This window comes from Solanum lycopersicum, chromosome 7 (genome assembly GCF_036512215.1).
Source record: "Solanum lycopersicum chromosome 7, SLM_r2.1".
Taxonomy (NCBI): domain Eukaryota; kingdom Viridiplantae; phylum Streptophyta; class Magnoliopsida; order Solanales; family Solanaceae; genus Solanum; species Solanum lycopersicum.
This window is the reverse complement of record NC_090806.1, coordinates 68,217,816-68,352,005: the sequence shown is the minus strand read 5'-3', so window position 1 is coordinate 68,352,005 and position 134,190 is coordinate 68,217,816. Positions and strand designations below refer to the sequence as shown.

The 134,190-nt window shown below is 30.6% G+C and overlaps 16 protein-coding genes and 3 non-coding genes across 23 annotated transcripts; 11 read left to right on the top strand and 8 right to left on the bottom strand.

The window, feature by feature from the left end:
- The first annotated feature begins 1,788 nt into the window (after positions 1-1,788).
- LOC101247444 (uncharacterized) lies at positions 1,789-6,363 on the top strand. Its single transcript, XM_004244153.3, has 7 exons — positions 1,789-2,792; positions 4,124-4,264; positions 4,364-4,477; positions 4,572-4,745; positions 5,240-5,355; positions 5,853-5,937; positions 6,022-6,363. Exons 1-7 carry the CDS (start codon positions 2,298-2,300, stop codon positions 6,025-6,027), a joined length of 1,131 nt encoding a protein of 376 aa, XP_004244201.2. The 5' UTR covers positions 1,789-2,297; the 3' UTR covers positions 6,028-6,363.
- Positions 6,364-9,608: 3,245 nt separating this feature from the next.
- NAC4 (NAC domain transcription factor) lies at positions 9,609-12,451 on the bottom strand. The gene is given in 3 exon segments (NM_001279348.2): positions 9,609-10,527; positions 11,023-11,327; positions 12,068-12,451. Coding segments are annotated over 3 exon segments (990 nt in total). The 5' UTR covers positions 12,255-12,451; the 3' UTR covers positions 9,609-10,029.
- A 15,588-nt stretch (positions 12,452-28,039) lies between these two features.
- Positions 28,040-29,626, bottom strand: JA2L (JA2-like). Its single transcript, NM_001319178.1, is given in 3 exon segments — positions 28,040-28,934; positions 29,016-29,284; positions 29,377-29,626. Coding segments are annotated over 3 exon segments (1,071 nt in total). The 5' UTR covers positions 29,558-29,626; the 3' UTR covers positions 28,040-28,313.
- A 10,491-nt stretch (positions 29,627-40,117) lies between these two features.
- On the bottom strand, positions 40,118-43,609 carry ABCG20 (ABC transporter G family member 20). Its single transcript, XM_004244156.5, has 4 exons — positions 43,331-43,609; positions 41,572-42,364; positions 41,136-41,449; positions 40,118-41,032 (listed from the first exon to the last, which is right to left on the bottom strand). Exons 1-4 carry the CDS (start codon positions 43,403-43,405, stop codon positions 40,373-40,375), a joined length of 1,842 nt encoding a protein of 613 aa, XP_004244204.1. The 5' UTR covers positions 43,406-43,609; the 3' UTR covers positions 40,118-40,372.
- Positions 43,610-46,251: 2,642 nt separating this feature from the next.
- Positions 46,252-51,344, top strand: LOC101248595 (beta-glucosidase 18-like). Its single transcript, XM_004244157.5, has 12 exons — positions 46,252-48,204; positions 48,288-48,354; positions 49,123-49,181; positions 49,257-49,332; positions 49,408-49,482; positions 49,571-49,658; positions 49,753-50,005; positions 50,089-50,204; positions 50,275-50,548; positions 50,624-50,726; positions 50,805-50,913; positions 51,005-51,344. Exons 1-12 carry the CDS (start codon positions 48,052-48,054, stop codon positions 51,246-51,248), a joined length of 1,617 nt encoding a protein of 538 aa, XP_004244205.2. The 5' UTR covers positions 46,252-48,051; the 3' UTR covers positions 51,249-51,344.
- Positions 51,345-62,810: 11,466 nt separating this feature from the next.
- Positions 62,811-66,751, top strand: LOC101245862 (beta-glucosidase 18-like). Its single transcript, XM_010326138.4, has 12 exons — positions 62,811-62,978; positions 63,259-63,325; positions 63,450-63,508; positions 63,608-63,683; positions 63,857-63,931; positions 64,041-64,128; positions 64,466-64,718; positions 64,780-64,895; positions 65,320-65,605; positions 66,017-66,119; positions 66,214-66,304; positions 66,416-66,751. Exons 1-12 carry the CDS (start codon positions 62,817-62,819, stop codon positions 66,603-66,605), a joined length of 1,566 nt encoding a protein of 521 aa, XP_010324440.4. The 5' UTR covers positions 62,811-62,816; the 3' UTR covers positions 66,606-66,751.
- Positions 66,752-66,984: 233 nt separating this feature from the next.
- Positions 66,985-68,284, bottom strand: LOC101246158 (probable 2' cyclic ADP-D-ribose synthase BdTIR). The gene is made up of 2 exons (XM_004244317.3): positions 67,660-68,284; positions 66,985-67,206 (listed from the first exon to the last, which is right to left on the bottom strand). Exons 1-2 carry the CDS (start codon positions 68,175-68,177, stop codon positions 67,098-67,100), a joined length of 627 nt encoding a protein of 208 aa, XP_004244365.3. The 5' UTR covers positions 68,178-68,284; the 3' UTR covers positions 66,985-67,097.
- A 2,150-nt stretch (positions 68,285-70,434) lies between these two features.
- On the top strand, positions 70,435-70,506 carry TRNAH-GUG (transfer RNA histidin (anticodon GUG)). Its single transcript has one exon. It is a non-coding gene; the product is annotated as a tRNA-His (tRNA).
- Positions 70,507-73,279: 2,773 nt separating this feature from the next.
- On the top strand, positions 73,280-78,274 carry LOC101248895 (COP1-interacting protein 7). 2 transcript variants are annotated; one of them, XM_069287162.1, is made up of 10 exons: positions 73,280-73,298; positions 73,806-73,879; positions 73,980-74,156; positions 74,248-74,357; positions 74,535-74,587; positions 74,680-74,732; positions 74,809-74,961; positions 75,198-75,427; positions 75,546-77,155; positions 77,256-78,274. In XM_069287162.1, the coding sequence occupies exons 2-10, from the start codon at positions 73,821-73,823 to the stop codon at positions 78,123-78,125; spliced, it is 3,315 nt and encodes a 1,104-aa protein (XP_069143263.1). In that variant the 5' UTR covers positions 73,280-73,298; positions 73,806-73,820; the 3' UTR covers positions 78,126-78,274. The 2 variants fall into 2 exon arrangements, with proteins under 2 accessions (XP_069143263.1, XP_019070534.2); XM_019214989.3 differs by lacking the exon at positions 73,280-73,298 and adding an exon at positions 73,401-73,459.
- Positions 78,275-78,562: 288 nt separating this feature from the next.
- Positions 78,563-78,692, top strand: LOC112941963 (U6atac minor spliceosomal RNA). Its single transcript, XR_003247622.2, has one exon. It is a non-coding gene; the product is annotated as a U6atac minor spliceosomal RNA (small nuclear RNA).
- Positions 78,693-78,824: 132 nt separating this feature from the next.
- Positions 78,825-78,897, bottom strand: TRNAE-CUC (transfer RNA glutamic acid (anticodon CUC)). The gene has a single exon. It is a non-coding gene; the product is annotated as a tRNA-Glu (tRNA).
- A 5,561-nt stretch (positions 78,898-84,458) lies between these two features.
- On the top strand, positions 84,459-86,629 carry LOC101249190 (uncharacterized). Of its 2 annotated transcripts, XM_010326056.4 has the most exons (4): positions 84,459-84,824; positions 85,613-85,818; positions 85,970-86,245; positions 86,461-86,629. In XM_010326056.4, exons 1-3 carry the CDS (start codon positions 84,735-84,737, stop codon positions 86,232-86,234), a joined length of 561 nt encoding a protein of 186 aa, XP_010324358.2. In that variant the 5' UTR covers positions 84,459-84,734; the 3' UTR covers positions 86,235-86,245; positions 86,461-86,629. The 2 variants fall into 2 exon arrangements, with proteins under 2 accessions (XP_010324358.2, XP_010324357.2); XM_010326055.4 differs by lacking the exon at positions 86,461-86,629 and having other exon boundaries at positions 85,970-86,394.
- A 12,946-nt stretch (positions 86,630-99,575) lies between these two features.
- Positions 99,576-105,585, top strand: LOC101249662 (uncharacterized). 2 transcript variants are annotated; one of them, XM_004244162.5, is made up of 8 exons: positions 99,596-100,438; positions 100,613-101,715; positions 103,223-103,313; positions 103,512-103,669; positions 103,789-103,840; positions 103,979-104,061; positions 104,335-104,428; positions 104,593-105,585. In XM_004244162.5, the coding sequence occupies exons 1-8, from the start codon at positions 100,015-100,017 to the stop codon at positions 105,198-105,200; spliced, it is 2,613 nt and encodes an 870-aa protein (XP_004244210.2). In that variant the 5' UTR covers positions 99,596-100,014; the 3' UTR covers positions 105,201-105,585. The 2 variants fall into 2 exon arrangements, with proteins under 2 accessions (XP_004244209.2, XP_004244210.2); XM_004244161.5 differs by having other exon boundaries at positions 99,576-101,715.
- A 995-nt stretch (positions 105,586-106,580) lies between these two features.
- Positions 106,581-110,090, bottom strand: LOC101250427 (lanC-like protein GCR2). Its single transcript, XM_004244164.5, has 6 exons — positions 109,877-110,090; positions 108,751-108,929; positions 108,466-108,577; positions 107,791-107,907; positions 107,217-107,537; positions 106,581-107,136 (listed from the first exon to the last, which is right to left on the bottom strand). Exons 1-6 carry the CDS (start codon positions 110,030-110,032, stop codon positions 106,798-106,800), a joined length of 1,224 nt encoding a protein of 407 aa, XP_004244212.2. The 5' UTR covers positions 110,033-110,090; the 3' UTR covers positions 106,581-106,797.
- A 442-nt stretch (positions 110,091-110,532) lies between these two features.
- LOC101250137 (lanC-like protein GCL2) lies at positions 110,533-113,297 on the bottom strand. 2 transcript variants are annotated; one of them, XM_004244163.5, is made up of 6 exons: positions 112,920-113,297; positions 112,651-112,829; positions 111,809-111,920; positions 111,619-111,735; positions 111,226-111,537; positions 110,533-111,072 (listed from the first exon to the last, which is right to left on the bottom strand). In XM_004244163.5, exons 1-6 carry the CDS (start codon positions 113,085-113,087, stop codon positions 110,734-110,736), a joined length of 1,227 nt encoding a protein of 408 aa, XP_004244211.2. In that variant the 5' UTR covers positions 113,088-113,297; the 3' UTR covers positions 110,533-110,733. The 2 variants fall into 2 exon arrangements, with proteins under 2 accessions (XP_004244211.2, XP_069143262.1); XM_069287161.1 differs by having other exon boundaries at positions 111,226-111,735; positions 112,920-113,253.
- A 374-nt stretch (positions 113,298-113,671) lies between these two features.
- Positions 113,672-118,520, bottom strand: LOC101251010 (ultraviolet-B receptor UVR8). The gene is made up of 6 exons (XM_004244167.5): positions 117,621-118,520; positions 116,848-117,057; positions 115,917-116,027; positions 114,555-114,923; positions 114,321-114,428; positions 113,672-114,140 (listed from the first exon to the last, which is right to left on the bottom strand). Exons 1-6 carry the CDS (start codon positions 118,110-118,112, stop codon positions 113,817-113,819), a joined length of 1,614 nt encoding a protein of 537 aa, XP_004244215.2. The 5' UTR covers positions 118,113-118,520; the 3' UTR covers positions 113,672-113,816.
- Positions 118,521-119,523: 1,003 nt separating this feature from the next.
- Positions 119,524-123,780, top strand: LOC101251492 (uncharacterized). The gene is made up of 5 exons (XM_004244168.5): positions 119,524-119,712; positions 121,531-121,728; positions 121,946-121,996; positions 122,612-122,663; positions 123,222-123,780. Exons 2-5 carry the CDS (start codon positions 121,609-121,611, stop codon positions 123,404-123,406), a joined length of 408 nt encoding a protein of 135 aa, XP_004244216.2. The 5' UTR covers positions 119,524-119,712; positions 121,531-121,608; the 3' UTR covers positions 123,407-123,780.
- A 489-nt stretch (positions 123,781-124,269) lies between these two features.
- On the top strand, positions 124,270-126,667 carry LOC101246451 (nuclear/nucleolar GTPase 2-like). The gene is made up of 4 exons (XM_004244318.5): positions 124,270-124,477; positions 125,429-125,562; positions 126,071-126,173; positions 126,359-126,667. The coding sequence occupies exons 1-3, from the start codon at positions 124,315-124,317 to the stop codon at positions 126,170-126,172; spliced, it is 399 nt and encodes a 132-aa protein (XP_004244366.2). The 5' UTR covers positions 124,270-124,314; the 3' UTR covers position 126,173; positions 126,359-126,667.
- A 458-nt stretch (positions 126,668-127,125) lies between these two features.
- LOC101250712 (nuclear/nucleolar GTPase 2) lies at positions 127,126-133,076 on the top strand. The gene is made up of 11 exons (XM_004244165.5): positions 127,126-127,671; positions 128,016-128,149; positions 128,415-128,544; positions 128,661-128,818; positions 129,314-129,415; positions 129,576-129,680; positions 129,842-129,970; positions 130,561-130,701; positions 131,662-131,762; positions 132,039-132,096; positions 132,585-133,076. Exons 1-11 carry the CDS (start codon positions 127,440-127,442, stop codon positions 132,843-132,845), a joined length of 1,551 nt encoding a protein of 516 aa, XP_004244213.1. The 5' UTR covers positions 127,126-127,439; the 3' UTR covers positions 132,846-133,076.
- Positions 133,077-134,190: the final 1,114 nt, after the last annotated feature.

Genomic DNA, 134,190 nt, shown 5'->3' with positions numbered 1-134,190 from the left:
GGGCAGCCAACTGTTTATATTATCTCCTAGTATATTTGTAGACAAAATATTGGTAGCCTCCTTGCCCACAATAAATGACCCTAATTATTTAGGAAAAAAATCAACAATTATTTGATGGTCTAAAAGAAAAATATTTAGGAGCCCACCAGTATAAATGTGTGAACTAACTATACTCTCCTAACTTTTTTCGAATCTTATTTTGAGCCATCGCTGTCCCACAATTTAATAAAATTTGATGTTATATTCTGAATTATAAATGTCAAGAAAAAGACTACTTTTTAAATAAGTGATTATATATCATAAACGTCAAATTATAATAAAAGATATATAAATTTTAAAATATAAATATATTTTCGTTACAATAAAATTTCATATGTACATAATTAAATATAAAATAAAAAGAGAAAGAGAAAATATCAAAATGAGTCGACTATGCGGATCAAGACTTCATCAATCAATCTACAACACTCCAAGAACGTTATTTTCCTTTTTCTTCTAATTTTTTCTATTATATTGAAAAAGTTATTTCCCCTACAAATATGCATCACTATAAATCATGGGAGAATAAATATCATTATGTTTAAGATATATATAAAAAAACTCACTATTAAATGGGCAATTTTCACATATAGCAAACAAAAAATTTATATTTGTATGCTATAACCAAGTTTGCATAATTGCGCACCATAGCAACATAAAACTGTATAATTCATTATACATATACAATTGTATAATTCGTTGGCCTAAATTGTATAATTCGCTGGCCTATTTCGCTGCAATTGTATAATTCGCTATCCTATTTCACTGCAATTGTATAATGCACAATTGTATAATTCACTGCCTATTTCGCTACAATATTTTAATAAAATTTGCTTTGCATACAATTGAATTGAATTAAAATGTATGTATATTGCATAATTATAAGTGTATAGCAAGAAGATTTATGTTTTTCTCTCGCTTTATACAAAAACAGAAACACAATATATACACTACTGTTGTATAAAGTTAGAGAAAATTGTATTTCACTGCAATTGTATAATTCGTTGACCTTTTTCTTTGCAATATTTGTATAAAATTTGCATTTATCTACAATTGAATTGAAGTAAAATGTTTGTAAATTGTATAGTTAAGTGTATAACACGAAGCATATGTTTTTGCATGTGTATATACAATTTTCTCTCGCTTTATACAAAACAAAAACAAAAATTATACACTTCTGTGTATAAAGCGAGAGAGGCGAGAATGGGAGAGTGGCGAGCGAAACTTTTGGGAGAGAGGCGCCTGACAAATTTTAGCTAACGTTTGCTATGGAGCACAATTAAATCAAACATTAACTACTCCATTTATTTTAGGTTATTAGTTTGCTATTATATACAATTTTCCCTTAAATATATTCTTTACCTTTGCTAAGAATTTTTTACCTAATTTTAGGAAATATAGAAAAAGTTTATTTTATTTTATATAGAAAAGTCCAAGTGCCAAGTTGACCATGCGATGCACCATTCTTATGAAATAAAAAATTGTGTTTTAAATAAAGTTTTAACTTTTTACATTTTATTATTAATCAAAAAGAATATTTTTTTTTACCAACCATATCATATACTCCTATTCGTAAACAAGATAATAATTTTAAAATATCGAATTATCATATTTTTGGCTTTGCTCAATTGTTGGCTATGATTGTTCTTACGTTGCTTGAGGCTAGCGCAGTCGCACAGGAAAAAAACATGTAAGCTCCACCATAATCACCTGCAACCCACATATCTACCAATCAAAAACCACCTTATTAAAGTCGAACATGAGAATTAGTGAAAATATTTCTCAAACTTAGATTTGAGTTATTTTTTATTTTTGAAAGGTTTTAAAATATTTTTTTATTTGATTAAAATTAAATTTAAATACAATTCCAATCTTGTAATATAAGTAAAATACATTTTTAAATTATTTATTTTTGTTAAAAGCATTATGTTTTTAAGATTATTTATAATTTGAAGATGAAATCAATACTCAATATGTTCTTGCTGTGGCAAAAAAAGTAAAGAGAGATGTGATTTCTCTTGCTTTTGACGTAACGGGCCTCCAGCGCTTAGACGGTGAGAACTCTCAGCCGCATGAATAGTTTAATGCGCTTGTATTCCTGTCATCAAATATTAGAGGATCATTTTAATTAGCCTATAACGCGAAGTACCTGATCACCAAAGTGATCTTCTTCCATATAAAATTTCTTTGTTCTACAGTTAACTAGAACAGAGAGAAAGAAGGTGAAGTGAGCTTTGATCTAAGATTTTTCCATTTCAATGGCGACCATCAATGGCTTAACCTCACCACACCCCTTTCTCTCTCTAAAAAAATCCAACTCAAAGCCCTTTCTCTCTCTGTCAAAACCCATGAAGTCTCAATTCTTATTCAAAGGTCTTAAACAGCAGAATCAGCAGTTGAGAGATTGGGCTGTAGTGGGTTCGGTATCAAACGAAGCCGACGAGATTCGGGTCCAAAGTTCTGACGTTATGGACCAGCAAAATGGGGTTGTAATTGGGTTGGAAAGAGAACCGAAATTAGGGGGCGGAGATATGGGTATTGTAAATCAGGTGGTGGGTGGGTTTGGAAATGAAGGGAGGTTGTCGTTTGAAGGTGGTGGTGGGTTTTCTTCGGCAAGTGGTGTTGGTGGATCAGAGAGTAAAGAGGAGGATGTGGAGAAACTTATTGATAGAACTATAAATGCAACTATTGTGTTAGCTGCTGGATCTTTTGCTATTACTAAATTGCTCACTATTGATCATGATTACTGGCATGTAAGTTACATCTTACTACTGTTTAAATAACTTGGTATCTGAAAATTTGATTCTTGCTGATTGTTATGAGCATAAACATTTGCATATGGTTTTAGAGGTTTCTTATCTTTAATTATCTCAAAAACTCAGTTTTTTATTTGTTTTGATAACTGTGATGTCTGGCCTATCTTTTTGCGCCTCAACTAATTCCATGTGGATAGCTACCTCCCCTACCAGGAACACTGTCCACCAAGACAGATGGGAAGAAATCAACTAGTGTTTTGTCTTGATTTGAATCTCAGACCTCGTGGTTGTCAACCCACTCAATTAACCACTAGGCCACAAGCGTGAAGAGGTAATGAAAAAGGATAAAGGAGAAACCTTTCCAGCCTAAGCTAAAAAGATATCTTTAATATGTATAACTTGAGTATCCAAGTACCTTCTTAATGTCCTTCAATCTTCTGTGGTACAAATCATTTGCAGCTTAGTCATGAATTTCATGTCGTCGTTATGTACATGTGTACAGGGTTGGGATAAGATGTTTATTTTGTATCTGCTTTTGGTCTAATTGGAGAATGTGACAATTCTATGCAGTCTAATTTGTGTTGGCCTTCGTTGCTCATGGGTGATGATTGCATATTTCATTTCATTTAGTGTATAGAACTGTCAATTAAAAATGTTAAATCCTAATTGCTCTTTCTTGATTTCAAGCACCTTTTTTTCTTAAACTAGTTAGATCTTTGATAGATTGACAAGGAAATGAGGAATTGCATATGCTTATAATACTTATACTAACACCCTTCGGGGCGACCCAATGGTTTGGGCTTGGGACTTCCATGATGGAGGTCTCAAGTTCGAAACCCCTTGCCGTTTGCATACGCTTATAATACTTATACGGACACCCTTCGGGGTGGCCCAGTGGTTTGGGCTCGGGGCTTGGGACTTCCATGTTGGAGGTCTCAAGTTTGAAACCCCTTGCCAGCGAAAGATAGGGGTTTGCCTTCTAGCTCGAGTTCATCATGCCGGGCTTGCCTAGTACGGGTTACCTCTCCTATGTGGTTTGTGAGCTATTACATACGAGCAGGGTTTTGCCCTGTGCGCACCCAAAGGACAACGGCTGCGGGTTTCCTTGTCATAAAAAAATAATCATACTTATACTGACAAGTTTGTTATTATTCCTTGTATCATTTTTTTTTCTTATAGTTATATATTCCTTTACTTGGATTTCACCACATTGAAACATATTTTTTTATTGTGGAATTAGTTCTCGTTATTTGTGGAGAAATTTGTAGTAATATAAGCTCAAGTACAAATTTTCCAGGGTAATATAGCTCTTTATCCTTCTTTTTCAGGGATGGACCTTATTTGAGATATTGAGATATGCACCTCAGCACAACTGGGTTGCATACGAGGAAGCGCTTAAAAGAAATCCAGTTTTGGCTAAAATGGTTATCAGTGGAGTGGTTTACTCTGTTGGGGATTGGATTGCACAGGTTACTGGGGATTGAATAGAATGTTCTGCAAATGCCATGAATCGCTTGAAATTGTTTTTCGCCACAGGTATTGATTAGTTTTCTCTATATTTGTTGCAGTGTTATGAAGGGAAGCCTCTTTTTGAAATCGATCGTGCACGTATGTTGAGATCAGGCTTAGTTGGATTCACGCTACATGGATCCCTCTCTCATTATTATTATCAGTTCTGTGAGGTACTTCTATTTTCGAACGTTTCATACTTCCATGACTGTGGAATTATAGGTTTTAATTGATCTGGACTAAGCAACACACACTGATTCGTATTAGGCACTGTTTCCATTCGAAGATTGGTGGGTGGTTCCTGTCAAGGTTGCCTTTGATCAAACTGTTTGGTCAGCAATTTGGAACAGCATCTACTTCACAGTTTTGGGAATTTTACGTCTTGAATCCCCTCTTGCTATTTTCAGTGAATTGAAGGCTACGTTCTTGCCAATGTTGACGGTAAGAAGACCTGCTCTTACTTGTTGCTTCAATTACAGTATTACCTTCATATAATTGAACTTATTTCGCTTCAAGCAGAGGTTCTTAACATTACTGTTTCTTGGTTTTCATATCTATGAATTTATCATGTTATTTACCTTGGCGATAGTTGCTAATGTGCTGCTCATGTTCATTTTCTCTTCAGTTTTGTGGCATTTATTCTTTAATCTGGTCCATATTTCTTTCATAGTTGAACATTAGTTTGCATTTTCAAAGAAGATTTCTACTTCAGGGTGTTCATTTGAATCTTCAAAATACTTCACTTGTCCAAACTAAACCTATGCGGTGTTGATAAATTGACATTTGGTGTGCAGATCGGAAAGTGATTGAATGATTAGTATCCTGCAGTTTACATCCTTCATATTCGTTGTTTCTTGCATTCATGCTTCTATCATGCAACAAATGCATCAGGATGCCCTTTTAACTCAGATTCTCTTTATGTGGCTCATTTTCAGGCTGGTTGGAAGCTGTGGCCATTTGCTCATCTAATTACATATGGTGTAATTCCGGTTGAACAAAGGCTTCTTTGGGTTGACTGTGTAGAACTCGTTTGGGTGACAATACTCTCAACGTAAGCATCCCAAATTCAATCACAATTTTTTACTTTTTTGGTGCATGGTATTCAAAGACTCAGTTTCGGAAATACTATGTTGGCATGAATAATTCAATAATGTATTCTTTGGAGGTAGTTAATTTTGCCAAAGGTTTTGTTATTGGATGTTATCTTAGTTATGGAAATTGATGGTGGTCCATCTTTACTCTCCTTAGTATATATGTCAACTCCCCAAGGTTTCCTATTCTTCAAGAAGATGTTATCCATGGACTATTTAGAGGCAGGTAGATCAATCACTCCGCTTAAGTCTTTTCGCACGAGGATAATCATGTTGACTTGCTGTAAGCTGTGAGAATTAGAGTTCCTATTATTGCGTGTATTTGTTTTGTTTATCCAATCGGTTGGACCTATCTGTAGTGCCCTACGTTATTTCAAACTTTGATGACAAATAATGCAGACGGAACTACACGAGGTGTGCATCATGTTCTGACTTCATTTTTTTTTTAATCTATTAGTTATTCAAATGAGAAATCAGAATCTAGAGTCTCTGAGGTGATCGTAGAAGCAGAGGCGCAACCTCCCTCAGTAAGCCCACCACAGGTATGTGAAATAGCTTCTTACTCGCACTATCTGGATGCACGGTAAAGTTGTATTGACATAGTACCTAAATTCGATGTGTTGTAGGAGTAAATGAATCGAAGAGCAATGACACAACCAAAATTTGAGGAAATGTATAGCTTTGAGGTGATATAGCTGCAGATACTTGCTGTACCATACGCTCAGTAAACGTCCTCTGAGATACTCGTTTATAATTTATGCATACAGCACGCAGCCCTCCTTCCTCCGCGTATGTACACAAATTCTTTTATAGTAATTGTAAAATAGTGCAATCGCGACCTCTAATGTTCATGCTGAAGTTTCTGTTGAAACTTCCATAATAGAAGTATATAGCTTATAACATAATATTAACTATCTTTGAAGGATCATGAAATATGAATGAAGTGAACTGGTGGTTCAAGCCTGATACATTGTCTGTTCTTCTCTTGTACATTTCATTTCACTTGCAAACAACAATAACATACTCGATGTAATTTCACGGGGTCTGAAGAGGGTAAGATCTCTACGTAGAGATAGACCTTCGACTCAAAAGAAAGAATGATGCAATACTTAAAGCACTTCTTCTACATGTTTCTTCATTAAAAAAAAAAAATGAAAAATTGCATTAAGCTACCTTATATTTTGTTTAATAGTAAAGCTTTCCCCTCTAGTTCTCGAAATTATACTACAGCCCCATGTCTTGGAATATTGTGAAAATTGCAACAACTTAACAAGTGGTAGAAAAAAAGTTGGATACGGACTTGTTTTAAAGCGAGTAATATCATATTATGTTAAGAGTATCTTTGAACGGTTAAGCTCAACAACAATGTTTCTTCCTCAAACTTTTCAGTATTTGAAAATTCATTTTCAAAGAATTCACTTTTTTTTATGACGATGATGATGAATACCACGTATGTATTTGTCACTCATAGTATCACGTAACAGAGGTCAGGTCTTGCCCCTCTCTACGTTCTTTTGGCTTATTTATTGAATTAAAATTTCGAGAGAATTTTGATTATTTTTTTAAAAAAAGATATTTTTACGCTAGGTGATGAAAATGGGCTCTTAGAATTAGTATAAACATTTTTATCAAATTACCTAACACATTAAAATTTTACCTAAAAAAGCAATTTAGCTAAATAAAGATCCCATAATTTTAGGCTCTTATTTTGAGCTCTTCCTACCACCTAACGCTATCATCTCCCCTTTTATTTTACCTCTAGAAAACTAAGGAACGACAATAGAGGCGAACCACTGAATTATAAGTTCTTTAAAAGCGTGAGACATGATTTATGAAATATCATAGTAAAAAAAAAATTATATATCATGAAAAAGTAAATTATCTTAAAGAGTAAAACTTAAAAGAAAGCAAAAGTGTAAATGATTGTAATACCTAATTGAACAAAGGAATCAAACTTGTATATATATTTTTACCTTATTAAATCATCTGATAAATAGTAAGTTCATATGATTTGATATAAATAAGATGTGAAGATAAATATTTAACCATTGGTGCATGTAGAAGAGGCCATGATGTAGTCAATTTTCTCTAACCTACTAACATTAGGAGTCCAATCAATCAATTTATCTAGCAATTATTATTTGCTTAATCTTTGGCCATGGGCTTAATAATTATAAATAATAATAGACCTTTTTTTGGAAGTAATATACCATATATATCTATCTTATCTATCAACAAGATAGTGCATTCACCACAATATCATTAAAATCAGTTGAGAAAAGATTATGACAATGTATTATCATTTCAAGTGGGCTTAACAGAAATTTCAACATATTTATTGAAGTCATAAATTCAAACTGACCATCCCTTTTCAGCAAATAAAAAATTTAAATAATATCTTTTAGACCCCTTTTTCATTTTACTCAAAAAAGAATTTCTTTAACCTCTAAATGTATAATTTTGAAATTGAGGTACATGAACTATTTTAATCTAACAAGTAAAAGATATTATTTTCTTCTTTTGTACACTTTGCAATACATATACGTACGTATGATACAACGTATTTCAGGAATGCAAAAGATAATACATATACCAAAAATCAGGTATTTCGTTGAATTTACGTCAAGTAAAAAGATTTTTAAAAAAATACATAATAATATAATAATGCGTGTTCACACTTACATGTATACTTGTTGTATATATATGATGTGAAGGCATGATATTGATACATGCATTTGGATTCTTTTTAAATATTATGTTGCTAAAATAAGAAGTAGAGAAATGAAATCAAATTAAAGTAGTTTTGTTATGTTTCCTTGAAAAGGAAATGCAATTAACATAATAATTAAAAAAAGAAAAGATTATATGTTTTTTTTTGGAGATAATGATTCCCCTTTGATGATAGTGAAATGGTCCCAAGTCAACAAAGAAAGAAAGATAATTGTGAGGTAGCATCTTGTTGTCAATATTGTGAGGACCTATAGCTCTTGGAATATACTTTTGCCCATCTCTAATCCAAGAAAATGAGACTATAGAGATATAATCAAGAAAAAAGTATGACATCCCAAGTATATCTAGAGTAGACAATATATCATGGAATTTCCTATTCAAATAATTCTATTATTTTCTTCTAAATACTAAAAGCAAAAGCTCCTTAGTAATATATCATGTCAAAAGATGAAACGCTTAAATTTCGACGGAGTCAAAAAACTTAGGTGATTTTCTTTTGTAGTCTAAGTTGAATTTAGGATTTAAACTCAATGAATTGAATTATTAAGTTTCTTATAAAACTAATTCCTTACAAATAATAAAAACGCACATCATATTTAGTGTAATTTTACAAAATGTAATTTGAAAAGGTTAGCGAGTACGCAGGTTGTCTTAATTCTATCTTAAGTAGTACATAATTCACTCTGTTGTTAAAATTAAAGACTCTGATATAATATTTGTTGAGATTTTAATATATAAATTTATATTTCGAAAATATCAAATGAACTTATAATAAAAACTGCTTCTATTTATATCTAGTCTAATTGACAAAATTATTAAGTATCTCTTTTTTATGAGAAGTAATACGTATTTAAATTAAAGTTGAAGCGTATATAAACTGGCTCGAACATATTTGTAATTAAAAATTATTATCATGCTATATAAATTAATGGAAAAGGGATTGTGTTTTTTCCTCCTTTCTCTTTAAATATATAATACTTATATTGGATCCAATAATCTCATTGAGATTATCTTACTATTTGTTTGATTCTCTCCAAATAAAATAACTGCATCAATCATGTCATGTATACAATGTATGATCCCTCTAGAATATGTCACTATTAATTACTAAGCTTTCCACAACAACAAATGATTCTTATCTTTTCCCTTAACAAGATTTCTTTTCTTCTAAGCTAGCAAATTTCACTACTTAATTAATTGATATTCTATTCTTTTTGGAAATTAAAAATCAATTATTTATCAAAATAAGTAACCTACCTTACTAGCTACTTATCAAATTATTATTAAATATTATCTCCCATTAAATTAATCTTTAGGGTTTTGTGAATTTTTATTTTTTTTTAAAAACAGCTGGTTCTTTTTTTTGATCATAACAATAACTAGATTTCAGTTCTAAACAAGTTATAATCAATAATATAAATAATAAATCGTTATTGATGATATTTTTCGAACTAAATTCATGCGAAGCCAACGAAAGTAAAAATAAAATAAAATGTACAGAATATATTTTTTCCCCAATAAGATATAAAATATATATGATTAATTACAAGATTTGTTCCTATGCATCTCTATTCACAGACAAACCTCCTGAGATGTATGTATTTTTATATATATATATATATATATATATAATAAAACTATAATGTAAAAATAAACAGTTAATAAAACAAAAATATACATGTCCCTCACCTAATTATTATTATTATTTTTTTTCACTAAATCTATAAATCATCTAATTTAAAACCAACAAAATCTCAAATACCCAAATCCAGCAATCCCACTAATCTAATTTTAACACACTCGTTAATCAATCTTAATTAGTTAGGATCCTGTAATAATCAAACACCTTTAATTTGTATGGTATAATAATATCGTATATTTTTTTTATATTATAATTCGATATTTTAAGAGTACCAATTCATGCCTGAATAAGGTTGTCGAAAAACTCCTTCACTTAGAGACCCAAGAACTTGTTGTTGACTGAGAAGACTTACGATAGATCCATTTTGTTCATCTGCTCGAGCATTCATATTTAATCCATCTTCCATATTTTCTGTCAAAAACCTTTTTGTTGATTGAGAATTATCGTTACTAGCTCCTCCATCTTGATCATTCCAATACAAATTTGCTAGTGGCCTTTTTGAAGAATATTGTGATCCACCTTCATATAAATTTTGGTCATTTTGATCATGAATTAATGTAGTGCCAAAATTTGAAGATTTTAGTTGTGGTATTTTTGGTTGACCAAATATATTTGGCATTGACATTGAATTTGGTATACATGATGGATGAATTGATGATGATCCCATCATCATATCAATATTCAAATCATCTCTTTCATGATCAATTGGCCTTTGAGTATTATTCTTCTTGTAAATCCTACATAAAACCCAATCATCTAGCTGCATATTTTAAAAAAATAAAAAAACCATTAGCCAATCAAATGTAATCCTTTTAATAGTCAATTTTATTACATCTTTTTCTTTTTGCTAACTAGGCGGCTATATCAGGTAGGTAATATCTAAGGTCAAATATTTTATTACGAGTATTTAAGATTTATGATACATGTATATGTCAAATTGACTATTATTTATCATTTTATATAATTATGCCACTGAATACATCTGTACCAAAGGAAAATATAATATATAATCAACGATTCGATTGTATCTATTTATTACTTTATTTTTTAAAAAAAAAAACATAAATGAGTTACAAAATGCATTATGTCATATATAAAATATTGAAACAAACATTAGCAATATAGAAGTATTTGCTAATGTGATTATCACAAAAAAGGAATACTTACTATTCCAACAAATGGTGTGCTGTGAAAATATTAAAATTTAAAAATAAAGTATGAAAATGACATTATAATAAAATAAAGAAGTACTTACCCTTAGTGATTTTTTATTGGCAAGGTCACAACCAGGGGGCTTATTATTTGTTTTATTATCAGCAAGCCTATATTCATGCATAATCCAATTTGTCTTCACCCCTTTGGGTGGTTTGCCACCATAAAACACCAATGCCTTTTTGACACCTACTTTTTGGGTCCCGCCGGCGGTGAGCACCGGCTTGTCGGTTCCGGTAGCCTTCCAATAACCGGAAGTTGCCGCCCTATTTGGGCGCGCCCCGTTAGGATACTTTCTATCTCTTGGACTGAAGAAATACCATTCTTGTTCTCCAAATGTCGCCTTAGCTGAAAATAAAAATTGAAAAACGCGTGTTATCAAAATTTCAAAATTACCCCTGGGAACTCTATTCCATGGGAGAAGGAAAAGGAAAATATAAAAAGAGAGAATAACGAGAATCGAATTCACACTTATTGCATGCTGGAAAATTCTCAAACACTCAAAAGGTTATCAAATTTTTGAGTCGTCATTTATGACGTGAGAGAAGAAGGAAAGGAAAATAAAAAGGAAATTGACGAGAATAGAATTCACGCTAATTATGTTACCTCAAGAAGAAGAAGAACAAGAGGAGGATTTTTTATTTATTTTTTTTTAAAAAAAGAGAATCAAACACAAACTTATCGAGTAAAAATTTTTCAAACACTTATAAAGAATCATCAAAAAAAAATCCAAATTATCATTTTATTATGAGGAGAGGAAGAAAAGGAGGAGAAATAAAAAAGGTGGAACAACCAGAGAATTATACTTGTTATATGAAAAATCCTCTCACACTTAAAAATTCGCAAAATAAAAAAGAAGATGGAAGAAGAAATAAAAAAGTTGAACAACAATAAAATAAAAAAATAAAAAAAATCAAAAGAATCAAATTCACACCTATTATATGAAAACCCTCTCAAAACACTTAAAACTCCACGAAAGATCAAAGTTCCTGTGAATTTTCAAATTCTCGAAAAAAATCTCACAATTTTTTTTTAGTGATCGATCAATACCAGCAGAATATAAAGCGCGATAAAAATTAATTACATACCAGGTAGTTCCCAAGGATCAAATTTGTAAAGATCAACTTCAGCAATAATAGAAACAGGAAGAGGAACAGAGGCAACTCTTTTCTTAAGATAATGAACCACAAGCTCTTCATCAGTTGGATGAAATCGAAATCCAGGTGGCAATTGTGGTTGATGATGAGAGCCGGTTGATGAATCGGTACTCTCCATGACCACAATATTATTTGATAAAAATTTTCAAATATATTTAATCAGAGCGACCTGATTATAAAACTATATAATAAAAATAATAATAAAAAAAAAGAAAGAAAGAGTAAATTGTATGGTACGAAAATTCAGCTTAGAAGAGAGAGAGAAATGGTGTGTGTGCTGTGAGTTAGTAGTACAAAAATACAGAAAATCAGCTGGAAATTGGTTTGGTTAATAATATTTGGCTCTTCTCACCCCCCAACTTCTTTTTATATGGTATAATATGGGGTATTTTTATTTATTTTTATTTTATACATTAATACTGTAAAAATATATAAACTACTAGTAAAATTTAGTTAATTAGAGTATTACTCACTCCGTTTTTGAAAAAAATCTATCACTTATATATCATATTTGTTGCTGAGTGTCTATTAAAAACAATTTTTTTACAAGAGTAAAAGTATGATTTGTGGAGATTTTTATCTTTTTCGAACTCCACTTGTTATAATAATAGAATTGCTATTGTTGTTATTGATGATGATGTGCTTAGAAAATAAATAAATATTACGTCGTTATTATAAGCGGTGGAGTTGCGTTTTTATTTTAACTAAAATTGAATTTAAACGATCTGATACTGAAAAACTGTAACCGCTTCTGTACGTCTCTGCACCGCCCATGATTAATAGTTTTAATCGATTGTAACTGTTTATTTACCCTATTTTCTACCAAGTAGAAGTATAATAATTACCTATTTTTTACCAAGTAGAAGTATTATGAGATCATACATATTATTTATTATTTATTGTGATTTTGGTGGCTTTTTGTGCACAAATTTATGCATTGTGCTAAACTATTGAATTTAAATGAACCAAATCCTAAAAAGCTATAACAGTTCACTTTTATATGCCCTGTCTCCTCCCATTTTTATAGGTCGTAACCGTTTATTTAATCTATTTTGTACCAAGTAAAAACATAATAATTCATGTTTACTACAAAGTAGAAAATAATAAGATTCATTGTGATTTTAGTGGCTTTTTGTACACAAGTTTATTTATTGTGCCAAATTATTGAATTTAAATGAAATCTAATTCCAAAAAGCTATCACCGTTTGCTTTCAGACGCCCCCTGTTTCCGCCGACAGTTATCAGTACTTTAATCGATTGTAACCGTTTATTTACCCTATATTTTCTAGTAAATATAAATAATAACATCATAATTAACCTTTTAATAATCTTACCATGGAAGTAACTTTTATAATATCAAAAACAACTGCAATACACCCAAGATCATACAAGTAAAAGTAAAGTCTAAAGTGGACGAGTATACACACCTTTAAACCATATAAAATTTACACTTAAAACATTTTAAATAAATAATGTGTATAGCTACTACTTGTGATGAGAAATATTCTCAACCTATGGCTGTATACCATGTAAAGACAGAGGGGTACATTTGTCATTTTATAGAAAAATGTAGTCCATGTAATAAAGTTAGTGGATGTTTTTTTTTTCGATTTCTCACTCGATATTCAGTCTATAGTCTATATATTGAAACTCAATTATTTCAAATTCGCACTATATAGAACCTCACTTTAAAAAAAAAACACTCACCTAAATAGATTCTTTTATAGCCTCAAAGTTCAAACTCGAGATCTCTGATTATGAAAGGAACAACTTCATTTATGGCATCACATCCGTTAGTAAATGTTTATGAGGTGATTAGTAGCTATAAATGACGTAATTAAGAGAATGTGAACTGAAAATTAGGCCTTTAATTAATCGACACGCATGGTTATATAATATAAGGTTAGCCCGACACGTGATGAGGTTGAAAAAGAAGGCAAATGGGGTCCACCTCTAATCTAAATATACCTAAGACAACTATAGGGAGGGAACAAAAAAGAAATATTATAAAGTTTGATTAATCTATACGAAGATAAGTTCCTCATCTAAAATGTGTCAACCTTTTAACCACCTCAAAAAAACTAAAAAAAAAAAGAATATTACGATTCGTTTGGATTAGCTGATTAAAAATAGGTGATAAAAAATTAAATATCGAAAAGTATATTTAGGTGATGATATAATTAAGAGTAACAAAAAAAGTTCGTATATTCGATAAAAAGTGTTTTTTATAAATATTTTCAAAAAGTATAAATTATAAAACGCATCAAAAAAATGACGAACTGATAATATAAGTAGAGAAATAAATAAATAAATTTGTGTTTAAGGATAAGTATTGTAGATGTCATAAATGATTTAAACTTGTAAAAGATCGACTTGATCAAACTATAAGTATTTACAAGCCATAAAATTATAAGTTGAAAATGACTAACTAATAAGGATTTTAAGTTAATAAGTGTTTATAAGTAAATTTTATCAGATTAAATTATAAATTTACTCGTATATTCTTCTTCGTATCTCAGAACTTTAAAGATTAAAGTTCAAAATTTAGTATAATACACTCAAATGTTGATAAATACATTTATTTGATACTAGTATAAATAATAATTAATAATAGATATATATGTGTTAGAATAATCGATATACACACAAACTGACTAAAACACGGTCATCACAAAGTAAAGTTACAAGTGTCAAATTTTTTTGTGCTAAAATGCAAATATCTTGCTTGACTGGTTGATAAATATCCAATGGACATGAGACAACATTTGGGCAAACAACAAAAGTTTGATTAAGACGAAGATAAGAAGTTCTTTTAACCTCAAATTTGATACGATTTGTTTGGTAATCCGTGTATTTTCCCTTTGGTGGGTCCAAATTAATCTTCTTAATATGCATTTTAAAATTTATTTTATAATTGTTCAATAATTTATTGTTTAGTAATATAAATATCATTAAGTGTATACTAAACAAAAATATCGATATCACATGCTAATAACTTTTTCATTATCCATTTTTATTTTTCAATTCAGATCAATTTTGTTGCAAAAGTAATGATAAAATTGTACACATATATTGTATGAGAGTTTAAAATATATATATTTTTTAAAATATATTATAGGATAATTGAAATTAAAAAAGTTCGATTAATGAGTACATTCCTCTCTAGTTTAATAAATTTTATGTGTTATAAATAAATTAATCGAATCAATAGATTTAGATATCAATTTTGTTCCCATTAGTAATAACAAAGAATGGAAGGCATCATTATGTGTCAACCGGAATCATGCAAAAAGATATTTTTACGATGGACCTCATTTTTTTTATTTATTTCATTTCAAACTCATTATCGCAAATCAAAGATTTTCTATAAATTTTATTATTTGGAGTTTGATATTTATATTAAAATTTAATTATTTACTCACGTGGGGAAATACTCTCTAGTCCCTATCAATGATTTTGTTATACCTAACACTTAAATTTAAAATTTTTAATTAAAAAAAATAACTTCATTCACTATATCAAATTCGATAAAAAATATTTTTTTAATAGCATAGACCAGGGGATTCATTTTAGTCTAAAATGAGAATCTTTTTTTTTGTTTTTTGTTTTGTCTTCTACTTTAATATTTCTTATCAAACCAAGTATTTTCTGAAATAGCAATATTTGCATAAACACTTTCAATTATTTTTATTAGATAATTGATATTCATATTAAATATCTAATAATTTTATTTTTATATTTTATTAGGTATTGAAAAGTTTCATATATACTAAGGACAAATACAATTTCAAATAATGTCATTTCATATTAGTGTTTAAATTCAAAAATAAGAACAAAGAAATATTTATCGAGTCTTAAAAGAGCAAAATTTATAAAGTCAAGACTATGTTCCTATTTCTCATAAATAATAAATACTCCATTCATCCTCTTCTTTGTTTTTTAAGTTTTTTTCATTAATAGACCAACATAGGTATTATTATTTTTACAAAAACAAGAAAATCTTAAATTTTTTCTTCTCAAAATTACACAAACTTATAATAAGTATTCACAATTGTTCATGAGTAAATTTCAGAAGAGATAAAGTTAAAATATAGTCATACTTATGTTTATATAATATCTTGTTTAATGAATTTTTTTTTACTTAATAGACGTGTAAAAAGTAAAAATAAAATAAAATAAATAATAATAATAGTAAATAGTAAATAGTAATATCAAAGTTAGTGACCTTTTTGACTATTTAGTGATATTGTACGTCAAGGACTATTTTCATCATTTCATGACATTCTACTATCACAAATTTTATTGTCTCAACACAAATAAAGATTTCTTTTCTATCATAAATTAATGAAAATTGTATGTTATAAAATAATAATTTTTTAATTCTTTTACCTAACATTCTCACTAATAAAACATATAGTGAAAAATAAATATTGCATTAAAAATATTTTGTAGCGATAATTAATTAGCAATAATTATCACTTTTCATATCTGTTTAATTATAAAATCTTTAGCGATACTGAATCTAATGACACTTAATTAATACAGGTAAAGACTTTAGAATTCTTTATTATTGTGTCTATTTATTAACGTTGAAAATTATTTTTTTATTATAGTGAAATTAGCAATGAAATAATGAAAAACTTTTTAATTTTTTCATATAATTATTTTTTTCCCTCACTAATTCAATCAAATTATTTGTTATTGTTATCCTTTCTTCTCCATCCTCATCTTTTAATCAATTATGTTGTCTAAATCCCCACCTAATGTCCTAGCTAGTTGGTAAATATTGTTGGGTTATATGTACAAGATTATAAAAATATGCTAAATATATTAATGTACTGTCAAAAATAATTTCAATATTTCCGCTGTTATCATTAAATATATACACCTATTTTTAATTAGAAAAATAAGTGACAGCTATTTGGCAAAAAATGTGTATGGGTCAAGGTGCAAATAATATACCGAAAGAGATATTATAAGTAGAGACAAATGGAGAAAATTATTTGAATATGGTTAGGCTCCATATAAAACTTCTGATTCGTTCGATAAAAAATAACGTTTATTAATCACTTTTCAAAATTTATATATGAAATTAAATAATAATTATGTATAATTTTAAGTTTGACAGATCAATTATCAATTATGAATTGTGTTTAATTTGAAATTGACTTATATTATACATGTATGTGCATTCATATAAAAACAAATAAATAGCATTGGATATATATTATAAACTTCAATCTCTCAATTCTAAATACATCGTATCTAAATTCTGAATTCGTCACGGACAATATTAATCTACTAAACATAAAAAAAATCTATATGATCGATCAATTTATTGACTCCTAGTGGGGTCAAAATTAAATGCATACTTCTTCATCAATCTAGTTAACATTAATTTCATGTCAATTCATATTGCACTAGCTAGTGACAAATATACCTTATGTCAATCGATGTTACAGGGAATATTATTTACGAAAAACTACAAATATACCTTATTCTAATCATTGTTACGAAATACTATTAACGAAAAATTCTGAATACGAACATAATAATGTATTTAATCAAATTTAGGTAGCAACTGACTAAAAAGGTGATTAAATTAGTACAGTAAATATGATTACTATACTGCTTGTTCGTCTGTTGTCCTCTTAATGGCTAAATCACAATATCTTTTAGTAATTTAACACCCTTTGTCTTTATTTAATATTACTCGATCATTATAAAATTGACTATGATATTTCTTTTCGCAAACATTTTACCAGAGCGCCCACTACTTTGAATAACACATAAAGTATATTTGACATTTTCACAAGACATAGAATAATATTTTTCGTATCATAATATCTCAAAATAAGTTACGTTCGAACTGAAGAAATTATATATGTCTCACTATATATAAGTTTGATTGCTAAAATACAAATAAATAAATATATAAATAAACTTATATTCAAAAAAACAAAAGTGAATAATCAAACTCATATACGAATAAAGCGTGCTAAATCCATATATATATCATCAATAGTAAGACCGGGATGATGATGCAATAGAATTTAAGTTATTTGCAATGACGATGTATAAATATTCAGACAATCACATTATTTATATATGATTACAAACGTAACGTAAGTCTCTTAATAATTTATAATCTCATACCAATAGTAATGGACGTACTATCACATGTTAAAATTTATCAATAATATCATAATATATGTATATATATTAACGTATATAATTTAAATAAAATAAATAACAAACTTAACAAGTTTTAATCAAAACGATCCCATTACTTATTCTATCCATGAGGTAATCAATTTGAATCCAAGAAAATAATAAATAAATAAATAAAATATATATTAGATAAATTTTTAAAAAAATAAATATACAAGGCTAGGAAAGTTTCCCTATTTATTGTCTATGACCCGTCTACTACTTGTAAATGTTGACTAGCTCATGAAGTTAAATCCACATAAATTAAAAATAAGAAAAAACTCACTAATTATGAGTTTAAGTTCAATATTTTTAATGCCATCCCGTTATGTTACCTACAATAAAAATGTAATTATTTATAATTGACAAAGCAAAATCTTATATCTAGAAAATAACTTATTATAACATATTAAATTATATATATCACGTAAACTTTTAAAATCTATTAAGCATATTATTGATTTTCTTAATGAACGGAACTTAGTTTTGTTATGTCATAGCTTACGAACAAAAAAGACTTGTAAAGTCAAATAATAATTGATGGCACTTCATGGCCATGCTTGCCTAACACTACAGGACAAAAAAACACTATTTTTTCATGATTTAAAATACAACAATTTCAAATTTATCTGGAATTCAAAAAGAGTCACACTTCAAAGGATGTAATAATGACAACGTAGCCAGAAGTCACTAATATTGATTGACTATATTCGACATTTCAGTGTCATATTCTGTGGAATAAAATTAGAAAAATAAGTCTGATACATAAAATATTATGTATTTAAGTAATTTTATACACGTAGTAATTTTCACGGCTTGAGTTGATGACTTATAGGTCAGCATTTGAAAACTCGTAGTTACATTTGAACCAATATTAATTTGCAAATACCAACTAATGACCTAACTAGTCATCTATATCGTCAATATAAAGAATTTTTCAAAAAAAATTTACCATCAATTCATCTAAAGGGTATTTAGGTGAACTTTTTAAACTATGAGATTAGTTATATTCTTAAATACAAGACGAGTTATATAATATAACAAGTATTGATAATGTTATAATTTAAAATAATTTTTGTTCTAATAGTATATATAATTTAAACTCGTTATTAAATTGTGAGGCTCATAACACTAATAGAAACAGAAAATTAAAAAGTAAATTTTACAGTGAAGTGTGAAATTATGCTATATTGAGTGCAATTTAATCTTTATTTCCTTTAATTTCTGGTTTGTTAAAAAGTATCAAAAAGAAATTACCACATTTAATAAAGAAGCACTCATCGAGTTATGACATATGAATTATGTGAGAATTAGAAAATAAGAATAGGAATGTGCGCATGCATGGTTTATTGATAGTGAAGGTCATTACATATATAAATAAAATTTATGAGTGTCACATTGGTTATCAATTCAAGGAAACCATATCATAATAATAACAAAAAATTCATTATAATCATTACGTAAGACGAATTTAAGATTTTGAATCTTTGAATTATCATGTTATTTTAATTTGTAACTATTTTCAGAAACTCTAGTACAAAACAAGACAATACTTGATTCGATAAACATGAGCTTTAGCCTCATGCACCATAAGGCTAGTTGTATTTTAAGAATTTATATAAGAGAAAAAGCATATTGTAAATTTTGAAAACGTGGTGGATTAAAATTCATATATTCAAAGCCTTGCATGTGGGTTACATAAGCTATGAGTCAAACGTCGTACTTGTAACTTGTAAAAAAATATGGTATCTATCAATTTCTTTATTATAGGGATAACCTAACTTGCCCTTTTGTGCATTCTCTGTGTGGAAAATAAATGATATGTGAAATATACTATGCATCCACTTTTTTTTTTAATTACAAATATAAGTAAATACTAGCAAGTTGTGAATTGAACAACTATTTATTTATACTATATATATTTATATAGGTGTCCAATCCTTTTCTTGAAAAAAACAATAATCTTGATTTAAGTTTATTAAGTAATCACGTACTATTAAAAATATTTTGTACTAATAATTTAGCCTAACAAATGATATTAGTGTTAATGGTTTGTTGAAACGAGTACAAATATAATAAAGCATTTGTAATATCTTTATCATGTCAAAAGGCGCAAAAATAAAGCTAATTTTGAATTTCAGTATCTATATTCTAGCTAGTATCAAGGATAGATTATTGATTTACGATCAGAATTCTAGCTAGATACGTTCGTTGAATCGATAATATGAGACCTTGGCACACTTGACCAAAAACAATACATCTCATAAAGTTAAAAGAATATCTTTGAGCTAGATTAGCTAAATATTTTGTTTGTCTTATTCGCTTTATTTCTTTCGTTGGTGATACATATTTAATATATACATGATAATTGCATGTAAACAATTAGGCTCTAACATTTCTCCATTAATTAATTCTATCCACTTTCTTATAGATGGAAATAATCTTTTATGACCGACCACTAACAAAATAAGCAAGGAAAATGACATTTCATGATATTTTTTCATATAAAAACGAAGATCGTTTATGTGTTAAATAAGAATCTTTGTTAAAAGAATATATAATTAATTAAAAATAAATTTTATATATTTTGTGCGAATCTAAACTAATTAATCAGATAAATATCAGATATCGAATAATTACCACACACAAAAATTTTCCAATATGATCGGACGAGTTCACATGAAGTTTTGGTTAATCATGGAATTTTCACTATCCTAGCACGATCAATTTTTGGTGTTGTTGCTTTATAATGAAGATATTTTTATAAATATTAACATTTACGATGAGATAAAACCTTTTTTTAAAGTAACATATAGTTGTTCACAATATATATATTTTGTAGTAAAAGGTAAATGGAGAGCAACATAATTATGTATATGAAAATTAAGAGCAACAAGAAAGGGGGGATGTCAATGTCTAGTTTTGCAAAAAAGAGGGCTATTTGTTTTTTTTCTTTTCCTATTTAATACTGTTATTCATATTAAAGTCCGACTAATTCATATTCACTCCGAACAGAATCGAGATGTAACAGTTCGTACTATAAACTTTTCATATTCAAAACTTGAAACTGATTAAATCCTCTAATTAATAAAAATTTAAATAGTTTTATCTACTACACCACGTCCATCAATGGCGAGAGGCCCAATATATGAGAATTAAGAGTAACAAGAAAGAAGGGATGTCAATGTCTAGTTTTGCAAAAAAGAGGGGTATTTGTCGTCGTATTTTTCTCATTTAATGTTCGATACTCATATTTAAAACCTAACTAATTCAAATTCACATTGAAAAAGTCCATTCAGAATTTAACGCTCTTTACTATAGACTTTTCATATCCAAAACTCAAACTGAGAGTCCGAAACCTCTAATCAATGAAAGACTAGTCTCATCTACTACACCACGTCTGTCTATGGCGAGTGGCCGGGTATTTGTTAGTGAAATGAAGTTGATGGGGAGAAGTTTTAAAAGACAAAATTAAAGGCTATAATGTGCAGATATTACGCCACAAGAAAAGCATAATTTGCTCACTATCTTAACAGAATTAAAGTAAGTCACAATTGCATGCCCCTTTTATTCTGTATTTTTTTTAATTTTCTGTTTTCCATCGTAATTATACACCAAATACACACGTAATTATATTACCAAACCTTATTGTTAGTTAGTTTGGCATGTATTCCTACCCACCGTGTGATAGAGTCATTATTTTTACTAAAAAAAACGTAAAATAATTACATAAAATAATATTTGTAAAATATATACTTAAAAAATAATTTTAATTTTATATTTATTTTATAATTTTCATTATGGAGAAGGAAATTTAGACTTTTAGGTCTGCTCCTACATGAGCTGTTATTTATATATGAAATAATATATGGGTTAAATGATAATATTGTATGTAGTAGAAGATATATGCGCATATTTTGAGTAATATTTATTGGATTTGTGTAAATAACATATTCATGTGTTATACAATATGAGTAATTTTAAGTGGAGTTTGGAGAAAACATATATAATATGTACACAGTACGTAACTTTGATCCTACCTATAAAAATAGAGATTATTTTCGATAAATTATTTCAAGTCCTTTAAGTTAATTCTGCGTGTATAGTTACTGTACATATATGAGTGTAAAGAGAGTATATGTAGCTTGTACGCAACTTTGTACCAAGCTTATAAATATAGAGGATTATTTCCGATAAACTGTTTAAAGTCCTTTTGGTTAATTCCACTTGTATAGTCATCGTATTTATATATGTATAAATTTTAATAAAAGAAAACTTAAATGTTTCTACATTTATACCTTTGATGTTCATGTTTTTCGAATACAATTTGGTGGAAGTCACAGTTTGCTAGTACTCAGTTCGTTTCGATATATTTATTTCATTTTATTTTATTTTTATTTCATTTCAAAAAATATTTCCCCCCTTTTTCTTGGCAACTTTTTAATGATAATTAGACATTTGCCTAATGTAATATATAAGATTCTTTTTCTTTTCTTATATTTTGTATCAACTAAAAATAAAAATTAAAAAAAAAATTATTCACGTGCTAATTACCAAAGTTTTCATGACTTTAAGACTTCACTCGACAATAACCCAAAAAGTCACAAGGGGGCAAAATATATTCTTCGTATAATTTAGTCAAGTCAGTTTATACGTATCTCAATTAGTTTATATATTTTTCTCCTATCAACACATATATTAATTCTTTTATGATTTTAAAATTTACAATTGATAAACGTTTAAAATCAATTTTTTAAAACATTCACGTACCTATTACATTTTCAAATTATGAACGTTTGATATCTACAAAGTTATGACAATTTAAAGTAAAACTTTTACATATAAATTTATATTTCGTTGAAAATACTAGGTCAAACGAACAGATATAAAATATTGGAATTTGAACCTCACACCTCTATCTTATTATTCCTAGTTTAAATGCATTTTTGAAAAATTAACACCATTGCTAATTTAAGCAATCAAATTAAATCTTTTTTCATAACTTCAACATAACTCTTGAGGAAAATATGTATAAATATTGGATAATTTATTTTCAACAAGAAATTAAAAGTACATCTGACAGTAATTTTTTTTTAAAAAAAAAAGAACAGAAGAGACTATTATTAATTAATTAAAAAGAGAAAAGAGCTAAGAATTGCAAAGCAAGATGTTGAAATTAGGCCAGCTTTGTTTTCCTTAAAAAAGTAATTTGAGATAATGTGATTAAGATGTGCCATTAATTGTTGTTTTCACTAATTAGCTGTGCTTAAGTATTTCTTAATCTCAGAGTTGAAAGGTTCCAATCCATTTTCTATTTTTTGTATATCAAGACAAAACCATTAGTCTTTTTTGTTCAATGAATCATTTGGCAAACACAAAATAAAATTAGATAAAAAATGAAATAAAATATCACCAAGAACCACCTGATCAAACTAATTAAAATGACCTAACTTACTTATTGATCAGGATCCGTTTGGCCATAATTTTTTTTTTCAGAATAATTTTTCACTTTATTTGGAATAAAAAAATCAGTACTTAATTATGAAAATTTGTATATTAAATTTGAAAAAATAGATAAGTTATTTTCCAATTTGATCCGTTTTCACTTTTTTGAGTTGTATACTACAGTACATTCAAGTATGAATAACATATTAAAATACTCTTCTGAAATGTAAAATCAAGCGCAACTTTAAATTCAGAAATTTCGAATAAAATGAAAAATATTTGAAATATATACATTACTATAAAAGGTTGGATTCAACGACAGATAAATTTTATAGTTAAACAACAAAAACGTATCATATCTTACTTACTACTTAGCGACAGATTTTTGTTAGCTACAGACAAAATAACAACAGATCAGCGATGAAGCTCATAGCTAATTCAAGTCTTCTTTTTTTTCTACTAGCGATAGCCAAACACCTTAGTCTTTTCCCACTATGTTGTCATTATTTAAACCCATATCACATTATCTTTTTAAATAAAAAGAGGAATTAGCTAGGGTGATATATAACCAAATTTATTACTAATTCAATTTAGCGATGGATTAACAACAAATTACTAAAAATATATCTTAACTAAGAGCTATTTTCACGATAAAGTTCATATATAGTTAAATCCAGTTTTATTTTGTAGTAAGATATATATTTTATGTAAACGATAAAATTTAAAAAAAGTTAATCACCCATATTTTGGAAATTAGTGGTATGTGACGATATTATGATGACATGCTTTCAATTCATTAAGTTTGAAGTGATAATTAGACACCTTAATCTTCATTTGATTTTACTGCTTAACCAAATTTAGGCAAATTTGATCAAGTCTTCTTTGTTTATTATCCATTCACTTTATATTTTGAGAAAAAAGATAAAAGATGCTCTTTACAAATAAAATTCATATTGATATTTATGTTGTGGATGAGAATAGTATATATTTACTGTACACTTTTTTTAAAAATGTTTTTGAGGTAATTTTTCATAATAAAGAATGACCATAGGAAACACATACTATAAGATAAAATGCATCAGAATCAGATTATGATAATTGAATTGATGGGAAAAAAAAAGAAGGAGAAGTGTCAAATTGAATAAGATTTAACTTAGTTACTTCTACTAATCGCGTGTAAAGAATTTTTATATTATCAAGCTATATAATATATAAGATATGTTATGTATGTTCTTAATTTTTGTGCGAAAATTCAAATAATAGTTTCTAATATAATTGTGAAACCCTCTGTTTTCTATACAACTTCATACTATCAAGAGTATTTCTCTACATACATTATATATATGTAGTTTCATTTTTCATTAAACTATTAATATGATACTTTGTTTGTATACAATAATCTCGAATGAGAGATTGGGAAAGAGAGGAGAGAGACGAGCTAGAGAGGGCAGAGATTGGGAGAGAGAGAGAGGAGAGAGACGAGCTAGAGAGGGCAGAGAGTGGGAGAGCGGTGAATTGTATATGTATGTCGATTAGATAATTGTATGTTATACATATATATTTGTATATTCTGGCGAATTATACTTATGCAAATATGACTAATCATACAAACTCAAAGTCAGCCCACGTAATCAATGTATAATGTTAGCCGTGAGTGATATTAAATAAAAAGATTACCTAATATTTCATCTCGGCTAAGTATTACAAGCATTCTTATCATTCAAAAGTTTTCATGAGAACAAAATTTAAGTTTTAGTCTTAGATTTTATTCATGAAAAACTCTTTTAACTAGTGGGTTAAAATGATATATTTGTGTAAATCAGCCGCAAATATTTTAGAGAATTGTCTTTGGGCTTTACAAATAGGCCCTATATTTAGTTGAAACCACAATGGCTAATCTAGGCCTTTAATTGGAATGGGCTAAGCCCAGGAGTAACTTTGAAACCCAATTCATATTCATAGTTGAGCAAGATCCAAATTATCATGGTGGAAGAAATAAATATATTGTTAAAACCTCAATTAGTTGTTACTACTTGAATAAAATATGGAATGAAATTTTTTTTTGTAAGCATTATATGTTAGAATTTGAAATTCTCACAAGCTAAACTCAACTAGGATCAAATACCACAAAAATATTTTTAATATGATGTTATATTTCTGACTCAGATCGAATTCACATGTTATCCATCAAAATGTCTTACTACTTGATTACTTTTTTTTTACTATCGAGGTGAAATATGGTTCACGCACACCAAACAATCTCTCGCTTACACTAGGTTCCACATGATCTATCATATTTCATGAGTTAATTTAGAAAATAACTATGTGTCACCCACATAAACCTAATACTTATGGCACCCAAGTTTATTGGCTTCATTTTCATGTCGTCAAACGCTATATCTATAGGTAGAAAATCGTCTCGTAGATGATCAAAGCCACTACGTCGTGCATCATGTTTTCAGTACGTCATTTTTATATTCGTCTTTATAAATTATCAATTCAGATATCAACTATTGGGATCAGACAATAATAAAATACACGTAACATAATGTGACATTATCAACTTTAGATCACACTTTTCCACCCAAATATGCTTTACACTACTAAAAGTATTGATCACTCTATATAGAATCATGAAACTTCCAAGAGAAATCCACAGTATATGCAATCTTTGTCATGATTCATTAGGGAACTAGTAAATACCAAAAAATATAATTGTCTTATGTGTGTACAAAACGTATGTAATGTTGTCATAGCATAAGACAAGGACCACCTCCAAATGCCAAAAAACCAAAATTGTAACGTAAAAAATATGAAGTCCATATGTCACCAAATAAAACCAATTTGTATAAAGGAGTAATATGTGGAAGGACAAGTGTTTATCAAGACTTGTGAACCCAACTTTCAATTTGGAAAGTTGTGATAGATATGTATAAATCATGAATGGAACTTGGAACTAGTGTAGTTCGAGCATATTCGATCGAATTCAGTAATTTCAATTCAAAATTTATATTTGTTTTATGTACAAATTATTTAGTCTAGAACTTAATAACTTGAAAAAAAAAAAGAAATTAGAATTACAAATTCATAAACATCAAATTTTGACTCTGATTCTATGTATGGTGTCATACTACTAAAGCCTATGCCTTATTTCTTTTGATTTAATATAATCTTTTTATTCTCATGTGATTGTAATTAAATGTAAAACTCAAGACAAGTAAAACCTTAAAATTTCATTAACAGAGAAAGAAAATTATATAGAAATACCATGTCATGATTTTCGAGAAGTCACCAAAGTAGTTCATTCCTATTCAATTTAATATTAGGAGTGTCATACGAAAATTGCATCTAATTGAGTGACTATCATACTCAACTAGTCCAATTCTAAACTAAAAAAATAAAAAATAATCAGTTCGATGCACAAAATTTTCGTTATATTTGAGATTTATAAAAAAAATTGATCATAAAGTTCTTATATTAGCATAGTCTTACTTTACATTTACCGAGATCTTAAATTTTACGAATTCAATTCATAATCTCTTAATGACAGGACAAAAAATTTATCACTTCATATTCTAAGGCCTAAGCTATTCCTTCAAATATTTTATGATTACAATCACAAGTTCACAGCATGTAATTATGGTAGAAATACTTCATAACTTATTCTTAATTATTACATTTCTAACCCCCTTATAAGTAGAATTCCATAAAAATTTGTGACTCACACTACTTTTGAATAAATTAATTTCCACTAGTCATTTCAATGCGTCTCTTTTTCCTCTACACCCATCATGAATTTGGTAATTACTATTAGGAATTATAAATTTATATAATCGATCACGTTTAATTTGTACTTGGTATGATAAAATAGGATCATAATAATATTAAATTTGGTCCTACTAATGAATTATATGATTTATTCTAACGAGTATACGATGAGTATATCCCTAATGAATATTTTTATTTTCTATTTTAAATATGGTTATATATCCTTTTTCTTTTTTTTTTTATATATTCAAATCAAATAATCATACTTAAACGAGTTGAACGTATTGATCTGATACAACTTAGATGAATTGATTAGGTTAACCATACAAAACTACAAAAATCATCTCTTATATTTGAAGTACATATACATATTAAAACTTATATTTATCATTGAATTGCATGTTTTTGATTTTTAAATTTTGTCAAAATAATGAATAAATTATAAGACTTAACCGCCAAAAAGAAAACAACAAAATCACATTGAAGATCAAAATTTACAAAATATAATAAGCTAAAATCCTCCAATATGCATTCCTATAATAAGTACATTACCAAAGCTATAAATTTTAGTACAACAAAATACATTGTATATGTGCATAATTGCATGAACAAAATCTTGTTGTTTTTTTTTTTTTTGCTATTTTAATCCCCAACCAAAGAATAAAATGCCCTTTCAACCTCAATAACCATGACAATTTTTCCAAATTTGTCTTCAAGTTAATTTATGAGCATTCACATTTTACCCTTCCACTATTTACCCAGTAAAACCCATATTTACTGTTTGGGTCGGGTACCGAATCCCAAATGGGTCGGGTACCGAGTTTGTATAAGAACTTGAAAACCCGGTTGAGTTCTCTTGGAAGAAACCCGGGTTAACGCTGTTAAGTCGTTGAGCTCTAACACTGCTTTCTACTTCTTGATCAACTCCTCCTTCAAACTTAACTTCACCGTGAAAATTTAACGCCGTTGAATTGGCGAAAAATTCGTTGAAATTATTCAAATTGTCGTTGTGATTGTGATACTGATTGGTGTTTATCAGCACCGGAGTTTGATTTCCCGGCGTTGGAACTTGATTTCCGGTACGTAATTCCGGGAATGAGTTTAATCCCGCCATAGCAGCCCAATCGAAGTTCCCAGAGCTCAATTGTTGAAGATTGGTCTTGTCATTTTGTTGAAAGTTCCTTATAGAATTCACCCTCGGCAATGAGAAATAACGATCTTCAATTGCCGGTAGAGATTCCAGCATATCATCAAACTGAGATGATGATGACGATGATGAAGCATGACTTATATCCTTGTTCTGTAAATCAGAACAACTCGATTTTTGTCCACCTGAATTCTTCTTATAAATCCTACATAGAACCCAATCGTCGAGCTGAAAAACATACAAATCAAGTATCAATATACTGAACCGAATTCATAAATTTCAAATTATGAGTAATGAAAACACACATACCCTTGAACTTCCAGTTTTCGTTGTAGGTTCACTGAGCCTGTATTCGTGCATAATCCAATTTGTTTTAGTTCCTTTAGGTGCTTTACCAATGTAAAACACTAAAGCCTTTTTGATTCCGACTTTTCTACCGTCTGTAGTAATAACTTTATCAGTTCCAGTTGCTTTCCAATAACCAGACCCAGCTACTCTGTTTGGTCTAGATCCATTCGGATACTTCCGATCTCTTGGACTGAAGAAATACCATTCTTTTTCTCCGAAAATCGCCTTACCTGTAAAAATTCAACAATATCAAAATAAATTAATTACTTAATCAAGTCGAAAAAAACACTCAGAATTAATTTGAAAAAAAAAATAATCTTACTTGGAAGAACCCATGGATCGAATTTGTACAAATCAATTTCAGCAATAATTTGCAGAGAAAAATCATGACCAGCAACTTTACGGCATAAATATTGAACTAAAAGTTCTTCATCAGTCGGGTAAAACCGGAACCCGGGTGGTAAGCTTAGCTGTGTAAGAGGATCCATTTCCTGAACACCCATTTTTTTTCCTTCTCACAAGTAAGCAAAATGTAGAGAGAGAAGAAAAATATAGATTTTTTTTTGAAATTTCTTAAATTGTGAGCTATAAGGTTGTTTATATAGAAAAAAAAATGAGAAAAAAGTCAGTGTATTAAATTCTTACTGTGCGTAGAATTAGAGAAAAATTCATATCGTTGTTAATCTATTGTATTGGTTGTTATTGTATCGTTTATATTTATCGATAGGTAAGGATGAAAAAATCTATCTTATATAATAGCTGATTTGATGAAATTATATCGTTATTTTAATATTTACTTCTTATCTTTAATATTATTTAAGAATTAATTAAAATTTTATTATATTATTTCATAATATCTCTATTTTGTATTCTACTTTTATTATAAATTAAATATTCTTATGCATATGTGACATTATAAAATGATAAAAAATATTTAGCATAATTGTATTAATGGACAATAGATAATAATTATTACTCAAACAAAAGTGTAAAGATTTTATTATTTGTAGGGTTTAAGGAAGAATCTGACCACGAGTAAATTCAAGTTAAAAATAAACTAAAATAATTACTAGAGATAAGTACGGTCGTCCTTTTCGATGGGACCCAAATTTTTTATTTTTTATTTAATTTCTTATTCGATATTTGAAATTTATATTAGAGTTTTGAATAAATTTAATTTACAAACGTATTGCAGGTTGCATTTGAGAGTGGCGTTTTCAACATAATATTTTCATATATCCAAAATTTAAATCTGAGATGACTGATTAAGAATAAGACACTTTTACCAATACATCACGATTCAAAATTATTATTATATTTTTTAATAATAGATTAAAAAGTTGACACGTAGTAAAGGTTCGATATTATCAATTGGCCGACCTTATCCAATGGTAAAAATGAAAGTACAAAGTGCATGATCCATAATAGCTAAGGAAGAAAATGAATTTATTTTTGGAGAGGCAAAATATTTATATTAAGTAAAATAAATATAATAATATATAACTTTATCATAATTAAATAGTTAAATGCAAGTAGTTATGTGTCATCAAAATCTAAAAAATTGTTTTACGGAGTTAGCCATCGATCATCAATTTAAATGTATGTTATCATATTTAAAATATAAAAGTTCTAATTAAATTATTATTCTTATTGAATGTGCTAGTGACTGTTATCAATAATTTAGATGCACGTATATGTCGAACCAATTAAATATATTATATAATTAAAGAACCATTTGTTGGTTTTTGAAAAATCAAAAATCAAAAATAAAAAAATGAAAAAAAAAATAATAGGAATAATAACTTAGACTTTTGAGTTTATGAGTCTAAAACTTTTAAGATAAAAAAATTTAAATTAAAGTTATTGAATTCTATGGGCGTATATTTAAAAAAAAATTATTAAAAAAATAAATCAAAGCGATTGATATTTATAAATTGATGATAGCATTAGTTATTTTAGTCATATAAAAGAGTTGAATTTCTTGAATAGAATATGTTATTGCTAATCTTTGTTATATTATGCAAATTTTGATTTTAGATATTATAAATTTTTATTTTTTAAATAATTAATGGAAAGTTTTTTTTTTTCATGCATGGGCTAAAAACACATCAGCCAAAAAAGGAGGGAAAAGAATAGATGAGAAGTCGCTTTTTTTTAGTTATGTAATAAATTTTGCTTATATGAGACTATATTTTACTTAATTAATTTTAATAATGCGCATATATATATATATATATATGGTGAAAAGAAGTTGGTATTAAAATTGATGTAACTTTTATTTAAATGTGAAAGATGAATTTTACTTTTTTTAGTGGAACATATTATGTTGTGCAATGTGCATTACTTAATTAGTGCACATACTTATTGTTTTCAAAGCATTAAACAAAAAGATAATAAAAATTTTAAGTGATTAGCTATTGTAATTTATAATACATTAGATGTAATTTTTTAAAAATCAAGATAAATAAATAAAAATACTAAATCTTTTGAAGTGGCCCATAAAATAATTTTAATTTTACGACTTACAAAATAAATTTTTTGGAAAATAAAATGTAGGACAATTTTGTTTTCAATTACAAGGGGATGGGCAAAGGGAGTGAAGACAAAAGGTATTGTAACGGTGTCACAATCGGTGACACGTCACACATTTTTGTTTCTCTCTTCTTTTTTTTTCTGGTTCTTTTTTTTTTTTTGTTTATTTCTTAAAAAAATTGTATTTTGGCTTGGTTTTTATTTACCTTTTTTTCTAATCACTCTCTAGTCCTAATTTTATTTTATTTTATTTTCGAGTTTTCGATGTTGAAGATTTAAATAAAAAATTTATCACGATTAATAGTTGGAGGAATTGCAGTGATATTGAAATATGTTTAACATTGCATTTTTGATAAAAATAAATAAATTAGTATGTACTTAATTGGAAAGGAAGGGAGTTATTTCATCAAATTTTAATATTAATAAGTGAAATTTTGAGATTGATAATGATCATTCTTTTATACGAACCAAAATAAATTATTTTTATAGTAATTAATTTTGAATTATTTACTAAATGAATTTAGAAGCGATGATCTCTATTATAATTCTTACGGATATGAATTATATTGATAATTATTTTTAGTTATGGTACTCTGTTTTGTGCCCGATTATTTTGAAATAAAATCGTGTAAGGTCAATCAATGAAAATAAATTTAATTTTTTTAAAAAAGTTTAAACATGAAATTTCTTGTTAGAAGCAAAAGGTAGAGCACAAAAATGAGTAGATAAAATTTAATAATTTTAGTCCAAACTTCAAATTCTCAATATTAAAATTAATATACTGAATTAAGAGCTAGTCTTTGAAATTATGCAATATTAAAATTTGAATCTATTTCTACATTTTATTAAATAATGAATACATCATATCAATCTCACCGTTAATGCACACATGTTTGTCATGTATGTGTGTGACAACTCATAAATTATGGGTTGTGGTCCTCAATGGGGCTCCGTTTAATTTTTTACATAACGTTTTTCTTGATACAAACATGTTATGAAGAAAAATAAAATTTATTCTCCAAGGATCAAATTAAAATACTATGCTTATCTTTTAATTAGAACCACATACTTTAAAAAAAGAAATTATTTTTTAAAACTAGAAAGGAAATGCAATATATCACCTTGACAAAATATTTTTATCGTCAATCAACTCGTTGACATTAGTAAAAAGTAACAAAGTATCAATATTTTCAAAATGTTTGCAAGTGGTAAAGAATAGAGAAAAACATTTTTTTCATGAATCAAATTAATATTTGGAGTCACAATTTCAAACTAACAATGTTACTTTTCCTGTTTCAACATAGAGATTAAATGTGTACATATATTTAATAATATATTTGAAATAACCAACCATAAAAAAAGCTTATAAAACAATTTTCTTTCATGCCAAACATACTAAAAATATTTAATAGTTTTTATATGCAATATTTGAATACTATTATATAGTGAGTACTCTAAGGTCTTGTGTTTACGCTAGAGTGCGGACTTTGGGGTATTTTTGTTTTGTTTTTCTTGTGGGGTACCTAGAAGGAAAATAATTTGTTCGCACTTAATTTTTCCATCAAATTAATAAATTCAAAGTTATATTTTAAAAAACTTTCACATATAGCTATTTAAAAATACTTTATTCGTTCGGTATTATTTGTCATCAATTTTATTTTTAGAGTCAAACTATAAAAACTTTGACTAACATTTTAAGATGTTTTTTTTCATTATATTAATATGTAAAAAATTATAATTTATTGTATTTTTCATATACTTTTAGAATATCTACTTTTTTTGGTTTAAAATATTGAATTAATGTAATCTAATTTACCTTTCAAAATTAGTCAAATTGACTTTCGATAAGAACATGACGAACAATTTCGGACGGAGGGAGTAATTAATTACTCCCTATAGCTATAGTTTGATATTATAATTTGTAGCTACATGTTATATCGAGGAGAGAGACGAGCGAGTTTGGAAGAGAGAGGAGAGAGGAGAGAGAGAGGGGGAAAAGAGTGGGAGAAAGATGGATTTTATATATATATATATATCTTAGATAATTGAATGTTATATATATGTAATTGTATATGGCAGAGGGAGGACAGAGGCGAGCGAGAGAGAGGAGAGAGGAGAGCGAGAGAGGGTAGAGAGTGGAAGAGAGGTGAATTATATGTGTATATAATTGTATAAAACTATATATTATGCACATATATTTATATAAATGGAAAGCGAGATTGGGAGAAGGAGGAGAGGGGCGAGCGAAATTGAGAGAGGGAGGATAGAGGCTAGCGAGAGAGGGCTGAGAGAGGGAAGAGAGGTGAATTGTATATGTATATAAGCTAAAAAATTGTATATTATACATATTTATTTGTATATCCTGGAGAATTATATATATGCAAACATGATTAATTATACACACTCGAAGTCAGCCCACGTAATTAAATATAATGTTAATCGCGAATGATAACTGTAGCAAACTATAATTATGATGAGTAAATAAATAATATAAATTTACTTATCCGTGCAATTTTCTCTTATATTTTATACGATGTCATTCATTACTTGTTTATGCCAGTAATTGTTAAGAAAGCTGATCAAGCAAGATCCCTAGCATCGATTTCTACCAATTACTTAATTATTAATATAAATTTATAATTTAATATAAACGTCGAGTAAGATATATTAAATATACTAGTAAAAGTAGAAAGTTGAAGTGGACTCGAAGGTTCAAAAGGGAAAATGGAATGTCAATTTTTAACTTTAAAGTATGGACAATAATATTTGTGTGTATGATTGGATCTTTTAATGAACTTTACTGGACGTGGCATTATTTGAGGAAATTGAATAAAATGATGAATATATAGTATAGTAGATAAGAATTAGCAATTGTTTGGTAGGTCAAAGTGGCACGTCGATTGCTTTTTCATAAAATTAATAATTGAAGTTGAAAATTTGTTGAGTTCTTTTAATGCCACGTGCTATATTTACAATATTAAATTAACTCATCTTCATCTTTTTTATTTACGTCTGCTGTTTTCTTACTGGTCCACGATAACATATTAAGTTATATAAAGTCTACATATTAAGTTATATAAATTCTTAGTTAATAGTCTAATTGACCACCAACATGCCCCACACTAAACATATTTAATTTAGTTGAGATTCGAGAAAAAATAAAGTATACGACAATTTATTTTTCTTTCTCAGAAGTAAGGTAAATCGATGATTTCTAATAAGTAAGGTAAATCGATGATTTCTATAGAGCCTTAACTTGATTTAAAATTATTTAGAGAAGCCTAATGAAAATATAAGTAATTATAGAAAATAGCGGAATAACACTATAACAAAATAATGCAATAATTAAACTAAATTAAATCATATATAGCTTAACCTTAAATCATTTATGTTTTCTATTTTATTTTTTTCAACAAAAAAAAGTCGAACTTCAGTTTTTTCTTGAATAAGTAACAGAGACGTTTTGCCACAACAATTTGACACCATATTGTATTAATTAGAACTGTTGAATCCAAACCAGAATAATAAGTATTTATTTATATAAAAATAAATAATCTCTCTGAGAGACGTAAGTCAAAGATATGTAGTTGGAGAATAAGATTTATATCTTTATGCCAAGTTGATGCTATACAGAATGAAAATAATTTTGGTGATAGAATAAATATATTGCGTAGATTCTGTTGAAGAAGAAGGAAACTGATATTGAAATATGTCAAAGGAACGTATAACATAACTTACTATGTGTCGATAGTAAGTGAAGAAGGAAGATAACATTGAAACATGTTGCACTGATCAAGAATTAGAGTCATACTAAGATAAGATTACTTATGTTAATTAGAATTATATTTTGTTTAGAATTATATTATGATTAGGTTTAAATTATGACTATGATTACTATTAGAATCATAGTACGATTAGGATTTAGATTATTTATAATCGCATTATTATTATTATAGTAGTAATAGGTACTGTAGTACAACTCTAAGTATAGTTAACTTGAAGTCAGCTTGTTATAGGCAAATTAGTAAGTTGTGTTGTGGACATGTTCTAAACGTCAATTTCCTTATTTTTCAACAGATTCAGGTAAAATGATTCGAAAACTTAAAAATAAAAATAGAATAAAATAGGACAGAATCAAATAAGGTTGAAGGGTTCATTCGAAATTTCATAGATGAAAAAGCTATATATTTAAATTATAACTTAGGTATATATATGATAAACATTATTGACCATTCTTTATTTTTTTAGTGTAATGAAAATTTTGAATTGGATAATCAATGAATCTATTAATAAAGGTAAAGTATAATTGACCATTTGATCATCTTTTTAGAGTTATACTTTTACTACATTTAATTTATGTCTACATGATATGTATGTATGTGGCATCTTTTTCTTTTAAAACAACTATTTCGTGCACACTTCATTTATTAATATACTTTTGATTATGATTTAATTGGATTTATTTAGAACTGTTCAATTACTTGTTCCTATAGGAAAATTATGAAAGCACACATATTCTCAAACATTTGATTTGCTAGACAAAAAAAGACATACAAATATATATTATATAGTCATCACAATTATTTATAATTTAATTTAACTTTCCTAATTAAGAAGTTTGACCTTATCTACTTACACGTGGAAATTATAATTTACAACATCAAACAATGCTATAAATAATTTGTACCTAGGAGTCACACCGACCAATCAAAATAGTCCCATGAAGTATTGTACGTGTGTTAGTGACTATATACTCTGCACCTATTAATTTCATCTCTATATCCAATGATGATAGTCCACACTACGTTCGGACGTGAACGGATTGAGATAAATTTGAATTATTTTAAATAGATTGAAATAAAAAAATTTCGAATTGCTAATTTGTTCGAAAGTTATTTTGGGCAATTTAGAGCACGTTGAATGAATTGTAATTTTATATAAAGTACATAAATTTTAACAATTTGGAAGATCGTTACATTTAATTTTGAAATTTTTTAAATAATAATAATTTTAATTTTTTCAAAATACGCAGATGCATTATTTCTTCTTCTGATACATAGCAAACTATATATAACTATAATTCAGATTTATACTGATTTAGATTTGAAATATTTAGGGTACGATTACGTATCAACAAAAATAATAATATTTATATTAGATACATTATACATAAAAACAGAGTTATAATGTATCTGATAGAAGTGGAGTGATGTATACAAATATTAAAAAAGAGGAGGGAAAAAGAGATTCTTATTATTAATTCAAAATAGTATTGATTTTAAAGATTATATTATCTTTAATCACATAAATACATACTTTTTCCGATAATTTTAAGGGCTAAAATTTTCACATCTACCTTCACTTTATATAGTCTTGATGCAAGGTCAATAAGGAAAGATAATATATAATACATCAACATAGTCTTTAATAATACTAATAAATTTTATTTAGATAGTCAAATTAATTTATATTTGATATCATAAAAGAAAAACGTTTTAACTATCAAACACTTTCAATTTTTTATTTTTTATTTTTGAAAAAACCCATTTATATTGACTCATCAATAAACACAGTACTAGTACCCATTGTACTATCACTCGAGCGTTAAAGACATATATGCGCTGCATCTATTGATTTCACTTCTACCAACTTTATTTTATTTTTGATTTTTTCGCTCGATATTTGATATTCATAATAAAATTTACTTAATTTTAATTTTATGTCGGGTAAAATTTTATTCGAAAGATAGTTCTTCCTATCAAAATTTACTCATACTCGAAATTTGAATACGAAATTTTTGATTAAAAAAGAATCATTCTCATTCACGGCATCGTATCCACTTCTATCAATTATAGTCCTTATACATTTCATTTCGATACGAGGAAGGAATCTTTAGTTTCTAGGTAGCTATGCATACCTATTTAATCGTCGTGCGGGTGTGAATTTGGTTTTTCGATTTAGATTTACGTGTTCGATTTCAATTTTTGAATAGTACAATTTAACCAAACCAAAATAGGGTGGACAAGATAATGATCAGATCGATATTTAAGTTTATTCGTTGTTTGGAATGTCATTAAAAATTGCTAGTTTTTAATTAAAAAAAATAAATTTAAACATGCATATTTCTAACTAAAACACGAAAAAACTTATTAAAAAACATTTAGTTGTAGTAGTTACAATACCAGGAAAAAAATTATTGAATTTTAAAACAAATGTGTGAAAAAATTATTATTATTGTTTTTCCATGTTTTAGTCAGAGATTTTTATCTCAAATTTAATTTGTTTATTAAAATGTGTTTAAACATAGGATAACTTCTAAAACAATGATTAAATGTTGATTAGTGGTCCAAAAAAGTATGCAGGTTGCCTAATTTTGTTTGAAATTATTAGGGTTGGACCAATGGAGGAGTTCATTTTTAAACAACACAAGTATCACATTCCTCAACAGATAAATATGGAAATAATTCCAAATTATTGTTGAAAAAAAAATATCTATGTGCTTTTCCGACATCATTTTTGGTACTCTATTTTAATTTGCGTGACAAAGTTTAAGAAACAATCTTCTTTATCTTGATCGTTCATTGAACATGATATAATTTTTGCAAAACAATACTACAAATTACAAGAATGAAAATTTAAAAATATTTAAAGGACATCATACGAATAATTTGCATGAATAAAACTCTCAGCATTAATATAAATTGGGATAAAACTCAAATATCTTTTTTAAAGTCGATAGCCAATTACGACTTTGATTGTATTTACTATTTAGAATTTGATGCTTTTTTTATTCAAAACCATAAAAGAATACTATGACTTGTTGAAGACTTAGATACATTTTTTTTATATTAATGAAAATCATCATAAAGTATATGATTGTACTTGGACCAAACTACTTTTTAGCTCTTTTAAAGCTAATGAAAAATAAATAAAATACAAGGATTGATTTTAGAGAAACTTAGATAAATGTATCTTTCAAATATCTAGTTTATTACACTCTCTGTCTCATTTTATGTGACACTTTTCGTTTTTAGAGAATCAAACAGTTTAATTTTGATCGGATATTCGCATATGAGATCTTCAAATTTTTTGAATTAAAATTTATATATTTGTAAACTACGTAAAGAGTACTATAAGTCACAATAATTGATAGTTCAAAATGTTAAAAGAATCTATGAAAAACTTAGGGTCAAAGATACACTTGTTTGAATCTCGAAATGCCAAAAATGTCACATAAAATGAGACGGAGAGAGTAATACAGATGAATTATACATACTATATAACTTAGATTTGTCAATGATACTTTGTTATCCCTACATACAATCTCTCCCAATTAATGTGAACTTAGAATAGACAATTAAAGAGTAAGGGAATAGTGTATAGTGATGATGTGGGGACTAGAAGTTCAAAAATAGCAAAGAAACAAATCAACTTTTGTTTAGAATTAGGTTATAAACTTAAACATAGTAATAGGTGCAGAGATTGTGGTCTGATAAACTATATATGTATATGCCCCAATTAGATGAATCTAATAGCATGAGCTTGTTAATGCACCCTTTTTGTTCTGTCCCTCATTTTCTTTCCAATTATTTAGACCTTATCCTAATTTGTTCCACACCTCTTTTGCAACTTTCATTTCTCATTTGTTATTTGGTATGTATTTCATAATGATATGTATCACGAGTTCGAATTTTAATAGTATTGAGTTCATGCACATCGATGAGAGACTAGTTATTTGGTTTTCTTATATGATTTCTGACTATAATTCTCATATTAAAAGCTAGTTTTTGAAGTTGTGTTAGATCAAAATTTTATTTTTTTTACTATAGTATCAGAGTCGACAACAACTCATTTTATGATTTTTACTCTAATATAAGCCCTATCTTATATTGTCCATACCAATCTTAAATATCACATTTGATTATTTAGTCTCCTTATATTGTCTTGTGACTTTTTGAAATTAAGATATGTTAGAAGGTTCATTTGATATTAACAACCTTTCTAGGTAGAGACAAATACACAATTCAAATTAGACGAACTTAATCCTTAAGATTTCTAGCACTTACTATTTAATAATACTTTTGACATATTAGATCAAAATTTATTTTCAGAAAATTGGAATCAATATTTTGCTCTATAGTGGAATCCAAATTTATCAAAATAATAGTAATTTTTTTTTAAAAATGAAAAAGGTAAAATAAAATAAAAAATCCTTATACCATATGAAATGAACAAAAATGTTCTCGATTGAAAGCTTGATCCAATAATATCCTTATTGTTGTTAATAATTTGATAAAATAATGCTTTTAAACTAAATGAAATGAATAAAAATGTCATAATCGATAGTTTGATTCAAAATGTCTTTTGATGTCGCTAGTTTGCCCTCCAAATTATATGGAAAAAAACAACTAATTTCTTCTTTACTTCTTTTTCTCTGATCAGCTGTTCTTTTAACAAGAGAATAGATATTGGCCAAGTGCTAAAAACAATTATGTTACTACTAGAAATTGCAATCACATTGAGGCTGAATATAAAACCCATACAAATTTTTTAATGTCTAAATTGTATATGATGACAAATCAAATATTACAATTTGGACTTTCAAATTTGTCAATAGTATATCTTTATGCCATTCTACCTTATACCTAAAAGTTTTATAGTAAGGTAAAGATAATATCTCAACTCTGAAATCTATAGGACTTCCAAATATGAAAGAAAAACTCAAATCCATCCTAGTTAGCAGAAAGACGAGTATTCCTTCCTCATTATCAGACGATCACTAACATCTATTTCTTCGTCACACCAATCCTTGTAAGTACCAAATATGCCAATACTCTATATCCCACAAGCATTATAGTCAATGCAACAACTGATATCGCGTTACCTCCAAGCCCTACAGACTTTATCGCGGGGAAATCATGCACATAACAAGTTGCATCCACTACGCCACAATGATACATTTCCCCTTCCTCATACTGTGACCCTACCAAGAGCTTGAATGTATACTGGGTAAGCGATATGTACTTTAACCAACTAATGAAGCTAGGAACATGATGAACGAAAAATCCACTGACTAGAGTGAACGATAGCATGGTTACTGAGGCGAGTACAGTAGCTGATTTTAGATCCATGATCATCGCGCCAATTGCAAGTCCAAGGCCTTGTGCTACTAATACACCATATAGAACAGTGAACAAGGTAGAGAAAAAGTTCACCGGGGATTGTTTTAGGCCCGTTGTCCAGTATGCTATGATGACGAAAATAGTTGGAAGTACTAGCTCCATTGGAAGATCACCAACTATTCTTGACATGAAGTATGAAGAGAGTCGATATGTACCTGAGGCTCGTTCCTTCTCCAACATCATTCGTTCTGGTGGGAACGTGAAAATAGCTTGGAAGAGAGGATAGAACCCCCAAAATGAAGTGATAAAGAACATGAGCCCAGTCTGCATCAATCGATAAAATTACAACTCTTTAGAGTTAGGAGTCGTTACGTTATGTTATGCAAGGGGAAGTAGTTTGTAATGCAGAGGAAGTAGAGAATATAACCTGATCCTGTATGTCAGTCGATCGCCACCATAACATTGCACAAAGTATAGATACAATAAGGACCTGTGCAACCTTGAGGAATGAGAAGGCATCGTGTTTTCGTTCTTTCATTCCTCTTCTAAACAACACAACAGCTTCATTCCACCAAGTGTTGGACCATCGATCAAGTTCCCCTTTCTGTATTTTTTGATGATCTTCGCTATCATCATACCTTTGCAATTCTTCCTTCACTACATCCAACAGATTTGTTTTGAACGCGGTTACTAGAGTCTGCTTGATTGATGCTTGATCTTCTTGTGGATCATCTACAACACCTGCACAAATTGATCACGACGAATGTATATAGGACATTTGCTATATGATGAACACGCCTAATCGTGTGTGAACCTATGTCATTTTCTATAGTGATATCAAGTAAGAGCGTAGATGAACATACCATTTGCAAGATCTAACAAGAAGTCGGAGGGATTCATAGCAACGGAGGGTGAAAATCCAATGCTCGAAAAATAGGACATAGCATCTTCACCTCTGCCAAAGTACAGGGGATTTCCTTCAGACAATAACAACACTTTGTGAAACATGTAAAACAGTCTACTTGAAGGCTGATGTATTGTCATAACAATCGTCCTCCCACCATTCACCAACTCCCATAGAGTCGACACAATCTTTTGAGCTGTTGTTGAATCAAGGCCCGATGTTGGTTCATCCAAAAACAACAAGCTCGGATTAATAAGCATTTCTTGTCCAATGCTGACTCTTTTCCTCTCCCCTCCCGAAATCCCTCTCAATAACGGACCTCCAATGATACTATCCTTGCATTTGGTTAATCCCAATTGAGAAATCACAGCCTCAGCATGCGCGACTTTATCCATGTGTGATAAGGTTTTAGGCAACCGAAGCAAGGCAGTGTATACTAGTGTTTCTGTGACAGTTAAGTGAGGGTAAAGAACATCGTCTTGAGTAACAAATCCGGTGTAACGTTTCATAGCATTTTTGAAGGGCATTCCATTATAAGTTATAGTACCTTCAAGACGACCACTTAAACGACCTCCTAACCCCGTTAACAACGTTGTTTTACCACTGCCTGAGGGGCCTAACATGGCCAGCATCTCGCCGGGGAACACTATACCAGTAACACCCTTTAAGATTATTTTCTCTTCTTGTGATTTAGAGGAACTTTTGAACATCCCTTCAGTCTTGGCCTTAATCTTGTATACAACATTGTCAAACTGCACATTTTGTGATACAAATAACATTAACACAAATTCCTACTCCACAACATCAAAAAGCATCATAGGAAACCAAAAGACAACTCGTCTATCGTACTAAAAATAGTTGTTCAGTATAGAGAAACACCGACTATTTATCACATAGTTATTAACTTAACACTTCGTCCTTGTTTTACTTGTCCATATTAGATTTCAGTTTAGAAAATCAAGAAATACTTTATCACTTAGTTCCTAGTTTACTTTCTTAAGCATCGTAATACAGTAAAATTATCATTTTGTTTATTGCTCCTTCTTAAGGGTGTCACAATTCAATACCGAATGAGTAAAAATTAGACATATTTCACTTTTCTTATTATATTCAAACAATGATATAATAAAATATAATTTTATTAGTAAAGGTGTACCAAGTCAATACTGAACGAGTAAAAGGACACAGAAGGACTACTAATAACTAGGATTCAACATAGAATATTTATAACTATATTCTATACGATTTTTTACTTGTATATTCTAGCAACGTAAAAGAGAAATTTATCATTTCTACTAGTCAAATTTAGATTCCCAATTAATTTAATAAAATATTTTCTCAAAGAAAATGCCAAGTCAGTTTTGACTAAGTAAAATCAAATAGAACACAAAAAAATAGTAACAAACTTACGTATTTTCCTGAAAAACATTTTCATTTAAAAAAAAAAAGTACTTCATCTCAAACACACCGTTTAGATTAAAAACAATAATTTATTTTTTTACAAAGAAGAAATTGGACAAATTAAAACAATAGAACTAATGAAACACAAAATCAATGTGTTTAAACAAGAATGTACCTTTCTTTTTTCATTAATTTAGATTAAAACGAATACATGCATGTAATTTTCTGGGGGAAAAATAATCAAAAGAACTACCACCAAATTATCAAAATAATTTACAAATTTTAACATAAATCACATTAATAAATAAATAAATTACCTTGAGAGTGACAGGAAAATTAGTTTTCTTGAATATGGCTGCACTTTCCAGCTGAGTAATTTGTATTTCCTCCATTTTTTTTATAAATAATTTTCCCCCCCTCTCTTCTTTGAAGAAGAAAAGAGAAAAAACTAAATAAAATGTGATTGAAAATATAGAACAATTTGATGTATTTATATATCGGTGATTAATATTGTTGGGTATACGTAAAGTTTGGAGGGGATATGAGACGTGTTACAATATATTTTGAGGTGTAATAAATGATTTTCTCAAATCACTTTTAGGGTTCTTAATTTCCCGATGAGTGAGATGACTTATAGTTTAACTAGGACAGATATAGTAAAATTATTATTTTATTTATAACTTGATGAAGAGAAAATTTATAATTTTATTAGGATTGATATTGTGAAATAAGTATTTTATTTGTAAATATTAAAATATGAATTGAGTCAAATATAAGTGCGTATATATAGAATTTAGAAAAAGCAAATAATTTTAACCAAAATTAAGAAAGGAAAAAAGATAGTGGTTTTATTGGTTGGTGATATTATTTTTTTTTCCCTTTTAAGGTTTTGGGGGTTAAAATTGTTTTAACTTTTAAATCTTTTTTTATATGTGGAAATGATTCAAATTTCAAACTATCAAAAAAGCTTTGCTGCCATTAATTTTTCTTTTCCTTTCTGTTTTTTTTTTTGGTAAAAATAATTTATCTTACGTTGCGGAAAGTCAAATCAAGATGAGCTTTGACTATGTTGATGTGATGAAAAAATAATTTTTTATTATTAGTCAAAATTTTAGACATGATAAATTTTCTAATTTTACAGTTACGTTGCGAAAAGTCAAAGCTGCATGAATTTTGACTGTTATGTTTCAAAACTCTAGAAATGTGACAGTTTCTAATTTTACAGTTACGTCGCAAAAAGTCAAAGTTACATGAATTTTGACTATTATGTTTAATATGGTGAAAACTAATATCAAATATTAGTTAAAAGTCTAAAGATGTGATGAAGTTTTTAATTTTGCAATTACATTACGAAAAGTCAAAGCTGCATGAACTTTCATCATTATGTTAATATATATGGTGAAAAAATAATTGTTAAAAGCTGATCAAAATTTTTGCAATTTAACTGTTATGACGCAAAGTATCACAAGTAAAAGTGCGTATACGACTATTATGTTGACATCCCGTGGATGTGTTCCCATGAAGTACGAGAAATAATACAAATAAGTTTTTGGCATAATATGTTATTTTACCTTTTTGAACATTTTTATCTTTTTAACTTTAATACATTTTAACAAAAAAAAAAATAGAAAAAAGTATTAGTTTATTTTTTAAAAAAAAGATATTCTAGATTTTTTAATATTTTCGCCAAATTTTCTGACTATTTATTTAAATAAACGAAAAAAGGTTAAAATTACCCTTAAACTATATTTTGGTTCAAAACTATCATTTTCGTCAAACTATTGGGTCAAAAGTGCCCTTTTAATTAACGGCAATTGTTAAATGGCATGTGGATGCCACATGGCACGCCAATAAATTTCCATTGTCACATAGAGTAAAAGAAAAAGGGTCAAAAGTGACCTTAAATTATCCGAAAAACTCATATTACTCTAAACTATATTTCAGCTCAAAACTACCCTTCATGTTAAACTATTGGGTCAAAAGTGACCTTCTTATTAGCGAAAGTTGTTAAATACCACATGCATGCCACGTTGCACGCCAATAGGGTTCCATTGCCACATTGACTAAATCCCTAAATCTTGATTACTCATTTTCCCCTCATTTCATTATTTTCTAGAAACGATTTCACCCCTTCTCCCTCATTTTGTGGCTAAGGTTTCACACTTTCCTTTGTCGGTGGGTCAAATATGCCCCTAAACTATTTGAAAAGGTTTAGATATACCCTCCGTTTAAAGTTTGGTCCATTTATACCCTTGCCGTCCAACTTTTGGTCTACATATGCTCTTTTTGGCGTTAATTGACCAACTCGAAATATCCAACTCATTTTACTTTTATTTAAATGCCAAATGGATTTTCCACGTCATTTTTATGTATTATCACTTGACATTTATATTTCAAGGGAAAAGGGTCAAATATGCCCCTAACCTACAAGCATGAATATACACTTTGAAACCCAGCCACGAAGAAAAGTATGAAACCCTAGCCGCGAAATGAGGAAAAACGGGTGAATATATCATTTCCGGAAATAATGAAATAGGGGGGGGGGGGGGCAGTATTTAGGATTTAGGGATTTAGTCTATGTGACAGTGGAACCTTATTGGCATGCAACATGGCATCCACATGGCATTTAACAACTTCAGTTAATAAGAAGGACTCTTTTGACCTAATAGATTGACGGAAAGAGTAGTTATGAACCAAAATAAGTTTGAAGGTAAATATGAGCTATTTTGGATAGCTTAAGGGTATTTTTGACCCTTTCTATTCAGTCTACGTGACAGTGAGATCCTATTGGCATGCAATGTGGCATTTATATGACATTCACGTGGCATTTAACAACTTCCGTTAATAAGAAGGGTACTTTTGATCCAATAGTATGACGGGAAGGGTAGTTTTGAGCCAAAATAATTATTTTAGGGTATATATGAGCTATTTCGAATAGTTTAAGGGTATTTTTGAGCCTTTTCCATTAAAAAAATATGTCATTTAAGTTGGTTTCAATTGACATCTATGTTCTCTAATTTTGAGTATGTACAAGTAATACATTTATGCCTACTTGAGTAAGCGCAAATAACATATTTGTGTCTTGTTCACACCAAATAATATATTTATATAGTTGCTGGCATTAATTATTTTTTTTTCCTTTTTTTTTTTTTTTGTTTTTGGAGTATCATTTAAATTTTTTGATACAATTGATTCAAACTTCTAACCATCAAAAAAGCTTTGCTGCCATTAATTTTCTTTTCCTATTTATTTTTTGGTTCTAATATGTTTATCTAGACGTATACATGACAAGAAATAAATATCTAGTTTAACTTTATAGTTACGTTATGAAAAGTTAAATCTGTATGGACTTTGAGAATTATGTTAATATAATTAAAAAAAAATATTGGTAAAATATCGATTAAATTTATTTTGTTTAACTCTCATACAGAAAATTATTATATTGACATATAGTGGATGTGTTTCCATGGAAGTAGGAGAAATAACGCAAAGAAGTTATCATGCAATTTATGTGAACTTTGGGTAAGTCCAAGATTTAGAATTGTAGCTTCGAGGGATATAACTTTTCTCAATCACAATTTTACCTGTTATATATAGTCAAAACTTATTATTATAATATAATATTTATGGGCTTGATTTTTCAATTTTTTCATGTTGTATGATAGTAGCTATTAGGAGAATTAATAATTAAAAGATCTAAAATATATACTTATAAAAGATCTAACATACATAGTTATAAATAATCATAATTATACATTTGAGTACGATAATCAACATCTTTTTTTAATGAATACCCAATATCGTATTGGGTATCATTTTTCTAAAAAATATGTATAATAAATACCGATCGTATCAAAATTATGATATAAAAGAATTCAATTTTGATATGATGATTCGGTATCTACCCTATCATAGTGGCCTCAGAGTTGGACTCTCTAGCCTACTTCGGCTCGAAAAGACAAACTTAAAGCCTATAGGTACTTCAATGGGATCTGTCAAGGCCCATATTTTCCGGGCCCAATTGCTTCCTTAAGTGGCCCATTACTAGGAATTGATATAAAATGATATTTATAATAGTATATATATTCATGGGACTTTACCTAGAAAATGATATAAATTATGAGTGAAATTACTCAATTTAGTGAATTTTTTATTTAAAAAATAACAAATGTTTTTTCCCCACAAAATATGTACAATCTAACAAACAAGTGACATATAGAAAAAATACAATTATATTTTTGTATGTCGTGTGTATATCATTGTATGTCCACTGATACATTATTTATTATTTAATGCCCACTACAAATATTTTTTGAGTTGAATTAGAGTTTTTGAGTTTAATTAACACAAATTATTTTGTTAAAGATATAAATATTCAATTCAACAATCAAAATACAAATATTCTACCTAACGTGCTGTAATTTAATGCTATTTATTGGACCAATTGTTTATTTGATTTATCATATTATAAAATGAAATTATTTAATTGATAGGCTCACTCACCTACCCTGATTTTATATTCATCATTATTATTCCTTGATGGCCTTTTATATTTATATATATTTTTAACATTAACTTTTTAATCATAATTTAATTAATTAGATGATTGTTATCGGTTATATTATATTATTAGTCTAAATAAAATATATATATGTATGTATGCAATTATGTACGACAAAAAATAATATAATTTTTCTAATATTGTATCCACTAAATTAATATATTACAATAACAGTGTGATAGAAGAAAGCAACGTTTGTGTGGAGGATAAGTTTTTAATAGCTAAATTTACACGACTTTTAAAAATATAAATAAAATTTAATTAAAAATTGGATTATATGGTCCCTATAAATGTTAGGTATTTCTACTCAATATATATTCTCCCTGTCTCCTATTGTAATAATTAAGGCTATTTTTGGTATAAAAAATTCACTATCTTCCTCTACCTCATTATTTGTATTTCATTTTAGAGCAATTCACATAAATATTTGATATTTAGTGGATTTATTCTCAACAAATAGAGTTAATTAGACCCCAAATGAAGATTAGCAGTTCTAATTATTTCAGTTGCTTATTTTTTTTGTGTTTACTATTATTTGTTTGTATAAATTCATTTGAGGAACAGAAAAATTTGAAGAAATCAGAATTTCCAGATGGGTTTTTATTTGGAACTACTACTTCAGCTTATCAAGTATTTTCTTCTATTTTATTTATTTATCACTAAAATTATTTTCATTTTTTGGATATTATTTGATTTTATTTATTCTTTTTCAGATTGAAGGGGCAATTCTTGAAGATGGAAAAGGGTTGAGTAATTGGGATGTTTTTAGTCATACTAAAGGTATATACAATTTTATTTTATATTTTTTATAATTTCAAACCATACTCACCTCACCTCGTGAACGAGCCGTTGGATTGAGTTAAGATTGAATATTACTTTTATTTTGTCATACTAGAGCTAAAATTTATGCCTTGTCATTTCCATTGTCTATGATTGTCGAGTGACTTGAATCTTCCTTGAGTTTAACGTCAATAGGACATATATGGATAACTTTGACTTTTTTATGTATGGTATTCGTTTTCGTTTGGCTCTTATATCACATCCATCTGGTAGTAGTTGGAATATCTCGTAAAATCTAACCACTTCACTTACTTCATTGCCCTTTCTCGTACTCCTATGGAAACAAAATGGTTTTATATTTTTATCGCATTTCATGGTTTATCTGATGTTGGACCCTACCATGGGTTACTATTGATGCCAAGATTTTTACTAAGGGATTCAAAATAACATAAAAAATTAAACATATGAAGAAGTTAAAGGAATTCGACAGGGTTCAATAGTTACTGTATGTACCTAATAATTTTAATCATGTATAAACCGTGTAACTTTACTGGCTCCGCCCTTGATTTGGGAATATTGTCGACCCTCTAGATGTCTAGTCTTGAACATGCAGGGTGTTAGATGTCACGTTTGTTGGGAATTTAGAGCTAGCTTTTAAGTTGAATTTAGCCAAGGTCTATTTCTCTTAGTTATTTTGTATGAAGTTTATTTGATTTAGTTGTTTTATGCATACACTGAGAATGATTTTCGACTTTTAAATTGTTTCAGGAACGATAAATAATGGAGATACTGGAGATGTAGCGGATGATCATTACCATCGATTTCAGGTCGAATATCTGGACTTTGAATAATTCTGTTGAAAGAAATTAACTTTACATTTCTGATTCTATGAAGTATTGCAGGAAGATGTTGAGTTAATGCACTCGATTGGCTTGAATTCGTATCGTTTCTCTATCTCGTGGAGCAGAGTCCTTCCTAGTACTTCCTGTTATGCTTTTGTTTGTATTTTTTTTCATTGATCGGACTAGTATTTATTTTGTTTATGTTTTATAGGAGGATCGTTTGGTAAAGTTAATTTTGCTGGTGTTACGTTCTACAACGAACTCATTGATTCTCTCTTACTCAGAGGTGTAATGTTTGCAGATAGTACAAATTTTTGCTTAGTAAATCCATGGATGTCGCGGTTAGATAACAGAAATTTGACGTATAATTGCAGGAATAACAGCATTTGTGACTCTTAATCACCACGACCATCCACATGAACTCGAGGAAAAACATGGGGGCTGGCTCAATCCTATCATGCAGTATGTTTTTCTCTGTGTAAATACTATGTATGGTACATTTGCTATCGATCTTAAGGATGTACGTTTTATAGTTGTCCTATTTTTTACTATACAGGGAAGAATTTTCGTATTTTGCTAAGATTTGTTTCGAGAGTTTTGGTGATAGAGTGAAGTATTGGACCACAATCAATGAGCCAAATATGTTTGCAGAAATGGCCTATGTGAGGGGAGTTTACCCTCCTGCTCGTTGCTCCCCGCCTTTTGGCAACTGTTCAGCTGGAAATTCTGATACCGAACCTCTTGTTGCAATGCATAACATGTTACTGGCACATGCCAAGGCTGCAAAACTATATCGCGAGCATTTTCAAGTAAGTATCATCTACTTTCACCTAACCTCTGAAATAGTGTTAACATGTGGTTAATTGCTCGAATTTGATGCTCTTGTATGCAGCCTAAACATGGCGGAATGATAGGAATTGTTGTGCATTCATTTATGTATAAACCGTTGAGGAATAATGACTTTGATCGTGATGCTGCTCATAGGGCTGTGCTATTTACCGCTGCTTGGTAAGTCTTACTGGCTTAAAACTTGGCCTTAACAAGCTGGTTCGCGCATTGACAGTAGCATAAATCTCAGGGTATTCGATCCTTTAGTACACGGAGATTACCCTCCAGAAATGCGTAAATATCTTGCAGATGCACTGCCGAGGTTCACCTCAGATGAACGAAAGCTTATTAAAGATAGTATTGACTTCATGGGAATAAACCACTATGGCACTCTGTATGCGAAAGATTGCATTAATTCTAGCTGCGTTTGCTCCAATTCTAGTTGCATCGCGGGTGGAGACCACCCTATCCATGGCTATCTCATTACTCTAGGAGAGAAAGATGGCGTTTCTATTGGAGAACCGGTATGAAGTTGTTTTCGTAATCCTTAAACTCTGCTTTCTCTCGTCATGATACGCGTACTGTCCTGTTCTCCATAGACAGGAATGTCTCGATTTTTTGTGGTTCCAAATGGAATGGAGGAGATTGTTGACTATATGAAGAAGAGATACCATAATAAACCTATGTTTGTTACTGAAAATGGTAAACCATCGTAGCCTCGTTTACCTTGCATATTCATAATTTTGTGGGAAAAAAACTGATCTATGAGGTACATTGCAGGCTACGCCTCTCTGAATCCTACTACAGCACAAGCGGATGAGCTACAACATGATACTAAGCGAGTTGAATTCCATAAGTCATATCTTGCATCATTAGCTCGAGCAATCAGGTAAAATGTACCAAAACAATAGGTTGCCTGAATCATGACTCAACCAACCCAAAATGATGAAATCTTTGTTTTCTTCGAATGACATTTACAGGAAGGGCGCTGATGTACGTGGTTATTTCATTTGGAGCCTGATGGATAATTTCGAGTGGACTAGTGGATACGAGCTCAAATTTGGGTTATACTACGTTGATCGCCATACATTAGATCGAGTTCCCAAGCTTTCAGCAAAATGGTATACAGATTTCTTGACTAACAAGAGCCTCAATGCTGAAAAAAAGGAAAACTTTATTACATTCAAGTATACTACACAACCAAATCATACATCACACAAATAGTACTATTAATATCTATATTTGTCAAAAAATAATTATTTGACAATAAGAATTGTGGTTTAATTTGGTATGTGTTTTATGGAGAGTTATGTTTTTCTATTTTTAATGATCTTAATTGAGAAAAACTTACACCCTCAATTAAAAAATGATCAAATTTTTAAAAAAGTATGTCTTCAAATTAGTTTTCTTTGTTTAAAATTAAGATAAAACAATAATTGTTCTTGAATGGAGTAGTAATTAATTATCAAAACATCATCCTAATTAATATTTATTAAAATGACGTGTAAAAAATATATGACGCACACTTTGATTCCGGGGGGAGTACTAGCCCCTATTATGGTTCTAGGCTTCTAGCACACATTTTTAAATTGATAATAAATATATATTTCGAAATTTCTACAAACTTACAAAATATTCATAAAAAGTTGAAGACATCACATATTATCTTTTTCAAAAGTCAACGAAACAAAGTTCTTTTCAAAGATAAAATTAAAATATAGAAATGTTGACTGACATTTTTGAAGATTAAATATATTTTAAGAAGGTTTAAAATCATTTATGTTTGAGACATACGCTATTTAATTGTTTTGGCTCTCTAAACCAATGGGCCGATAATTTTGGGCTTCCATTCAAAGAAGAAGGATCAATATGATAAAGCCCAAATTTGACAGTGTAACCAAATATCCACTCAAAATTATCCATTAAACTCCATACGAAATAACCATGTACATCAGTACCATTCCTGTCCGGCAAGATATTTATTAATGAGAAAATAATTGAAAAATATATCTTAATCCAAGTTTTGTTTTTTTTTTAAAAAAAAAACAAGACCAGTCACATTATTAACTTAGCTATTTATCTTATCATGAACAAATGCTAACTTAGGGTTGATTAGAATTCAATATATATATATATATATATATATATATATATATATATATATATAGAGAGAGAGAGAGAGAGAGAGTGTATAATTCGTTATACATATACAAATAAACTAATTGTATATTGCGCTATACATATACAAAAGAAAACAGTTATATATAAATCAATTGTAAAATTTGTGTATGTATAAAACCACAAGAGAGAAAGACAAAAGAAAATTGGGCAGATGAATATTTGTATTGTATAATTATAAGTGTATAGGACGAAGATATATGTATTTGTATATGTATATACAATTTACTCTTGCTTTATACGAACATAAACACAATTTATACATTTCGTTTTTGTTTGTATAAGCGATAGATGCGAGGAAGATCTGGGAGAGTAGCGAGCAAAATCTGGGAGAGGGTAACGAATATATATATATATATATATATATATATATATATATATATATATATTTATCTCGCTTTACACAAACACATACGCATTTTATATATTTGTGTTTGTATAAAAGCAAGAGGGAGCGAGTGAGAGTATGAGGGAGAGATGACTGACAAACAGTTTGCTACAGAATACAATTAAATCAAAGTGTGATTATAACATTTAATTTAATTTATTAATTTATCATTATATACAATTTTCCGTTTTTAAAGATTTAGCCTTTTTTTCCCATCTATAGAGCTCTGTCTATTTGCAATTATGTGTGATATGAATTTCCCCTAGTTGTTAAGAAGAAATAAAAACGAAAACCAAATTTCTTTTAACAAATAGAAAATAAAAGAAGAACTAAAATAGCAGATTAATACTATTAATTAGGAGACGGTAACAATCAAATATTTTTAAAGAGAAAATCAAGGTATTAAATATATTTAAGGAAAATATAATGTTTATTAATTGATTAAAAACTATTTTGATTCATTTTTTTTATTTCTTAATTAATTTATTATTTGTTACATATTGTACTATTCGTCTAGAAAAATTGTATATACAAATACATATTCTCGTTATCTAGTTTTCTTTCATCTTTTTCGATTTATACAAACACGTATTATACAATTGTTTCTTTTGTATATGTATAGCGAAATATATATATATATATCCAGTGCAAATATAAAGTTTGTTATGGAGCCCAATTATACAAACTAAACATATAAATATGATTTTTAAATTTGAAAGCATAATGTGATTCAGACCACATGTCCAGATTCCAAAAAATCTATAAGTGGATGTTTGGTTTTGCTTGGAAATAGCCCTATTAGTTGAAAGTCTAAGAAGCAAGAAACAATATCTTTGTCATCTGCAGAGGCTGATTACGGAGTACCTAGGAAAGTGGTAGGTCAATTGGTTTGGCTGCATAGGTTAATTACTGAGTTAACCATACCTCATTCTTCTCCAATTGTTGTGTAATGTAACAGACAAGTGTCACGACCCAAATCGGGCCGTGACTGGCACCCACACTTACCCTCCTATGTGAGCGAACCAACCAATCTAAACCTTAACATTTCAATATAATATCAACAGAAAGTAATGCGGAAGACTTAAATTCATTAATAAAAACCAATTCAATAACTTCTAAAAACTCAACAACTATTATTATCCCCAAAATCTGGAAGTCATCATCACAAGAACATCTATGATTAAATTACTAAACTAAGAGTATTCTAAGAATTTAAAATAAGTAAAAGCTAGTCCATGCCAGAAGTTCAAGGCATCAAGACATGAAGAGGAAGATCCAGTCCAAGCTAGAAGCATTAGCTCACCCTGATATCCGGAGTAATGAAGATTGGCTAGAGTTGCGGTTGAGTTGAAGACGATGGCACGTTTGTTGCACTCCACAAATAACAAAGAAGAAAACATAAAAGTAGGGGATCAGTACAAACACAAGTACTGAGTAGGTATCATCGGCCAACTCAAAATAGAAAACAGTATATATCAGATAACATCATAAAATCAACTACAATACTCAACATGCGGCATTTACAATTACCATAACCCTTGGTCATAACACCAAGCTCATCAACGAGGACTCATGCCTCCTCATCATACTCATTTGGGAATTAGGTTCATTAGATTGAGTATATTAACATCTTTCAAGATTTATTATCTTTATTCCTCTCGTGTCGGTACGTGACACTCCGCTCCTCATATACTATCCTGGTGTCGGAACGTGACGCTCCGATCCTCATATACTATCCTGGTACCGGAACGTGGCACCCGATCCATATACTATCCTGGTGTCGGAACGTGACACTCCGATCCTCATTCTATCCTGGTACCGGAACGTGGCACCCGATCTATATTCTATCCTGGTGTCGGAACGTGACACTCTGATCCTCATATACTATCCTGGTACCGGAACGTGGCACCCGATCCATATTCTATCCTGGTGTCGGAACGTGACACTCCGATACTCATATACTATCCTGGTACTGGAACGTGGCACCCGATCCCCTAATCTCACTACTTTCGTTCATCAAGCCTTCTTTTACACTAAGGCATCATCATTAACAAAGTAGATTAGGGTTTCTTTTTCAAGATTTAAGATTCAATAGCTTCATCATGCTTATTTCATCACAATTATATAATCACAACATGCAAACACACAATTAAGCATATAGAAGGGTTTACAACACTACCCAATACATATCATTCGCTATTAAGAGTTTACTACGAATAGTGTAAAAACCATAACCTACCTCCACCGAAGAATTTTGATCAAGCAAGCAATTTCCCAAGCCTTTTTCGTTTTCTCGTTTCTCCTCTTTCTCGTTCGATCCCCTCTCTCTCTTTCTGTTCTTTTCTTTTTCTTATTCAAACCCTCTTTCTTTTATCCTAATTAGCATATAATTAAGTATAAAAGAATGATGAATTAACCCAATAATTAACTTAAGGTTAACTCTTTTAGCCCCCAAGTAATTAGACTTATTAACATTAACTCACTATAATTAAAGCAGGAATAGTCCAAAACGCCCCTTAAATTACTTAACAGAAATCCGACCGAGCCTGGGATTACGCAGCCTGTGACGGGCCGTCGTGCCTGCGAAGGTCCGTCCTGCTGCTCCGTCACAGAGTTCAGAGACTCCATTCCATTAAAGGGTCTGTGACGGTCCGTCGTACCCACGACGGTCCGTCCTGCCATTCCATTACGAAGTTCAGAGAGTCGATTTCAGTAACCAATTTACAAAATTCTAAGTATTATGGAACGAGACACCCTCGACGGTCCGTCGTGCCCATGACGGTCCGTCGTGCCCATGACGGTCCGTCGTGCCCATGACGGTCTGTCGTGGGTTCCGTCGTCTCAGCCAGTTTTTCCAGAAATAAAATCTGCTGCTCAAAACGACTAAACAGGTCGTTACATCAAGGTTCTATACACATAGCTCCAAATCTTGTCTTTCATGAGAGAACTAAATACGTTGAAATTGATTGTCATTTTGTGCGTAATAAGCTGCAGGAGGAGCTCATTTCTATTCAACATGTGACCACAAATGAACTACTGGCGAACATTTTCACTAAATCTCTTACTGGTATTAAACATGTTGCAGTTTTTTGAATCGGTGTGCAATCATCACCTCCAACTTAAGAAAGGATATTGAGAGTTAATTATCTAGCTTAATTACAGTAGTTAGTTTGTTCATATGTCAGTTAATTAGTTAGAGATTACTGCATAGTTAGTAGTTATTGTATATTTTGATTACTCTAGAATATTCTTAGCCACATGTATATAAAGCAGAGCTGTCAATATGGTCTAGCCCACCCCATCCGGGCTAACCAATACAGGTTTTAATATTTTACGGGTCAGGCCAGGCTAGCCCATTTTTTATGTGTGCCAAAAATTGGTCGGCCCAGCCCATAAGTACGTGGGCTACAGGCTTGCCGGTCAGCCCACTTTTTAAAAAATTATATTTTTTTATAATTATTAAATTAAATTATAAATTATAATTTAAAAATTATATCATAAATATTGACAAAAAAATATTACATTATGTTAGGCCTTATTTGTTTTTGAATCTTAATCATTCAGATTTGCTCATTTATTTGTTTTTAAGAACGGAATCTTTATTATTCAGATTAAGTTCATTTGTTTTAATTTTTTATAAGCCTCTTAATGAGTCTGGATATATCTGAAAATCAGATCCATTACACACCCTTATCACTATTCAGACTAAAAAACCGTCATTACACACCCTTAACACTATTGACACCATCGTTGCCAAGTATAAACCGTCATTGCAACCAAACATAAAAAAGGAGAACCTCTAAAGGCAACTCCACCCCCATCACCACTGCCACCGCCACCGCTAACCCGACTGCAATCGATTGAACTAATTTCTTCTCCAATCGTCTCGCAAGCATGACTCAACTTGTCGCATGTTTTTTCAATAAAACCTTCGGCCATCTCAATCTCTTGTTTAGAGACTCTCTCACTCTCATTTGTGAACATTATTCCCATTTTTACAATATAGTAAACGAAAATGAAATGTGAACAAATTCATTTTCCGATGGTATACTGTGTTGAGAAGATCACCAAATTTCTCTGTGAACAGAGTGGCATCAAAAGTAACGTCCTCAGCCTTGAGAATTTGACAGTCAATTCCTCCTTTACAACCATTATTAGCAGCAAAAAATCATCCTGCAAAGAGGACAGCTGAATACAACTTTGTCCATTCTAGCAACGGTCGGAGGGTTTCAATGTGGTTTCGCCGGAAAGGAGAAACGGGAATGGGAGGGCGATTAGTATCGACGGCAGGGATAATGTCGCCGGAAGTGGGAGGGCGAGTAGACTCACCAAAAGAGAGAGTTGAAGTGGGAAGAGGAAGGGGAATGGGAGGGCGATTAGTCTCACCGACAAGGATAATGTCGCAGGAAGTGGAAGGATGAGAAGTCTCGCCGGAAGAGGGACTTGAAGTAGGAAGGGGAGGGTGATTAGTTTCGCCGGCAGGGATAATGTCGCCTGAAGTGATCATGTCGTCGGTAGAGGGAGTACGATTAGACATGTATAACACTGATTTTTTTTTCAAGCTGTGATGTGATAAAGAAAGGTATGGCGGTCAGTTTCCATTTTATAGACCAAAAAATTTCAAGCTGGTGTGGTGTACACGATGGGCCCCATTAAAAAACTGAAAATTTGTCCTTTTTTTTTTCAAAATAAAATGTGCGCGATGGGGTCCATTTTCTAAAACAGAATGTTTTGTTTTCCATTTTCTAAAACACAATTTCTGTGTTTTTTTTTTAACTTCTTGTACACAAACTTCTTCTTTTATTTATTAAAAAGACATTCGTATCGTTATTTTTTAAATCATTATTATTAGAGCTGTCAATATAGGCTAGCTCACCCCATCCGGGCTAACTCATACTGGGACATTTAACGGGTCAGGCCGGGCTAGCCCATTTTTTGTGTGGGCCATAAAATGATCGGCCCAACCCACAAGTACGTGGGCTACAGGCTTGCCGGGCCAGCCCATTTTTTAAAAAATTATATTTTTTTATAATTATTAAATTAAATTATAATTTAAAAATATTATCATAAATATCGACAAAAAAATATTACATTATGTTAGGCCTCATTTGTTTGCACTTAATGGGGTTTGAATCTTAATCATTCGGATTTGCCTCATTAAGTGTGTTTGTTTTTAAGAATTGATCTTAATTATTCAGATTCAATTCATAATGTTCGTTTGTTTTATTTTCTTATAAGTCTATTAATGGTCTGAATATATCTAAATGAATCAGATCTGTAACACACCCTTAACACTATTAAGACTAAAAAATAAAACTCCTATCTTAATTCAACTAAATCACGACAACTCATAAAAATTATTTTCTCATTTAATTAATATTAATTACATGCTTGTCGTTATGATTTCCTTTATTCATATTAACTTTATATACAACTTTTACTTTCTAAATTAATCAATATATTTGAATTGATAAGCACTCTAATGATATAATATTTAGCACAATTTTAAAAATAAGAAAGTATTAGTTATTTGATCGATAGCAATAAAAAATTTCTATAATAATATAAAATAAAATAAAATAAAATATTTTCCTAAACTGTATATTTACTACTCTATGTAAACTATTTTAAATTGAATTATATTAGATTCTCAAAGTATTTGAGTGCAAAAAAAAATCATATTAATGATGTAACTTGATGTTGAGTTCTTAAAAGATAATCATATTACTTTGTTACGGTAAAAATGTACAAAATATTATTTTATATGAAAAAAAACTATTTTACTAACAAGGTTTTTATAATATTTTATTGATATAACGTTTAATTTCATATGTGCATTTAGATATTGAAAACAAACTGTCCAATAATTTATTGTTTAGATTCAGAGACAATGTTTTAATATTCAGATGTTTATTCAGATTTACACATCTAGATCTAAATGCACATCTTAATATTTAAATGTGTATTCAAATTCAAACGTCTTAATCTTAATGGAAACAAATGAGGTCTTGTCATTACTTGTTAATCAAATTCACAAATATAATAATCTTTATAATATTTAGGGAAAATGCACAAGTACCCCTTAGACTATGACCAAAATCCCAAAGACATACCTTACTAAGGTCGTATTACCCCCTGAACTTATTTTTTTGTAATTTTGTGTACCTCTTTGGCTTACGTGGCATCCAAATATCTCTGATGCGCCTCAATTGCGTGGAGTAACATAGAGCGCCACATAAGACAAAAGGTGTATAAAATTACAAAAAAAAAAGTTCAGGGGTAATAGAACCTTCGTTTAGTTAAGATGTGTCTTTGAAATTTTGGTCATAGTCTAGGGGTACTTGTGCATTTTTCTTAATATTTTTTAAATTTTTTTTTCAACTAAAAGTATAAATATCTAAATAGAAATATTAATCTAATTATTTTGATTTTGGACTCTCTTTATTTTTAAATTTTAATATTATGTTATATTTTTAAATTAATTTTTATTGGCCCACGGGCCAGTCCTATCAATATTTCTCAAGCCCCCAAATGAGAAGGCTTATTCAGACCGGGCTAAAAAACTCTTTTCTTGGGCTTCAAAAATCTTAGCCCAGCCCTATTAAATTTCGGGTTAGGCTAGGCGGCCTAGCCCATATTGACGGCTCTAATTATTATATTTATTTTTTAAAAAAATGTTAATTTGTCATGCTAATTATAGCTAGTATGCAATCAAATTTCTTATATTCTTAGCGTAAATAGTTTATTTTTTTTAAATATTATTTTTATAAAATTATGAAGATAATAATTGTATACAAGAAAAAATCCTTAACTAATTTATTATTGGTTACATATTATACTATTTGTTTAGAAAAATATATTCTTATATCGTAATAGATAGTGATGAATTACGAGAAGGACTTAACATTTGATCACGTGAACCTAGCTTATGTGATCGGCCATAACGAGCAATTTAAAAACTAAAGATCAAATAATGTTTTTAAAAAATAAAATTAGTTGGTTAGAAAGAATTAGTTTATTCTTTTCATTTATTTAATGTAAGCAAAATTCAACTATTCTTTTTATTAATGGGTCTCATCGTCTACATAGCAGACATCAAGGGTGTGTTTGGTATGAAGGAAAATGTTTTTCTGGACAACAAGTAGATTTTGGACTTATTTTCTCATGTTTGGTTGGTTAGTAGAAAATATTTTCTGGAAATAATTTTTAATGTTTGATTTATGAATGAAAAATGTTATTGAGAGACATCTTTTATTTTTACTAGAGTAGAAAATAATTTATGAAATTGAAGTTGAAAATATTTTTTGAAGTTGAAAATATTTTTTGGAGTTTAAAAATAAAAATTTGAAGTTGAAAATATTTTTAAAAAGCAAAATTATTTTTTTGGAGGGGGTATTATTGGGGAGGGGGGAGTGGGGTTTGGATCGACGGTTGAGGAGGAGGAAGAGAAGCTGAAGGGCTGAAGGAGGAAGTATTGTTTCCATCGGAGCCGGAACCGAAGCTGGAACCGGGAGGCAGAAGATGGTCTGAATGGAAAGTGATCGTAGTAGACATAATTAAGTTGTTTTAAGGGAAAAGAAAGGAAATAAATGGGCTTCTTTTATAGCACATTCTTATCCCTTTATTTAATCGTTTTAAACGTGTTTAAGTACAAATATATAAATATATAGTATTTTTTGTTTACCTAAATGATTTGTTACCTGTTCTCAATTCTTCTCCTAAACCTAATACAACAACATCAAAATAGGCAGAAGATGACGAATGTGTACTGTCCAGCAGCAAAAAGCACTGCACAGCTAGCTAGTTGTATTTGTAATGCAAAATGAACTAAAACAAACGTGTATTTCACTATTAACTAAATGCATTACACACACAGTACATAAATTCACCGTATTTTCCCTATTTAAAAATTGTTATTTCATAGAAATAATACATGCAAAATTGTTTACCAAAATATTTGTGTTTCAAACATTACAGCCAAATTTGGGACTAATAAACTTTTTAGCTAATTTGTCATGATATTAATCAACTTCAATTCAAATTATTCATATTGATTTGTCGTCGGGAGAGGAAGTAGGATTAGACATGAGTAATACTGATTTTTTTTCAGGCTGTGATGTGAAAAGAAAGGTATGGCGGTCGGTTTCATTTTATAAAACAAAAAATTTCAAGCTGGTGTGGTGTACACGGTGGACCCCATTAAAAAACTGAAAATTTGTCCTTTTTTTTCAAAATAAAATGTGCCCCTGAAAGTTGGTAAAGTCACGTAGGCAATGGCCATGCACAACTTTTCTTCTTGAACGACTGGTGGGGTCCATTTTCTAAAACAGAATGTTTTGTTTTCCATTTTCTAAAACACAATTTTATTTTTTTTTAACTTCTTGTACACAAACTTTTTCTTTTATTTATTAAAAAGACATTCGTATCGTTCTTTTTTAAATCATTATTATTAGAGCTGTCAATATGGGCTAGCCCACCCCATCCGGGCTAACCCATACAGGGACATTTAACGGGTCAGGCCGGGCTAGCCCATTTTGTGTATGGGCCAGAAAATGGTCGGCCCAGCCCACAAGTATGTGGGCTACAGGCTTGCCGGGCCAGTCCATTTTTTAAAAAATTATTTTTTTTATAATTATTAAATTAAATTACAATTTAAAAATATTATCATAAATATCGACAAAACAATATTACATTATGTTAGGCCTCATTTGTCTGCACTTAATGGGGTTTGAATCTTAATCATTCAGATTTACCTCATTAAGTGTGTTTGTTTTTAAGAATTAAATCTTAATTATTCAGATGCTAATCATTCAATATTATTGGATTTTTATGATTCTAGTTGGGATATTTTCTAAATTAAAATACGAATATACGCTTATAAATCAAGTTTAAAGTGGTGGGCTACAACTATAATATGGGCTAATAGCCTATCTCTAATTGTTTAACAAATATATTGATTAGGAAGGATTTTGTTAATTAATTACTACTTCATCCAAGAACAATTACTATTATCCTAAACTGATAAATAATTTGAGATACTTATTTAAAAATCACAACAGATAATTATAAATAAAGGAAATAATTTGAGGAAACTATTTTGACACTAGGGGATTAGTTTTTTATTCTCAATTTTTATTAGAAAGAGAAACTAATAACTAAATTATCGTTTGCTTTAATTGGTTTGTTGGAGAAAATCTACTAATTATTGATTCTTGTCTCTTGATGGCAACTTTTAAGATTTTTAATTTTAACTTACCAGCTGGGTCAACCACTAGTGTCCCTCTAATTACTTTTTTTCTTCTTTTAATATTGTTCTTATCTAAACATAATCTGATATATTAAGAGATTAAAGATTAAAAATACGAGATTAACGTTGTTTATCTTTAAAATAAAGAGGTAAATTTTATATTTCAAAGTAAAAAAAGGTGTTTTACACGTTAATATTCTCAACCACTTATATTTTTGAACTTTTAAAAAAAAGATGTTAATTTTTATATTTAAAAATAATTTAACTTTATGTATATGCATAATTTCAGTAACACAAAAATTGTCTATCACTTGTTTAAAACTAAAAATTACATTAATTTTACTTTCATTTTTTTTCTATTTTCAAGCCTAATTAAACTAGTTATAACATAAAAGAAATTTAATAAAGGGTATAGCTAACATACTCAATAAAGGAGAAAAAGGTTATTTCTAAAAGTTTTTTGGTTGGATTATAGCAAAAATTATAATAGATATAAAAGATAAAACAATCTGAAGACCATATAACAACTAATAAAGAAGTAATTATAATGAATTATACAATAACAATAATAATACATTTAATAAAATACTATATAAGTCGAATTTAAAAAAAGTAAAATACATACAAACTTTATCACTATAATATAAAAGTAGAAAATTTATTTAGAAAAAATCTTCAATTCAAATATATGAAATCATAACAATAGAAAAATAATAATATGGAAAAACACATAGCAACTAATTAGGAAAGGTGCATCAAACTTGTAAATCTTTTTTATTAATAAAAATATTTTCAATGTATAAAAGTGTACAACTCAGTTGAGGATATATTTTATTCAGAAAATATGTCAAAATAATTAAGATATATAAACCTCCAATAATTCAATATTCCTTTCAACTACTGCTAGTAATTAATTAATCATTTTATTACTAATCCTATAAATACAACTTAGGCTCTATCTTAAACTATGACAAAAAAAATGAAAATCTTCTATTTTATTTTTCACCTCTTAATATTGCAACATGTTTATTCAAATAGTATAATTAATTGCCAATTAGGAGAAAATTGCTTTGAAGAAGAAGTGAAGAAATCAGAATTTCCAGATGGTTTTCTATTTGGAACTTCAACTTCTGCATATCAAGTACTTCATACATCTTTCACCTTTAATTTTTGTTGTTTGGTGATAGAATTTATCGATCCGTCGTTAAAAAATTCTAAGTATGTTTCTCTTGCCGTGTATATAAAGTCAATTTTTTTTATAAAAATTATCGTCTGTTCAGATATTTCTTGTGTGCTTTAGAGAAATGATATTATTAAGAAAATAAAAGATTTGAAATGATTCTACGTGAAACATGATTGTTATAGAGAGAACTGACGATCTTCGTTTAAAATGCATATGATGGACATTTAATTTGTGTTAGATTGAAGGAGGATATATTGAAGATGGAAAAAGTCTAAGCAATTGGGATGTATATTCTCATACAAATGGTATCTTTCTAACATTATTATTATATACATGTACCCAATTTTTTTAAAAAAAGTTCTCTAATATATCCCTTTTATATAATCTGATAATAATGCATCTATTCTTTTATTTATTTTTTTGGTTTAGGTAGCATAAAAAATGGAGGAAATGGAGATATAGCTGATGATCATTATCATCGTTACCTGGTAATAGTAAAATTAATTATGTCATATATATATAAATTTAATTAAAACAACGACTTTTAATAAATTTGTTTTAAATAATTAATTAATTGTTATGGGCAGGAAGACATTGACATAATGGAGTCTCTTGGAGTAAATGCCTATCGATTTTCCATTTCTTGGAGTAGAGTTCTACGTAGTATGTTTCTTTTTCTTATAACATTGTTTGTATTAAGAAATTAAAGTTAGCTCGAGAGGTAAGAATAATTTAAAATAAGGTACTTTCAGATATTTATAAAAAAAATGTCTTTCTATAATGGATGATACTCGGAATCATAATATATTCTTAAATTGTGTATATTTTCTAAACAGATGGGAGCTCCGGACCCATGAATCCTGCTGGAATGAAGTTTTACAATAATATCATTGATAATCTCTTACTCAAAGGTGAATTTTTATATATTAATAATATACATAACACATTTCTTAATTTAGGGTTTACCATAATTCAAGATTACTATAAAGTAATATTAGTAGGTTAAAATATATATTGCAGGAATAACACCATTTGTGACAATTCATCACAATGACTATCCTCAAGAACTTGAGGAAAGATATGGGGCATGGCTTAGTCCTTTCATGCAGTAAGTTTTATTTATTAAAAAATAGTCAGCAAGAATATAATATATGTATCATCAGAGGCGGAGCTAGGTGGAGGTTCGTGGGTAATTCAATAACTTTTTCGTAGATCCTATAGTTGTACTGAAAAATTATGTATATTTACTTACGAATCCTAACAAAATTGACTGACTGCTCAATGGTACTATGAAATTGATGACCCTCAAACTCCTAATCCTAATTCCACCTCTATGTATCCCATATGTATAATCATGTATACATGATATATATCTATGTATATTGGTTAAGAAAGTAAACAGTGAATTCAATTGACGTTAGATATAATTTTGAGTTTTTTTGTAGGGAAGAATTTGTGCACTTTGCATCAACATGTTTTAAGAATTTTGGGGATAGAGTGAAGTATTGGGCTACTATAAATGAGCCCAATTTATTTTCAGAATTAGCCTATATGAAGGGAATATTTCCACCTTCCCATTGTTCTCCTCCATTTGGAAAATGTGGTTATGGTAATTCAGATATTGAGCCTTTACTTGTTGTCCACAACTCAATTTTGGCCCATGCCAAGGCTGTCAAAATTTATCGTGACCAATTTCAAGTAAGTATTCGCGTCTACTTTGTTTTAAAAAAGAATGATATAATCACTAACGATCGAGCAGGTGGAACAACGTGGAATGATAGGAATGGTTGCGAGCGCGTATATGTATAAGCCAATGACAGATGATGAAGTTGACAAGAAGGCAGCAACTAGAGCTTTGACGTTTCATGTGGCTTGGTACGTATGTATAACACCAAATATACGTACACACCATACCAAGTTATGATAATATTTACGTTAATTAGTACGTAAGTGGTAAAAATGTGTATAAAAGACGTATATCATGAGATTTACATTATCAAAAAAAGCTTACATTATACAAAATTAATATATACATTAATTAGTAATAATTAAGTGGTAAAAATGTGTATAGAAATGATATATTTACTTGATTTGACACATACATCGAATGTAGATAAAATATTTTTTCAAAACATAAAATCAAATAATAATTAAGAGCGTCAAAAATAGACGTGTTGAATTGAATTTAAACGGGTTCATATGATCTAAGTAAATAAATCAACGGGTCAAAATTACTTAAACGGAAATGAGCTAATTTTATCGTCCTGATGATAATACGATATTTTTTTTAAATGAACAGGCTTCTTGATCCTCTAGTACATGGAGATTATCCAATAGAAATGCGACATTATCATGGGAAGAAATTACCAAGATTTAGCTTTGAAGAAAAATTACTCATAAAAAAGAGCATTGATTTTATAGGAATTAATCATTATTCAACATTGTTTGTCAAGGATTGTCTTCATTCAAATTGTACGTGCATGCATGAGAATAATCCTACGTGTAGCCATGGTGAAAATCATGCAATTGTAGGGTTTTTGCTCACTTCTGGACAGAATAAAGATGGTGAATTCATAGGAGATCCGGTAAGACATTATTCATACTATCGATAATTTTATCTTCGTATGATTTATAGGGTCGTGAAATCGTAATATTATCCCCTTTTTTGATGAGATGATGAGAAATGTACTTTCATTTGATACAAAACTCATTTCCATCATTACAATAATCAAACTTGAATAAGAGTAATTATGTCTTACTATATAATTTTGTATATAGTGTAATTTTTTAACGACAGACGAATCCCCTTTCAATACTCTAGCTCTAGGGTAATTTAGGCATTACTTCCTTCTTGTGGCTATTGGTGGGCTCTGACTTTATTACTAATGCTTGTGAGTTGTGTAACTTACATAGTGGAATATTGATGTACTGAATTATCTTTTTATGTATAATATAGTGTTATATGATAATGATAAATAAATTTATTTTTCTTTCAGATGGGATTGCCTGGATTGTATGTGGTTCCACAAGGCATGGAGGATATTATTGATTATATTAAGAAGAGATACAATAACATGCCTATATTTGTGACTGAAAATGGTAATTATTAATCTCCTTATACTTTTAGAATTTTTCACACGTTATCATGGATTTTTACTTAATTAAAAGTGTGTAATAAAAATTATATATTCAGGGTATGGTTCAAATGATAATGACTTGGACAAAGACATTAATCGAATTAAATTTCACAAAGCATACCTTGCATCTTTGGCTCGATCAATCAGGTATTTCTATCGTTAAATATTCGTATTCATATGTAAGTTTTTTTTTTTTTTTAGCGAAAGCGAATTTGCAACAACCACGATTCATGAAATTATGAATTTATGTTGGAACAGGAATGGTGCTGATGTGCGTGGCTATTTCATATGGAGTTTAATGGATAATTTTGAATGGAATTTTGGTTACACAATTAAATTTGGGCTTTATTATGTTGATCCATTTACGTTGGATCGAAGCCCAAAACTTTCGGCCCATTGGTATCACAATTTTCTCACCAATGATATACAAGCAGAGAAATCAATATAAGGAGTTTAATTTTTTTATTTTATTTTTTTTGGCAATATATGCTAAATTTTCGGTTTATTCAGAATTATTTTACACTTAACTTTTGAAGAATTGCGCATGTTAATATTAAATTTTTGAATGAATTAATATACATGGTATTTAGAAAATACGCATGTAATGTATTAAGTTATATTTACAAAAATAATTGTCTATACATACATCTCTTAAATAAATAACACATACACTCACACACAAAAAAAAATACTTTTCTATTTGTGGATTTTTATTTAAAAAATAACATTAAATAAATTTTATTGGATGAACTTTGGACATTTACAATAATAAAAAAAATATCTGCTTGTTAATTGTATACTATAAAAAACAACATGAATAGTTCACTAAAACATTTTAGCAAAACCATACAAAAACTGACAACTTATTCAAAACAACAATTTCATGTTAATTAGCTTTCCTTTTTAAAATAATAAATAAAAAAAATGATACCATTTTTAATTATGGTATAATTAATTTCTTGGGATTTTTGATTATCTGAGCTTCTTCAATTTCAATCAAGCTTTCAATGACAACATCAGTTGCTTTTGTCACCACATCAGACCAGTTCCTACAAACAACATTAAATTGTCAAAAATTAACGAAAGAAACCATAGTTAATTACACTTTGTAATTAATTAAGTCGATAAATCCAACAACAAGATAATTAAGAAAGAGTATTTTAACATATATACATTTAAGAGTACGTAGTTTTGAATATATAATTTTATATATTAGATAATATCAGTATACAATGTATAATTCAAAAAGATTTCTCTATAACACTATAAAACTTATGATTGTATTATTTATGGAAAAAAAAACACATTTTATAAGCCATATTATTGAATTCAATGCAAGTGATTAGAAATATACAATGTGATAATTTAATACATATATTTAAATGCTCATAGCTTGTACTAAAGCTAGGTTCATTAAAAAGTTAAATCAATAATAAGTAAAATCAAATAATCTAAAGTATAAAGTAAATAATCTGCTATAACATATTAAAAACGATACGTACCCTTTATTAGAGTCGAAATCAAGTCCAACGGTGTGTTTAGCCTCTTCAAGTGCAAAATTAAACCTTTCGATTTGTTTCGATTCGAGTTGAATATTATTACTCTTACTAACACGAAGCTCAGAGGGTTTCACATCGCAAAAAATAGGAATCAATTTCTTTTTTGATTCAACAAATAAAGCCAATTCATGTAAACAAAAATATGAATCACAATAACGTGGTGAAAATACAGCAACGCCAATTTTGCATTCATCAATTGCACTATCAATTTTGTCAAATAATTTGTCACCTGGCTTCATGTTTTTGTTGTCTAAAAATGAATTAATCCTTAAACGTGTCAAATGATCATATAATAATGAAACTATTGTTCTCTTTGTGTCATTACCTCTATGATTAATGAAAACATCACATGGTAATTGTGATCTAATCACTTTGTTAATCATTCGGCTTTTGCTAATCCTTTGCCTTTGATGGACTAATTGGCGTTGTAATAAGTTAAAAACTAGTGATGAACGTTGCATTTTTTTTTTAATTTTTTTTAATGTTGGAATGTGTTTTTGCTAAATTTGTGTTTCCTTGTGGTATTTATATAGGTGGTTGTATTTCAACAAATGAGTTGATTTTTTTTTCGTTTTTTCGTTTAGAGAAAGTTATACATGTGAACATGGAATATGTTTGGAGTTTACTAGTAGTAATAATAATAATACATGAGCGCTCGTAGTTTTTTTATATTACGAAGAATTATGATGGGACGAATATTTGGTGTAATTTTTAGTCAGATGTTTTGATGAGTGTTATTCTAAAATCAAAATTCTGCTAGAGTATTTTCCTTTTTGGCGGTTCTTGATTAGCCATACGAATCTGAATTATTTAGAGCTATAAAAATGAATATAGGATATAAGGTGAGAATAAAATAAGAAAGGTGAAATTTTAAGGAAGGAAATGTTGACTAAAAATTGAACTTGAACTTCATTTAAGGGATCGTTTTGTTCAAGACTATAATTCTGAAATAACGTTGTCCATAAATGAAATGACCCTTATGAATTAATGATGAAAGGAATAAATTCTTCGTTATTGAAATCGCGAATATCGATTTAAAAAAAAGTCGTTGTATTTGTTTGAAAGTGAGAGGAGAATTTCTAATGTTGAAGAAGATTGAATTTTACTTAGGGTATAACCGTGTGATTTGACAGGTGACAATAAAAAACAAAGGAATTTCATATGTTTGAATATTTTGACCTCTTCTCACTTCTTAATTCCTTGTCTTGTATTTTTTTTCCAAATACAAGGAAGTTCTTTGGAACCTTCAAAAACGTTTGGTAGACTCTTATGACTATAATGTTTAAACAATATGACAAATGTCGGTTATGGTATAGTCGTGAAATTGCTTTATTTATAATTAATGTTGGGAGCGTCACTTAGTGGCGATTGGCGTAGCCACACTTGTGTCGGACATCCTAAGAATGTCAGAATATTATATCGTATATATAAGTAAAATAATAAATTAAGTGATTAAATAATATATTTTGGATATCTTTTACACAACAATATGATGTAATCTAGTGGTTTCAGGCGCCTTGAAAAAGTAAAAATACAAAAATTTAAAGTGTTTGTGTGTTCGGATTTCACTACTAACAATTTTTTTTTTCACTTTTAAGAAGAACAGATTGACTTTAGCACTTAGACACCCTTCGTGAAAATCATGACTCCGCTACTATCCGAAATTAATTAAGGCTTTCATAGGAAACTTTAAAAAAAAAAACTGAATCAATATGAATAATTTGAATTAATGTTGATTAAATATCACCACAAATTAGTTATTGACCGTATATACCATTACCAAAAAGTTAATTAGTCCCAAATTTAGCTCTAATTTTGATGATTAATAATGCATTAGTTAATAGTCAAAATAGTGAAATACACGTTTTGTTTTAGTTCATTTTGCATTGTTTATGGATAGTCAATTCTTACTAGAGACTTGTCTTAAAAGATTAATTATAGAGTGATTAAAGCTCTAAACGCCCATGGGATGAGAAAAATTTGTTGGGACTTATGCCCCAGTAGATGGGATATTAATATATATTGGATAATGCATGTTTTAATATTTTTATACTTAGATTTGTGAAATTAGTACATAAATAATTACTTATTAAAGATCTTTTATAGTCTCTCTACGTATCTCATAAAGATAAAGATAAAATTTGCGTACAATTCACTCTTTTCAAGCCTTACTTATAAGACAGTAGTGGAGCCAGGAATTTCATAAATAGTGTCAAAAAATAGCAGTTTGTTATGTTAAAAATGTTCAAAATATATTATTCAAATATTTTAAATATCATTTGACTTGTATATATGTTATTTTCTTCCGACAAAAGATGTTCAATTAAACACCCTTACCACTATGTGGCTACGCCACTACTTATAGAATTATTTTAAATATGTTGTTGTACTTATTAACTATCTTTTCTAAATTGATGACAATATTAACCACTAGCTTATAGAGAAGCTATACCTTCGAGATATAACCTGTAACCAATAAGGTTGTAGAACGGTGGAATAATAATTACTCCTTCATTATTAATTAGAGGTTTCGAAATGTAGAATTTTTTTTAAAAAAATTAAATTTAGTCACACTGTACAATATATTTATCATAGAAAACCAACCAGATAAATATATAATTCATCCCATTCTAAGTTTTTTTCTATTTTTTGGTTAACTTTAGTTGAAAATATAAAACTTTATTTAATATTAAATCTTTAAGAAAGTTTGAACATCAAGTGGCTGTAGTTTAGTGGTGAGAATTCCACGTTGTGGCCGTGGAGACCTGGGCTCGAATCCCAGCAGCCACATTTGATATTTTTTTAATCGATTTTAATTTGGTGTTCGATATTTCTTTTTGCACATTTTATATTTTATTTCTAGGGCAACACTTAAAAGGGATTTTTCTTTTCATTTTTAGGGGATCGAATTCAAAACATTTAATAGAGTGAAAAAATCTCAATCATCCTACCATAGTTCACGTGATTCTAGTTCCATGATTCATTGACTTCATGTTTGCTAATTTCCCAATTATATTTAACTTTTAACTTTAGAAGTACTGGCTTGTTTGGCTGAATTGTTTTTTAGCTATATATAGTTGAACTGATAATTATCTATAGTTTAAAATTATTATAAAAAATCATCACATTTAAACTCGTGCCACATTATCTGGTAGAGTAGTATCACCTACCAAGTCCTCCATGTATTAATCTATTTTAGCTCTATATAATATTACTACTGTTGATCCACAGTACTATGATGTGAATTGCTAACCTAACAAACAATTTATTTTCACAAAATTATATCTGTATAATTGAAATATAACTCACAACCTAACTAGTACTAATTAGTATTAATAGTGGTAAATATACAAGAATGTCAAAATAATATAACAATAACATATTCAGAGTAATTTCTATGCGCAACTTTAACCCGATCTCGAAAGAATATCTGATATTAATTTTTGAAAAAAATAATATTGAGACTTTAATTAATGATGATGATTAGATCATTGTTAACCTGAATATGAAACTAATTGTCATATGATGCCATAAGAAGGTAATAGAATATGCTTACTTAAAATTGCATCAAATTAGTAATAGTAACTTGCTAACTGATTTATGATAGCAACAAATTAAATAAAAAATATTAAGATAATGTAAATATTGATTCATCTAAAGATAAATAGATTATAATATGCACTAAAAAAATAGTAATAAATATTGTAACAGATCCAAGGCATGTATATATAGGGCGTAACGTTTTAATCACATGGAGTCCCTTTTGTCTTGCCTTTTAATGTAGGTAAATGTAAATTACAAGATTATTGTAAGTCTTGATCTATAAATTAAATCTTATAGCGGAGTATAGAATCATTTTTGTTAGAAATTTTTGATATGTGATTTTTTTAACGCAATAGTCATTAGGTATCTGTTCATTCGAATGAAGTATTATGAATCCGCTTATGTATGTTTCTAACTTATTTTTTCAACATTAATATTAATGGTCGAGTAAGTTGAGTGTGCTTCAATTATTTATCTGATAACTATTCTATTTACCAAACACACGAATAAAAATAGAAATTACCTATGAAGAGACTGCTGAGACTCACCCTTCGATACTTACATCTCACTGAATATGCTACTATTATTATATTGTCCGTGATTTTTATCGCATACATCATCCACCAATAAGTCAAATTGTTACTTGCATATTTTATTCATAAAATTTAGTTGACATGCAAGGGCTAAGGATAAATTTTTTATCTTAGAAGTTAGTAGAAGTGGTGGTTGTTTGCAAATCAAAATCAATTTTGGGTTAAAAAAAGTAAAACTAATCAAGCAATGTTGAAATTTTGATGCAATTACAAAGACATTAGGTCAATATCATCATTAAGAAGGCTGTCCTAATTAATCCAGCTAATTAAATAAAGGGGTAGGTACTTTTCTAGTTCAAAACTCTTTTTTGTTTTTCTTAATCCACCTTCATGATATGATATTTGTGTTGTTACATCTTTTCAATTTTGATTTAAAGGTGTGATGTTTGCTTCCATAAATCTCATGCTTATCTCTTGTTTTTAGTATATATTTATATAAATATAAATAAAATATTTGACTTATATTAATTACTATATTATTTTTTATATACACAATTTATCATTTTAAAGAAAATTATTAGACGAATCATCATTCGATTTATGTATTACATCATTGATTTATCACATCAAAGTTTATATATATATATATATATATATATATATATATATATATATATATATATATATATATATATATATTCCCCCACCCCCCCCACCCCCCACCCCCACACACAACACACACACAAAAAAAAATTTAGCAAATTACACCATTGATAAGTTTAAAGTTTACTCTTTTGACCTTTTTAAGTCAAATTTTGGACGTTTGAATATTCAATTTCTTCAAAATAAGACTTATTTATTTGAATATTACCCTTTGAATTACAATTTGTTATAGTATATATATATATAGGGGTAGAGAAAAAGAAAAAAAGTAGTAGTGTCATTATTAATAGAATATTTTGGTTTACTTGGAATATTTCCCTAAATAAGTTGAATTGTTTCTTTTTGGCATTAACCATTGATTAACTTGACTCGTTCAAATTTAATTCAATTATGCATTATTAAGAAGACAAATATTCTATATCATAATTTTTTTTATTTCCAAATTCAAATTTAAACTCGAACCTAGTCATAACGACAGGTAGTGTAAAAGTCTGGTAAATTCGGTTACACAGCAGATATAGTGGGACTTCACCCTTGTGAGTTTTATTATTACACTTTGTGAGTAACAGTAAAGCAAAGAAAAAATCAATTTTTAGAAGAAAAAAAAAATATCAGACAAATTGAATTACAAAATAGAAAAGAAGGAAGAGGAGCCCGCCATTGTTGCTGTCTTCAACTATAAGAATTATAAACTTTTGAAACGACCCCTCACCCAACCCCTGCCCCATCATCGTACTCGAAATCGACAAAATTCAGTAATTTTAATTTAAAATTGATATTTTTGTTAAAACGATAAAAAAAATATCATCAAACATACATGAAATACCTTTCGTTAATAATTTGGTACTGAATTATTTGTGGTCATAGTTTTGTTAAAAAATGCTCATACTATTTGATAATATAGACTTATTAACACAAATATCAATATCAAAATAGTTATTCTGAATAAAAAATTTTAATTTCGCCATTGTATTATACGAAAAACTCGCAAAACACCATATCCAGTATATACTATATACTATAAGATGTTTTTACATAAATTCATAGATTCATTATTCTAAAATTTTATGAATTTGTCGGCATTGAATTTAGTGACCCCATTTTTTGCTAATTCACTCCATTTTTCAGTTTCTTCAACAAAAAAAACTAGTATTTTTTTTTTTTACTTTTGAAAGGAGTCTTAATTTACTAAAATTGTTCATTGAAATATTGTTTGTACTGAAAAAAATATATTATTATATGGTTTTCCAGGACCCATTTGATATATGCTCTGTTTTAGTAACTCAGTCTCTATATATTTCAATTTTCTTCAACAAACACTAAATTACTGTTGAATTCTTGTTTTATTAGTGCAAAATCATTATAATGGATTCGAGGATTCGTTTGGATTATGCTCTGTTTCAGCTTACTCCAACACGAACAAGGTACATTGGCTCGATGCTTGATTATTGTTAGAATTGTTGTTTTATTAGTGCAAAATCATTATATTCATGTTGCGTAAATTTGATTTGTATGTTTACATAGATGCGATCTTGTAATCTTTGCTGGAGAAAAATCGGAGAAATTAGCTTCTGGTTTGCTTGAACCTTTTCTCATTCATCTCAAATCCGCTAAAGATCAGATTTCTAAAGGAGGCTATTCAATTACTCTTCGACCTTTGATCGCTAATGTTTGTTGGTTCACTAAAGCAACTTTACAGAGGTAATCATGCTTTAAATTTGATGAAATGCAGTTCGTTAGATTGATTTTCGATGTTTGATATGGTAGTTTTTTTCATCGTTGATATTATCAGGTTTGTGAAATTTGTTAGTACTCCTGAAATTATCGAGCGATTTGTAAGCATAGAAAGAGATATTATGCAGATTGAGAGTGAACAAGCTAATGGTAGTATCAACGTTGAAGGTATGTTTGATCGATGTATTCGTATATGAAGAGTTGATTTCTCAAATGGTCAGTTATTATCTCGTAGAGTCATTTTTCTTTTGTTGAAGAAATGTGACTTTCTCGTATGATAACTATTAGTTGAGTGACTATCTGAGACACCGACCTTGTTTATATGTCGTTTGTGTATGTTTTCAGGAAATGCATCAGCTTTTGATGGAGATTCCAAATTCTCTGCTGGTTTTTCAAAGGTATATCGATTTGTAGAGTAGATCAAACTATGTTGTATCGCGTTTTTACTTGAATTTCCTACTTATTAACAACTGATAATTCGATACTGAAGTCCAACGGTGAATCTAATGGTGTTGGTGATGCTACAAAAGAAGAAAATCCTAAGTAAGTTCTTGTGTTTCTCATATCATTACTTATATAACTTATCTTATATGACTAAAATGCTTGTTTCTATGGATAGGATTCGTCTTCAACGCGTTCTAGAAAGTAGAAAAGCAGTTTTAAGGAAAGAGCAAGCAATGGCATATGCTCGCGCTTTGGTATCTGGCTTTGATATGGATAATTTGGATGATCTCATATCTTTTTCCAATGCTTTTGGCGCTCTACGTTTAAGGTATGTATGACTTGAATGAAGCCATTTGTGACATCTATGTAGAGACTACGAAACCTAATTTGCTAGGTCCTATGTAGTTCACTTTGTGTTTGTGCTAAATGGAGCGATGAGGTAGATTGCTAGCTAGCTACTCGTTTTGCTGCAACGTGTAAATCTCTTTGTTTCTCGTACTAATTAAGATTGGTAGATAATACTATTATGAATACCTATTGAAATTATACGTTGCTTTGATCCAGAGAAGCCTGCATTAAGTTTATGGAGCTGTGCAACAAAAAGAGAGATGATGGGATCTGGATGGATGAAGTTGCTGCTCTTCAAGCCTACTCTCCTTCTGAGTTTTCGTATTTTGGGAGGTCGGGGATCACGCTTGCTGCTGATGTTACTCAAGATAATCAAAGTATTGATCTTTCCATCAGAAAACAGAATGATGATACATTGAGTCATGGAAGTCTGGATACTAGTCAAGGTACCTATGACAATCCTCTTGCTTTTTTCGCTTGAAACTTCTTGTTAATGAGCTCACGTAACGATATTTGTCAATCGCGTTTACCATGAATATGACATTACTTCGTTAAATTCTGCAGAAAATGGTTTACCACCACCTATCAAAGTTCACTCAACAGAAGGGAAATCAAAGCCAATGTGGCCAAACAATATGCCACCTTACCTGCAAAACTATCAAAATCCTGCATTTCAACAAATTCCACCATATCCAGGGTACATGTTTTCGGGCAATCCGAGTTACTATACTGGAATGCCATGGCCTGTGAATCCAGAAGATTCTAGTCGAGGTCCCGGTCCTGAATCAGATTATAATTGGAAGAATAAACCACCTTCCAAGAACAAGAAGAAATATTCAAACGGGGATAGAAATGAAAGCAACAATTCAAGCTCTAACGGTGACTCTGATGATTATGAGGAGGATAAGAAAATGCATCATGGGAAAAAATCATCAAGAAAAGTTGTTATCCGCAACATAAACTATATAGCCTCGAAGAGAAATGAACAAAGTGATCACAGCAGCACCGAGGATAGTTCATCTGATGAGGATGGATCCACTGATGCAGGTTCCCTCAGAAAGCAGGTAGAGGAAGCAGTTGGATCATGGGAGAGGCATCATAACTCAACGTCTCGGAACAAGAAGAAGCGAGATGGAAAGAAGAGAAACAACAGTGGGAGTATATCAAATGGTGCCTCTAAGGATGAAGTAACCAACAGTGGTAAGAATTGGGATATCTTCCAGAACATTCTAATGCAAGATGCAGATTCAAGAACCGATGACACGAGGCCAAAAGATGTCCAGGAAGAGTACTTGATGACAAAGAAAATGACTCCTTCAACTGATCCTCTTATTATAAACGAGAGAAACATGGGACACGGAGATGAAATACCACGACAAAACATGTGGGAAGAGAAGAGGCGTGGACCAGTTATTATAAGAGAGAGCACAGATGAAGAGTTGTTATTTTCGCATAGAACTCAGGAACCAAAGGGCTATCCTCAGTCTATCTCGTCGAACATTGACACTGATGTTGTTCTTAAGAGCCAAAAAGAGGAGGATTGGTTAGCTGGCAATCTACTAAATAAATCAACATATCAAGGAAAAAGCTCAGATCAAAGTATCTTTGTTGGAGATTATGCTTCAGCCTCTCATGATGATCATTTGAAAACAGGGAAAGATAAGAAAGGCGTCCAGTTTGATGATTCCATTGTGGTTCGAGCCCATTCGGTTGATAATGTGTCTGATTATCACCAACAGACAGACATTTTCATGGTCTCAGACATCGTCGGAGCTGAACAAGTTAAGCACAGCATGCCTAATCACGCGGAAGAGAAGCTTGATCCTTCTGATGCATGTGAACCAAATGATCTTTTCATGGTTCTTGGAAGAGATTCAGCTGCTGAGCAAGTTTCAGCCTCTCGGGATACTGAAATGTATGACGAAAATGATGTCTTCCTGTCTGAAACTCTTAAGAGTCACACTGATATCAGACCTGCTTCTGCTGAGACAAAGCTTCAAACAAAAGGCGAAGGGACCAACAAAAGGATCGGTAGGGACCTTGGGCGAAAGGCAGTTATTAAAGAACCAAAATCTAAAACTTCCGTAACCGGATCTCTTGGAAGGACCAAATCTGATACATCATCAAGAATCAAGAAATCACCTTCCACATTTCAGAAGAGCAAAGCTGACAAGGTATGAACAATCTTGTACTAAATATATACTTTTTCCTGTTCTTTTCACCTGTCATTGTTATTATTATGATAATTTAATTCTCTCTCAACGTTACTAACAGGACGAGGAGAGTCGAAAGAAATTAGAACAATCATTATTGCAACGTCAAAAGAGAATCGCAGAAAGAAGTGGTGCCACTGGTTTAACCAAACCAACATCAAGGAAGAATCCAGCCACATCTTCAACAATTGAGAAATCAAAACCTGAAGCAACCAATAGATTACAAAAAACAGTTTTTAAGAGTTCCACTATAGAGCGTCTCGCGTCTACAACTACAAGGACAGCTAAGGATCGATCCACTGACTCAAAAACCACTCCAAGCAGGAAAGCAAGTCGAAAGGAGAACAAAGTGATTGCTCCAACAAAGAAATCAGCTGGAAAAGAGAGTACTAAGCAAGGTCCCCGTAAGTCCAAGCCTTCGGATACTAAAGGCCACTCTTCATCTGAACCTCCTCAGAAGGAAAAAGATAGCAACACTGGAGTAAACTCAATGTTAAACGAACGTGGAGCAGAACTGAGTCCACAAGTATCTAGTGAAGTCGTTGATGCTAAGAACACGGAGGAGGTACGTAGCATATCATTAATCGAGAAGAAGATAGATACACCTATGATTTCTGCTGAACATTCAATAGATGACAAGAAACAAAGTCCTAACAAGGCTGTTAAGTTTCTACTGTCTGAAGTTGAAACCTCAGCAGCAGTTGACAATGCTATTGGAGTTATAAGTCATCTGACTTCCTCTGTATCGAACGTGCATTTGGACACTCCAGTATGCCAAGACATACTCTCTAATGAAGTTTCCACCCCACCTCCAAATAATGAAATGAACTTCGAGACGAATCAAGGAAGAAGGAAATGGACAACTGAAGAAAGTTCACTTAGAGTTACGAAAGGATTCAGAAAGCTTCTTTATTTTGGTAGAAAAAACTGAATTTTTTCCTTGTTTTGACATTCCTTATTGCTGTGAAATCCTGTGTGATGAATGTTGTGGTTATTGTTCAATAAAATCTTGTATCAAAAAAGAAAGAATTCATTCAATTCTCTTTTGTTGTATAACATTATTGTTTGTGTTTTTATGAATTTGTCTTTGCGCGACTTACTAAACGCTATTTTGATTACAACAACATATCCAATCCAGTATAGTCCACATGTAGGGTGGGGTGTATGCAGACCTTTTATCCCTATCTTTGTGTGAGTAGAGGAGTTATTTCTAATAGACGCTCGTAATAATTTAATTTGACTATGCATGACTATCAAAACTCTTTAAAATGCAACTTTTTTCTTATGTCATGCCTTATCAGTAATCCCACATCGGTTATTTATATATGTTTTATGTATTTATATACAGTACATAATTTGACATATATTGTGTTCGTAGAAAGGAGAGATGGTTGGCATCTCCCCCGACAGGGACGGGAACAGCCTTCGGGCTTTACCTGTTATCAGACACATCCGGGTTAAGGCTATCCACTTTGGTGGATCTTACCCAATTTTTTTTTCCCTTTACTTTATTATTTCACTATTTAAAATGAATATCACTATCATTTTTTACTTTACTTTATTATTTCACTATTTAAAAAGAATATGGATTTTAATAAAAGTATTACAGGTAAAAGAAATAAAAAGGATTTTCCGTTGCCGGGACTTGAACCCGGGTCTCTCGGGTGAGAGCCGAGTATCCTAACCAACTAGACTACAACGGAATTTGTTAAAGCATTACATTAATTTCATAATGTAGTAAAAAAAGTTGCTTGGATGATAATAGATAAGTACATGCCTACTAATATTATAAGAAAAATTAGAGCGGAATTTCAAAATTTTCACTGCCAACAATTCTGGTGTAAGATAAAAATAATAACTATGCATCAATCAAAATATAATCTAGAATCAACTAAATGAAGTGATTACGGTCTATGCAGGGGTGGACCCACGTGTCATCCAGGGTATTCACTCGAACACCCTCGATAAAAAAATACACGATATATCTAAGGTGAATTTTCTGGATTTGTGGATATATATATTTTGAATACATTGAATAACAAATGGATAAGATAGACCAGCGATAGCTGGGCTCAAAGTTACACATAACGTCTAGGGTTCGAATTAAATGTTTAATACTTTTATTTTCCGAACCTTCTCAACGAAAGTCCTAGGTCCCCCACTGGTTATCTCTTCACTAATTTACATAATGTAATTGAAATAATTCTACAACCTCATCAATTTAGAAAAAGATTGATATTTTGTACTAGTCTTATACATATTTTCTCCTTTGCTATCTTTGAATTTGGCAACTAAATTATCATAGTCCGGAAGCTTCGGATGGACATGAGGCGATTGTAGTCGTACTCGAGGCGATTTTTCTCCCCAAATTTCACCTGTGAAATTACATTACATTGTTGTTGACGGTTTTATTCCTTCTGGTTCTCTTTGAAGTATAAATCTCACAATTTAAGCTTTCAACCCATGAGTTGTTGTCCTTTGTACTGAAAATTTCATCAATGATTTGGAGCTTTATGTCTTCTTTTACATTTGTGACATGTGTGAGATATTGCTTGGTTAACCATATTAGTAAATTCCTTAATGAATGCATCTCCGGCAATTCACCACATCTCGATGCTGCAAATATCATACTGGACAAAGCCTCTCGCATATCATCAGATAATTTGCTGCGAAAAACACGAATTTAGAACATTTTAAAACTCTGAGTTAAACCACTTAAATTTTCATATTAATAAATAAAGTTTTTTTACGTAACATCAAAGGGAATGTATTGCAAAACAAATTTAAACTTGTTGTTAGGTATAACTAATTCTTATTTTTTTTATAAATAATGATTTTAATACGTTAACTCAAAAACATAATGTATTTTTCAAATATACCGTAAAAACAACTAATATGAAAAATAAAAAAGACAATCTCGAATTAATAATATTTTTACATATGTATATATATTTATAGCCTTTTATAATACTTTAGCTTTAAATCACTAATTTTATTTAGACTATTTACGAATTTGACACTATTCATTTAAATATTAGATTAAAAATGTGTAACATAATAGAAACTAAAGTGTAAAAATGGAAATCTTTTCATCCATTCAAAGAGTCAAATTTGAAATAGCCTTCATTTGCCAAATCTTATAAGTTAAAAGTACTTTGGAAGCATATTAGTGAATAAAAAAGGTGAATTGATTTGTATTTTTAAATTAAAAAAAAATGAATAGAAAAGTACTATGAACTTTTTTTTTTTGGATACTTTACTTTTAATTTTTCAATAAACACAAAAGTTGATTGTAATTTAAATTATTATTCACTATTTTATTAAAATTGACCCAATTCATTTTAATGTAAGCTAACTTTGAACAAATCAGCTTGACAAAAGATGAATCAAATGAATATGAAAAGAGTTCGAAAGAGAGATCAATTGAATATAGAAAGATTTCAAAAATTGTTTGTAGGTTATAAATTTAAGTTCGAAGGTTAAATTTTGTCACATTCTAGTATTTTTAATTTATGTATATAAGTATTTTGTCTTACTAAAATTAAAGTAGACTCAACTCGCTAATTTTAAACATTATGAAATTGATCAATTAATTGAAAATGGATATTTAGAACAAAATTGTTTCCTTTAATTACCTGTTTTTGTTAATATCATGGAGGTTCATAGAGATTGAATCGCAAAAATTGTCAAGTTGATTGTATGCAGATAACCTACACTCATCTCTATAAAGTTGTTCAAACTGTAACAAGTAATTAACAGATGATTCGTTACTAATTAAGTAAGTAATTAGAAGCTTATAATATTAACAAGTTAAATGTTAAACTAGTTTGAAGAGAAAATTACTCTGGCAAAAGCTTGCTGATAATGTCCAATTTGGAGAAGTTGAGAAATGTCTTCACGTAATTGTTTTATAATTGAATTTCTTCTATTCCTTTGTATCACTAAACGTGCCTTAAGTTGTTTGATTAGCTTCTTGCTGTAGACATGAAAATTTGTTATAAAATTTAAAAGATAATTACACGTAACATTCGTAATTAATACATCCAACTAGCTAGTCATAATTTAATAATTAAAGATAATAATCTTCTAATATAAGTTAAATCGCACTAATAGCGTTAAAAGTTAGTAAAACTGAAATTTTGAGTACATAAGTCAAAGAAATTGAAAATTAAAATACCGAATAACTAAGTAGGATTAGATTTAGATTTCAGTGACACAATCATATACTAGAAAAGAAAAAATATAACATGCATAGCACTTTATTTTCTGCTAATATAAATATTGAATAACTTTATTCATTGAGATTTGTATCTTGGATAAATAATTTCACCAACTATATTTGATTTTGCTGAGATTTAATTTAAAATAATTGTCTATCTATTTCATAAATCACTAGATTAAATTTTTGGTGCTAACTATAATGTCACAAGTTTGCTAGGCTACATACATTGTTCCCAATTGAATTATTCAATCCTCAATAATAACATTGTGAAACAACAATCCTCAATAATTGTCGTTTCATTTGTTTTGTTTATTCTGTTATTTTGTTGTTAGTCTTTTTCTTTCTATAAAGCAATCACATTTGTTTTGCTTCGAGACTATATCAAAATCAACTTTTCTTTACCCCACAAAGATAAAAATAAGATAAGGTAAAGTAAGATTTATATACATTCTAAATTAATCGATTTTATTTATAAAATTACGAAAGAAAAAATAAATATTAAATCAAAATTATTACTCGACAAAAAACGAAACGAGAGAGAGATGTTTTACCACTTGGAATGGTGTCTCCATCTTGAACCTTTAATCAATTCACCAAATGAAGAGAGCAAATCATTCAACCCCATTTCATCTTGTGTTTTTTTATTGTTTCTTTGTGCTTTTACTATCAACTTCTTCATAGAAGAAAAATATAAAATCCTTAAAAATTTTGATCATATACTTGAAAAAGGAAAATAGCATCAATTACAATCAATTTTGTATCTTTATTTTCCATTTTCTTAAAATTCCTTTCTAAACTGACATTACCCTTGGTTCAAAGTACGTACACAAAGTAGATAAACTTAAAATAATATTTGAAGCCCACATACAATCAAAGATCTAATTAATTATTACATTGATATACATATACTTATATGGTTAGAGCCTAGAGTTACAATATTTAAAAGTTCCACTATCTTATTATATAAGTATGTAGATTTAATTGGTTTGTTGATGGATCTCATCTTATCGAATAAGTTCGGATTCAAGGTTTGAGCATAAAATTAATTCACTAATGAACTAGTTAGTAATTATTCTCATATAATGATATAAATCTTTACGTATAATGATTATAGGACAGGTAAAACTGAATTTAAGAGAATTAAAAAGAATAGAATACTTATAAACGAATCATTGTACTTCGGAGGGGTCAGGTTTTCTTTAAATTAATTTTGTCACTCCTACGCTGTTAGACAGATGTGGCACCACAAAATAGAAATATTTTCTCCGTTCTATTTTAAGTGGTATTACTTCTTTTTAATTCGTTCTAAAAGTTTATTTTACTACGAGTAAAAATTAATTTCTTAAAAAAATTTATTTTATTTTTATCAAAATGATTCCAAACTCACAAATATCCAATAACTATTTTACATTATAAATTTTAAAAATCTTAGTCTTCTTTTAATATATTGAATCAAATGATATCACCTAAAATAAAATCGAGAAATATTACAATGGATAATAGTTGACCTCCAGTAAGCAAAAGTTAAGTCAATTAAGATATTAATGCAGCACTTCAAAATATTTAGTCCATTTTCCCTCTTTAAGTAACAACATTTGAAGTCTGACAAGTTTTGTTTAATTAGCCCTTTTATTATGCTATTTTTTGGAGTAATCTACAAAGATCTTTTTATTAATTAAGTATTCATATATTATCTGCAAGGCTGGAATTTGAAGTGTTGTCATATGGAAAGTCAAATATAGAATTTAATATTGTCTAGAAATTAGAATCAAAGCAATTACATATCTTTTGACTTAATAGATTAATATTATTTTTTTCGTTTGTTATTATCATATTTCTCTTCGTAACAATCGTATAAACTTCTCGATATATTCCTTAAAATGATAAACAACCTAGCTATTAACAACTAAAAATGTACTCCGACACGATATTTATATTATACAAAAAAAATCATATCATGTTTACACAATTTATTATTTAATTATTATAAAGTATATTGATTTTTATTTAATGTAAAAAAAAATAAAATAAAGGTGTTGATAAGTTTTTTCCTGTTAACTCTACGTGATTTTCCAAATATACCTTTAATGAACAAAAAGTTATTAATTAGAGTTGTAATTACGTGTTTGATTTTTCTTTTTCTATTATACGTAAGAGTTTTAAAAAGTTTTAAACTTTGTGTGTATGCCTTATACACGTAAAATTAGTGTGTATTGGATATGACCTTTGCTTCATAATTTAATTTCCTTCATTAATTTCTACAAAGAACTTAAGAAATAAATATGTTTTTTTATTGAAATAAATTATTCAAAGTACATATATATGAATATAAATATATACGTACTCCCTTGCCACATTTTATTTGTATCTGATTAAGAGTATCAGTTTTTTTAAAATTTTGATCCTAAATTAAGATATGAAAAATTTAAAATAAAATTTATATATTTGTATATCATAAATTATTATAATAGACAATTTAAAATATTTATTAGACATATTAAAAATAATATAAATTACTTAAATCTCGTAATTTTAATATGAAATTACAATCAATTACTAATAAGTTTCTAATTACATTAACTTTTTAAAAAATAAAAAAATCGGATACAATAATTAAGGTCGGATACATTAAATATTGTCTCGGATACATTAATATGTAGCTCGGATATATTAAAGTTAGTTCAGATACATTAATATATAGCTCGGATAAACTAAAAACTAGTTAGGATACATTAAATACTGACTCGAAAACATTAATATGCAGTTCGAATACATTAGAGAAAATAAGAAATTTTGGACACCTTAAAAAGTAAAGGGAGTAATGGATATAAATGAAATAAAACGTGTCTAGTTCTGTAATTTGTCCATATGCTAACAAGTCGAATTGAAATTGAGGGGTAACATTTGTTCGGAATGAACAAAAATATACTATTTTGTCCATTTTTACTGGTTTATTATATCTAAAAATAAAAATATTTAATTTAAAAAATTAAGACCTAATAAATAATTAGACAAATAAAAGTAAACGAAATATTTGCAGTTAACCACAATTGACGGCACCGACAGTATAAAAAAACATCAAAACTGAAACAATTAGTGAACAGAGCGCGGTGTGGTTGGTGGTTAGTGAAGAGTAGCTCACATTTTATGTGAACTGTTGGGATGTCATTTTATTTGCTTTGCTAATTTTATTTTATTGTTTTTGCCAGTTGTTGCTTCTGCTTCTGCATTTCTCTAAACCCCTCTTTACTAGTATATCCAGACTCCAGAGACAGAAAGAAGAAGAAATCTCGATTTAGTGATTGATTTTGGTAAAAAATGGCGTCGAAGTTGTTAATGCTAACTATTTTCGTATTCGATCTGATTGCTTTTGGTTTGGCTATTGCTGCTGAGCGGAGAAGAAGCACTGTAACAATCCTTTTCAATTTCTCTTCACTATACTTATAACTGTGTTATCTTCATTTTTCTCTGTTTCATACTGCTAATTTTAACTCTTAATTCATTGATTTTGCTTTTTCTTCTATTAGATCTGTTCGGTATGCTGTATTTCAAAATTAAAAAAATTGGGGTTAGGGTTAGAGGTAGATTTAGGGGATTTAGTGATGGATAATCGAACCCTAGGCAACAAGGTGAAAGTTAGTCAATCAATTGAGATACTAAGATTCCCCAGTTTCTGTTCATTTTTAGGATTTTGAGTATTTTCTTCTTGGATTAATCACTGGTCACCTGAACTATTACTGGTATTAGTGCTGTGCAATTTTTTAGATGAATTTTCAGTTTTGAACCAATATTGGTACTGTTATCTCTTGTCTATATACACAAGTAAGAAACTTATGGCTTACCTATGTGAGGCCGATTCAGGATTTGAAGATTTTGGTTATGATTACAGAATTCCACCACTATTCATTTGATTTACTTACTGTGTTCGAAGTATGTTTTTTGTATTTGTTTAGTGAATATTTTTTTTTCATACGTGTACAAAGTGTGAGCCAAACAATCGAAGATTTCAGCTCTAATGTTGTTAAACATCTTAGTTCTATCAATAATAATAACTTAAGATGGGAAAAGATTGCAAATTAGTGTTGTCCATGAGAACTTGAGACCAAGTTTTCTTTTAGTTGCTTTGTCATGTGATTTGGTTCAAGCTAATTAGCTTTTCATGTGTCACTTGATTGAATATATCCCTTCATTTGTAGGCAAATATCAAAAAAGATGGTGAAGATGAACATAGCTATTGCGTCTATGACTCTGATATAGCAACTGGATTTGGTATTGGTGCCTTTTTATTTCTTATGCTTAGTCAAATAATTGTAATGGTGGCGAGCCGTTGCTTCTGCTGTGGAAAGGCTTTGAGGCCTGGAGGTTCAAGAGCTTGTGCTGTTCTCTTATTCATCATATGCTGGTAAGTATAATAACAAGCAAACCGTGTTCCAGTTCAGTGACTTAAAAAGGAGGAAGTCGATTTCTCTTTCAATGCTAAATCGTGTGACTTGTAACTTGAGAGTAGCGAAAACCAAAGACATTGATAAAAAAAACTGCACCTTTTGTTTCAGGGTTGCATTTTTTATAGCTGAGGTCTGCTTGTTGGCTGGTTCGGTTAGAAATGCTTATCATACCAAGTATCGATCATCATACTTGACGAGTGATAAACCTCTATCATGTGAAACTCTGAGAAAAGGAGTTTTTGCAGCTGGAGCAGCTTTCGTTTTCTTCACCAGTATACTCTCTCAGTTCTACTATGTGACCTATGCCAAGGCGCGAGGTGGCCCCATGCCGTATGGTGGTGAAGCCGGCGTTGGCATGGCAGCCTACAAATGAGGGTGATCAAGGTCGTTACGTTTATATGTTAAAAAATAATAGTTGGGATTTTGAAGTTTATGTATAATACAACTCTCTATTGCTTAGTTGCAAAGTTCGTTGTACCATATTCCTTCTGCATAAAATTTTTGTTCAGTTAGTGTGAACTTTCATCTGCAAACCTCTGTTTAGATTTGAGATTAAGAGTGAACTGTTTCTTCTTTTTTTTTCTTTGTTGAACCAAGAGGAAGTCTCTGTAGCAAGGTACTTGTTGGATTGCATGGCGTGAGACGGGCTTAAATAGAGTGATATGTACATTCAACTTGTTTGTGATTGATGCGTTGAGGAATAAATTAGAAGCATTAGATGTGTACAAACGAGATATTAAGTAAAGGCAATGATTTGAGAATAGAAAACCTTCATCCCTGTTTATATTTTCTTTGCGGGTGATATACAATAGCCAAATAACAATAATGTTTCAATCCCAAACAAATTAATGACGACATGCAATAGCCAACAATAATGCTCCTTAGTCTCAAACAAATTGGGTACTGACATATTGTATGTCGATGTTGGTCAATTTAACAAATTGATTATGACATGAGAACTGAAAAGATAATCTACCAAACTTTAATGTAAACCAAAATAAGAAAAAGAGACACCAACACACCGATTACCGAGGGAAATTTCACAAATTGAGTTTGGGGAAGGTGGAATTATCCAGAGTCACATATTTTATCACTATCTCACGGAGGAAAATTAAGGAAAAGAGAAAATATATACTTTCTTCGTTTCACAAAAAATGACCCACGAAAAAGAAAATAAAGAAGATTTTTAATCATGTGGTCCTAACTAAAAGTTATGTTAAATGTATAAAATTGCCCTTTAATCTTATGGCTTAAACATGTCATGTGAAAAGTTGTTACCAAAAAAAGAAAGAGGTTATTCGTTATGAAAAAAAACTAAAAAAAAAAAGAATTTTTTTTTTTTTAAACGAAGGGAGTAATACTAAAATCATGGAATAAATTTCGGGTCTAACTTTAATTTAGTGTGGACTTGGAGAGTCGCAGAATTTTATGCTTCATTATTGTTGTTAATTATGGGCTCAACAACAACTTCTTGGGCCTGGGCTACTAAGTATTGAGAACTCACAAATAGCCACTAAGATAATTTTGAAGTATGCTTCATAATTATAGTTTGCTAATTACGATTCGTAGCTAAATGTTAGAGGAAGGAGAGAGGCGAGCGAGATTGAGAGAGTGGTGAAGAGGCGACGGAGAGAGGCCATAGAGTGGAGATAGACGAGTTGTATATGTATAAATGTCAAATAATTGTATATATACAGCTGATATACATATGCATTTTTATATCTAGCGAGCGAGATTGATAGAGGAAGGAGAGAGGAAAGCGAGAGAGTGCAGAAAGTGGAGAGGCGCAATTTCATTTATATGTTTATCATATAATCACATATGTATAGTTTGTATTTGTATATGTATAAGCAAGGAAAGAGGTGAGAGAGAGGAAGAGCGGACAGAGGCACACATAATTACAGCTAAATTGAAGTTGCAAGCCGTAATTAATTCAAACTATAGTTATATTTATTAATTAACTAATACATATTTGATTATCCACGTAATTTTTCCTTACGCGAAATGGTTGGTCCTTCAAACACCCATTATTTTAAAACATTTTTAGCTAGACGATTAAAAGATTAACCCGTCTATCGTAACACTTTGTAGTCATTGTATACAATAAATATATACTTAGTATATAATTGATACTGTATACACCGATTATATCACTAAAATAAGTGGACCTCTCAAATGTATAAATATACATTCATCTGGCTGGTTCAGAAGTAAAGCTCACATATACAGTGATTATACACTAAATTTTGTAAAAAGAAATTAAAGATTAAAACCTTTTCTCTTTTTTTTTTGAAATGTCGTAAATTGTAATGTAATTTTTTTTATGGCTCTTCAGAGATTGGAATTAAATTAATTTTAGAACATATTAATTGGACTTTTTACATATTTTTTACCACGTAATCCCGTCGTTTCAATTTATTTTTGTCATATTTTTATTTAGTATGAAATTTAAAAAAGTAAATAAAACTTTTAAATCTTTTTAAAAAGTAAATAAAACTTTTAAATCTTATGTTTAAAATACGTACGTGAAAATTAAAATCAAAAAGTTACAAAATACGAAAGAGATAATATTTTTAAATCAAACTATAAATAGAACAAACAAATTAAAACGGCCGAAAAACAAGTTTCCCATCAATACTTGTTTGGCTAGTGTCCCTTTAAGTTATCCAGGAGTCACATATATATACATATAGAAAGTGCTTCACCAGTGGGTTAACTTAGATTTGGATTATGAATATTATAATACATTAATATAAATATTAAATACTGTGTTATTATTTAATTCTACCAGCAAAATCCAATTACAAAGAGATCTAATACTAATGTTGGCAGAGGCGATCGATTTTAGGAACATTAAAAATATTATTTTTTTCTTTTTATATGGCCTTTTTTTTAAGAGATCAGTTAAATATAACATAAGAAATCAATTACTAAAATATTAGGAATTAGGATTAAAAAAAAAAATTAAGAGATTATTGTAGGCTATTTTCTTCTATTCAAATAATACAATATAGTAATTCATTTACATGAACTATGTATCCATCTAAGTTGAATGTGGCAAATTTGTAATATTTTTCTATAACTTTTTGTAGCCTATTTATAGGCTAGCCCGTTTGTCTATTCGTGTTCATAGCTTAGTCGAAAATTAAAATTGTAATTTAACCAAAAAAATAGAAAATGTATGTATTATTTATCATCTTGTAATACGTGAATTATTACCGATAAAAATTCTTACGATAAGTATTATGCGATTATAATTATATACTTTCACTATCTCCCTTTCTAGAGTTACATACATAACATCAACTGATATTTATGCAATAAATCATTGAAAATCCAACACACATAACCAAATATTTCATGTATTTAATATCACGCTAGAGAGATTTTTTGATAAAGATCGTTTAAATTCTTAAGTTTATATCTTAATTATTAAGCCTTGGGAATTGCGCAACATATTCCCCTTATTCAGTATGATTTAGGAACAATGTTATCAAATGATTGTTGAATATCAGTTACTTACTTCATAAGTCAATTTTTTTTACGAAGAATCAAATGTCTCACCTGGTGATTTCAAACTTGAGTCTTGAAACCACAATTATTCAATGAGATTTGAAATGCCGAGTCTCAAAGATCAATAAAATTTAAATAACGAATAATTACCCCGAAATAACTTGTACTTTTTGGTGTACTTTCTTTACACGTAGGTATCGTTTAACTATCGATATCTAACAATTTAGTAAAGTGAATTTGTACAACGGTACAAAAAGAAGATTACACGATTTTCAATAATTAAAATAATTAGGGATTTTAGAAGCATGATTAATTATGAGAGTAGCAGTTGAAAAATGTTCTTAACCTATGTAATATGTTGATAAGTACACTAATGATAATTAAATTTAATTAGCAGGCTTAGAGCCAATCATAATTAACAGCCTGTGTTGGAATCAAGCCACGTGTTAGTGTTCTGTCTGTCACTAATTAATATCGTGAGCATGTTACCCCATTTTCATATAAATTATAATTATTCCATTACTTTATGATCAATAATATTAGTATATGAATAATTATACAAAATCTTGGGAAAATAAGGTAATAATCACGATAATGCCGGAGGGTTTCCCTAGTTGTTATTGAAAAAAATATTTCATTTGTTTCAATTTATTTGACGGTTTTATTAAAATTGATGCAAAGTTTTATATATGTAAAATGTATTAATTTTTTTAAAAAAAATTTATGGTCTTAAGTATGTTACGTGATAAGCTAAAATTGAAGAATAGTTATAAAAATGAAATTAAGACAAATAAATTGAAACAGAGGAATAATTTATTTTTTTTGCTCAAAATTATGAACTGAAAAATTAATCGTCGTTAATAAGGAGAAAGTTCATCTATTCAACTAAACTGAATTATTATATATTTTATCTAAAAGAAAAACTATATATATCGTTAATCATATTGACTGATAAAAATTTGTATACAAGATCGTTCTCATTCATTTTTTTGATTGTTTGATTTGTGAACATTGGTTCCATAAAAAGAATTTCATAGTTATTCATATTCATGAACAATAGGGTTAATAATTAGCACTACTTAGAGAATCCAATAATTTTGCCTAATCATATTTTTCAAAATACATTTAACACGAGAACAAGTCATTTCTAATACACTTACTTATATTACCCTATATTAGATAATTTTGTATCGCATTTACAAGATCTCAATGGATGAAATATTATCAAACACCATTCAGTATTTCGAATAGTATTTATAATTCAATTTTTTTAGTAACTGAGTTTCAATTTTTTTTATCGATTAAATTAATAATATAGTAATATGAATTATATATCCGTATAATTCTAACTAGCCACTGAATAACACCGATAAAAATGCATTATTAATTATTGTACTTTGCTAAAAACAACAATATTGAAGGTCCAACAAATATATAAACATGCTTCATAATATTATAAATTATAAATTAAATAATCCGTACAAATGTCAACGTCATTTTGTATGTCATAGTCTAAGAACACCATGTGTGTCATGTGCCAAATACAAAAAATGTCAAAAAATAATTGAAACACAGTACAATAAAGAATAATCTTGGTTAATGTTGTTTTAGGATAAATTATTCCAACTTTAGCAACTAAATATTCAATAAAATATGGTAATTTTGGACTTCTAATTTATTATTTTGATTAAATCTAGGCTTTTATAGTTGAAGAAAGAAAGAAATGATTTGTTTATTGATCTTTTATGTCCGGTCGTGAATTTTAAGGTGTAATAGTATGTTGATTGATTGGCTACAATTTTTTTGTCAAACATTTTATAGTATTTTTTAGTAAAAATAATAATTATACTACTTTATACAAAGATTTTTATGTATAGAACTTTTACATAAAAAGACCAAGAAACTAATATCCAAAAGTAAAGTGTGTTTGCCTTTTTATAATAAATAGTAATAATAATAATAACAACAATAATAATTTAAAATGAAGAACCTCTTTTGAAATGGTAGGAATATACTTATATTTCTATGTTGAAATTAGGTTATTTTTCTCCCAATTTGTGAACATGAAAAAATGCACCTCTTAAGTAAATCTCACAAAAACACCGACATAAATTGTGGTGGAATAGTAAAATCATTTCATTCATAAATAAAGATTTCGAGTTTAAATTTTAAATATGAAAAATTTTATATTAAAATCATCAATGAGCACTGTAATATAATCTTAAGGACTTCAATATAAGATCGAGAAGAAGAAAAAATCTCAAAAAAGAATATGGCAAGATCCTTATACTAAATTATCTTAAATTAGATTAGTTGAATCATCTTAAGGTGCATGAATGGACAGCCAATTTAACTAAAATTATATATACATTTAACTCATTTCATTTTATTGACAACTTATCAATACATAAGATTTGACCAAATTCATTTACCAATTCAATTGTAATATATAAAATTTACTTAGACTAAGATCATAAAAGTAAGACATATTGTCTGTTATGATAAATGAAAATAATTTTATATAATAAAATTTATGTCTGTATTTCTTAGCTTAAACTCTGAAGGAATTTTCTATCAAGTTATTGTAATTTACTTTTTTAAACTATTGAAATTTGTTATATACTATAGTTTATTGTAATGGTACCTCATATCTTGGGATTGTAGATATACACAATTTACTTAATATTTATAATTTCATGCTGCACTATTTAAAAATAAGATTCTGATCTTGTATAAATCTCCATGTCTTCCTTCCCTTCCCAAATCATAATTAATTAACCTACCCACCCTTTAATTAAAAAATAAAGCAAGGAAAGAGGAATAAACAAATGAGAAGAAAAAAAAAATCCTTTTTTATACCTTGAATTACATTGTTTTATCACTAGATGACATCATATATAATTTTTTCACATGACAAAAAACTAGTAATTAATTTTACCTTTCAATTATACAAATTACAATAAAAAATTTGCTCATGATTCTTTTTTTAAAAAAAGAAATGGTCTAATAAGTTTGACCACCATAAGTCCATAACAATTGAGATCCTCTTAGCTCTGAAAAATATTTACCACTTCAAGATACGATTAGTTCTTTACGCATCGACGCATAAAATTTTTATATAAATTTAACTCATTCTGACGATTTCTTTCACCAATTATCTTTATTATTATTTTACGTTATCATAAGATCTCCCACTCTCGATCAATATAAATTTATATAACCTGTCACAATAGTCTTAGCTACAACGATTTTAAAGAATTTTCAGCGCACTAATTAAGTTGACAAAATTATAGAAACTAGATTAATAATTTTTTTTAAAAAGTAAATATTAATGTAGTATGTTTAAATAAAAATAATGGTCACCATGTGGAAGACAATTATACAAATTCATATATTCCTTTGTCTTAAAGCGTTGACGATTTATCATAATTAATAACACCGTCACCTCAATTTATTTTTTTTCATTTTTTAAATATATATTACAACATTTTTTCTAAAAAAAAATTATGAACTTATTTATGACGAGGCATATACACACACGAACTCCACTTTTATGTCATTTTCTTGAATGAGTTTATACAAAAGAATGAGTTGTTTCATTGAAGTACAACCAACCTACTACTTTTCCTAGTTGGACCCCTTCTATCTTTAATTTCATAATTTAATGTATTCGAAATTTTAAAAGATTGATCAAACATACTAATAATTAGTAAACGAGGAATGCAAAGTTACAAGTTGATAATCAAATGTCACTTGTCATGCGTGGTATAGGCATGCCATATATATATATGTTAATAGAGTGATATGTTAGCGTCACCGATCAATCTGTGACTTTGATTTATTACTATACTAATATTTGTTAAGTTTGTGTATTTGATTACACGAGTGTTTGTTAATCTTTTGATTTAATCCTTTGCAAAATCTGATAGCTGAGTGATGATAATATACAAATGCGTAATTTAGTTATTCGTATATACTATATTAAACATTGACTTAGAATTTAATATTAATAATCTACGTAACAATAGTATCAAGATTAACCATAAGCAGCGGTGGATCTAGTAGCTAGAGGGGAGGTGTTTTCTCTTTTTTTTTTTATTTGATATTCGGTAATCATATTGAAGTTTGACTGAATTTGAATCTCCATCGGAAAATTTCACATCAGGATAAAGCGTTTCATGACAATGACGATTCCATATCTAAAGGGACTCAAATTCAAGACCTCTAACTAAAAATAAAAGAATATTTACCACTCCACTACAACCCATGTTAGTAAAAATTTAATGAAGTAAAATGAATTATAAATTTAAACATATGACATGCATGTGTTGTGTGAAATTAGGTCTTAGGCCTAACTCACACCCCAAAAGCTAGCTCAAAGGGAGGAGGATTGTCCAAACCTTATAAGGAGTCTACCCATCTCATTAATTATCGATGTGGGACTTTTTGTCATTCTTTAACATGTTGACTTGATTATAAACATGATCCGGTGTGGGTAAGTTTTTTCCGTTAGCTAATCAGTAGTTTAGGAGGTTCAAAACTATATGAATCGGTGCAATGTGTATATTCTCTAAAGGAGATCAATGATCGATTTCTCATGTTAATATTTTTCTCAATTAAATTATTCATTAAATCAAATTACTTAATTTAATATATATCTTCTATAACTTATAAATTATTATATAGAGATATATTTATCTAATACGTACTCAAAGAAAAGTGATTGCGGGTGAATTTGTTTTACTAATACTATGAGTTTGGTAGTTTTATGGTGAATCCAACAGGGAGCAAAATTGTCTGAGAAAAAAGAAATAGTGATAGAGACCTCATTGGGGAAAATAAAAAGTAAAATAATAAATTGGGACAGTTGAAATTGTCGGTTCGAATTAAAAAGAGGAAAGACCTTAATATCCTCTTCTTGTACTTTGCTTTGTACTTTTTTGGAGGCAATAACTTTTATTTTCCTCCGTTCACTTTTAGTTATTTATTTATTTTTAAAATAAAAATATAAAAAAAATTTATTCTGTGTAAAGTTAAAGATGTTATATAGTCTTTGAATTATTCATCTCATCATTTACATCATAATAACATAATATCTTCATGTACATGTGAAATGTGAAGGTGTCCATTGGATACCCTTTGTCGAAAAATAAATATCATATATACGAATAAAATGACATACAAACTACAAAGTCACTAAATAACAAATTTTGAACACTCTTAACACGATAGGTTATTGTAGTCTAGTTGTTTTAGACTCCTTAGATGAGTTCCAAATGCCTTAAATGAGTTAATGCTTGCGTGTTCAAATCTCTAATTTTGTTGTGCAATTTTTATACATCCTTCATAAAATTTCTAGCAAGACCACAATCTTTATGCATGATGAAATAACTTATTTCAAAATGTTTAATCTCGAAATAGTTTATTTTCAGTCAAACGACCGTAGAATATACTAGAAACTAAGATGTTGTATGTCTATATATGTCCACTCATCTTACACTTTTTTTCTTCTTATTGGATTTATAAGATAGTCTTTACCTCATTGTATTAGTTATCAATTTGGATGAATAATTCGTTTATTAGTTTTATCTTTTTCCCCATCTATCCACTATTTATGCTATGGTAACAAGATATCTCATATACATAATAAAATAATTAATTTTAAAATATCATAACTTAATATACAGGTATGTATCTATACAGCAAGTACACATTAAATTTTTTAAAAAAAAATTAAAAAAAATGGTCCCTATAAAGTAGTTGGATTTATAGAAATGTCACACTCAACTTTATTTTTCACAGTAATGGGCTACCCTAATTTGGACCGTAATTTTGTAGTAACTTTTAAAAGCCCAACTACTTTGGTAGTGTAAAAAAATTCTGCACACCTAATTTTCATAGCCTTAAAATTGATGATCCCTATTTGCCTATATGCATACATATAGTGTTAGACAAAAGCATGCATAACTGCAAATTTTTCATTGAGTCTTTTTTTTTTCTTTTAGCCGCTGGATTAATTAATAACACATGCAGCGCGAAGTCGTTTCGTAGCTGGTTAGAATTATGCGGGCGATAGTATTATTGAAATTAGGTATGAGTGAATATATATATGTATAAGTTATTCCATCTTCTATCGTGTACAAAGAAACTTATGTATGTATTAGTAAATGCGGATTTCTAAATTGTCAACCAAACGTCTTTTGATTAATACATGTACAATTTATTTTTTATCAAGCTTTTAAACGACTCGTTAATGTTTAGAGGCGGATTTAGTTCGGACTTAGTTGTTTTTGATTTCGAACTATATATAACTCGTTGATGTTTAAATTTAATAAGTTTTGATTTTTGACCTTGAAAACTTAGAAAAATTATACGATTGATTAAGAAAATATGCGATCTTGAGTTTTTGTCTTTCGCTTTTCTATGGGAAAACATTCACCGTTAATTCTGAAGTAAAATAAGATATAGATTTTAATAGTAACAAATACTGATTAAGACTCAAAAATTTAAAATTTTAACTTATCTCATATACTATACGTGAGTTATAGAGTAAAAATTATTCAGGTAACCAAATGACTTATGTATAAAATAATTATATGTCAAATCTTTATCATAAAAACCCAGTTTATAACCTCCTAACAAAACATAGTAACTAGTTTTAATACTTTAAAAACTACATTTCTAACTATAATCATACTAACCATAACCATAGAGTGAATTTATTATTCAAAACAGATTTATTTCCAAGGATAAAAATAACGTTTAAAATAGAATTTATTTATTACTACTACTAATATTAATACTAAATTAATATTAAGAAGAAAAAAAGCACTAGAGATATCTAGACTCTAGTGGTAATAAAGTTTCGCAGCAACAATATTTATTGAGTTACTATCATTGCATTTATAATTGATGAAGTGTTTAGTGATATTTATATAGAATGTTAGTTATATATAATTAAAGTCAATATAATAAAAATAATTTTTACACCATTAAAAATTGACATTAATAAAGAGTACTAAAGTCTTTACCGATATTAGTTATCAATGTGCTAAAAGCTTCAGAACATATACAAAAAATATCAATTGCTACTAAAAATACCTATTTAGCGATAATTCTTGATTGCTGTTAATGATATTTTTATTATCGTGAATACTAATATCATTATCGTTAAATATAATATAATTTTTTTTATTATTATCATAAAATAATTATCACTAATGTTTGTTATAGTAACGTACATTGGAATATAATATCACGTAAATGGATGACCAAATTAACCCAACTTTTGGTGGGAAAACATGGATATAACTCTTCAAACGTGTTTAAACCTAAGCCTAAAATACATTTAGAAAAAACTAAGTAGTTACAAAAAATGTTTATTAATATAATAATAATATTGTAACCCTACCAATACGCAAATATATTTTGACTTAGAGAAAAAGTTTGAGACATAATTAAGAGGAAAAAAAGACAGATGTTAATGGTGGCCAAGTAACCACGTTATACAAATAAAATTAATAAATATCTAACTCAATTTTAATTTTATAATAATAAATTAATATAATTTATTTAATAATTTAAAAAAATTATTAGTTAAGTCGAGTTTCAAAAAGCAAAAAATTATCACATGAATTGAGACAGAGAAAATTCAAATATTTTCGTTTGCAAACAGCTGGATGATCAAAGGTGATCGCGCCGCGCTGCATGGGTTGATTTGAATTTTTTTTTTTCTTTTAGTTGAAAAGTAATTATTGCGTTTAATTTATTTATCTGATTTTAATTTGATATAAAATTTAAGAAAGTAAATTATTATTTTGACTCATAATCTTAACTAATATATAGTATATGTTAGTGATTTTAACTATATTACCTGTGAGAAATTAATATTAAAAAGTTGTAAAAAAGAAAATAAATTAAAAAGGAAAACACCTTAAATATATTAATTATTAAAAAGAAGAACATATATTATGCATAACTAATAAGTGCATCATTATCAAAGGAAGTGCTATAGTTAGCACTACTTTGATCAAACTATTGAGGTAGTTTTTCTTTACGATGACAAGTTTTAATTATTGAGGATATAATCTTAAATAAAAATGTATGGCAAATTTTGGTTATCGAGAATACAATCTTAAATAAAAAATTTATTATTGTTTTGTCATGTACTAGTTGTATTCTCTGTTATTATTTTCAATAATCTATCTTAGTAAATTATTAATTGTGTTTCGATGCTTACATTATTTTGTTGTTGTTTTTACTTTTTCTATGCTAGACGTTGCTATGTTTCCTTGCCACCTTCTATATTCTCTCCACCCTCTTCTTATTTTTGTATTCGAATTTACTGCACTTAAGCTGATTATCGTTTGAAAACAATTTCTTTATCTTCACGAGATAATAACAAAATCAGTATACATTCTATCTTTTTCTTGCCTCGCTTATTATGATTTTACTAGTCATATTTTTATTGATAAAAGTCATCAAAACCTATTATTTTTTTATTTTTTTTCAATTACATGAGAAGTAGTGGCAATGAGATAACACAAAAATAAAATGATAATTGAATTACTACTTTCTAATTGATAACTCAAAGATAGTACATTTGAAGTGGACTTAATGTTGGTACATGCCCCCAACTCTTATTTGTAGTATAAAAGTCCATTATTAATTTGGAGTTTGCTGTCCTCTTTATAGTATTTTGCAATAATTAATATTCATCAATAATTTTTCAATAACCAAAACTATTCATTAATTCATATGGAGTATAAATATCATTATTTCTTTTTTAAAAAAAACATGCAAAATAAAAAATGGGAAATGAAAAATAAACAAAGATAGACTGCTTATGACCTTTTAGAAATTTTTTGAGAGAATTGAATATTAATGTGTCAAGCTTTAGAAATGAATGCCAAATAAAAAATTGAGATATTAATTGAACATATCTATTTATTTATTTATTTTTATCTAAAGCTTTAATTTAATGTTAGTGATTTAGTATGCTAATGAATCTATATGGACCCTTAATTATATTATGGTTAGTAACAGCAGATTTTAATTAACATGAACCTTTTAGTATATTCTTTTAGTTAAGTAAATATGTAAATACAACAAAGTGTAATTAAGGCATTTTGCCCCATTCCTTTTTTACTTTGCCTTCACGCTCTGTTTCGAATCTAATAGATGGAGTATAAATTAAGAATGAGCACTGTAAAAGATAACTGTTTTCTACCGTTCGATGATCGTAGTATAGTGATAAATATTATTTTTTTAATTAATATAGTTTGAAATTTCGGATTCAAGCATTAGGTATTAGTTAGAGAATGTTGTGCATTTGATATGAAAGTGATATAAATTTAAATTTAATCGAACCTTATAAATTATCAAATAACAAATAAGAACCGGAAAAAAAATTCTGGTAGGAAAATGACCATTTAAAGTTTGAATTATAAAGAGTTTAAATGAGCGAGTAGTATCTCTTTTTGAAAAAAACAATTATTTGTAAACTTACTAAATGTTTGTTTCACATGTTTTTTCTTTTTTCTATGATAATTGTAATATTTGAGATAATTTTTATATATTTGAATTAATTTACCGGATATATGTAATTTTTTGTCAATAATAATATGCATCAAGTAAATAAGTTTAATAAATTTAAGATAAATGAAAAAAAATTAATTGTACGAGATTTATGACTCGGAAAAATACTCTTCTTTTTTTCTTTGACTTCCAATTGACAATACTATTATTTTGACAAACAAAAATTTTTCGCTAGATCATAGATTTTAACGTTAAATTTTTTTATATTTTTATAATTCTTAAACTTGAATTATGTTTGATTATGTTTTTTACTTGAAATCGTCTTTGAAGTTTTATGAGAAAACTTCTCAAAAAAATTTAAAAAATTGTCTGAACCAGTTTGTGAAGCTTATAATTCATTCGAACATATTCTCAAACACAAATTCAAATTTATGATGAAATAATTATTTAAAGACAATTTTCAAAGATGTAATCTCAAATCTATAGTTAGATGTTAGCTAAATCAATATAGTTAATATTGAGTGTCGATGAGACACTATAAAAAACAAGTTAAATTATTTAATTATTCGTTGAAATCAAATTAAATTATCTTGACGTTCACTTTCAAAAGTTTGAAGCATTGACGTACCCGCTCTATATACCTTTTTTACTATTATCCATTATCACATCTTACCATTTGTTCTTTAAGAAAAACACACACCCCAACACTAAAAAAAAAAAAAAAGTTTACTATGTTTTTTCTCTTAAATTAAAAAAAAAAAAGCATCTTCCCAAAAACCCCGCACATACCCTTAACAAACACAGCTACTTCACAACTCACCACACGACATCTTCTCCATCTTCTTCCCCTTTCTCCCCCTTCTTCAATGGTAGCTTCTTTTAACTCTCTGTAGATCTGAACAGAACTGAAAAAACTCGAAAAAACCATTTCAATATTGTCCGATCTCATCATTTTTTTCATAACGCACACCAAGTGTTTGATTAATTGCTTGTGTGAAAGAGAAAATACGGTATTCGTTTGAATTTGAGACACCCCCAGTTGGATTAAGCTGGGGGTAATTGTGGGGCATTTTCATTTCCCAGATGGGAATGCCTGTAAGACGATGAGCAAAACCAGAGACGAAGAAGAAGAGGACGAGCGATTTCACGACTCACTTGACCGGTTACTTTCGTCTACTAATACTTCTTGTTCTTCATCTCCTTCTTCTGATAACGAAGAAGACGATATTAAGGATCTTAGTTTCAATTTGGGGTCTCCTAATTATGGTGTTTCGGAGCCGCTTCCGGTACCGAGGTTCCCAAGGGGTGTATCGAATAACTATGATGTGTGGATCTCTGAACCCATCTCGGTTGAAGAACGACGTATTAGACTCCTCAGTCAAATGGGTCTTGCCCGTGACCCTTCTCTCCTCCGCCATAGACCGTCACTCTCACAGTCTGCTGCTGCTGACTACGATTTTGACGAAAGACCGGAGATTTTTGGCAGATCGATTTCAGAAAATCATTTGAAGTGTCCACTTGCCGGCGGTGAGAGTATTTCTAATAGTATTAATTCCAAAATTAGTTGTATTGAGAGTAATGTTTGCGGGATCGTTCGATCAAAATCGGATGGCGATCGCAATTGCTCTCATTGTTGTTGTTCTTATTCAGTTCATAAAAATACTGATGTTATTTCCTTGAATTCTACTTCCATTTCATCAGTACAAGTAAATATGGCCAATGGGGTTGACGGTATAGTTGTACATAATAACCGAAACCGTAGTAAAAGTCTCTGCGAGGATCTTTTTCGTAATGGCAATGGATCCCCGAAGAAGCCACCCACAGGAAAGACGAGAGCTGATTCCACAAACAATGGGACCTGTAATTCGTTGCCGGTGCTGGCGAATAATGAGGTGGAGCAAGGGTTGGAATCAAATGGAGATATCGGAATTGAAGAGCAGTTGTGCACAATAAAGAGTCTTGATGATGGGAAGGAGTTTGTGGTTAAGGAAGTTAAGGAAGACGGGACTTTGAAAAAAGTCAAGGAAGTGGGTACAGGAAGGCAGTTGACCATAGAAGAGTTTGAGATGTGTGTTGGGACATCACCAATTGTTCAAGAACTGATGAGAAGGCAGAATGTAGAGGATGGGAATAAGGATAGTTTGAATGGTAATACAAATGAGGATGCTGAAACTGGACCCAAGTCGAAGAAAAAGGGTAGTTGGTTGAAGAGTATCAAAAATGTGGCTGGTGCTATGACAGGTTATAAGGAGCGGCGGAGCAGTGATGAGAGGGATACATCATCTGAGAAGGGTGGCAGAAGGTCAAGCTCGGCTACAGATGATAGTCAGGATGCTTCTTTTCATGGGCCTGAGAGAGTACGGGTCCGGCAGTATGGGAAGTCCTGCAAAGAACTTACAGCACTGTATAAGAGCCAAGAGATACCGGCACATACTGGGGCTATTTGGACCATCAAATTTAGTTTGGACGGGAAGTATCTCGCTAGTGCTGGTGAAGACTGTATAATACATGTCTGGCAGGTTACTGAATCAGAGAGGAAGGGTGACCTATTGCTGGATAAACCAGAAGACGGGAATTTAAATCTCTTGCTTTTGGCAAATGGATCTCCGGAGCCAACTACAATGTCACCAAATGATGGCCACCCGGAGAAGAAAAGAAGAGGAAGGTTGTCTATAAGTCGAAAATCAGGGAGCTTCGACCATGTTTTGGTACCGGAGACCGTTTTCGCACTTTCAGAAAAGCCCGTCTCTTCATTTCAGGGGCATGAGGATGATGTGCTTGACCTCTCATGGTCAAAGTCTCAGGTTAGCTATCACACTTTATTTTGATATTGGACACTTTCTGGATCCTGCCTACCCTACAAAAGAATTAAGCTTTCTTTACATTCCTTGATGCTAAACATTTCACCAGTATGAATATGCCATGCGAAGTTGTATGTACCTTGTCAAATATTTTTGAATACCACCTGTCAAATGACAACATATTTGAACAGTAAGTCCGCAGGGGAGTACGTGACTTGTAATAGATTAGAAGTGAAAGCTGATTTTTCAATTCAAACACAATAAAGATAGTTCTTTTGATTTCAGATGTCAGCTAGTTTATTATTTTATCAATCAATGTCTCGTCTTCCACTTACCTTCTTTTTCCCCTGAGAACAATTAAAATTGATTTAGACTAGCAATCCATTTGCCATCGGTTCAGGTTGAGGGACAACTAATTCAGGGTTTGAGTGTATGCTGAATATAGATTTCTGTCAAGGTGGATCTAGTACTATGCGACGATTCTTACTTAATGAAAGATTTGCTGGAGGTATACTAGGATTGGTTCTTCATCTTTTCTTACAGAATGATATCACAGAGTTACTTTTGTGTGGGAATACACAAGAAGATGAAACGAAGAGTCATTTTGTCTCTTTATAAGATGATAAACAGTAGCATGGCTGGACACTGGATGTGACTCTACCTTTCCTGGAGCTATCTGAGCTTGTTCACGAGTACGAGTTTTGCTTCTTATCTGACCCCTTCTGTTGGAGGGGAAAAAAATACTCCTATCTTTTATTGTAGTTGCTTTGTCTCACCCATTTGTGAAAGATTAATACCAAAGAGCAGACCAACGAAGCTTGATTCTATCCCACCATACAGTATCTTGCGTTAAGCTTTCCCTAGTGGACTGCCAGTTAACACCTTCTCAGTTACTTGTTTCTTCCTTGGTTATGACATAAGCAAATATCTTGTAATGAGAATAAATGGCTGTATTCTGTTAACTCTTTCAGAAAATAAATAAACGGCTGTATTCTAATGGACAAAATGATTGATCTGGCTGCTATTTATATCAAATGGCTCAAGCTGTTGTGGCTCGTGGTCATCTTTTTTGGTGCTTAAATTAGCTTACCACCTTTTAAGTTCAATTGTATAGAAAAATCTGGCAGATATAGAATAATGATACAGCATAACCATCTACTTTGCACCATTTCCTTCCTTGGCCTGAGAATATTATCCAGATGGCAGTAACCAATCAAAAATATATATATTATCTGGATGGCATTTTATGGTTATTGATGCTGGATGATTCTTTAAAGTCACACAGTTCTTAATAAAAAGTTGATCAGTTAAAGTTGCATAATTTAATGGTTTTTATTTGATGACTCCTGATATTTTTTCTGATAAGTGGAAACCCTTGAAGCATTTGTTTCCTGTTGCTTTCTAAAATTTGGGTTGTTGGACCCACAGGCCACATGCCATTAGGTTCTTTGGATTAGTGAACTAATTATTGTACTTCTATCTGATACATTCTATCATTGTCCTTTCACAGCATTTGCTTTCATCTTCAATGGACAAAACAGTGCGGCTGTGGCATTTGTCTAGCAAGTCTTGTTTGAAGGTTTTCTCACATAGTGATTATGGTATGCCTATTGAACCGATCTCTTATCTTTTCACCCTTCCCACACCCATTGGGGAGGGGTTGGTGGGTTAAGTCTCATAAATATGAATACCAGTGTTTGTTAAGAATTTCAGAAAGAACTATAGTGACGTAGAAATTACATACACTGGAACTTTTTCACTAATTAACTGATTGCAGTGTGTTCCTTTCTTTGCCACAGTAACCTGCATCCAGTTTAACCCTGTTGATGATAGATACTTTATCAGTGGGTCCCTAGATGCTAAGGTTCGCATATGGAGCATTCCAGAGAGACAAGTTGTCGATTGGAATGATCTGCATGAGATGGTCACAGCCGCTTGCTATACACCAGATGGTCAGGTGAGACTAGTTAACATAGTGCTCATTGTGATGTTAGGTTAAACCATTGGTAGACGAGAAACACTTAGGATTTGGATCCTTCCAATTTTAGTTGCTAACTTTTTAATTGTTGTTTGAAGGGTGCATTTGTTGGTTCATACAAGGGGAATTGTCGTCAATACAACACATCAGGTTTTGATTTGTTGTCCCTCATGTTTCCTTGCCCCCCCCCCCCCCTTCCTCCTCCTCCTCTCTCTCCTCCTCATCATTCTTCTCTTGAGGTAAAACAAGCACTCAGCATGCTGATATTTTGTGCCTCTCTATTTTCAGACAATAAATTGCAGCATAAAGCTCAACTCAATCTTCAGAATAAGAAGAAGAAGGCTCACCAGAAGAAAATTACTGGTTTCCAGGTAATTCTTAATTGATTGTTGACCTGTTAGATGCATTTGTTTTTGCCTCAGTTGATCTTAGTCCTCTTTTTTCTTCAAGTATAGCTGTTCAAAAACTTAAAAGTACTTTCCCCTTCCCTAGTTAACCGGAGGTTTGGGGCATAATGTGTGTATTTACGCATATCTTTTTAAATAACCTTAATCTACAACAAATGGAATAATAGTTGTTGTCTGGATAAATTTACCTTGCAACCTTCATGAATTCCTTTGTTGCTGATAAATTTAAATGTACAGTTTGTTCCAGGGAGTACATCAGAAGTGCTTATAACATCTGCAGATTCGAGAATTCGGGTGGTTGATGGTGTTGATCTTGTCCACAAGTTCAAAGGTACATTGGAACTGCTAATTATCTTATAAAGCTGGTCAGTTACTGAATGAAGTTTATAGTTAGTTCCACTTGACCTTTTGAGATGTTCGTCTTCCTGTACAATTCTCAGCTTTAATTTTTTTTCCTGCTATATCCTAGTATTGAGTTAGCACCAACTATGACAGGTTTTCGCAATACAAACAGCCAAATCTCAGCCTCTGTGACTGCTGATGGTAGATATGTGGTCTGTGCCAGTGAGGACTCACATGTCTATATCTGGAAACATGAAGGTGATTCTCGGCCAAGCAGGAATAGAGGCGCTACCATTACACAGTCGTACGAGCATTTCCATTGTCAAGATGTTTCAGTGGCCATACCTTGGCCTGGCTTATCTGATAATCTGAAACTTCCCGATTCCTCGTTAGGGGAGCAAAATGGGCATGCTGATCATCTCGATGAGGTTTCCACTGCCAACCATCCTCCTACACCCATTGAAGAGAATGGCACCGAGTGCTCACCTCTGGTATCTGGCTGCAGTAACAGTCCTCTTCATGGGACTTTAAGTGGTGCCATGAACAGCTACTTCTTTGATAAATTCTCAGCAACCTGGCCCGAGGAAAAACTCCTTTTAGCTACTAAAAATCGTAGCCCTCGTGTCAGTGTAGATACTAGTGTCGACTTCTCCAATGGTTTAAACCAATCCAAGTCTGCTTGGGGTTTTGTCATTGTAACTGCAGGCCGAAGAGGGGAAATCAGGACTTTCCAAAATTTTGGACTACCAATCCGGATATAGAGGAGGATCAAACAGTGGTAGTCCATTTGATCGCAATTCCACGTTACACACTACTACAGCCAGGTTTTCGAATTTTGTACAGATATTGGTGAGATTTGTAATATTAGTGATTTTTCTTTGTTCTTGTGGTTAGTACCCAGTGGATCTGGGACTAAAATAGGAATCTTGCCTGATTAGGCATTGTGAAGAGGGACAAAAGTGGGGGTTGAAAATTATAGTAGATTTTATCAGGATATGGTTTGATAATATAGAAGCCCAAAAAAAAAAAAAAAAAAAAGGGTTACACCTTTGGTTAGAAACCGATGGTTTTTCTGTAATCGGAAATTGTAGAGTTGAGAATTGTGAAAGTGTTTATTGGAAAAATGAAATGAAATGAAATTCTTTTAAGATTCATTCAACTTCAAAGTGTCTCTCTATACAAAATTGTCAGTGTTTCAGAGAAATGCATGTTGTTTTTTCTTTATTTATTTTGAGATTTAATTATTTTGAATTTGTGCTATGCCTTTCTTTCTATGTTAACTTGAAAGGCTAGGTAAGTATCTTAGGTTTAGCATTATAATACCAGCCATTAGTTCTTGCTATAAACTAACAAAACATTTTGATAAGAAAACATGCGTAAGTCGGCATTTATTAAGTAGAAGTAAGAAAAAGAATGAAATTTGATTAAGATATTTTGATAAGAAAGTCAACAATTACATAAGCCGGCATTCATTTAGAAGATTCCCTTCCTGTGTAGGGAAGAGAATGAAACCAACCTCTCTTTGATCCCCCTTTCCGAGTAGGAAAGAGAATGAAAACTCGGTTGAGACATTTTGATAAGAAAGCCAACCACTACATAAGTCGGCATTCATTTAGAAGATTCCCTTCCTGAGTAGGGAAGAGAGCGAAAACAAACCTATCTTTAATCCCCCTTTTCGAGTAGGAAAGAGAATGAAAAATTAATTAAGACATTTTGATAAGAAATCCAACCACTATATAAGTCGGTATTCATTTAGAAGATTCCCTTCCTAATTAGGGAAGAGAAAAGAAAATGAACCTCTCTTTGATCCCCTTTCCGAATAGGAAAGAAAATGAAAATTTAGTTAATTTCGATTTAAGAATCTTACACGATATCATCTATTTTGAAACCTCAACAAATTTAAATTTGTTTTTGTATAAAGTGATAAATTCTCTATTAGAATTTTTTTCTTTTTCAAGACTCAAACTCAAAAACTTTAATTATTTCAAAACGAAAAAACCTATCGATCACACCATCATACCTCTCAACCTGTCCTTTTTCTCTATTTATATAGTATTTGATAAGACAATCTTTATTTGATTAAAGTTAGATGTACTATGATGAGAAATAGACTTTAGTTGATTAAGATGAGACCCCAAAGATAAAGAAAATCTCTTAGCAAAGTACAACCATTATACAAAAAAACAGAAGAAATCACTGATCTTGTTAACACAAACCAAGACAATATCTTTATCTAAACAATCACAATATCTATCACTAGCACAACCACACACAAAAAAACCACACCACACACATACTTAGCTACATAATATCTTAATTATTTCTTGTTTGTTTTCACAAAAAGTTGAAAACCTAATCCTAGACTTCATAGGCAGGGAACCTAGACTCAAATGGCTCAACAAGATCCAAAAACAAACAAGCCATTCCTCCAATTCCTTCAAACAAAGAAAATGGATGATCACCTTTATGCATAACACCTTCACATATCAAAGTATGAGCTCTATCATGTAGAAAACAAGCAAATGCTTTTGCTTTGTATAAATACTCCTCTTCCCTTGTTAGTTTGTATAGTGATAGAAAAACATAAGCATTCCCACTGATTCCATGACAAATCCCGACTCGTTTGAGTAAACCTCGTCTCCATACTACCTCCCCTGCTTCTCTAGCTGCTTCGAGAAACTCATCATCACCAAAAACCTAAGCAAAACATCAATCGAGGTTTCAAGAGTGATATCGCTATGATAGTATTAATGTTTGTCATATAACAAAACTCGTACCTTAGCTGCTTTTGCAAGGGTGAGTGCAACACCAGGAGCACCATGACACCAATGGACGCGAACATCTGATTCATCTCCTTCACTAGTACGATAATTTCCACTCGAAAATCGATTCTTGATCATGTACCTTAATGTTCCTTTAACATCTTCAATTTCATCTTGTTTCAGTTCCATGTCTAGTAAAACATTCATAACACCAGCTAATCCATGGGCAGCTCCCCAGTACTTTTTCCCCCTCGATTCGTACATTAAAGGAGACTTAAAATTCTCTAATTTCGACAACTTTCTACCTGACTTGACGAGTTCATTCACAACTTCTCTCTGTATAACAAAATTCGAATACCAAGTTATAGTAACAATATGAAAATTACATAGTCCCGCGTATTCAAGAGTAAGTTAAAAGTAGTCCCTCGGATAACAATTTCAATCCATTTTAACTCCGTCAGAATACATACAATGTCAATATCTGTTATATATACGGGACTACTTCGAAACTACCTCGAACATAAAGGATCATTTTCGTCATTTTCTCGTAATTAAGCTATATGATTGAGTAATTAAACTTGCTAATTACCATTTGGGAGATGGATATTGTGCCTTTGCCAAGATGTTTATTTAAGAAAGAACATGCCCATAAGTACCCTGCTCTACCATAAAACAAGTCATCTCCAAGATCTATTGGAAGTTTCATCTGAAAAAAAAAAAGAAGCAATCAAATCGAAAAATTAATCACGGGGAACATAAATATACGAATATACAATATGCGTGGGTAAAGAATTTATGTTATATACATCGTCAAGTGTAAGACATATCACCATTAGGTCACATTTTGTTAAAGAATGACAAAAGTCCACATCGATGGTTAATAAAATGGATGAACTCCTTATAAGTCTTGGGCAATCCTCCTCCCTTTGAGCTAGATTTTGGGATGTGAGTTAGGCCTAAGACCTATTTCACATGGTATCAGAGCAGGCCCATCTCACCCGATGTTGGGACCCCCAAAATCAAAATAGTCCACGCACCTGATGCTAAACACTGGGCGTGAGGGTGGGGTGTTAAAGAATGACAAAAATCCCACATCGATGATTATAAAATTGGTAAGTTCCTTATAAGGCTTGGTCAATCCTTCTCTCTTTGAGCTAGCTTTTGAGATGAGTTTATAGCATATAATCAAAATTACAAATCTTCACATTTTAGTCTAACTAGAAAAATAATCGAATCACATTACTATGCGAAAAAATTTGAATACCTCCTTGAATTTAGTCAAAAAAATTTGACATAACTGATCATCACCATTGTTCTTCGCAGCAACAGCACCAAGAGCGTAAATACCTGCGTGGCCGCCTATAAATGTAGGTGGCCTGCATATATTTAACCAAATCTACGTTCAAAGCCTACTAAATTTCAGAATTTAAATATCGAAAATTTACCTCCCGGTACATATTCTCTAATATTACCATGACAAATCATGATGTAAGCTTAAAATGTTGAAAATACAATACTTTTATTTACTTAATTATGTCTTTAGACGTACCCAAAGCCATTGCAAGCGGTGTCACATGCCTGAATAATATCGGAGCAAAGTGCTATATCATCGATGTTTCGAGTAATTTGATATGATTTGAATAGTAAATAAGCAGTCCCTAAAGTTCCAGTGTAGAGTGTGTAGTCTTTTACATGTCTTCCTTTCGTTGACCATGTCTCCCTCACAACCTTATAATTTAGGGAACACAAAATTAGTGACACACAAAAATTAATGAATTTCAATTATTCAAATGTAGACAAACTCATAAAATTAAGTATGAAAATTGCAAAACATAAATATATACTCCACTGTTTCAGTTTATACTACACACATTTTTTTTAATCAATCTAAAAAGAAAAGATCTTTTTTGGCCAGAAAATTTGACCAGAATGAATTTTTTAAATATAATTTTACTTTTTAAAAAACATTTTTACCCTTTTAGCACTAATATCTTCTACTGAAAAATAGAAAAAAATCAGTTTATTTTAAAATAAAAACAATACTATAATTTTTTAAATTTTTTGACCAAATTCTGATCAAATTTTCTAACCATTTAACACACCTAGAAAATTATAATACATTCTTTTAAGTTCAAGGGAGGAAGTAGTAGCATAGTGTATTTCTATCAATAAAAATTCATTAGATATATAAAAATATTAGTAGCAGCATAGTGTATTTCTATCAATAATAAATTCACTAGATATGTAAAAATATTAATTTAAAACCCAATAATTACCACTTGTCAGATAAAATTCACAACAAGTTAAATTAAAATCCTAATTTCACCTATAGCTAAATCTAACTTGTTTAGCAAAAAGTCCATCCAAGTATACTCAATCTTTTTTTTAAGGATAATTTTAAAACATGATGAAATCTCTCTACATTAATTAAACTTCATATACAGGGATATCACATAAATTGAAACGAAACGGAAAAAAATCCCTAATCGGTCATGAATTTACGAACTAAATGAGTTTTTCATTTATTAGACAAGTGAATGTTCGTTTTATAACACATGTTATGAATTTAAATGAACCTAATAAATATGTAAACATATTAATTAAATTCAATAGTGATCTCAAATCGATAAACTTTAAATTCTGAATCCAGAAAGAAGATAAAAGGAAAAGAATACTTCATCTTTGAGGTTTATAGCATCTAGCTTGAGTCTTTGAGTAATAGTATCATAAGGAAGTGAAAGAAGTTTGAATAAAGAGTCTTTTGTATTTTCAGGTACCAATTCTTCAATTGAAAGCTCATCCATTTCATTAGGATAGTAACGTTCTGTCATCTTTGAGATTTTTTTATTTCTTTTTTGTGTCTAAACTCAAAATAGTATATTTTGTTTGTGTAGAATCAACTGAACATATATATATATGTATAAATTTTAAAGAGTTATCTAGATTATAAGATGTATCTTTTTTTTTTCTTTGGATACTTGTAGAAGCTAGTGAGATAAGTATCTACAAGAAAAAACAAGAATGCACCGCTTACATTGTTTATATGAAATTATTTGATTAAACACGATATTTAAGTTTTTTTAAAAAAGAAAATTGTGATCTAAAAAGAGTCGTAAATATTTATAAAGGTGGAAGGAGATTTTAAAATTAAGTTATTAAAATACTATATATAGAGAGAAAATTGATTAAAAAATATGTTACATGAATTGAAATAGAAAAAATATCAAATATAATCTAGGTCAAAGGTATAATTTAAATCCCATAGGCCATATTAGTCTACCGAACAAGTTTAGTACTTATCCATCTTAATAAATAAGTTTTTGAGGTGAAATTTTTGTAATTTACTTTTCTATACAACTTATTAGAGTATGATAAGATAGAATGTTTCACGTTACCTTTTAACAATACATCATATGATAATACATCTACCTTACATAAAAAAGATTAACATAGCTAATTCTACAACCCACAACATGTTCATTCTGTATGTACAAAACTAGAGTGATTGTGTTCATTTTCTGTATGTACAAAACTAGAGTTCATAAGCAGGGAACCTTGTTTCTATTGGATCTATCATGTCGAAAAAGAGATAAGCCATTCCTCCCATTCCTTCAAACAACGAGTATGGACGATCACCTCCATGCATAACTCCCTCTGATACAAGTATTTGAGCTCTAGCGTGCAGAAAGCACGCGAAGGCCTTTGCCTTGTACAAATACTCAACTTTACCTGTCAAACGATACAGTGAAAGAAAGACATAGGAATTTCCACTAACACCGTGACATATTCCAACTCGTTTGAGTAAGCCTCGATTCCAAATCACCTCAGCTGCTTCTATAGCTGCCTGCAGAAACTCGTCATTGCTGAAAACCTGAAAAGTTACGACAATGATGAGCAGAAAGCCCTTCCAGGATCACGCATTTCATCTCATGTCTACGCGGATTGAGGAGTTTTATATAGTAACTATTAGGAACTAACATCAAGATTACTGTGTCTGTGCAAGGTATTACTCCATAGTCCATACCTTAGCTGCTTTGATTAGAGTAAGGGCAACACCTGGAGCACCATGACACCAATGCACAAGTCGGTCAGATTCACTTCCTTCACTTGAGGGGTAATTTCCACTAGGAAAACGATTTCGGATCATGTAATGCAGTGTAGCCTTCACATCCTCGACCTCATCTGCTTTCAGTTCCATGTCCATAAGTACATGCATTATCCCAGCTAGTCCATGAGCAGCACCCCAGTATCTTTTTCCATGCCATTCATACATCAGTGGACATTTTCCTTTCCCCATTTTTCGTCCGGACTTTATAACCTCAGCAACAACTGCTCGCTGCATAAAAAAATTCCGAAGAAATAAAGAGCCATTCATAATGAGGAAGCATACGTGATTGAAATTTGTGAAGTTTCTTACAATTTGGGTTGGAGATATTGTTTCTCTACCAATATTTTTGTTTAAGAATGAACAAGCCCACAAGAAACCAGCCCTCCCATACAACAACTCATTTGGAAGATCTTTAGGAAGCTCAATCTGCATTTGTAGATAGATAATGAGAAGACTATTGACATCAACAGAAAAAGCTCGAAACAATGAAAAAAAAAACCTCTTTGAATTTCGTCAGATAGTGATCACACAATTGTTCATCCCCGCTCTGTTTGGCCACAACTGCACCAAGAGAATAAACACCAGCTTGTCCACATATGAAAGTCACACGCCTGCAGTTTCACAAATTAGAGTTCAACTTCTCGTTATGTAATTTGCCTAAAACATGTTTCTATGTGGGAGGAGATCATGAAACAGAAACTTCGATTGGATTGTCTGGTCGGATCATTTGACCACCGCCACCGCATCACTCAATCTACAAGGGATCCAACCAACTTTTACAGGTCTACTCCCATCTGATCGGAAACTAGTTTACTTCATGGTCTTCCCTATCCGATTTATATTAACAGATTACTTGATTATTGAGTGAACGGTTTAGTAAAACTCACAAAAAATATAGAACATTTAACTTGAAACTAGAACTAAGGTTACATAAAAACAGACTATGGCTTTCCCTAATACTCAACCCATGTAAAAGGACAGAACCTTCTAAACGTATCAATTTCCTCTTCATCTCTTCAACTTTTTTACCTTCTATTTCCTTATTCATAGGGTCTTTTTTATCCAGTCATCTTCACAGACATGTCTAATTAACCGAGCAACTCACCAATACAGTGATCAGTTCGTTACACCTTTCATGTGGATCGAACTTACACTTAGCACCGTTATAGTTTTTGGTCGCCATTGTTTATCATGAAGATTAAGATGACTTCTCATGCAGGATAATTAAAACCAGAAGATATGTTCATATACCAAAAAGTTATCATCTTTCTTCAGACAACACAAATCAAATTTTAGCTCAAATCATAGGAAAAAGGGTGAAATTTTGCAAAGGGAGTGTACCCAGAACCGCGGGAAGCAGAGTCACAAGCCTTGATAATATCAGAACAGAGAGCAAGATCATTCTTGTCAAGAGTAACTTGGTAAGCTTTAAATAACAAAAAAGCAGTTCCTAAAGCTCCAGTGTAAATTGTATAGTCACTCACTCTTCCCCTTTTACATACCCATGTCTCCTTCACAATCTGAAACATATCAAAATCAAAATTAGAAAAAAAAACAGGGAATTTACACAAACACCTAGCAGGCACTCTATACTCAAGAGAAGTGATTACCGTTTCTTTGAGATCAAAAGCAACCCTTTTGAGATTGTCGCAAACAGTACCATAAGGCAAATACAGAAGCTCTAACAATGGATCTTTTGCTCCTTCAAGAAATGATTCTTTAACTGTAGTTTCATCAACAAAACTAGGCATGGTGTTTGGAAAGAAACGATCTGCCATCTCTTTATTTCCGGTTCTGTTGAATCCTCCGCCGGAACAAATTTATGGAAAGAACAGAGCTCCGGTGGTTCTCAGAAGACAGAACAGAGCAAGTCTATCCGGGGTAGTGTAAGTTTTTTTCTTTATTCACGAATGTTTTAGTTTAGTGTATCAAGCTATTGATATCCATATAAATATAGATGATTTATTCGATTTTATTGATAATAGACTTTTTAAAATTATCAGATGTGGTCAATATATTAAAATAACAAATATTATCCTTAATAATTCGAATAATTATTTAGCAAACATGACTATAAAATTGTTTTTACTTAATTGGTAATTATTTCTTTTACAATTTAGGAGAAGTCTAAGATGCTCAATATTATTCGGGATCTAAAGCAAAATTTTAGTTTGAGACCACAGACATTAACTAATTCTCTGCCCTCTCTCAATCTCGCTGGCTATATATACAAATACATATATATAATATGTACAATTATCAAACAGATATATACCTAAACTTTTTTTTTGGTTAGAAATTGTACCTATGATCTAATGTTGTTTTCTGCTCTTCTGTAGCTGGAATGAGAAAGAGGCTGTAATGAACTTCAGAAGACAATAATGTATGATTTGTCTTTTTTGTATCATACAACAAAAAAGTTCTTTACAAAAGATCTAATCACAAAACATTCAAGTCATTTTTTGAAATGTTATATAACGATGTAGAAACAATATTTGTTTGGTCAGTCAATATTTTGTACTTATTGCTTTCTCCATAAACATTTCTGTAGGTTCAAGACATCCCCTTACTGCATCATGTCCAAGTTGGGCTCTTTCGTTGTCTCCAAATCCAAAGACTCGTCCACAATTTGTAACAACTACTGTGTGGTATAAGCCAGTGCTGATTTGAGATATGTGATGGGATCTCAAGCTCTCCAGGATACGAGGCTTCAAAACTTTATCTGATGCTCCTCTGTCAAGGAATCCGAGGCTACCAAAACCCATCCAGCCAAAGCCATAAACAGAACCATCGTCCACAAGGACAAACGTTTTCCTCTTGCTTGCACAAACCTACCAATAGAGGCAGGCAAAATTAAGCTAGGACGAGGAAGACTGTTATGTATTTTACAAGCCTTGAATTACTTTGTATCATATTACTTGCGTTATACACTAATTTGAGTTATTTCATGTTTCCAAATGTTAATACTGATCTTTGTAATATCGACTAGCAAAAGTAAAAGAATGCCAGACCTGAACTGCTAGATGGCTCTTAAGGCTGGTCAAGTGTGACGGAGTAGTCTTATCAGTCTCATCACCATGCCCCAATGCACCGCAATAACCTTTCCCCCAAGTATATACCTGAAATCACGAAAATCAATCATCAGTCGTGACAGCACTTTATTCTTTTCTGCAGTTAACCAACTCTTAGCATACATCTTAAATGAAATTATAATATCGTGTTATTTTTTAGGTACTATGACTTACATATCCAGTGGAATCCAGTGCCACAACATGCTCATCTCCAGCAGAAACACGAGCCACATTAATGCCCTTCCTCTTAAACGACTGGATTGCACGTGGCTGGAGTTCATTCTGCTGTTCTCCATGACCAAGGCAGAAATTAGTACCCGAACCAAAAGAGTATAGAGTCCCATCATCAGACACTGCAAGTGCATAACTAGGTCCAGCAGCAATCTGAACTACAGAACCAATAGATGCGAGTAGTTCTATACATGTCGGTGTTGGCCTATCCGATGTGTCACCATGACCAAGTTGACCATGTCCGTTCGTTCCGCATGTGAAAACATGACCTTTCCTAGTGAGAAACATAGTAAAACTGAGACCTGCAGCAACCTGAACCAGTTCCAACAGTAGTGAGCAATGTATTATGACAAAACTTAACAGCTTCACGTTTTAGTATGTCTAAAAGAGAATGTTCTTTCCGTGTTAGGCAACTCTTTATTTCCAACTTTACCACATGGAATGTTTAAGGCATAAGATTAAAGGACATTTTAATACATTCAATATATCCTATTCAAAAATCTTCCTTACTTTCTTAAAATCCGTGTCAAATCAAAATCAGACAAATAAATTGAAATGGAGAGAGTACTTTTTCAAAGATACTACAAAATTAAGCCCAATTTTAAAGATAAACGAACCCAAAACATTTACAGACAATGAAAAAATGCAGAAGAGCATCACATACACATTGCTGGGAACCAATTAGATCTGCATTAGCACCGTAACACCTACAATGGTATTTCCAATTTGCAACTAAAACTAATGGACATGTCATAGGTGTTGCCTAACTCTTAAAAATACCTCGTTTTCATTTTTAGCCTTCATTTATTCAAGAGTGGCTTGTCGATCCAATTTTATCAAAAAGCATTTCAAGAAATGACAGAAAGCTTATTGCAATAAAACATAGGAACAAGAAGGTGTTTATGTCATTCACAGCTTGAATTATGCTATTAAAACTTAGTGGAGTTTATCCTTCGGTTCCCTATTTTCTTTCGTAGTTGGTCTTGATAAGAGAGACCAGAAATTCCTGGCAGACTCTAAAATCCTCCTAAGTTGCAGATATTTCAAATCATCACATCATTTTTTTCTTAACCAGTACTCCTCCAAACAAACAAATAAATTTTGACGCAGTATCATTTATTCCCATAAATTGATCTAGCAGAACTAAAAGATCAACTTAATCGTAAACCATGTATAGAATCTCAATCTCTATTGAACTTACAGTTTTCAACAAAAACAACAACATCAAAAAAGAATCCAAATCTGTAACATGTATTGAGGTAATCCCGTCAATTAGATGGCATGACGTGATAGAAGGAAATTTACCTGCTTGACAGGAATATTTTTCAATGCTTCAACCATTCTTGGCCTGAAGATTGGGCGTCCAGTGTCTCTATGCCCACAACAGAATGATGAGTTATCTCCACATGTGAACACCTATACCAAGAATTGTAAACCTCATGAATAATATAAAATGCAATAATATGTATATACATTCTATGTTGTAGAAGAAGACAAAACATGGCAGTTTTTAGCATATTTACAACAGAGAATGATTCTCTAACACACTTCGAATATTGCAACCTACTGTGGACTTTCGTAAGGGATATGTCTAAGCGGTACAAAACTTGAGAGGCTCTCTCATCGTAAGGTGCATCAATCTGCTCGAAATATAAATTTTTTTTCTATCTTATTTTATTGCAGTAGCACTAGCCATTACAAATTGGCAGAATGATGACTGATTTTCCCCAGAAGGGATAGGAAAAAGTGAGCAGAAGTATTTGATCAGCACTTAGATAGAAACATAGAAGTATCGACTAACATTGTACACTAAAGCTTAAGCAAATAGGAAGAATTCACCGAGTATTTTTTGTTAATAGTCTCTAAGGTTAGCCCCATTTTATTGACCACACCATGCCGGTAAGTTTTAGGTCCAACTCATACTAAAATAGTAAGAATTATTTTTTGCAGAGTGGCATGGTGTGGCAGTTCTTGCATTTTTCAAAGTCAATATATATTTCAACAATATTAGTATCAGTCTCCCAAAGGAACCTCTCCTAAAATAATTTCCCAAAAAAACGAAAATGTGATTGGATTGCTTGTCTCCATTTTCATTCTTCCTCTTTCACCTTCTTTACTTTACTCCTCAACAGAACGAGGATTTCCACATCATGCATGCAAAAAACAAAGTGCACGTAAAAGGTAAATTACTGTAATAAAAATGAGAGTAGTTGATAATATACGCCGATTGCCAAACCTGTCCAGACCCTGTGACAAAAGCAGCATGATTATGAGAAGCTGAAACTTGCGCAACTTGTACGGGAACAGGAAAGCTAATTCGAGTAAATTCCACACACTGAGTTGTTTCAGGCCCATGACCAAGGACGCCGCATAAACTGGAACCACAAGAGTATGCTGCTGAATCATTGATTAGCAGTGTGTGATACCTGCCACTCCTTATTTGCATCTGCCAAGAACTTTTTACAGTAAGTAATAACAAAAGATGAAGTCCTAGCTGCAGACTATTCTAGTAGAAGCGAGTAACTAAAATCTAGAAATATTAAGGTAGAAATCAATCAGCAACTAAACCTCGATCATAAAACCGTTATCCATTCCATTCTATTTGGTCCCATTTCATTGCAATACTAAATAATTCACTAAACCTTACATACAATTCCTTAACCAAACAAAAAAAGATAGCCTAGTACCTACTGCTATATGTGAAGCAGAGGAATCACGCGCTCCATCCAGTTGAAGAGTCCAAATTTTCACTAAGGAGTTCAAAATACAATAAGGTAAATACACGAAGAAGCCGAAAAGGGGTCGAGAAGTGTCATTTTTGGCCCTATCTGGCCTCCATCAACAAGCATATCTCATGACTAACAACAACAAAAATAGTGTCTGAAAACATTTCATCCATCTATTTGATAAGTAACATTTCGACCATATATTATTAGTCCTAAAAATAGCAATCAACCAAACAAAGTAAACATTGATAAACGAATAACAAGTTTTCCAAAGAAATAGTACATTGCCTGCAGAAGTTTCAACCATATCAGAGGACTGTTCCACAGCCATCAAGAACCTCAAAAGACGCTTCCAATTGCCGTTACATCGCGTCAACAGCTCTTCCTGAGCATTACAATGCAAAGAAGCATAGATTGAACTCAATCCACAAAGCTGAAAAGCAGCATAATCTACCAAAGACTTGAACTTTTTAGGAAACAAACCATGTGTTCCCCTAAAAGTCCTTGAAGTTAGCTCTAAACTTATTAAATCAATAACAGCTAATCGACCGGACATCAATATTTCAAGAATCAAATGTACTGGCAAATCCTCCATTAAAGTTGACCTCAAACGATCCCCCATTTTCCCTTCACAAAAACAATCTTTTATACGAAAATGGAAACAATTAACACACTTTATCAAGAAAATATCAGATGTAAGAAAATTTGATGAAATTGAATAAGAAAATGAAGGACTTGGTGGGGAAATCTTATAATCTAAGTCGAAATAAATCATCAAGAAACAACAACCCCAAAACACAAACTTGAACAAACAAAACAAAATTAAACTCTTTTTCTACCAAATTACAAGAAAAAACTCCAAAACCCCACAAAGATAGGAACTTTATAAACACAAATTTGAGCAAATATCGGATCTATGAATGAAAATTGAGTTGAGGGGTCCTTGATAAACAAGAAATTAAGCTAAAAGTAGGTAAAGAAACAGTCTAATAGTGGAATTTTTTTCTTTATATAGAAGTGGCAAAAAGATGAAAGCGACTAAAAGTTAAAGCTTTAATAAACCAAAATGCTGACTGAAGAATAAAGTATTAAAGATTAACAAGCAAGGTAGAGAAAAAAAAAAAGATTTACAGACAAAAATGTCCAACTAGGAAAGACACAAAATTACAGGCAATGATTTCTCTTTTTCTTTAATCGTGCTTTCTTTTCTTATTTTCGATAGGTACAATTAAATTTAAATTTATTTTTAAAATAATTATAAAAATTAACCGTAATGTATTATAATTACAATATTTTTATATGTATTTGTTGTAAAGTCTTGTCTTTCTAATGACTTTTCTCATCCAATGAGCCTAGCGAGCTCACGTCGTCAGTCACTCGGAGGATTTTATCGATCGAAACACACGATGAAGGGCTTATTCTAGCCTTCATTGTCCACATATACATACACATATAATTAGTCTTACATACATACATACATGCATACACGTTTAGTTATGACCAGATAATAAATTCGTTCGATTTTTAGTTAGGATGAGGTATTTTATGCCATAAAAACATGTATTTTGCTACACTTTAAAATCAAAGCATCGTTATGTTTTGAATATACTCCTATCTTTAAATTTATTTGTCTGGTTTTTATTTGACACATAACTTTAGAAATAAAGAATACTCTTGAATCACGTGCTTTTAATCTACAGATATGTATAATATACTGAAATATTGTAATTTTATACATATCACGTGAAATAATTAAATTAATGAGTTTATCTCACTATTAACTTGAAAAAAATACATAAATTAATACATTTTAAAAAATAATTACTTATTTTAGCGATACTTTTGTTTATTACCATTTATAACAATTATTTGTTAAATCTGTAATATGTATTAAAAGTGAATTACGTATGCAATATATATGAATTATAATTATTTTTTGAAATATATCATGTTTGTTTGGTAAAAAATTGTCACATTGTGTTACAACTGTATTAAAATGTGTGATAATGTATTATTCATCATGAAAATTTGTATTATATGTGAATAATAAATTGTTCTTTGTAATATGTATTAAACTTGTATTATAAATAAATTAAAAGTGATCAACTGAAAAGAAAATACTATTGTTATAAATGGTAAATATTTTTTTATTATATTATATTTATGTAAGTTTTCCATTAATTTTTATGTTTTTTCAAAAACTTTTATTTGAGCCCAATGCAATACCCATAAGCCCAAGACCAAGCCCAAATTCTTAGCCCTTACCCGTTTGCCACTTACCACCCGGTTTCTCTATCTCTGTCTCTCTCGATTCCGGCGAAATCCAAGCGGCAGGCGGCAGGCGGCAGGCTGCAGGCGGTAGCTTATTTCAACTGGTAATTCTCAGCTCTTTCTTCTCATGTTCCTTTTCTTATCAATAATGTCGCATAAACTAAAAAATATGCATTAACGTATCAATTTTTTCTGAAGTATAATAGCTTATATCTGATTTTTTGTACTAGTTCCTACTGTAATACAGCACCGCACCTCCGTATTGCTTCCATGAAAAATTATCTTATCTATTAAAATTATTGTTGTATTTTCATCTTAGAATGAAACAGATGAAGTGCTCACTGTATTCCTAATGTTTGAAAAGTGTAAGCATTGGCATGAAAAAATAGAGAAAAGAGAAGAGTGAGGAATAAAAACAGAAATAGTTTGAGATGTTTAGCTTTTACGGTCGGAAACTATTTTTTAAATGATCATGTGGGATATCCAGATCCCACTTGTCGGGATTTCACGGGGTATGTTATTGTTACGATGTTGTGAACCGAGTGATCATGCAATTGGTAGATTATTTAGTTTGATTTACTACCTCAATTCAGCAGGCAGAGTATTTGTAATGGAATTTCGTAGACGCCTTTAACTAGAACTCGAGTACCTAAATGTCAGAAGTAAGGAGATGGAAAATTGGATTTCTAAGCCCCTTGATTTTCCAATACATATGTTTGAGCAAAGGAGAAAATCCCATAAAATTTGTCTTTATTGTCTTGCTGTCGTAAAGTTACTTTTTTTCGTTCCGTCATTCCTATTTCCTGCCTCTTAGCTTCTCCCTCCTTTTTTTTGGCAGTGCTGTCTTTTCTTCTTGAAACGTTTTTTTATGTCTTCTAGTTCTTCATATCTTATATGAAATACTATACCATTTCACCCAGCAAAGGGGAAAAAATGAGAATCTGCTTCTTCACTTGATTAAATTTCCAATATGTTCATTTTGATTAATAGGTTTCGTACATGAAATCATTTTCAATAGTATTCACTATTTAATATCTGGTGGCATTGATTTTGCTGATCTGTTGGTCCCTTGAAGAACAATTTGACAGTGTCATTCTCTCACACATTACTGTTTGAATTTCATTTAATTATGTTGGTTGCTCTTGTTTGTTTCTTCCTTTTGAGCATTCTGTTCTTTTACGAAGCCATTTTCTGCGAAATAGTGTGATCATATGGTAAAATGATGATTAGTTTTTTCAGTTTGCTCTTTTACAGTAGAAAGTGAGGAAAGAAAACCAATTTAAACAGTAAGAAAATATTGAAACCATGTTATACCAGGAATTCCAAGACTTAGAAATATGAAACTGATATGTCTCGTTGTACACCAGTTACATTGAACAATATGAAAGCAATTAGAGCTGGTGAAAATTCACATTCTAATATGTGTTTCCTTACTAAACTGGACTTTACTGTTGTAGTTCATGGTGAGAAATTTACATTCTAATATGTGTTTTCCTTGCTAAACTGTAGTACTGTACTTTACTGTTGTAGTTCATGGTAAGAAATTCACATTTTAATTTATTTCTCTCATAAGAGAGAACAATAATAGAATCGGAATACTGATTTTTTGTTCGTAAAATATATCCTGGTCGGACGAAGGAATGCTGACATGACTCTTGTTGTTTTGACTTTCACAATTGCTCAAATATGAGGAGATTTTAAGAAGTTAACAAAATTGATGTTCTGAAGCACAATAGTAATGCACGGGGTGATTGTAAGAAGAAAGAGTCTTTTTTACTCTTTAATACGTAATACATTTGCTGCAATATGTCATTGATTGAAATTTATGGGGCAATCTGACATCTATATATAAAGTTGTTGTACAATTAAAAATTAAGGTATTCCTACATCGTTGTTTTACACGTTTTTTTTTTCTTTTTCAGCTTTTCTCCTTCACTTCTTTCCCTCCTCTGTGCATCATCCATTGCAATTCTTGGTGTTGTTACTTTCTGCTGCGCTGTATGATGGAAAACCAGTCACTTTGTGATGATAACATGGAGGAAGCAGAGTATGTATTGCTTGATCTAGATGACCTTCCTTGTGAAGTTTACATTCCCCCAAATGCACCATATGTTCTCTCGGTACGATCCCAAGTTCACCTTTCTGTTTCAATGTTTTGATGTTCTTATAGATCCAAAACTAAGTGATAACCCTTTTGGCTTTCCTTTTATTTCTTCACTTGTTAGATACTCATTGTTTCGAGTAGTTCTGTAATTCTATACAACGGGATTGTTCTTGCAGCTCTTGAAAACTATTGCAATTGCTTTGTTTTTTTAATTTTGTAAATTTTTTTTGCAGGGTCTTGACACGTTGAACCCCATCTTGACCATCGATGGTAAAATTAAGCTGGTGAGTTGGTGGTTTGGAGGCTGCTTCAAGTTCATTTTTGTTTTGAATTTATTAATCATGTTTACAGAATTATAATATATCTCCTTAGTGATATTAGTTGTTAGTGTGGTAATATTCTTATAAAGGTATGTATCTCCTCAGTGACATTAGTCATTACTTCAGTCATCTTGATCCCCGCTGACACCCTTACACCCCAAAAGGCCGCCACACTTACATCAGTGACATTACACTCACCTTATTGTCTAGCTATTCCTTACAAAATAGACAATTATGCACTTAAATAAAACTTTCTGGCTGATAGGTCTCTGTCCTCACAGTTTTGTCTTCCATTTGTGAGAGGATATAGACAGATTGTGGCCATTTCAACCCCCTTGTTATTTCTGGCCAGTCGTTAATTGAGATCTTTCTAGAACAAAAGAGTCTGTGAAGGGAAAACAAAGTAGATATAATGGAGAGTGGGTGTAACAATTGTGGTTATACAATCCAAATATGTTGTCTCTTTTGATTATCCTCACATGCATATGAACCCCCATTGGGCAATTAAGCTGATTAGTTCGTATGCTATTTTCGTACCGTAGAAGTGTGTTTATCAACTGTTGTTTATTTCTTTTGCAGATTGGACAGTATGATGAGACTATTGGGACATGCCTTGTTTTTGATGAAAAAGGTAAGCCATGTTCCTCTCCGCAACATATTATAATAGAACAAGAAAAGGAATGAGCTACTTTCCTGATTACTTTAATCTAGCTTCAACGTTGCTGGTGGTGTTCCATCTCATCCCAAAAAATATTTTTTTAAAAAATAAGAGGGAGTTCTTCTTTGCCTGTTTCTACCATACAAAAATCTGCCTGGGGTCAGAACTTGGTTCTTTATAACTGACACTGGGCTGCCTCCTGGTATCCGTGAATGATAATTTGTGACAACATTAGGCACATAGTAGACTGTGATCCAGGGAATCTGTCATTTTTAGGTTCATATGAATAGAGTACGTTTTTTCTGGAACCTGTCCTCTAACATAATGTGCATTCGACACAATGAAACATAAGTATAGGAGGGGGCCTTCAGAATTTTTTAGTCCACGACTCCTTGCCTCATGTCTTTTTTCTATTTAGACTTACATTCAGTTTTCTAGTTTCATGAGTTTTGCATATTAGTTGGATAATATAAAAGAACAATAATTCTTCAAATCTATCTGGAATTTATCACCAAGTAAACGTTCTGGCAGATACCCCTCCTGAAGAAGCTGGACCTTCTGAAGCTAACCTTTGCCCAGGAAGGCCCACGTTAGATCCTAAGCAAACCAAGTCGAAACAAGTCAAGCTTGTAACACAGCTTCAAAAGATACTTAAATTCAGGCTGTTGCAGAATAGTGAAACTGAAGATGCAAGAGAGAAGCCAAAAGAAGATTAGGTAACCGAGTGTTTTAGTAACTTAGATGCTACTACTCGAGAATGTACAGTGGAGTCGAAACAGCGCTATTACGATGTAGCAATGGTGTAGCATGGATAATACTATCATTTTTCTTTATTAGTACTTGGTATATGTTAACGATATAGCTGGTTCAGAACTTAGACATTGCACAATGTGCAGCAACTGAATATGGCAGGTAGAATCAGTTGGATACACAAGGCTATTACTTTATAATTTTCTCCTTTTATTATTATCCATGGAACTCTCATGTCCTTGTTTACACAATTCTTTCATTGGATGTAAATAAATACAAGAAAATACTTTGAAATCTTAATCTGAAGTAAATGACAATTATGTTGTTTTGGTTTTCAAAATATCGCTATATCTCAATGACCTTTGGCCCTAACAAGGATCGTAATGGAGTGGTAAGTAAGCCTTCATCTTTAATCAAAGGTTTTGATTTGAGTTTCTATTGGATATGGAATCACCTTTTTGTTGGGCTTCAATGTAGGTGGGAGTCCAAAAAATTCTTTTCAACGTGAATTCAAATTTAGTCGGATTTCAATATACATATCAGATATTGCCGAAAGACCAAAAATAAAAAAAATGACATTGACGTATTACTTTTCCATTTTAATTTGTCATCAAATACAAAATTTTAAAGTAGACAAGTAAAAATGAACGAGCAAGTAAGGTAGTAGATTTATTTCTTCCAAATAAAAAGAAAAATTTCAATAGCGGGAAAAGGAGTAAATATGAAAAGGTTTAGTATGCAAAAAGACAAATAAGCTAAAGTTAGAGGATCTTACAGTAATTTTCAGAACAAAATCGCAATATATATTCTATTGACGTTCTCCGTGCATGGAGAATTATTTTTAAAACCCCTTTTTTTATTTTATTCACACAAAATGGCGAAGAACAAAAGCGGCAACCGTAGCTCCGCCACTACACGGCGGCTGAAGATGTATAATTCTAGGCCGAAGCGTGACCGGAAGGGCAAAATATTGAAGCACGAGTATCAATCAAAGCAGCTTCCGTCAACGAGGATACAGCCAGATCCCCGATGGTTCAGTATGTGCTCTTCCCAAAAATTTTTATCGTTCGTGCTTCTATATTTTTTACTAGATTTAGCGCATGTGCGTTGTGGTTGCCTCGTCTTGTGATGCTTAAAAATAGTGGTCCTATGTGTATAGGTGAAGTGTTGGTTTGAAGTTAACCTGTGTATCATCAAGCGTTCCATCCATAATATTGGGTAACATCACTTTTGTGGCCTTTTTCATTGCCTTACTTGGTGTGGGAGGTGATTTAACTGTAGCACGTAATTGAGAAAATTTTTGTGGGTTTTAAATTGGTTAGATTACATTTTAAATCGATTGGGACTGGTGATATTTAGTTTCCGCTAAGTAAATGGTGGCTACGTTGTTCAATTGTACTTTGAACATAAGTTCGGGCAGTGAGGTTAAATGAATAATGCCTAGCATATTAGTAAATGAGGTTCCATACCAGGCGCGAAGATCTAGTGATTATCCAATCACTATTTATTTTTATTCCTCACATCAAACGACCTTTTATAGTTTGAGACTCTCATGTCACATAAGCCTAGAATAGGTTGGTCGTCTCTCAACTTTTCAAGAAATAAGCCATCATTTTCTGCAAAACCTCCCCATAGATTAACAGTTGTACGCTCCATGTAGATTTATCAATTAGACGAGTATTGTGAAAGCACTGGAGAAATAATTTGAACAAAGAATGACGATTTTATGCTTTTAAAGTAATATAGATATAGATATATAGTTTATGATAAGAAATTGGTCGAATTGATGACTTTATTAGTGAAAACTATTACATACTTTGATTTGGTTCACGGGAGCAGGGTGTATTAGTGTTTAAATTTAGCTGAATATGTTTTGATTTTCTTATTGTTCAATTGCTATTATGGTGGATTAACTTGCTCATAATGGATGCTTAGTTTTGCTTATGTAAGAATTATATGTGAATCATCTGATTTTCGGGATTCTACAGTCAATACTCGGGTGATTAGTCAGGAGAAATTGGAATCATTTAGAGAAGAGATTCAAGATCGGCTTTCTAGCAACTACAATATCATCATGAATGGAAGTAATTTGCCCATGTCCCTTGTGAATGAACACAAGAAGGTATGCATAGTGACTTTTCCTTTAGTCTATTTGTTTAAGAACTTGCTTTGTTTGTCAATGTCTACCTGACTCGTTGTAAACTTTTGTATTGGTCCTGGGATAATTTCTTGCCATCGGGCTTGGTGGACAGAGTTACTTGGTGCCTACTAGCCTGGATACATTACAACAGTTTTGAGTTTTTGCAAAAAAAATAATTATTAGTGAGCTTCATATTATGTAAGCACGAGCTATATGTTTACTTAACTTGTTTAGTTGGAATAACTTGACTTCATTAAATAATGATGACGAACTTTGGTTCCGTTAGCTCCCTGGTCTTAGTCTAGTTTGTTTCTGATGTATTCGATCTAACACACTTTTTGTTTGCAATTTTGCATCATCTTGATACTTTTTTAATTATGACCCTGTTATTACTTCATAGAAAAATAAGAGAACTAGCTTGGTCTTGCTACACTAGTGCTTGATTCCTCATTATGTTTTACTAATTTCGTCCTCTTTTATCTTTGTGAAGAAAGGAAAAGCCCATCAACTTGGCAGTAAGCCTTCTGCTGAAACAGAGAAAAAACACGCAAAACATTTTAAATCATTAGCCAAGAAGGCCGATACACCTTAAGGTATGAAATGAGAACGCACAAATTTAAGAGTTTATGCTTGTTGTTTCTGTGTATGCACTTCTTATTTATTTGAAAAAACCTCTCTATCTCAAGGTAGGAGTAAACTCTGCGTATATCCTGCCCTCCCCAAACTTCATTTGTTGAATTATATTGTGTATGTTGTTAATCATAAATTTCTTTTGCAGATCGCCCTTCCCACGATTCATGAAGAGACAAACCATCTAAATCCGACCTTTTCTGCAAGTTGATTCAAGGGAGAAGCCAAAGATAAGATTGGACAACTCATATTTTAGTTAATCAGTAGATACTTCAGTTTATTCAAAAATTTTAGCGAAGTAAAAGTTGAGTCTTATATAAATATCAAGAAGAGAACTATGGTACTTATTTTTTAGGATGTTTGTATAACAACGATTATTGACAATTGCTGTTGATTTTGGCTTTTTTGAGGAGGAACTCCTCTATGAGTTGATTTTATTTAACGCTCACTTTCCAGAGATGACTGAATTTAGAAAATGTACGGTTATTTTGTTGGTTGTCGAAAACTTGATCAAATGGTCATTCTTAGCAACAAATTATGCCTTACAATGCCAAATCCGTATTGTGTACTGTAACACTTTTGAACTCGTTATACTAGACTTGTTTAGTGTTATTTATCTCTCCTATAGCTCGTCATATTAGACTTGTTTAGTATTATTTATCTCAGTTACAGGTTATTATACTTGAGTTTACAAAATGAATGAGAAGGCATAGACGTATGTGACAGCCATTTGCTTATATCATCAATTTATCACTAAGCTTTAAATATAAAAAATTCACTCAACAATCAAATACTTATAAAACATCTTTAACAAAAGTATTTTTGGTCATTACATTCACTTGGTTTGTAAATTCATCGCATTCTGCTAAAGCTCTCTAACCCATCCTATTCCAGACAACATAACTCGTCCAGCTCAAGTTCTGAATTTCTAATTATAGGAAGAAGAGCGAAATTGAAGAGAGAAAAAACTTAGTACGTAACACGTATGCCTCTATTACCATTTCCGATGAAGAAAAACTTAGTATACCAAAACATAAATAAGCTAAAGTTAAAGAAGCTTAGAGTAATTATCTAAACCAACAAATTCACACATATTGAAAAAGCTAGGTTTTAGCTCTTAACGCCTCCTCTTCTTTGTGGAGTGTATACTACAAACCGGCCTAGACGACTGAGGTATTAACGTTAATCGCCGATTCCTAAACCCTAGTTTTGTTCTTCGTATATCGGAGATGGCGAAGAAGAAAGAGAGGTCGGTGAATGTATCGGGAAAGCCAAAGCATTCATTGGACTCCAATAGGGATGTCAGCGCAGCCAAAAATGGCCGTAGCGCCGCTACTGTGCGGCGGCTCAAGATGTACAATACCAGGCCGAAGCGTAATCCTCAGGGTCACATAATTAAGCACGACTTACAATCAAAGGAGCTGCCATCAACAAGGATACAACCAGATCGTCGTTGGTTCGGTATGTTCTGAAAAGTTTCACACTTTTCACTTCTACGTTCTTACTAATTACAAAATATAGTCTTTTGCCAGCAGAGATAATTTGTAGTACTCCTGTAGTTTGTGTTTCTGAAGATTAATTTGACAACCTGACTTAATTAGGTTGCTGAAATCTATTTAGAATTGGCGTTGGGTTAGTGCGGAAGTGTTAATATTGAGGTGGAGGGAGTATTAATGATTAAATTGAGCTGAATTTTTTATTTTCATCGTTAAAAATGTCATCTTTGGTTAGTTGATGCTACTTTTCGTGGATGACTGAATTTTGTTGAAATAATTGAATTGGGAATTTATTTTCCAACTTCACAGGTAATACTCGGGTGGTCAACCAGAAGGAACTGGAGTTTTTTAGAGAAGAGCTCCAAACTCGGCTTTCCAGTAACTACAATGTTATATTAAAAGAAAGGAAGTTGCCCATGTCCCTTTTAAATGATCATCAGAAGGTATGGGAGGTTCTTTTTCCTTAGTTTTATTATTTAACAACTTGTTCTTATGTTCCTGCTGAGTCACCGTGAATCTCTTTACTCTGCTATTGTAATTCTAATGTGCACTCATTATTGTATGATTTGGGGGCTTCCTGTGATACGCACATGTACTATTTGTGTGTGTATAGAATAACTTGGCAAATTGAGGCTAAATCTTGTTGCTTTATGCTTCATACTGGATTTGTTTGCTAATATTTTTCTCTTTTTCTCTTTTTGATTAAAGCAAGTAAAAGTTCATCTTCTTGACAATGAGCCATTCGCTGATGCTTTTGGACCAAAAACAAAGAGGAAACGCCCCAAACTTATGGCATTAGATTATGAAGCTTTAGTGAAGAAGGTTGATGTGTCTCATGGTATGAATTGAGAAGTATCTTCTGACTTTTAAATTCATGTAGAAGTTGATCTTTGTTTACTAATCACTTAAGTAGCTATTTTGCTTCAACAAAGATTTGTTTTGAATTTTTGGCAGATGATTTTGAAGACAAACATGGTGCTAGCACCTCCATGGATGAAAATGCTGATGGATTCAGAGATCTTGTTAGGCACACAATGTTTGAGAAAGGACAAAGTAAACGAATTTGGAGTGAGCTCTACAAAGTCATAGACTCTTCTGATGTCGTTATTCAGGTTTGTTTCGTGGCTTTAGACTCCTGCTATATCTAATATCTAAAATGAAGTATGTTATTTGATGTTGATGTTCTTCCAACTAAATGCTTTTCTGGTGAAAAATGCAAAAAAATTCTCTTGTATCCAAGTGTAAAACAATCACATCTTACTTAACCAAGCATACCAGGCTCAACTTGTCTGTCCTGATTTTTTCCTTGTTGCTTATTTGGTGGGCCCATGAAGTTTCAGTTAGTGTAGAAGATTGAATGTTGTGTTTACTTAGAGAACCGTGTTATGTTGTAGAGTCTATACTTCGTAGTCTGCTCCTTAATTACAGGAGAGTTCCCCATTATTAATAAAATTGTTTACTTTATTCAAAAATCACCTGTCTGCTGTGTATGGACGGTATAATGTTCTGATCTAGTTTTCTCTGTCTAAGGAGGAAAGTATAGGATATTTTAGATGAAAGGTATACTGCTGGAAGTTGTAACTTACTGTGGTTAACCTGGATTGCAGGTTCTTGATGCCAGAGACCCCTGTGGTACAAGGTGCTACCATTTGGAGAAACATTTGAAAGAAAATTGCAAGCACAAACATATGGTCCTTTTGCTTAATAAGGTTTGCTATTATTATTAACATAGTAGACATTTTTTCTTTATTATATATATTTCTATTTCCCCTTCGGCCTCTCTCTTTGAGTTGTCTTGGCTTCTTTTTTCAGGATGTCAGTTTTAACTTCAGGATTTGTTAAAATTGATAATTTGTTCTGCCTATGTAGTGTGATTTGGTCCCTGCTTGGGCAACAAAGGGATGGCTTAGAGTGCTCTCTAGGGAATATCCAACTTTGGCATTTCATGCAAGTGTCACCAAGTCCTTTGGAAAGGTATTCTTGTAGTGCCTTCTGATCTTGCCCCACCTCTGAATATAGACATACACTAAGTACCATAGTGATTTGTAAAATTATGGCTAATTGTGCATCCATGTGCTTGTGCCCCTGCGGGTAACTTTTTGTCTGTTACTTATTTTGTTTTCTTGGGCATTCAGGGTTCTCTTTTGTCAGTGCTGAGACAGTTTTCTCGTCTAAAGAGCGATAAGCAAGCAATCTCTGTTGGTTTTATAGGCTATCCCAATGTTGGCAAGTCATCAGTTATTAATACATTGCGCACAAAGAATGTAAGTTTTCCCATATGTTCTCCTGCCTTTCCAGTCTGTTGTGATCTTCTTTGCTCATTTGTTTCTGTACTGAGACAGTTTGCAATTTGTCTCCTTGAGAATCGTCTTTTCCGTGATACTTCTTTGTTAGACATGATTGGTGAATTGCACAATTTGTTACTTCAATTTTTGCTCTTATCTTTACGAGACTCTTTACCTGATACAATTCTTCCTCGTTATCGAAAAATTGTGATTGCCATTCAAGCTGTTCCAAATTTGATTTTAGCTAATCATGTGATGCTGCTTTTAGGAAGATTAAATGCAGGATAGTGAAGAGTAAACTTGATGTTCCAGACTATATTCACGAGTATCAGATATTTATACAGCTCTAAAACTTAATTTCCTATCCTTTCACCTTCTCTGTTAATATTAAATAAAGGAAACTTGTTTTCTTGTCGGATAATGACTGTTGTTTTTCTTGTCACCTGTACTTGACGTGTAAAAAGTCAAATCTTGTGAAATGTAATCTCACTTTGAGTACTATGCTCAGACAACCACATACATTTTGATATGGTCGTGGAACTAACCTTTGCTCCTTTCCTTTGGGATAGGTTTGCAAGGTGGCTCCTATCCCAGGAGAGACTAAAGTGTGGCAGTACATTACACTCACAAAGAGGATATTCTTGATTGATTGTCCTGGTGTAGTTTATCAGAATCATGATTCCGAAACAGATATAGTCTTGAAGGGCGTGGTATGTGTCTTCTACTTTGCTTTATCAGGCTTTTGCTTGTGCTTGTGACTTGTCAAAGTCAAGCTATATTTCTTGGTTTATTTTGATACCTACCGCTTTATTTTAAAGGACTTTGGTATAAAAAGGACTTTTAAGGCATAGGTGGCCTGATTTTACCTAGATAATCTTGCTTGCAAAATTTGTGGTCCTCTAGAGAAAAATTCCAGAGATTTGTTCTTATGGTGATTTGAGATCAAATATCCTCGTGTTCACTTTTTATAAGTACTTTAATTTTGTTTTCCTAGAAGTTCTTATTGTTGGCATTTTTTTAAAATGAAATTTTGGTCGCCAATGTTAATTTAGGCTAGCTACTAGGACAGCGCTTCTATGACTGGCATACATAGGATGATCTCATATAGTTATGATGTCGGAAGCATTTAGTCATGAATACATTTGGATAGGGGAAGATTGTAAACAAATCAATTGCAATGATGCTGTTGTGTGGATGCTGGTCTTCCCTACTTTGGAACTTCGATGATTTGCTCTGAAAGAGGTCCTACTCGAGCTATTAAGGAGGGAGAGGAGTTTTGGGTTCCTGAACTTTAGTCCAAACTCCCTAAGAGTTGTGCTATTGTCCTGTTTCCTGTTGGATATGTAATACACCATGAACTGGAACGTACTAGTATCAATAAAGAAAGATTTATAATCTACATAGCCCTCGATTTATGTGTTATTTATCCATTGCTACTTTTTTTATGCCAATGTTGGTGACTGGAGATAACTCTCTTCAATTAATCCTGGGGACCTTTATAAAAAAATTGAAAGATTTATCTTGTTGTATAGGATATCTTCCCTTTATTACAGATTCCTTTGCCTCGTCTCAGTTGATGAAATATCTTCTTGTCTATATCACTTTGCTGTAAGCATGAGGTTCTTTGACTGACTACCTCAAAACCTCAAAATTTGGGGTTCCATTTCCAGGTACGAGTGACAAACCTACCTGATGCTTCTGAACACATTAGCGAAGTGTTGAATCGCGTTAAGAAGGAGCATCTTAAAAGAGCTTATAAGATAGAGAATTGGTAAATTTTCTCATCATTTGATTTTATTTGTAGATTTCATCAAGTACTCAGCAAGACATTCTTCTAGTTTGTTTAGCCTGCTTCCTCGTAGATAGAAATGGGAACACATTGTAGTTGTATCTGCTTCGTCATTTGTTCTATTATATATGTACATTTGGTAAATTATCTCACCAAGTAGAATGAGAATCATGTATTCTTTCGGCAGTTTGTGTTGACACCCCCAAAATTCCATATCTAGAATCTCTGTTCTGCTTAAATGATATTTTGATATTCCAGGGTTGACGAGTATGACTTTCTTCAACAGCTATGCAAGTCTTCAGGCAAACTTCTGAAGGTAAATTGAAAATTTATAACTTGATGATTATATTTTGTTATACTTTTCATTAGTCTCTCGGGTATGATCTGAAGTGTTTTGTGCTGTTTGTCAGCTCATATAGGACGATCACTTAAACCGGTTCCTTTTATGTTTTTTCATTAGTTCATGTAGGACAAAGTGAAGCTCACTAGACGAACACTTGGTAGTCAAAGTTAAAGTTATGTAGCAGTATTGTTGGACAAAAATAATTGAGAACTCAGTTGGCCTCTAATAAGTGTTAATTGTGAAGTAGCACTTTCAGGTTGAGAAATGATTTCCTAAATGATAGAAAAATTGTAATGTCAATTTTATATATATCTTTATTCTACAGGGATTTTCGATAAAATTTGCATATTTGGCTACAATTCTGCAATGTGCTTGACATCCTTGTACTACTTTTCTTTTAGTGCTTATGGCTGTCCAGAGAGTAGTATAGTTGGTATAAAATCTTAATTTGTGCTATTCAGGGAGGTGAACCTGACTACAATACTGCTGCCAAGATGGTTCTCCATGATTGGCAAAGAGGCAACATTCCTTTCTTTGTTCCACCTCCAAAGCTTGATGATGAGCCAAATGAACTTGTCGCTGAGGCAGACACAGCCGTTGATAACGATCAGGCCACAGCTGCTCTCAAAGCTATTGCTGACGTCGTTTCATCACAACAACTGAAGGAAGTTCCTGTTCAGGAGGAACTATTTAGTAAGGCTGAGCTGTTGGGTGAAAACTAATATGGGCGGATTATCCTTTAGACTTGCAACATCCACAGTTCTGGAATCGAGTTTTCGTATATCGTTTTTACAATCTTTAAGTTGGGTCCATTGCATTCCCAGAGTTTTCTAGTCCTAGTAGAGATTGATATACTGGTCGAAAATATAGATACCTCGTATTTTTGTTTTAACGTTTATTTCGAATTGAGTGTTAATGGAAATGATTAATATCATCTAGCTCAACTTGTTTAAGATTGAAGCTTCTTTCTGTTCTATACGAGTTACATGAGATTTTGCCAATTTCACTTTTTTTTTTTTTTCTCTATTGTTATTTGGTAAGCATTCGAAAGTGAATCAAGTAATATAATTTATAAAAAATAGCATTTGAAGTTGAAGAAAAAGATAGATCGAAGTTGAATTTGTGTTTGGACATATAATGAATTTCACTTAAAAATTTAATTGAATCTCAACACAAAGCTTTGCCAGTCCATGAATATGCCGCACCCAGCAGTTCGAGGAGTTAGCCAGATACGGGTCGAAGCCCTGCCTCGAAAAAGTCAGGACTTTTGGGCAGATTTCAGTATCCGACCCATCTCTTTCTGCTGATTCCCCGGGTTGTCGGAATCTCTGGTTCGATCAGGACCAGGAGCCCCATTCATTCGTTTGTGGGAGCGACTCCTCCAGAGTCTCCAAACGGAGAGACGCCATAGACCCTACTTTCGGAAAGTCCAAACGAATTTCCGAAACTTACGGGGTTCTGGAGGTACGGAGATGCAACTGCGGGATACCAAATGGAAACTACCTAAAAATGTTATAGATAAATTTCATACGACGAACTCGATCGAGTTAGAAAATCAAGCCTAAAACATCCCATTTGGGAGATTCAATATTTCCTACCTTTATAAATGAGATGTGCATGTGCATCTAATAAATGTCAAGTATACAAGTCAACTAAACCCTAACCACCACAAAGGTTACTTCAAAATAATCATGTTTGTTTTGCAACCTGCAGTGAATTGAATTGGCTACATAAAATTTCCGACTTAAAGTTTAATAAAATGGAGAGAGATTTTTTGATAACAGCCTAATCGAGATGATAGATCATCTTATGATCGATTTGATAAAAACATAGAGCTTATCACCAACAAATTCCAAACTCAACAAAAGCAACTAAACACGAAGGAACTTAACTCAAAACCTTATGACACGAGGTGACGACTCGATACTAGTTTAACTCAGTCAATTTTGAATTACTAAATTTATAATCATACTAATTACTATTTTATTTTATTTTTAAAAAGGATTTAAAAAAACTAGAAATTAAATCTATCTCAATTTGAAACTCCCTTAATTTAATTAAATTGGC

Coding starts and splice junctions, on each gene's coding strand:
- LOC101247444 (XM_004244153.3), top strand. CDS start 2,298: ATGGCGACCATCAATGGCTTAACCTCACCACACCCCTTTCTCTCTCTA. Junction 4,265..4,363: donor TTGGGGATTGGATTGCACAG/GTTACTGGGGAT, acceptor TATTTGTTGCAG/TGTTATGAAGGGAAGCCTCT. Junction 4,746..5,239: donor CGTTCTTGCCAATGTTGACG/GTAAGAAGACCT, acceptor GCTCATTTTCAG/GCTGGTTGGAAGCTGTGGCC.
- ABCG20 (XM_004244156.5), bottom strand. CDS start 43,405: ATGGAGGAAATACAAATTACTCAGCTGGAAAGTGCAGCCATATTCAAG. Junction 42,365..43,330: donor ATTTTCCTGTCACTCTCAAG/GTAATTTATTTA, acceptor CAAAATGTGCAG/TTTGACAATGTTGTATACAA. Junction 41,033..41,135: donor CGACTGACATACAGGATCAG/GTTATATTCTCT, acceptor CGATTGATGCAG/ACTGGGCTCATGTTCTTTAT.
- LOC101248595 (XM_004244157.5), top strand. CDS start 48,052: ATGAAGATTAGCAGTTCTAATTATTTCAGTTGCTTATTTTTTTTGTGT. Junction 49,182..49,256: donor ATCATTACCATCGATTTCAG/GTCGAATATCTG, acceptor GAAGTATTGCAG/GAAGATGTTGAGTTAATGCA. Junction 50,006..50,088: donor TATATCGCGAGCATTTTCAA/GTAAGTATCATC, acceptor TCTTGTATGCAG/CCTAAACATGGCGGAATGAT.
- LOC101245862 (XM_010326138.4), top strand. CDS start 62,817: ATGAAAATCTTCTATTTTATTTTTCACCTCTTAATATTGCAACATGTT. Junction 65,606..66,016: donor GTGAATTCATAGGAGATCCG/GTAAGACATTAT, acceptor TTTTTCTTTCAG/ATGGGATTGCCTGGATTGTA. Junction 66,120..66,213: donor TATATTTGTGACTGAAAATG/GTAATTATTAAT, acceptor TTATATATTCAG/GGTATGGTTCAAATGATAAT.
- LOC101246158 (XM_004244317.3), bottom strand. CDS start 68,177: ATGCAACGTTCATCACTAGTTTTTAACTTATTACAACGCCAATTAGTC. Junction 67,207..67,659: donor GATTTCGACTCTAATAAAGG/GTACGTATCGTT, acceptor TGTTGTTTGTAG/GAACTGGTCTGATGTGGTGA.
- LOC101248895 (XM_069287162.1), top strand. CDS start 73,821: ATGGATTCGAGGATTCGTTTGGATTATGCTCTGTTTCAGCTTACTCCA. Junction 75,428..75,545: donor AAGTCTGGATACTAGTCAAG/GTACCTATGACA, acceptor TAAATTCTGCAG/AAAATGGTTTACCACCACCT. Junction 77,156..77,255: donor AGAAGAGCAAAGCTGACAAG/GTATGAACAATC, acceptor CGTTACTAACAG/GACGAGGAGAGTCGAAAGAA.
- LOC101249190 (XM_010326056.4), top strand. CDS start 84,735: ATGGCGTCGAAGTTGTTAATGCTAACTATTTTCGTATTCGATCTGATT. Junction 84,825..85,612: donor CTGAGCGGAGAAGAAGCACT/GTAACAATCCTT, acceptor CTTCATTTGTAG/GCAAATATCAAAAAAGATGG. Junction 85,819..85,969: donor CTCTTATTCATCATATGCTG/GTAAGTATAATA, acceptor CTTTTGTTTCAG/GGTTGCATTTTTTATAGCTG.
- LOC101249662 (XM_004244161.5), top strand. CDS start 100,015: ATGAGCAAAACCAGAGACGAAGAAGAAGAGGACGAGCGATTTCACGAC. Junction 103,670..103,788: donor GCTATACACCAGATGGTCAG/GTGAGACTAGTT, acceptor TGTTGTTTGAAG/GGTGCATTTGTTGGTTCATA. Junction 104,062..104,334: donor AGAAAATTACTGGTTTCCAG/GTAATTCTTAAT, acceptor TTAAATGTACAG/TTTGTTCCAGGGAGTACATC.
- LOC101250427 (XM_004244164.5), bottom strand. CDS start 110,032: ATGACAGAACGTTACTATCCTAATGAAATGGATGAGCTTTCAATTGAA. Junction 108,578..108,750: donor ACCGCTTGCAATGGCTTTGG/GTACGTCTAAAG, acceptor AAATATATGCAG/GCCACCTACATTTATAGGCG. Junction 107,137..107,216: donor CCCTTGCAAAAGCAGCTAAG/GTACGAGTTTTG, acceptor TGTTTTGCTTAG/GTTTTTGGTGATGATGAGTT.
- LOC101250137 (XM_069287161.1), bottom strand. CDS start 113,087: ATGGCAGATCGTTTCTTTCCAAACACCATGCCTAGTTTTGTTGATGAA. Junction 112,830..112,919: donor CTTTTGATCTCAAAGAAACG/GTAATCACTTCT, acceptor GATATGTTTCAG/ATTGTGAAGGAGACATGGGT. Junction 111,921..112,650: donor TCTGCTTCCCGCGGTTCTGG/GTACACTCCCTT, acceptor GTGAAACTGCAG/GCGTGTGACTTTCATATGTG.
- LOC101251010 (XM_004244167.5), bottom strand. CDS start 118,112: ATGATTTATTTCGACTTAGATTATAAGATTTCCCCACCAAGTCCTTCA. Junction 114,924..115,916: donor AAAATATTCCTGTCAAGCAG/GTAAATTTCCTT, acceptor GAACTGGTTCAG/GTTGCTGCAGGTCTCAGTTT. Junction 114,141..114,320: donor AGAGCCATCTAGCAGTTCAG/GTCTGGCATTCT, acceptor CTCTATTGGTAG/GTTTGTGCAAGCAAGAGGAA.
- LOC101251492 (XM_004244168.5), top strand. CDS start 121,609: ATGATGGAAAACCAGTCACTTTGTGATGATAACATGGAGGAAGCAGAG. Junction 121,729..121,945: donor ATGCACCATATGTTCTCTCG/GTACGATCCCAA, acceptor TTTTTTTTGCAG/GGTCTTGACACGTTGAACCC. Junction 121,997..122,611: donor TCGATGGTAAAATTAAGCTG/GTGAGTTGGTGG, acceptor TTTCTTTTGCAG/ATTGGACAGTATGATGAGAC.
- LOC101246451 (XM_004244318.5), top strand. CDS start 124,315: ATGGCGAAGAACAAAAGCGGCAACCGTAGCTCCGCCACTACACGGCGG. Junction 124,478..125,428: donor GCCAGATCCCCGATGGTTCA/GTATGTGCTCTT, acceptor GGGATTCTACAG/TCAATACTCGGGTGATTAGT. Junction 125,563..126,070: donor TTGTGAATGAACACAAGAAG/GTATGCATAGTG, acceptor ATCTTTGTGAAG/AAAGGAAAAGCCCATCAACT.
- LOC101250712 (XM_004244165.5), top strand. CDS start 127,440: ATGGCGAAGAAGAAAGAGAGGTCGGTGAATGTATCGGGAAAGCCAAAG. Junction 128,150..128,414: donor TTTTAAATGATCATCAGAAG/GTATGGGAGGTT, acceptor TTTTGATTAAAG/CAAGTAAAAGTTCATCTTCT. Junction 128,819..129,313: donor CTTCTGATGTCGTTATTCAG/GTTTGTTTCGTG, acceptor CCTGGATTGCAG/GTTCTTGATGCCAGAGACCC.